The 144,179-nt window shown below is 33.0% G+C and overlaps 1 protein-coding gene and 1 long non-coding RNA gene across 2 annotated transcripts; one reads left to right on the forward strand and one right to left on the reverse strand.

Moving 5' to 3' along the window:
- The first annotated feature begins 24,767 nt into the window (after positions 1-24,767).
- LOC126748656 (uncharacterized) lies at positions 24,768-43,889 on the forward strand. The gene is made up of 2 exons (XR_007664790.1): positions 24,768-25,120; positions 41,424-43,889. It is a non-coding gene; the product is annotated as an uncharacterized LOC126748656 (long non-coding RNA).
- Positions 43,890-46,127: 2,238 nt separating this feature from the next.
- On the reverse strand, positions 46,128-110,953 carry LOC126749236 (uncharacterized). The gene is made up of 5 exons (XM_050458930.1): positions 110,192-110,953; positions 109,465-109,531; positions 51,478-53,922; positions 46,769-46,930; positions 46,128-46,270 (listed from the first exon to the last, which is right to left on the reverse strand). Exons 1-5 carry the CDS (start codon positions 110,951-110,953, stop codon positions 46,128-46,130), a joined length of 3,579 nt encoding a protein of 1,192 aa, XP_050314887.1.
- Between the last annotated feature and the right edge of the window lie 33,226 nt (positions 110,954-144,179).

The following is a 144,179-nucleotide window of genomic DNA, read 5'->3' on the forward strand; positions in this document are numbered from 1 at the left end:
AAATCCACAAAATCAGTGATATGACCGTTCAATACAACATTCACAATATAAAAATTTAATGACTAGCGAAAAACTAACAGTTGCTAAAATATAAATAAATTAGATGGTTAGTCACAATAAAGTACGAACTAAAATCAGGCTTTTTAAGGCTTTTGTTATATCAATAGACTTTAAAAGATCCAGTTCGGCGAAAAAATATTTGCCAGACGAAATGATATATTGTCAGAGTTGTATGATAATCTGTACTCATTAACAAACCGGTACTAAATTTTGATGATCGACTTTATTGGATACAAATTATTTCTAGGAATTAATTTAATGGTGGAGAGTTCTTTATTAAATGCTACTTGTTACAAAAAGACATTAAACAACCTGTAGAATACCAAGTTACAGCAGGAAAATTTATGGTGAGTTTGATACGCTCCCAGATTATATTATTTTTAAGTAAGTCTTTAATAATTAACTTAACTTTTTCACGGTCGCATAATACCATTCTATAGGGGTGAAAATTAATTATTTTATCCTCTTATTATGTATGTATTAGTTTTATGTTTAATACGGCCGTTTTAATCGGCACAACTGAATTTCCTAACGTAATATTTTTATTATACAGGGTGATTCAAAAGTAAGCGGCATCCTTTCAGAGGCGTAATCCTTGTATGAAAATAAGGCAAAAAGTTCATATTATTATGGGTTCGAAATTGCTTCCTAAGGGAGCTACGCCCCTTTGAATAGGACCCCCTGAAGACAATTTTTTCTCTAGAACTTTAAAACCCTTTATAATTAAATTTTGAAAATTGGTGTACTGCATAAACATTTCGTTGCAAATAAGATTCTAAATTCAAATTTTTTAAATTTTATTCAGGTGCATCACATGCAGGGGTTGGTAAGGGTAAAACATCCCTTTTTCTTTTACTCTTTAGGTTATTGTGATTTTGTTTGAAAATTATACAATTTTAGAGTCTTATACGCAAAAAAGGTACTCTTAGTTCAATTCTATAGAGCGTACCATTTACGAGAAAATCGACTTTAAAAAATTTCTGATTGCGTATGTTTAATACATAATAAAATTACTGGATACGCATTTAAAACGAAGTTGGCGGTTGTTTTTTGGTTTTTGGCATTTAAATGACTGATAAATGTCATTGTAAAATACAATTTACTTTGTCAAAGTAAAATTAGTTTCATAGAGTGTTTTACAAATTACTATTTATTATTAATAAGAAGGGCATTGCCTTTGTTGAGTTTGGTACTTTGTGTTTCTAAGTTTAAAAAGCAAACATGGATTTTACGTATCAAGAACAAGCTGATACTCACATTATGTTTGGAAGAGCATTTGGTAATTGTGTTGAAGCAAGACGATTGTATCATGAGGCATTTCCTAATCGACGAGTGCCACACCGTACGGTTTTCGCAAGAGTAGATCGTAATTTAAGGGAAACAGGTAAATTCAAAAATGTGAGTAATATCGCATAATATCTACTTAAACTTTGCTTAAGGAACATTTCAAAGACAGGAAGTTGTTGGGCGACCAAGAAATGCCAGAACCCTAGCATTAGAAGAACGCGTGCTAGATCGTATTGAAGAAGATCCATCTTTGAGCACTCGCATCATCGCAAATCAAGAAGGGTCCTCTCAGTCAACCGTATGGAGAATTTTGCACGATATGTTACTCTACCCTTATCATATTCAACGGGTTCAGGCTTTGGAAGAGCGAGATTTCCTTCCTCGTGTACACTTCTGTAATAGGCTAGAAGAAAACCGCGTTGCTTTTGAAAATTTTGAGAAGAAAATTTTATTCACTGACGAGGCCGGCTTCACAAGAAACGGAATTTTCAATTTCCACAACAACCACCTATGGACGGATGAGAATCCCCATGCTACGGTACAGAAGGCACATCAGCAACAGTTTAGTTTAGATGTGTGGGCGGGAATAATCGATGGGCATTTAAAAGGACCTGTATTTATGCCGCAACGACTTAATGGACAAATTTACACAATTCTTTTACAGAATGAATTACCACAAATATTAGAAAATCTACCACTTCAATTACGAGCACAAATGTGGTTTATGCACGATGGTGCTCCCCCACATTTTAGCATTCTCGCTAGAGAACATTTAAATAATGCCTATCAAAACCGCTGGATAAGTCGTGGGGGTCCAGTGCCATGGCCATCACGGTCTCCTGACCTAAACCCCCTTGATTTTTATTTATGGGGACACCTAAAACAACTAGTTTATTCCCGCCCTATACCCAATATTGATGTTCTCAGGCAAAGAATAGAGGAAGGATTTCAGACAATTAAAAACAATCCAAGAATTCTACCACGTATGCACCATAATCTAATAAAAAGATTAAGAGCTTGCCGTGACGCGAATGGTAATAATTTTGAACACTTTCTATAAATTGTTAAATAAAATGTGAGTAAAAAGTGTCTTTTTTATCGATCGTAATGCGAATTAATTTTCATCAATAAACATACGCAATCAGAACATTTTCAAAGTCGCTTTTCTCGTAAATGGTACGCTCTATCGAATTGAACTAAGAGTACCTTTTTTACGTATAAGACTCTAAGATTTTATAATTTTCAAACAAAATCACAATAACCTAAAGAGTAAAAGAAAAAAGGATGTTTTTACCCTTACCAACCCCCGCATGTGACGCACCTGAATAAAATTTAAAGAATTTGAATTTAGAATCTTATTCACAACGAAATGTTTATGCAGTACACCAATTTTCAAAATTTAATTCTAAAGGGTTTTAAAGTTCTAGAGAAAAAATTGTCTTCAAGGGGTCCTATTCAAAGGGGCGTAGCTCCCTTAGGAAGCAATTTCGGACCCATATTAATATGAACTTTTTGCCTTATTTTCATACACGGATCACCCTGTATTTTACAAAGTAGATTTATTAAGATTTTTAGGTTATCGTCAACTAAAGGAGTATTTACAGTTTTAGGAGAGATCTCTAGGTGATTAATTGACGGCTCTATTAGACTAGCATGTTCGTTTAAAATGATTCGATTTCGAATATGGCCGCAACGGATTTTCACGCCTTTGTGGAAATTCCACGCCGTTGTCGAGGGACATAACATCATTATTTACTATACAAAAACAAATATCAAATGCCGTGCCGTTACTTTCAATTTTTAGATTTACCCTACTATTTACAAAAACATTATCAATTCCCTTTGCGGTAATAAATGCAGGCTCGAAATGAAACTCGAGGTCTTTAGCAACTTTTTCAGATAATAGACTGCCCTTCGCTCCAGTATCTATCAAACAGCTTACTTTAGTTGAATTTTACTCTGTACCATAAAATTTGCACGGAAAATTACGATCTAACTGTACTGAAAAATAATTAATTTTTGATGAAGGTCGGTTAAGTCATTTTGAAAAACACTCCATAGCATAATGGCCACGTTTATTACAATTTTCACAAACAAAATGGGACTTACTATGATACACCACTAAACCCCTTTCTCATCGCGAATTAAAAGTATTAAACCTGCATTTTTTAGGACAGAGACGACTAACATGGCCTCGTTCATTACATAAATAGCATAAGCCTGAACCACCACCCTTTATGTCTTTTATTTCTTTAGAAGAAAAATATTTTCTCTTATAACTGGTATTTTCTGATTCTTTGGACCTTGACATATTATATTTACTTAACTTGACTGACCGATTCTACATTACTGTTAAACGCATCCGTTTCAACGTGAATATCTGAAACATCTCCTATAATAATTTCCAAAATTTGAAAGGTAGACAAATCAAAATTAAACGAATTAATTATAAAAATATTTTATTATATACTGAAAATATTTTTTTTCTGGCTTACTCACTGTAGGCTTTTGCTTATTTGCTGGGTACTGACTAGTCTTGCGAAGTTTTTCACTTAAATTACGCTTGGCCGGATAAAGGCTTGACAACTCGTTCCTAAACTCCTCTCAGGACTTGTCTAAAGGCTTCCACAAAGAAAACCATTCTCTGGCTTCCCCGGCGTCGGCATTCCTCATCAAATGCTCATGACTGGACCAGTTAGAAGTTTCTCTTAGTTTCTTCATTCTACTTAGAAGCACTGTCAATCACTCTGGGAAGAGCGGTGTTTAGTCTTGCTCAAAAAAAAATTGACCTGGCCTACCCGAATTTGAATGAATGAGTAAAATGAAGTTAAGTCTACGGAGCAGAGGAGGGACACCTCAGTTCCGGTCCATGAGTTTAGTGAGCAAGTGAGCCACCTCCGACCGTCGTAGGCTTTTCTTGCGTCATTGACCGCAAGAGTAGCCTATTAACCTCAGTTTTTATGCAGCCTTAGAGAGAAAGAAGTGGGTCTTTATCTAGGATATGTACGAGGAGAAGCTTAGGAGATACATCCTCTAAAGCAGCGCGGAAGTAAAGACAGAACAAAATACCAAAAAGAAAATTAAAAAGAGCCATGAAACTAAAGAGACAAACAAATGCGGTTCTGTCGGAGGACTGGTCGGATTCACAAAAATATCAGACGCATAAGATGATGTACGAGGTAGAATGTCAAACAGACCCGAAAATAACCATGAAAACCAAAGTATCACACAATCCATAAGCACAGAGGGACCAATTTAAAAGTCTAGAAGGCGCGGCAGATTTCCATGATTAAAATTAAAAACGCTGAATAGGAAAGAAACGTCAACATAAAGTCACAGATCTGAAAGAAGGAAATCGACTAGATACGAAATCTGATGCCGTGAAGTTAGTCAATGCAGTTTTATACAACGAGAGATACGGAATACTTAAAAAGGAAATAAGAGAAGAAACTCAGACATATGACCCGGAAGCTTTCCACGAGATAAAGAGGATAAATACCGAAACTTTTAGGAAAATGCTTGAAATTATATCTCACAGAGCCACGACAAAAGCAACAAAATATATATATGCGACTATGGAGCGTTAAAACAAAAAACGTGAGAAAATGTGACGGAACAGATTAAAACTAGGGAAAGGAACTCATACGCAGTCGTTATCGGAAATAAAAATCAAAATTTCAACGAAACATTAAGAGAAAATCAAACGGTACTTAAAGACACCAACGTAACTAAAGGAATCGCAAATATATAAAGTACTAAAAACGCAAATTTACTGATACCTACAAACAAAAAGAAACAATTAGAAAAAAACAATAAGTTTTTAATAAAGTATGCAACGCCTTGGAATAATTAAACGATAAGGAAAATGCAAACATACAAAAAATCGACATACTGGCTAGAGCAGAAGTGCAACACATGAGAAATATCGATGCCTTAACTAAACAAAAAGAGGTAACAGCCATCCTGGGAGAACAAGTGGAAGACTTCAGCACAAAACCACATAGGCTGTCTGAACTAAGACCTTCTTCTTTTAATAACACAAGTCAAAATCTTATCTTAACCCTGTCTTATAGAATCAAATAAGCGGACAGCCCTTAGGTTCATTGGCCCTCAGGGCAGCTTGTGTTGATTAAGAAGTCAAGAAAAGATGAGGATACAGAAACCTCATATAGACCCATATATCTTCTGAAATCGTGTAAAAAACCCTTGCTTATAAAAAAAGCTGCTTATCAGGGGTAAGCTATAGGTAAAATGGAAATAAAAGACCTGATCCACGAAAACCAACACAGACTGCTTCATAAAGGGTAGGTCTACACTGGACGCGCTCAAGAAAGTGCAGGAAAGTAAGGACGAAAGTTGTGCTCAACAACATAGAGGCTTTGGTGTGATGATCCTACTGGATATAGAAAACGCCTTTAAGTCTGCCAGATGGGAAGAGAATGTAAAGTGTCTTGAGGACACAAAAATCAGCAGATATCTGGTGGATCTGATCAAGTTCTACCTATCAAACCGGGAAAACAATATGAACTGAATTTTCTTTGAAATGACGTGTCCCCCAAGAATCTATTTTGAGGCCAATTTTATAAATCGCCTTATATGAAAGGTTTTGAAGCTGAAAATGGAGCATAGAGTCATATTAAATAATAATTAACGTTATTAACGTTAATTAAACGTCGCTGCCAAGAAAACACACATGTTATTACTGAGCAGTAGGCGAACGTTATTACGCGCAGAAAGTTCCATGTCTGCATAGAGAAGCCTATGGAGGCTGTCATGCAGCTCCTGGAATGCGGCCAATTGACCTACTGATACAAGAAAGAAAAAACAGAATTACACCCAAACAGCTTAGAATTCAAAATAGAAGCAAGAGTCCAACTGTCAGAAAGGAACAGTTTCCTGCTTACGCAGAAAACTGTTGCTGGTATTGTAAGGAGCAGGACACGGCGGAGTACACGCTTTTCCAGTGCAGAAACTTCAAATCTCGGAGAAAATTTGCTAATCAAAACTGTAATGGCACAGTTTCTAAACTAAATCTGGCGCAAGTGTTGCTATGCAGCGTGAAAGATTGGGATAGCATTAGAAAAATATGTAGAAGCATAAAGAACACCAAATAAAAAAAGAATTGCGAACAGTGGCAAGAAACAGTGAAGAAGCACAATTATTGATCTAAGAAGAAGAAAGCCCTGAAGTAATGCTAAAGAGTGGTTCCAAGATCACAGAGGAAAGCGTTTTAGTGGGTCGAATTTTGCTTTATTCCCACACTCCCCCAAGTGCTTGAACATCAATGCCTGAAGCCTGAAGGGTTTTCAAACAGATTTTCTAAACCTTTAAAAAAAAAGGTTGAATTGTATTAGGTTTGATAGGGTTGCAGCTTGATATTAGCCCTTAAACTCCTAAATTTTACATATCAAATGCGAGGTCCGTACAATTTTTAATTTAAAAAAATTATTCGGTTAGTGTATGTTAAAATAGAGTCATTATCTCAATATTTTTATATTAAAAATATGAACAATTAACAATAGAAAATTCACTTAAAAGGTATTTCAGGTGAAAGCCAGAATTTAGCTTTTTTTTCTTACGATGGAGGATGTTTTAAACAAACTTATTATAAGAATTTGTTTTATCTCTTAAGAATACCTGTGAGAATTGACAAAATACTATCCTAGTTGGAAAAGGCTATAAAGTCTGCAAAAACAGCACCGAAATAAATAGATCCAATTTTTTAGCCTAAACCTACTGACGCAATGCAAGAAAATGGCTGTCAGAAATATTAGAAATTAAGAATGGATTTGAATGGACTGACCAATAGACTGGTTACGGGGGATCAATTTTTATTGGAGGTCGTCTCAAAAACATGGTTTGAAATGTAGCCGTCCGAAATAAAAAAATCGAAAGCGTTTCAGCGAGATTTTGTTAAAGCTTTCTATCCTAGAAGAAATTTGGGTCGTTTACTTTTAGAAGCTGCAGAGCTTAACTCAAACTCCTCGAACACATACGATGTATATACGACGTTCTCCAAGAGCCAGCTATGTTAAGGAATTTAGGCGCCAATTGGGAGCAGGCTGGCCGGTTAGAATTAATTATAATATATGGAATAAAAGAGCAAGATTAGTTCAGACTACGGCGACTAATTTAAACTTTAGGAAAATATCGGAATTGTTGACTTTTTTGGGCACCATGATCAAACATTGACAATCAGAGAAATCCTCAACCTAAAATAGTTCAATAAAAGTTGAATAACATCCACGTCTATTTTGCCTACTGGTGAAGAGCTGCCGTAAGCTGTAGAGTTTGTCAAATAATTAATTTACTATCCCTTCTATAAATATTTCTACATATTATTAACAGACGCAAATTGTATAATAATCTAGAAATATCAACGATTACAAACCTATCAGGGACACATGTAGTCCGTAAAAGAATTTCTCGTATTTTTCATGTTATACAGTGTGTCCCAGGATGAGCGAATTAATGCGTAAAAATGACAAAAAGTGCGATCATTTTTTAAATTTTATGAGTAGGTATCAATTTTATTTTATCAATTTTCTCTATTTGGAGATCATGGTGTATTTCATCGTTTCTTAGAAACCACGGGGCGCCCGTGATTGTTCTAACAACTTTGTTTGGGAAAGTTTGTATTTTTTTTAGATATGTTTTTGCGGCTCTAATGAATGCGTTTGAGCCGTAGGTTCGTTTGGTTCTTATGATTTGTTTGTAAATTAAGGTTTTATTCTTTAAGGTCAGGGGCCTTTTTTTACATAGTAGGCTGTATAATGATTGGAATTGTCCGTTACATTCTTGGATTGTTTTTTCTATGTGGGTTTTGAAGTTTTCTAGTCTATCCAAGTGGATTCCTAGATATTTTGCACTGTTTGACCATGGCATTTCTTTATTTTCTATTTCAATTTTATTTTTGGGCATTGTTCTTCTCTTGAATATAAGTAGGGCTTTCGTTTTTTTGGTGTTAATCTTAATTTTCCGTTTTTTAGCCCATTCTAATATTGGGTTTAGGTATTTTTGAAGCTGAATAACTATATTGTCTTGTTTTTTTGCTGTTGAAAATATGCATGTGTCGTCGGCAAAGAGGGCTGTGTTTGTGGCTGGGAGACACCCACTTTTATTTTTGTGGGATTTGATTTTATGTTATTTATTTTTGTTTGAAAGGAAGTCTTTTAGGAAGTTTTGTATAAGTTTGACTAAATTTATGTTTATTTGTTGTTGATATAGTTTTAGTAGTAGGCCTTCGCGCCATATTTTATCAAACGCTTTTTCTATATCTAATAGGACTAGCGCTGTTGGGTTTCTTCTGTTTTTGTTGTCTATTACATTTTGTATTAAATTACAGAGTTGCTGTTCTGTTGAGATTTCTTTTTGAAACCCGCATTGAGCTTCTGGGATTTCCTCAGTTTGTTCTTTTAAGCGATCAAGTATGATTTCCTCGGTGATTTTGCTTAGAGGGGGTAGTAGACTTATTGGTCGCTAGTTTTCGGGGTATTTGAGTGGTTTATTCGGTTTGGGGATTAGTGTAATTAGTGCTTTTTTCCATTCTGATGGGCAATGAGTTGTTTTTAGAATTGCATTTATTATGTGTGTTAGTTCTAGGGTTATGTTTTCAGGGGTCTTTTTTATCTGGTGCTTTTTTGTTTGGTAAATTTTTGATTATTTGAGTTATTTCGTTGTAAGATACTGGCCTGGGAAGGTTTGCTGGGTTTGTTGGGAATTTTTCTAGATTTTCTATAATTTTTTTTGTTTATTGGTCAAGATCGGGGTTGTTAAAGGTTTGGTTAATATCGAATTGTTTTTTTAAAGATTCTGCAAAGATGTTGGCCTTTTCTTGTTCTGTGGTTGCTAGTGCGTTGTTGAAGTTGAGTAAAGGAGGAAAGTGCGACTTGGTTTTTCACTCAAGTGTTTTACTTAGCTGCCAAAATTTTTTTTGTGCTCGTCGTTTTCTTCTAGTGTTTGCAGAAAATTATACGGACTGTCGCTGTTGAACTTTTTTATGTCTTGTTTAATTTCTTTGTTTATTGCGTTGACTCTTTTTTTAATTCCTGGATCTAAAGATCTTTGTGTTTGCTTCTTGAGTATGTTTCGGGATTTTATTTTGTTCTTTAAGTCTTTTGGGAATGCGAAAGGATGAGTGTTGTTTATTGGAATTGTGCTTGAGGAATTTTCAAATGCTTCGATAATTTGTGATGAGAGGGTGTGGATATTTGCTTCTAGTTCATTGGGGATTTTTAGGGAGCGGAAGCGAATGTGTTTGTTGTAAGAGATCATTGAATTTTTTCCAGTTTGTTATTTTTTCAGTATTTATTATGGGCCTGTAGAATAGATCTGTTATTTCCATAACTATTGAGGTGTGATCAGATGAAGCAAGGGAATTATTGTTTGAAATTGTTAAATTGTGCGGGAAATTTTTGTTATCGCTATGTCCAAAATGTCGGATGTTTTAAAGTTGAAATAGGTGTGTTGTTGGGTGATTTGAGCTAAACAGTTCGTCTAGAATGGTTTTGTTTAAGGTTATTTTTGGAGGTTTGTAGGCTGAGACTATAGCCATTTCTGTATTATCAAAGTTTAGTTTAATGGCTGTTTCTATTTGTGGGTATGTGTTGGGAGGTAAAATTAGGTAGTAGTTTATCGAGTTTTTGATGATGATTGCTGTGCCTCCTTTTAGTCTTTCTGGCCTGTCCGTTCTATATATTATGTAGTTTGGGATTTTTAGAGTTGTATGTGGTCGTAGGAAGGTTTCTTGAATTAAGGCGATATCTACGCACGTTAATGTATATAGCACGGTAATGTACGTGCTATATTTTCGCGGTACAAGTGTTTCCTAAAAAACTAATTAAGTTCCTGCATCAGTAAATGTTTTTGTTTTATAAACATTTCCTGTTTTGACTAAATTTAAAATTATCTGGCTACCATTGACCTTAACTTGAAATAATTGAACATTAACCGTAGGACGTGCAATTGTGTGTTTTGTTGTACGCTTGTTTCCTACGTTGGGTTTAAGTTCAAGTTACTGTTTACTTGCAGTTCCTGTTTTTACCATTAATATTTATTTCAATTTAATAATATTTCCTTATCATCTAAAATAAACCGCAGTTTCAAATGTTGTCAAAAGAGCGATTTTCTAAATTATTGCTGCATCTCTTGTATTTCAATATTCCACCCAAGTTGTCTGGAAAGAAATTCTGATGCCATAAAACTGGGAGGCTACAGGATTTTATGCTCACCAAGATGTCAAGATGATTTTAATGAAAGAGATCAGGAAGGAAAAATTAATGAGCAAAAGATTTATGATTTGTTGACAGAATTGAAAGAGAAGGATAGACATATAGAGAGAATGAGAAGAAACAGCATGGTTTTTGAAGATGAAGTGTCGGAGGAAAGAAGTTCTCCTCATCCCTGAAAAATCTGCATAAACGGAATGAAGAACTTAAAGTTGAATTGGAAAACTTAAAAATTAAAGAAGGTGAATTGTTGGCATTACTGAAAGTGAGTGAAAGGGCAAGTCTTAAGTTCAATTCACAAATTGGCGAGCTAAATATCCTAAATAAAAATTTAATTGTAACGATAAAAACATTAGAAAATGAGTCTTCAACCTATAAGGCTGAATTAAACTTGCTACAAAAAGACGTAAACGACTTAACTAACTTAAATAAGAAGATGTTAGACTCCGTAAAGGTGTTGGAAGTTGAAAAAGATACCTGTTATTCCGACATTTGTGCATTGAAGGAACGGTTACAGATATCTAAATCTGTTGTTATAAATTCTCCAACACAGCTACCAACTAGGCCAAATACACTTGACGATAGTCGACCTCGGCTTCTCTTTGTTGGTGGAAATTGTAGCAGAGTGTTCCTTAAACATTTACGTTTAAAGTTTGAAGCTTACTACAAGGTCCAGTGTTTCCTGAAGCAGTGAAGTGATTAGGACAGCATCAAATTTAGTTAAGGACTTTACGAAAGAAGATTTTTTAATAGTAATATTAAATGGAATTTGTTCTTCATCTAATGTTTAAAAAAATTTAATTCAAAATCATGTTGATACAAACACTTTAGTGATGACAAGCCCTTATACTTATTTAAATCATAATGTTATCTATAATCGTAATAAGGCCCTTTATCGTACTTTTCATGCAAATAATATTAATCTGTATGGGGTTTTAGAGTTTAATCACGCCAGTAACTTTGGTTCAGACTTGGCATAATTATTACATGCACATATTTTCAAATATTTTAAAATTAATATTTCATCGAATAAATTGTCTTTGAATCATCAAATTAATGAGTCTGAACTGATTACTGATCGTGAATTGAATTCTTATTTTTTATAGACATGTCCGCGAAGGTTGAATCTCATTCATGTTCATATTCTACTAGTAAGATTGAAATTAGCTCTTCGAAAAGCTTAAGTATCTTTATTCTTAATATACAATCCCTAAGAAACAAAATGGATGAGCTTCATCTTTTGCTGGACACATGTAATTTTCCTGATATTGTACTTCTGACTGAGCACTGGTTGAGGCCTAGTGAATGTTTTTTAATATCTGATTATGTTCCTATATCAATTTTTTGTCGTCAACAATCTGTACATGGAGGAACCATGATCTTGGCTAGGCGCAAACAATTGAAACGATTTTTTGTAATATTGATAAGTATGATAATCTTCTGTTAGAGAATGTTTTTGAATTCTCTCTTTCTTTTTGTAAGCATTTTTTAATTTATATATTCTTTGTGTTTATAGGCGACCTACAGGAGATATTGCTATGTTTCTGGACAAACTTGATTCTCTTTTATCCCAGTTGTCCCTACACTCTAAGGTTATATTGGCTGGTGACTTTAATATCAACTACACTGATGAAACCTTGCCACGTACTTCTCTTTTAAGTATTTTAAATTCTTACGACTTGAAAATGCACGTTCTTTCTCCCACACGAATAACTTCTTCATCTGCAACTACATTTGACTATTTCTGTACAAATTTTGATGACGTTTTATGCACAGTACTCCCATCTGGGATTTCCGACCATGAAGCTATTCTTGCTAAAATGCCATATAATACTGTATTATCTTCATCTCGTTATATGGGAAGAATTTTCAGCAGGAGAAATTTCAATGCTTTTTCTACTGCTATAGCTTCGGTAAATTGGAATGCAATTGACACGGCTTCTGGCCCACTTACTTTATTTTTTCAAGTTCTGTGTGATAAGATGAATCAGTGCTTTCCTAAAATGAGGCTTAAAACTAAGAAACGAAAACCATGGGTTACAAGAGGCCTTAGAATTTCAGCTAAAAACCTCTGTTTTTTTGACTAAATTGTGCAAATATACCACAAATGAAAATATCCTTGTATATCATCAGAAATACCGTAGTCTGTACAGAAAGACAATTAAAGCAGCAAGATCTAATTATTATAGGGATCGCTTAAATATGTCATCAAATAGGCAAAGAGAGTGTTGGTCCATTATTAATGATTTTAGACATTGCCATAGAAAAGTATCTGAACCGGAGTTAAGACCTGACATTTTAAACGACTATTATTGTGATATACCTAATATCTTGCTCAAGGGCATTCGTAGTAACATTGATCCCTTACACTATCTTCAACAAGTGTCGGTTGAGCATTTATTTTTCTTTCATCCTGTCGATCTTACCGAAGTAAAAAATGAAATCAAACGCCTAAAAAATCATCTGGAGCTGATGGGATATCTTCGAGGTTGTTACTCTTTTTGCCTGATTCAGCCTTAAATGCTTTAGTTTCTGCCATAAACAATTCCTTACTACTATTGGCATTTTTCCTTCATGTTTAAAAGAGGCAGTGGTTATCCCTCTTCATAAGGGTGGAGATTTGGATCAGCCTTGTAATTTCCGTCCCATTTCTATTTTGTCTACCCTCTCTAAGATAGTTGAAAATCTTGCAAAAAGCAGAATTTTGTCCTTTTTACATCATAATGGCATTTTGTCTGCAAATGATGCATGATGCTGTTTTTAGCTTTTTGGAGAGCGTCTATGTGTCCTTGAATTCTGGAGAGTCATCGGCGGCAGTGTTTTGTGATCTATCCAAAGCATTTGACTGTGTGGATCATGGAATACTGTTATCTAAGCTCGATAAATATGGTTTTAGGGGCGTAGCGTTGCCATGGCTTGAGTCCTATCTCTCAAATCGTACTCAGAAGGTTACAGTGTCTGGGCGTTTGTCTGCTTCTAGATCCCTAAAATGCGGCGTTCCCCAGGGTTCAGTGTTGGGACCACTGTTATTTTTACTGTATGTGGATGACTTTAGTTCATTGAAACTGCAGGGTAGGTGGTTCAGTTTGCTGATGATACCACCATACTATGGAGCCATAAAAATTCTGATTATATTAAGACTTGTATCCTTGAAGACCTTCAGATTTTATCAGGGTGGTGTGCTTCCAACAGGCTCGTGTTTAATGTAAGAAAGACGTCTATTATGGGGTTTAGTGCGATGTTCAGGGTCTGATGTTTGACGAAAATTCCCTCTTGCAGAATAAAGAGTGCTGCAAGTTTCTAGGAATTACCATTGATGGTCGCCTTCGGTTTGAAGATCATATTTTACATTTAGCTGGGAAATTATCTTCTGGATGTTTTGCAGTAAGAATGGCAAAACAAGAGCTGGGAGGGGTGGTTGCACGTTCAGTGTAACTTTTCACTTATTGAATCTCATATTCGGTATGGCTTACCTTTTTGGGGTTTAACCAATAAGGGGCTACTTAACATTATCTTTGTTTTTCAAAAAAAGCAGTTAGATACCTGTGTTCTGCTAAGTTAGGAGATTCTTGCAAACACCTCTTCACTTCATTTCTGAAAAAATCCTAACTCTTTTTTCACTCTTTATCTTAGAAACAGCTGCTCTTATTCACAAAATTCCCAAACTACCCTCTGACACTGGCCATTTGACTCGTTGTGTAAATGATGTTCCCCTACCTATTCCTACGTCTTCCCTTACATAAGTAAAAAAATGTACAATCATGTTCCTCTATGTGTTAGACATATATCGGATGTTAAGAAATTTAAAAGAGAAATAAAGACGCTTTTATTGGCTAAGGCATATTATAACCTGGATGACTTTTTTAATGATTGGTTTTAACCTTGGACATCTTGGAAAGTTTTTTTTTTCCTTTTTTCTTCTCTAGTTTTGTCAACAAGTTTACCTATATTTAGTAATTGATTGTTTTATTTAGTTATCTTTAATTCAAGTATGTTCAAAAAGTTTTGTCTTCTTGTGTTTAATTTTGTTCATTGTTTTGTCAATTTTTGAAATTGTATTTTTGTTTTGTTTTTTTTTTTAGCTTGTAGGATGCTTGTACACAAGATTATTCTTACGTAATATAGCACATTTTTTTTCTTCTTTCTTTCTTTCTATATTTTGATTGTATAGATAATTTTGGAATTCAAATCTTTTTGGGGTATAAAGAATTTAAATTCCAACTTATAACTTTGATGTTTTACAGTCCATTATTCATATTTGTGAGAACATTCGTTGTCAAAGGGTTTCGGTTTATTTTTTGCGTTATGTTATGAATTATATTGTCTACTTTTTGATAAATTTGGTTTTCATCTTGTGTTAAAAGTAGTAGAATGGGGTTGATTTTTTCTATATTTGATGTTTGTTGTGGGGATTGTTGTTGGGTAATTTGAGGAGTATGAATATTATTGGCTGTTGTGTTATTTTGTGTGGGTGTGTTAGTTTAGTTTGGGTACTTGATTGGGGAGGGGGGAGGTTATTAGTGAAGCATATGTTCTGGATTGGTTGTTATTGATAAGAGTTATATTTTGGGTAGTAGCTTTCTTTTTAAAGTTAGGTTTTTTTCGCTTTTGCTGTAATTTGCGGGGTGCTCACCTCCGCAATTACAACAAATTGCTGGTGTGTCTCTGTCCCTTTTAGGACAGTCTTTGTAAAAGTGTTCTTCTTTGCACTTTATGCATCTTGGCTTGAAAAAACAATTTGAAAGTAAGGCCTCATTTTTGGCAATTATGACATTGAGGGATTCGATTATTACTATTTAGTTGTTCTATTTTTTGCCCGATGTTGCAGATATGTTCGACTTCGTAAATTTTGAATTGATCTTTGGGGATTCGCATGCGGACCAGTCGGGTTTCTCTTTTGTTAGTGGCTGGTCCAATTTTGAACCAGTCAATTTCTTGTGGGTCGAAACCTTTATTTATAAGATCATTTTAAATGTCTTCTAGGCTAATGTACTTCTCTAGTTCTCTGATTATGACGTTCAATTTCATTTCTTCTTCTAGAAAGTATATGTGGAACTCTTTTTTGTGAAATTTAAGTTATTTTGTAAGATTTCTATGGTCTGTAGATGTTTTAGATTAAAGGGAAAGTCCTGCTCTATTTGTTTTATTTCGGTTATATTAAATTTTTCCTTCATAATGATGTTGTAGAGTTCTAGGAAATTATTTGTGTCATGTAGAATTTCCGCTGGGATTTTTCCTTTTTTGTCCTTGGATTGAGTGATTGTTATAGAAAAGTGGTGTATTTATGGGATTTGTGCTGTTTGTCTTGAGTGTAGAAAAGTCTTCTTTTTGGGTTTTGTTTTTGGGTGTGTTTTGTGTTTGATTTTGTATATTGATTGTTTGTTCTGTAATTTCTTCTGCTTCCATTTCGGAGTCAGAATTTTGTTCGTTTACTTTGTTGGAGTGGGTGAAATTGTTTTTCCTTTTTGGAGGATGCTTGAGATTCGACTTTGATATTTTTTAATTTATTATTTTCGTCTGTGAGTTGTTGTATTATATCTTGATGTTGTTTTAACATGGTATTTATATTGATTATTTTTTTCTGATAAAATGTTATTTTGTGCTATGAGAGAATTATGATATGATTCTAAATATAATGTACTTCTAGAAGTACATTATATTTAGAATTGACTGCCGTTAAGCTACGATCCATCTCGGCGAGCCTAGCGAGTAGACTCACCGAGCTGGGGTTGTCTGGGTTGTTGGGCTCTTCCGAGCTTCCAGACTCTGCTGTGCTCGGATCTGCTGATTGTTTGATGGGATTGGGTTTAAGGGGGAAAATGGGATTTTGCACCGACTTACCCTTTGGGTTATCGTTCTTCTGCATTTTTTTGGTCTCTGTTTGGGTCTGGAGTTTTAAGTACCTCCGGATGACGTCCGGGGGCTTTGATTTTTTTTCCTTGTTGCTCGTCTGTTTGGTGTTATTTTTCTGCACTTCGTGGTTTTATTTTTAAAAAGGTCAAACTCGGATTTTGGCACTATTTTATTTTTTATTATTTGCACGCTGGAGGACTCGGAACCTTTTTTATACTTATCACAGGAATTTGGATGCCGACGTCTCACGATCATTCTCAGAATCAATATTGAGATAAAAATGCAATTGGGAAAACTTAATGGAACTAGAGTTTTCCGTCATGAAAACGGTACGGATTTATAGGCTATGACCTTATATGGTAAACAAACTTAGTTTCAGCTCTCAAAACCGGGTATTTCTAGGTGGGAAATAGCGGGACAAAAGTTGGTCACATGTGTAAAAGAAAACCGGCTTTTCAGGAAAACCGCGGAAAACCGAATCATGATTTATACTATATTTTGCCAATCAAGGCATTACCCTTCATTTAACAGGGCTTCCCAAGCTAGGTCGACCTTGAAACTTGCATAATAGAACATGTAAACAATGCAACAGCATGAAAGGAAAATTCATGAAAATAACTGGAAAACTGGAAGCATAGTGATGAAAAACTTCTCAGTTTTAGGCATTTGTGGTTCTTTACTGTCCTAATAACAACCAGGGCTGAAAACTATGACGGCCAGGGACTACAACATAGCCAACGGAGAACTAGGTATAACCTATAAGAAATCGAACCTTTTCCACGGTACTATCTGGCTAGAAACCTCTTTAAGTTGGTTTCTTTAGGTATGTTTACAATTTTAAGCCCCTCATGACTCACAGGTAAAGCTTAAAATGTACCTTTTTGTTATGTAAATTATAAAATTAAAGGTTAAATGTTAACGGAGCAAAATTATCTTAGTTTTCTTATAAAATACTGCCTGGGCTTACCCTTATTACTATAAAATAAAGACAAAATCTTGTAGCTTTGTTACACCATTTACTCGAGTTTGAGAACTAAAACAAAGAAAAATAAAGGTTAAGAAAATAAGGGTAAAACAGTAAAGAAAATAAGGGTTGTAGTCAAGCAACAATACTGTTTTATAATTAAGGTGTAAATTGTAAATAATATACAGGGTGTTACAAAATTGGGTGCAAATATTTTAAGAGCATATTGTTGGAGTCAAAATAAAACTTTTTTTTCCTATAAACATGTGTCCTTAAATGCACACCCTTAGAGCTACAGTCTAAAGAAAGGAGATTATTTAAAACGCTACCTATAATAAGTATTAAATCTTTTGAAAATTTGCAAGTCTCAGTTTTTTTGGGTTTTCTTGACATTTTTCTTCTCAAAAATGGTCAAGACTCAGATTCAGGGGAGTTTTTACCCTTATGATTGCCTATATCTTATGGTGCCGAATTTTGAAAATCTGGGACACCGTCTAGTTAGCCATAAAAAAAACGAAAACTATCGTTTCTTGCATTTTTTTGATACAATTAATTTGATTTCACAAAAATTAGCAGTCACAGCCTTTTTCTAATTTGATAGTTTATCAGGTTTCATAATGGTCCCCTTTCGGTTTTCTGGAAAACGGTTAACTGTATCGAAAAAATGCAAAAAACAAAAATTTAACACTTTTTCATGTCTAACAAGATGATGTTGGTAGATATTTAAACTTATTATTGCAAACATAAGAAAGGCGCCATCAGAAGGGTAAGCTGCCCTGAATCTTCCCCTAAAATTGGATTTACACCATTTTTGCTACAGAAAATAAAAAGAACACTCAAAAAACGAAGAGTTGCAAATTTTCAGAATAATTGATGCATAACTATAGTCTCGCTTCCTTTTCAATGAGCACAGTTCTCTGGTGTTGCCCTCAGCGTTTTGTTGTGGTTTACCCTGGAAAAAATAATAAACATATTATATTTCGTGTGATATTAAAAGATTTTAAAAGAGTTATTTGACATTGGTTTTGAGTTTAACTTATTCATTTGATTTAGGGTGGTTTATTTTTAGTTTTAAGGGACATTTTGTTAAGGTTATAAATGAATAGTTTGCCATAGACAGTTTCTGAGAACGGTTACCTTGGCTACCTAGCTGTATGTGTCTTTTAGAGCACATATTGTTGGTTCTGTGCCATGCTTAATGATGTCAAAGGTTAAAAAGAAGAAGACGTGAAAGTAAGCTAACCAATCGGAAAGCAGTAATTTTGCAAAGTCATGCTATTAAGAGTAAAGCTTAAACACTGAAGTTCTTTTTTGGGTCATTTTTTATCTTGGAGTTGGCTTCTCATGATCAGTTTTTCTTAGTGCGGATTTTAAACAGAAACCCAATTCCCACTTTTAAGTTTCTTTTTTATAGTTTATAACGCTTTACGGTTAACGGGTTTTCTTAAGTTATTGATCTTAAAAAGGCTACGCAAAATCTCTGGTGAGTCTTCTGAAATATATGCTTGATAAATATTCCTCTAAAATTTTGTATAAGTTCTTTAATATTTTTCTTTTAGAAGAATATTAATAAATTTAATTAATTGTAGCAATATTTTTGGATTATTTCTTTATAAATCATGAAAATATAAAAGCATCCAGCTTTTGAATGATCTATTTTTTCAAAAAGATGAGAAAATCCCGAAACACGGAAAACACGTTACATGTGCTTTTCACATTCCGGCATATTCTCGCTAAATTTATTACATAACCCTTTTAAACCACTTAAAGCAAAATTTTTTATAAAATTCTATGAAAAGCGTTGAAACCTTACCTTGAATGTCACACCTAACAAAACATGTGGCATCCAAGTTCGGTAAAACAGTTTCTCCTTTTAGGCCTTTTTGTATTCTACTTTCTTTTCTTTGTTTTTTTTTAGCTTTTCCATCACTGGAGCAACGCACTTGTATGCGGTGATTTGGGCTTGGTTGCTTGTCTGCACCACACCAGGTCAAGCCCGCTTTAGTCAAGGATTACATGATGTACTTAATCGCTCAATGAGACTGAGTCTTACCATCTGATCCTCATTAGGCAGCTTGTGGCCTAACTAGCCATCCCAGAAGCCCTAGAAAGGTTGTTGTATATCCTGAGCCCCCTCACTGGATGATTTAAAGTTACCACTCATAATTTTTCAGTTAAACATTTATCGGTCCAATGATGATCACAGCATATAAGACAAGTTTTATATCAAGAAACTTGTACTTTTTTTATAAACATTTCAAGTCAAGTTTATTGGTGTAAACTGAATATATACGTATATTACAAATGCATCCCCCAGGTTTAAATAAAAAATGTTTCTTATATAAATATTGAATAGTACCATTCTATTCAATATATAGTCAAGAGGGAGAGGCTTGTGGCAAACCCGTAGTTGTCAGCACTAGACTTTTCTGTTTTTTTCATTTCTATTTTCTGTTTTTACTTGTTTAACATAAATCTTTTTTACAAATATACTCAACCTAGACCTAAATGAGTAAAATGAGTTGAATAAAAATATATATGCACAGACAAGATGTCATGTATTATGTCAATTGAAAAATAATTGAAGAACGCATCAAAACGCAGTCTATTCAAGCAATCACAGCCTTCTATGCTATTTTTATTGAATAAAAGAGTTTATTTATGTGACTTGGTTTTTTTCTTCTTATGGGCTTATTTATCAACCAATTTAAAAAATAATTATATGAAATTATTGGAAAAAAGAAATCGCATTTTAAAAGTGATTGTTCCGAATAATGTGCTATTTAAAAAAATTAAGTAAATGCCAAAATTAATGGTCTGGACATTTTAAATAGGCATGTAAAAGATTTAAGTCATAAAATGCAATGAAAACTATTTTTCCGTGATTACTTGATTAAAAATTAAAACTTTCAACGCATTCATGGCACCCTATTTTACAATGTAAAAAAACGATTTTTTCTATGAGTATTAAACAAAAGGTAGCAAATATATTATCTTTTATTTTAGAATATTATTTTCTATCGAAATATGTAATAATATACTAAGCGTCCTATTTAAAATAGGAAAGTTAGTGTCACTTCCTGTTAAACCGGAAGTGGTGGATAATAATAGAATATGTCACAAGATGCTCTTATAACTATTCTATCGATATACTAAAGTTTATCTTAAAAAGTAAAAAAGTAAATTGTTTATCTTGAAAAGTATAATGAAAGATATCATTAAAGATTTACGTTTATATCTCTTTTAAATACGTGAATAAGTCTATTTTCTTCTCTTTAATTTTTGAGCGTGTGAGATAGTATTTTCTAAATTGATTTTTGCTATAAGTGACGTAATATCCATTGAAATAAGTAACTCATAACAGATCTAAGTCATAAAATACAGTGAAAACTATTTTTGCATGATTACTTAATTGAAAATTAACACTTTATCTCATTCATGGCACCCTATTTAAAATAAAAAGAAAAAAAAATTCTATGATTATAATACAAAAAAGTAGCAAATGGGGTACCTGTGTACCATTGTTTTGTGAATATGATTTTCTATTGAAATACGTACTACCATACCAAGTGTCCCATATAAAATAAGAAAGTTAGTGTCACACAGAAAATAACTGAATGTTAAAATATCCTCTTATTAAAGATTAGTTACCTTTCCAAAATTTGAGAACAGCCGCCTTATGCAGCATCGTTCGTCCGCCACTTATATAAATGTAGTCTTTATTAGAATGTTTTTTACAAATAAGTCTATTTTTTAGTAAAACCTCATCCATAACATATATTTCTTGGTTTCCTCAATTATTTATCCACTCAGCGAGTATTTCTGGCTTTTTTAAAGGGAATTTAAAAAAACTTATAATATTGTTTGTCCTTTTCTTCACGTTACTGCATCCACGATAAACGCAAATATTTTAGTGACGAACTATTAACAAGTTTTATTTAAAAACAAGCAAAATAAATTTGCTCTATTAAAAGTATTAAAAATAAATAAAGGAAATTAAAATTTAATAATATAGGTTGTGTGCGAAAACTCCTAAGCCTGGTCGTCCGCCCTCCAGACAATGAAATGAGACCGGGGCGCGCTTCTTGTTGCGCAATCTATCCGCCGGCCGCTTTTAGTGGTACAATTTTGCCTGTAAAGTTTGCGCATCTTTCCATATTCTCAATCAACGTAACTACTGACCGCAGATATGTCATGCTGCGGGCGTGGTAGGATTCTGCTATACTTCTGACTAAGAGATCCAGTTTGGCTATATACTGGTCCTGTACTTGCTATTCGGGTAGGTTGGATCAAATAGCAGGTTCCTGTGTGCTGCTATATCCTTGACTTCAGCAAGATGCAGTCTGCTGAATTTTTTCTTTTCTTCGCTGAGTAGTATCTCGTCGCATTCGAGGTAGATGGCTGACTAAGGCTAAAATTCATTGTTTCTTATGGGTCTCTTGAGTGAGACTGGTGGAGTCTATTAACTAGCAAGAAATTGATGTCATAATTAAGCTGGTTGAATAGGGTTGTCTTTTTTAACCTGCTAACCAGCGGGAAAAATGATTTAGATCCCTCATAAAATAAACATCCTTGTGTCGGCTATCATTTCATTTATATTTTTTGCCTTTTCAAATTCCTGGCAATTCCCTTTATCTGTGACTAAATGATTACCACCACAGTTTGGAACACACAGCAACATTTTGGAACTTTCTCTGGACAGCTGGCTAAATCATGATCCTTTCCACATTTGGCACATCTTGCCTTCCCTCTGCATTGGGCTCTGGTAAGCCCAAAGCAAAAGAATTTAAAATATTAAGTGATTAGCTTTGTTATAGTGCTCTACAAGATATGTGACCCCAAAAAAATTACTTCAATCGGTATGAATTTCCCCTCAAAATTCAAAACCATAGAAAAACATATTCCAATTTTCTTCCTTGTTTCTTCTTCTAAGTCTCTGGGCGTTAAGAATGATCACTTTTTTGACCATTTAGACTGCAGGAAACTGCACTGAATTAATCTTAAGTTTAAATTTTATTTAAATGCCATATTAATATAATGTACCAGAAATATAATAATAATAATTTACATAAACGGAGCGATATTTGTGTTGACAGTTTAAGATCCATTATAGAATGTATAAATTAGATATGTCCTGGAGGGTCTTTCTTGTATATAGTCTGCTTTAGCCTGTAGGGTGTGATCAAAGTTTACAGAATAGAATATATATATAATATAATAGTAGAATATACAGGGTGTTCATTTGAAAACTTCCGCACCACGGATTTATCGAAAACCACTGTTTAAAAAGAAAAACGCCGAAATACGTCAAAAGGTTTGTCAAGGGGGGACAACTTTCTAACCTAAAATTACTTCACCCCCTTTCACCCATTGCCCCCCAGGGTCATCCCCTTAAAAATTTTAAATGGCAAGCGGGTATCGAGTAATAGCTTGTTTAAATGGTCTTTCAAAGTCTTTTATTTTGACGTTTGATTTTTTTAAATCGGTCGATTCGTTTTGGAGAAAATTAGAAAAATCTTTGTTTATCTTAATTTGTTTCAGATAGAAAACAAAAACATGAAAATAGCAGTTTTCATTTCAATAAGTGAAGAAACTACCAACATAATTTATTTCCGTAATATACAGGGTGTCTCACGACGAATAGACGCGATCGATATCTCGAAAACTAATTTTTTTAAAATTTTGAAAATTTGGCAACATGGCACATTCGATGGGGGCCACACACGAACTTATAAATATACCTGGACTGCCAATTCAATGAAAAGTAAATGACCACTACTAGGGGGCCGCCATTTTACGTGATTGTGTCCTTTCGATGTTGGTCACTCTGACAAATTTTAATTGTGCCTGTAGGGAAAGGAACCTAACTGTAGGGAAACAAAGCAATTAAGTTTTTGAGAGGTTATGTTTACAAAAATACAAAATAGAAAGTTACATATAGGTAAGAATTTAAGATAGTTACGTTAGATCTGTGATTTTTCTAGTACTTCTTTAAGAATTTTGTTAAAATTTATGAAAGAAAGTAATCCTCACCTAAAATGAGACAAAGTTTCAATCAACTTAGAATAGATGCGTGCACTTTAAAATATTTGTTTTATCATTCTGATAATCTTGAATCTTATAAATCCTAATATCATGAAAATCATGATATTAATTTAAATTTTTGCTTGTATTTACTTAACAAATTTAAAACACTTAAAACACTTATTTTCTTTCTATTTTTACTATTACTAGTTTTACTTTCCTTCCATGTACAGTGTTTCCACATTAATAGGTACAACCATATATAAGAATCAAAATATAGATGATTTTATGAGGGTTTGTAATTATAAAGGGTTTATATAGAAAAAATATATTATTCTGTCAACAACTCAATATATTATTCTAATATAAACAACACAGACGGACAATTCACAATAATTCGGTTTTGAGAAACTGAACCAAATGCCTTTAAATAAAGATGGTGATACAATATTCACGTATTAAATAAAGAGAAAGATACATCGCCTGTTCCAGACGATATACCCAAGCGTCGTTTACAAATCGTCAAAAACTACTAACTACTAACTATGCAATCCGCTATACTCATACGTCAAATGTCAACTTCATTACCGTTATTTAATATATTTTTTGTTGGCAACACCAAAAATGTGAGTGACCAACATCAAAAGGACACAACCACTACAAAAATGGCAGCCACCATGCTGTGGTCATTTTTGGGTATCGTGGCCATATGCATTAGCAGTCCAGGTATATTTTTAAGTTCGTGGGGCCACACAACTAAAATATCTTGACAGTTATGACGTTTACGGTTATACCGGAAGTAGGTGTTAATTTCGTTATTTTAAATGGAACATCCTGTATATTTTTACATTTTTGGTTTTCACGTAAAATTCTAGGTATATTTTTGTGTATAATGTCCTATACCTAAGTGTAACCGTTTTTGACATATTTTTTTTTTCATGTGAAAAATTACGTTTATAAGCCCTAACATAATTACCGATTACTCCCTTTTAGTAGCCTTTATTTATTGGTTAGTTTTGGTTTTATTTTATGGTTAGAAACGCATATTTTATTTGATATTTTGTTTTTTTCTTGCTTTGCATATGCTAAACTACTTTACCATACTTTTTTCGCCTCTGTTTTTGTTTTTTTACATCTAATTCTTTTTTGTAATTGAGTAACAAACCTGTTGTAAATAAATGATTTTTTTATATATTGAATTCCAAATAAATACCCATCCGTATATTCGATATTTTACATTTCTTTTCTATTTCAGATTACAACATCTGAATGAAGCATTAGTTTCTTTTTTGTAATTGATACTGTCAGCTGTCAAAAACACTGTCACCTGTAAGAAGGCGGCAGGACTTCCTTACTCTGACACTGACTTACTCTTAGTAAGGACCATAGAAAAATGAATATTAAATACTTTTAATTACTCTATGGTAAGGACTAAGGGCATAGAATAATATTGAGGGGGTATACTATGACTAAGGGTTACCTCCATTTTTTGCCAAGTGGGCAAAAAATGTGGGCTCAAAGACTTCTACAGCTCCATATCCATTATTCAGAGGTATTATTCTGTGAATATATCCTATATGGAAGAGGGCAATACAAAAGGTCCCTTGGATACTACTGGTAGATAAGATTGTAACTTCCTGAGGGAGGCCCAAGGACAAAGGCAGGTTTGGTGAAGGGAGCTGTTAAAGAGAGCTTCTTGAGAAGTGTAAGTATAAATATGAATATTTCTAATTTTTTTTCTCCAGATATTAACAATAAATAACTAAATATTCAAAGCATAAAAAAAGCTCTAACTCCCAAAGATCCAGAATCTCTTGTAAAAAAATCAAGAGATACAGGCATTATAAGTAGGTTGCTAACAAAGCATATATGTTATGTCGATTTGGTTGATCCAAAGATAATTTATTCATGTCATCAGTTTTACATTTTACATAGGTCAATAAAACAAAATATGAAATCTACAGTATCAGACAAAATTAGAGAGACTCGACTACTTACGTCTTTTATGTAAGATAAAAATGATTAAATTCCTCTTTTTGTGCTGAAGGATGTTATGTTTTGAAGTAGTTTAAAAAGGCACTAAAATAAATTAAAAAAAAAAACATTTCTCAAGATTTATTAGGAAAAATAAATAAATGCAAAAAATTCTGTGCGACAAAATTAGAGAGACTTATCCTTAAAGTACATTTGTACCCTATACTAATGAAACTAACCTAATACTTTGTCCAGTACCCTTTATTCTGGATAACTTTTTCACATCTATTCAGCATAGATCCAATGAGATTCGAAATTACAGCCGGATCCATTGATTTCCAGGCATTCTCGATTTCTTCAAATAATTGAGCACAATTCCCGATGTTTTTAGTGCGAATCTTTTTCTCTATAATCTCCCAAAGATTTTCAATTGGGTTCAAGTCCGGCGATTGCGGTGGCCATTTTAAAACTTGAATTTTTTTAGCCAAAAACCATTCCTTCACAAGTTTGGCCGTATGTTTTGGGTCGTTATCGTGTTGGAACGTGAATCTTAGCGGCATTTCCCATTCGGCGTAAGGCAACATTACATCTTCCAGTATAGTCCGATACATAAATCTATCCATAGTGCCCTCAATTTTGTGGATAGGACCCATTCCATAACCCGAAAAACAACCCCAAACCATTAAATTGCCACCTCCGTGCTTCACAGTACCAGAAACATATTTTGGATCAAGCCTTTTGTTTGCTGGGCGATGTACGAACTGCGCTCCGTCACTTCCAAAAATATTATATTTAGACTCGTCACTAAACAAAACCTTATTCCAGTCCTTAGCTGTCCAGTAACGGTGACGTGTTGCAAATAACATTCTAGCAGCTACATTTTTTTTTGATAGATGGGGTTTTTTTGCTGGTCTCCTTCCAGGAAGCCCCGCCTCCACTAATCGCCGCTGCACAGTCCTGGATGAAACCCCAGGCGCCTCCAATTCAGCCAAAATCTGTGTTGAAGATAGACGCGGATTATTCTGACTTAGTCGTTTAATTCTCCTGTCCAGCAGTACTGAGGTTTTTCTCTTGCGGCCACCTCTTTTAAGGTTTGTCACTCTTCCACGGAGCTGATAATTTTTTATTATTCTGGAAACCATTTGTTTACTGACGTTGAATTGCTTTTTTATTAATTTTTGTGAGCGACCTGAGTTATAGGCTTCTATAATTTTTTCTTTTAGGTCTATGGAATAATGTTTACCACGAGGCATTGCTAATGATATTCTCAAACTAATAAACAGAAATTAAACTAATCGCGACTTCAGCGAAACTAAATACAAAATGAGTCTCTTTAATTCTGTCGCAGTAATTTTTTATCAATGTTAAAAACATTCTTTAAATAAATGTAAACATGAGCTACAAAAATGAATTGTTGATAATAGAATTCTTGTCAACTCCGGTATACACTGCTTAAAAAATATTAATATTATTTAAAGTACAACAAATTGGAGTTGGCAAATCGAGAAGTCTCTCTAATTTTGTCCGATACTGTATATGCATCACAATAAAATAAATAATAAAAAAAAAATTGTAGTAGTCAAAAAACATGTCAATGTATGTAGACATTTAACAAAAAGCTGTTAAACATTATTTAATAATTATAAACACATTACAAACTATAGTAAATTACATCACAAATATAAACAATTCAAATAGCAACTTGTTAATAGCACTTATACATATCAAAATGACAAGTTTGACATTTTATTGGATGTTAGCTTACCAGGTTTTTATTTTTCTACAGCAAAATAAAGAAAAAGAGGCAAAGAAGGACAAGTTTAGGCCTTGAAAAAAAATTTTAAAATATTATGAAGTTATTTTTGTTATTTTTAAATAACAATAACATAATAAATGATAATCCTGCACTAATTTAACCCTCAAAATCGATACTTAAAACAAAGACAACAACTTAAACTACAAAGAGAGCTATTCTAAATAAAAATAGTCTATCACTTGATCCACCTAATAGATCTACATGTTGTAAACATAGCTCATGATAATGTGTTTAAGGGTCATGATGTGTTGTCCTATTGTTACAATTTTTTCAAATTTAAATGAGATGTTTATCTATATCTGTTTGATATCCTAGGTTGGTTAAGATTCTGACTGCTCTCCTTTGTAAAGCAAATGTTTTGCTGAACTGGAACTACCCCAAGCTATTATCCCATATGTCATTATTAAGTGGAAGAATACATGGTAGCAGTCTTTAAGAGTTTCTTGAGATACCGAAGAGGCCAAGCCTCTCAAGAGATATGTGGTACTTCTTAATTTTTAACAGACAGTCTCAGTCTGAACGGAAGATTCTGTTTTGGTTCTAGATGAGTACCCAAAACTTTAAAATGATTTTTTGACTATTGGTGTCATGGATGTCTCTGAATGAAAAAATAATTTTTCAAAATTTAGGGACTTAAGTCTCAGCTCTCAACTGTATGTCATGTTCCTTTTGCTGAGCCATTAAATCATTGCTGCCAGTTATGGTGGTTGGATCATCAGCAAACCTACAATATCATAAATCAGGTTCACATAAAGGAAGGTTGTTAATGTATATTAGGAATAATAAAGGTCCTAAAATTGAATCTTGTGGTACTTATCTTTTCCACCAATGACACACTCCCTACCCAAACAATTTATAGCCTTCCTGCAAGATCTGAAGTTTTTCAGTTAAAAATTATAAATCCATCGCCTCTAAAATCCATGCTGTCAACAAGAGGTCCTAAAAATGCCTATAACTGTGTTTCTTTTTTGGTCTAGTGTATTAGTATGGCATTGTTTCCAAAGCCAAGTTGCCAAGCACTTTTCTACAAATTTTGAAATTATTGGAAGCAGATATTGGGCCTATAGTTTGAAACATCTGATTCATTTCCCTTTTTAGAAATTGGGCTTATGATGGACTTTTTTTAAGTTCCTGGAAAAACACCTGACTGGAAGCACTAGTTTATCAGTTTTCATAAAGGCAGGAAAATAATGTCTATCGATATTAAACATTAAAACTGTTAAACCAAAAACATCTGAACTTTTTTTATTCTTAAGGTTTGTGATGATATTTTAAACTTCAATTTCTGAGACAGGACTGAAAGAAAATTTGTTGTTCATTTTAACATTTTTAATATTTCTTAATGGATTAATATTTTCTCAGGAATAGAAAAAAAGAAAGAAAATGTGCTATATTACGTAAGACAAAACAAAAGTTGTGTACAAGCATCCTAAAAACTAAAAAATTCCAAATTCACTTTAAATTTCAAACATAACTTCTAAAACACTTTACCATAAAATGTACACACATTACCAAAATTAATCATAACAAAACAGATTGAGAAAAAAAAGCATCTTTTTGATAAATTTCATTAAAAAATAAGTAAAGCTGTCAATAAAACAGAATTTAGAGGAAGTAAATTAAAAAATTTAATAGGAAACACACTAAAACACTAAAATGATGTCAGAGCACTGGTCAAAAGGTATCATTAAAGAAATCGTCAAGGCTATAATATGCCCTGGATAGTAAAAGTGATTTTAATTTCTTTTTGAATTTCTTAACTTCTAAAATTTGTCTGATACATAGAAGAACATGGTTGTAAATTTTTTTGGTAAGGTATATAAGTGCGTTCTTGGTGAGCGAGGATGTAGGGATTGGTAAGGGAAAATCTTTAACCTGGCGAGTCATATGACCAGTGTTAGATGGAGGTTTAGGACATTTATGAATAAGAGTAGCTGTTTCTAAGATAAAAAGAGAAAAAATAGTTAGGATTTTTTGAGATACAAAGAGAGGTTTACAAGAATCTCTTAACCCAGCAGAACATAGGTATCTAACTGCCTTTTTTTGAATCACAAAAATTATGTTTAATAATCCCTTGTTGCTTAAACCCCAAAATGGCAAGCTATAACGAAGATGGGACTCAATAAGAGAAAAGTACACTGAACGTGCAACTACCCCTCCCAGCTCATTCCCCGCCATTCTTACTCCAAAGCATCCAGAGGATAATTTTGATGCAAGATTTAGGATATGATCTTCGAAGCGAAGGTGACCATCAATGGTAATACCAAGGAACTTACAGCTTTCTTTGTATTGCAAGGGAGAGTTTTCACTAAACATAAGGCCCTGAACGTCACACTTAAATCCCATAATAAAGGTTTTGCCCACATTAAATACAAGCCTGTTTGCAGCACACCACTCCGATAAAATCTTAAGATCCTTAAAAACCTGGGCTCTAACATTATCAGAATCTCTATGATTCCATAAAATGGTGGTATCATCAGCAAACTGAACCACTTTGCCCTGCAGTTTTAATGAACCCAAATCATTTACATAGAGCAAAAATAATAGTGGTCCTAACACTGAACCCTGAGGTACTCCAGTTTTAAGGGATCTGGAGTCAGATAAACATCCAGATACTGTAACTCTTTGGGTATGATTAGACAGATAGGATTCCAGCCATTTCAATGCCACACCTCTAAAGCCATAATTATTCAGCTTAGACAGCAGTATTCCATGATCTACACAATCAAATGCCTTGGATAAATCGCAAAACTTTGCCGCCGCGGACTCTCCAGAATTTAAGGACACATAGACACTCTCCAAAATGGAATAGCTATTAGGAATCAAATAGGAATGGCTATTGTGCTGAAATAGTTCCTAAAACTCTCTGGGTCTTTTTTAATGATATATATGTCAGCCCTTTGACTGTTAATAATTCCTTACTTACATTTAGAAGGTTTTTTTGCAGTTTTAATGAGATTGTTATTGGCTTTGATTTTAGCTTGTTTTAGAGCACATAGATATTGCTTTCAAAAGGATCTGAACTTGTCCTGATTCCCTGTAGTGTGATAGTAGAAGTACAAAAATGATGTAAACATTGTAATCTCTTTGTCTCTCTCATCTGTCTTAGACTGTGAACCATTGTACTGTAGGAGAATAATTTTTTATAGTTTGGTTTTTTTTTTCTGAAAAAGAATATAGATAACAATGTTTTAACTGATTAATTTATATGAAAAACTTTTTTTTCAACTGCCGCACCAGTGCTCTTAATTAAAATGATTGGTCATGTTAATAACAGAGTTTTTCTTACTTGCTTCTTTTATAACATCTCTGTATTGGTCTGCAGATAATATTCTCTCAATTTTTCATAATTTTTTTTCAATAATTCCAAAATCTATCCAAATCCAAGAAAGAGTATCCCACCTCTGGAAATTTATGGTCTATAACTTTGACATATCCTTTTAAAATTAGATATTGATATAGGCATATTAGGTTAAAATTTTTGTTCTGCCCAGCACAAGAATCGGACCAGATGAGAAGATGTTTTATGACCTTGTTTCTATTTATTAAAAGTTGAACAACGAGACATAGACGCAAACGTACCTTTATTTATGGTGATTTAAATATACAGTGCGAACGTAAAGGTTGGAATAAATTCATTTAAAATTCAGGGGTATGTTAAAAAAAACGCTCGGACATGTCGATTTTTATTTTTAACTGCGGGTTTTCTTACTATAATTTTATGTATACAGGGTGGCCCAAAAATAAGTTACGGTCATCAACGTAATTTTTTTAAATGTAAACACCTATTTTTTATTTTAGATTTAGGTTCTACATCAAATTCTAAGTACATTTCATGTACCATGTCCTATACCTAAACTCGACCGTTGACGATTGAACACAATAAAAGGCTATTTTTGGAAGAGTTATTTATATCAAGCAAGAATACATAAAAATATTTTAATTAATTTATTAAGTGTTGAAAATGGCTGCCACGAACCTCTTGGCAATATCCCAGTCGATGCTGAAATTCTTGTAAAACGTTATCGATAACAGAAGGTTCTATCAATCTTATTTCTTCCGTTATTCTAATTTTTAAGTCTTCAATGTTGTTTGGCCGATTAACATAAACTTTGGACTTAAGAGACCCCCACAAAAAAAAATCTAAAGGAGTCAGATCCGGCGATCTGGCCGGCCATTCAATTGCACCCCTCCGACCAATCCAACGTCCAGGGAAAACGGTATCCAGGTACTGGCGCACGGGACGAGTGTAATGGGCTGGAGCTCCATCTTGCTGATACCATAAGGAATTATCTAATATATCCGGGTCTTCTGGATCGGGGTATAAAGTGGCAAGGCATGGAACCAAGTCATTTTCTAAAAACTCTAAATACCTCTCACCATTCAAGTATCCTTCAAAGAAAAAGGGCCCTATAACCCTGTTTTCAATCACCCCCGCCCAAACATTTACTTTTTGAGGGACTTGGCTGTGGCACTCCATCATCCAGTGCGGATTCTCAGTAGCCCAATATCGGCAGTTTTGCCGGTTTACACTACCATGAAGACAAAATGTTGCCTCATCAGAAAATACAATTTTTTTTGAAAATTGTGGATTAGCATGGCACAAGTCCATAAGTCTCTCACAAAATTCTAAACGCCTATCTGGGTCATCTTCATTTAGTTCATGAACCAATTGAACTTTGTAAGGGTGCCATTTATTTATACCTAAATACTTAACGACGGATGTCTGGGATATCTGATTTTCTAACGCAATATTGCGAGTCGTTTTATGGCAATTTTCTTCAACTGCCAGCAAAACATTTAGTTGCTTCTCTTCTGATATACTTGACCGACCTTTCGTATAATTATCCCTGACATGACCCAAATCCCGATATTTCTGTTCTATTTTACTGACACTACTTTGAGATATACGTGGCCTATCAGGATACTTGGCATGATAAATTTCACAGACTTCCATCTGAGTGCGCATCCTGTTTCCATAACCAATCATCATCAAAATCTCTATTCGCTCTCGCTCACTAAGACGTACCATTTTTTGAAATTTTAATTTTATCTTTTGATAAACTTAACACAAGCAAAACTTTGCTTAGGCATCTAAATCAAACTAAATTCACTCAAAATTATTTGATGTCAACAAATTGTGACAAGTTAACAATCAAAAACACCAACCACAAATGTAAATAACCAAACAATAACTGATAGGTTGCTTGATATAAATAACTCTTCCAAAAATAGCCTTTTATTGTGTTCAATCGTCAACGGTCGAGTTTAGGTATAGGACATGGTACATGAAATGTACTTAGAATTTGATGTAGAACCTAAATCTAAAATAAAAAATAGGTGTTTACATTTAAAAAAATTACGTTGATGACAGTAACTTATTTTTGGGCCACCCTGTATACATAAAATTATAGTAAGAAAACCCGCAGTTAAAAATAAAAATCGACATGTCCGAGCGTTTTTTTTTGAACATACCCCTGAATTTTAAATGAATTTATTCCAACCTTTACGTTCGCACTGTAGATCTACTAGCGGATAACCTCATTTCAGCTAAGTTCACCCAACTTGTCAGCACATATGATTTTAAATTCCTGGTAATTAGCGCAACTAAAATCTCAAAAACCACAAAAAGTAGTTGCCTTGATAACTTCATAACAAATTGTGCAATTAATTGTAAATGTACTCTATGGGACACTTATATGTCAGATCATATGGCTATTACTAATACATATGATGAATCAATAAATGAAAGTACTAAAAACACCCACATAACGGTCTTAGAGTTCAGACCGTATTGTGGAGAGAGATTTTCTCTCTGTGTTACTTCATTATTAAACGTTGACTGGTTGTTGGTACTTGATAATAATTGTAACGTTGACAATTCTTTTGAAATATTTCTCAATGTTCTAATGTCTATTATAAACTTTCATATTCCCAAAAAAACTAAAACAATTCTCACCAAAAATAAAGAAAAAAAATGGTTTAATAATGAACTGAAGAGATTGAGAGATAACTTAAACTTCAATAAAACAAGCGAGACACTCGTATTATACAAACAAAATAGGAAATAGTCATAACAAATCCAAAACCATCTGGAACATCATTAAAGAAACAAAAAATAATGATTCTAGTAATTCGAAATGTAATGTAACTCCCGATGAGTTTAACAAATTCTTTGTGAATATAGCTTGTGAATTACAAATGCACTGCAAAAATCTAATGACCCTGTACAATTTTCAGCAAAATATGTACATAATAATTCAACAGTATTTCTCTCACCTGTTACCGAAATAGAGGTCATTGATCTTTTAAAAAGTTTAAGTGATAGTTCTGCTAAAGACATCTTTGGTTTGAGCAATAAAATATTGAAACAACTTGCAAATGGTTTGGCCCTACCACTATCTCTAATATCTGGGTGTTTATCTAGATAATAAATTATCATGAAAGAGCCATATTATAGATCTGGCAATAAAAATCTCGTCGGTTCTTTTTCTGTTGCGCAAAATTGTTCAATTGGCGCCTCCAGTAGTATGTAGAACGGCGTATATAGGACTTTTTCAATAAAAATTGTCATATGGACTGTTATTTTGGGGTAACTCGGCTGACTGGCAGAGAACATTTAAGTTGCAAAAATCGGCACTCAGAATTCTAGAAAACAAAAAACCAACAGATAGTTGTAGACCTTTATTCCAAAATTTAAAAATCATGACAATGCCTGACCAATGTCTGATGTTTGCTAGAACACACTCTTTTAGATTTAGCACTGTAAATAGTAGGTACCTATATGACACCAGACATGGGGGAAATCTGTTACTTCCACAACACCGGCTTAGTCTGACCCATAAGGGCTATAAGACTAATGCCATAAAACTGTTTAATGCAATACCCGAAACCACAAAACAACTACATTTAAATAGATTTAAGCAAGTAACGATAAACCTGATTTTGGAGATCTGTCCATACTCATCGGACGAATAGTCTTTAACCTAGTCTATCAAAATTTATCGAATATTATACTTTCATACCTGTATAATAAATGTTTCATATATACTTAGTGAGCATTTCTGATTCGAACCAAAATTGTATTTTGTTTTATATTGTGAGCAAAATGTAAGTTTTTTGTTTGATATGTTATGTAGGTAAAACTCTGATACATTAATATCCCCCTTTACGCACTGTATTATTGGCGTTTGACAGTCTATACTTTTTGACAATGGCTGTTGGATGTATATGAGCAAATAAAGAAGTATTATTATTATTATTATAAGTTGTATGAATGTAGCAACATATTATATTAACAAAAATAATATTTGTTATGGAGTATTAAATTGGGTGCTAGGCTAAAATATTATTTTGTATTTGAATATCTTTGTTTTGTAATGGGGTTGATCCCGTAAATAAAGAATAAACATCTAAATTAAGTCTCAAGAATTTTTAAAAGGGTTGTTCTTGAGAAACTGATTCAAGGTGGTTAAAAAGATTAAATAGTGAGCTAATGTTAACACTTTAACTGTCATGTGTATCCCATAGTATACACAATAGATTGTCCCATATCGCCACATGTATATTCTGGTATACACATACATTCAACAAATTTTTGCCGCGTGTATCCTCGAGTAGCACGCTTTACGTGCATTTCTTATGGGATATCGTTTAACATGGCGTGGGGCAATGACAAAATGATTTTAGCTTCGAGTTTTGATTTATTTTTTTTTGATTATTGTATTATTTTTTTTTATTGCTTTGAAATAAAAAACAGTTTTTAGTTTTGACAGCGGAACTTTATTTGAAACATTACATAAAAAACCAGAAAAAAAACACAGAAAAACGTAAGTACACTACTTTGAGCCTAATTATTTATTTTAGGCAAAATATTGTGCCTGTTGAAAAAACATTCTTAACACAGAAACTTTTCAATGCATGACTCACATTTAGTTGTAATTTGCTTGGTTTTAGTTATAGCATATTTTCTGTCATGACTATTTTTATTTTTTTGATAGCATATAACACAACGGCTTTTTTTTTCTACCTGAATTAGTTTGTGTATTGATGCAGATGGCTGATTAGGTGGAGCAATAGCTTTTCCCATGGATAAAATCTTTAGGCTCAATTTCTCCTTGTAATCGATAATACCTCCTTTTTTCATCCACACTCATATCAGAATCTTCCTCCCACATTCTACGCAACCTAGCTTGTTCTTCCTCGTATGTGTCCATTTCAACAACAAAAACACCGTATGTGGTACATGCGACACAAGAACTACAACACTGCACTACGTTCCAGACGAAAATAATGAATATTTGCGATTCGCAAAGACAGGATTTTTCCTGTCTAAACCGTGTATATCGCCGTATACACGCGGCGTAGAAAATATATATATATATATATATAGATTTTTTTAATTTTTCACTTCTACGCCTCGTGTATATATTTTATACACTAGCCCTACGGGCATAATAATAATAAAACTAAAATTTATAACATATGAGTGGGTGTTACATAGCCATTTTAAATAGTTTTCTATAAAAAAATAACCTTTGCGCACGTGACCCTTCCATTGAATTTGGCATGGCAGTTAAAGTGTTAAAGAAACAAAAGGTATGATAATTTAAATTGTGTGGTGCCTAATTTTTTTTAAATTTTGATTTGTGGCAAGGTGTTAAGTATTTATCAACCTATGATCAAAGACCTATCAATATAGAGCTGCCATTCACTGTGTAGCAACATTTATTTTCCAACATCTTTAAAAAAAAATGCTACAGATATGTCTTCTTGTCTCCTTTTGAGGGCTTCCTCTCTTCTTTCAAATGTTTTTTGTTTAATGTTACTCTCTTCTAAATGTGAAGCACTAATGAATTAGTGTTGTCTGTTATTTCATCAGTTTCTACAAGGTACTCATGTTTGGCTTCACTGAGGACATTTTGAAATATTTGCTGTTGAACGTTGCTCAGCGAAATGAATTTATTTTCAGCATCATCTCCGTCTATCGGTAATAGGATCTCATCTATGGGACTTCTTTATAGGCTTCACTGAACTCAGTGAATAATGCAGTTTCAGAAACGGTTGCTCGGTACTGCTAGGAGGCTGGGTTATTTTCTTTTTCATTCAAAACCATAGATAAAATTCTATGTGATCGAGTTGCTAAAAAAAATACATAATTAAGATAATTTAAGTGTGAAATATATAAGTACAAATCTTTTAATGGATGATAGGGGAAGTCAAAATAAGCAAAAGTAAGTTGATAAAACATAGGGGTAACAAATCTCTTATTATTGAGTTTGACAAAATTTGTTAAGGTGAACCCCCCTGATCATCCTTTAAAATATATGTACTCATATCTTTTACACAATGTATACCTGAGGTTTTAATTTTTAGCTTTTTCTGAAAGAAGGTTCTTATTAAAAACAGTTCCTTTATATCAAATTTTGGTTAAAATAAATAAGTTAAGTAAAACATCAATCCAACTACTTTGACAGGACAAAAACAGCTTTCGCTTGTTAATTTAAATTTTTTAAATAAATTAATATAAAGATATTAAAATTTCATGTTATTTCATACACACATTCCCATATCATAAAGTCTCATAATATTAGGCCCTTTTTATGAATTTCTAATATCCAAGGGGAATTAAAATTTATAAAAATACCACCAGAAATATATTTTTAATAAAAATAGTGGTAAAACCTTTGAATATAATGAAGTCACTGAATAGCTAAATAAACTCACACACATGTGGGTTATAGGAAAATGACATGTAGAATGTAGTGACTGCAAGATAGGGGATATTTTTATGCGCTTGTCATCTGACTATGAATACAGGATATTGAATAAAAGCAATGTCCAAGACTTCCGGACGATCCAAGGTTTGACACAACGTGCTAGACACCCTAACAGTGCTGTCAGATTGGTGGTTTTACCAGTAAATTTAGTGATTTTTTAATACGTCACTTTGATTTTTAGGGCGGTTAGGGATATTTAATGGGAATTTTGGTGAGATTCAGTTTTTGGTGGAAAAAATATAGTTAATGAGTATTTAATGCAACTCATTTAAAATTTGATATTAGTAAATTGAGTTATTTTCATAAATATAAAAGTAATAAATATACCAATATTTTTAAATATCTCTTGTTTCTATATCTTCTTGCACATAGTTCAACCTTCAAAGAAAAAGTTATTATTCAGCATGCATAAGTCCTAATAGTCAAAAAAGGATAAGATAAGAGAGTTGCAAAGGTAATGTTTTTTTTTGGGGCAAAGTATTTTTTAAGTAAAAAATATTTTTAGTTGTATATAGGCTGCTTTTATTTTATTATCAATACGCGTTGTAAAGTTTACTGAATTGTCTATTATAAGACATAAATTTTTGGTTTCTGTTATTAAAGGAATATTGGAAATTCTTTTTATTTGGTTTGCTCTATTATGACAGCTTGAGATTTCATTGCATTTAGTTCAACCATGCTGACGAGCTGAACTTTTTCCTAAATCCTGACTGGTAAGTCGGTATTATCTATGTTTCTTCTGCAAAAAAAAATTTTTTGTTGATAATTAATTTCTCTATGATTTTTTATATTGCTGGCAAAATGCTTATCGCTCATACCGACAAGCATTGATCGTCATTCGTGTGTCTTTTGAGGACATTGAATGACGGGAAAAATGCCTCAAAAGACAAGTATTTATTATGTTTATTAAGGGGTTCATAATATATGGTAGGCATAATATGATATCCTGTACTGAAATTCCATAAATTTTTTTTTTCTTGACATTCAGTAAAAAGTTATTCATGCTAAACCAGTCTTTCAGAGATTTTAGTGACATCATTGGTATAGCTATATACAGCAACGGTCAGAACATTCCTGAGACACGCCTTTTTTATTTCCTGACTACAAAGACTTGTACTATCTACCATTACTATGAATGTGCAAACTGCCTATGATTTGACAAGTATGATTCTAAAAGATTGAGGGGAACTTCTCTGGCTCCATAGGCCTCTAGTTTTTTAAGCAAATTTCATAATTATTTCAATACAATATATAATATCACGGTTATTATCACGGTAAGTGCTCCTCTGAGCTGGCAGGCCTGATTCCACCCAGGGCTGTTCCGGCAAGAAGGATGCGTCTAGCAGTTGCGGCTCATCAACATCGAGTCCACCTGCCTACCCCAAGGACGTCGCTGTATCGGGACTCATTCATCTGGAGAACATCTTCTTTGTGGAACGGGCTTCCACCTCACATATTTCCCGACGCGTACAACCTACAGCGATTCAAGATAAATGCCCACAAATATCTTCGCGCAAGCACCACTCCAAGAGTCACATAGAATTTTCCTCTTGTGCTTGTGTTTACCATAAAAAAAAAAAAAAAAACAAAAAAAAAAAAAAAAAAAAAAGACTGGCCCATGTGCTGCTTTATCACTACAGTTTTCATCCGCCCAGAGAAATATTCTGTTACTTGTCTTGCTGCAACAATGGTTTTAATGTAAAGTTGAAAAATCTGCATAACGTTAGCTTCCGCAAATAAATTTTCTTGGGCAAAAACGCTTACTTTCAAATAAAATAAATTTTAAAATAGTGTTTTGTTGATCTAGCTTCATTTCAGTTGATCTAGCTTCAGTCATTGAAGAGCAAATAAAAAAGGATTTTTCTGTATTCAAGGAAAGTAAGCTAAAATCAAACCAAGTCTTTACCACTGACATAATAAGTTCTACCCTTTTGTCAGATTCAGTCCATGTGTTCTCACAAATAGCGATAGCCGTGTCACCAGCATATTAGATCGCATTATCGTTCAACAATAAAAAGAACAAATCAATATAGAGCACAAAAAGCACTGGACCCAATACTGTTCCCTGTGGCACCCCATACATCACTGGAACTGATAGACTCAGGGCTTCATTTATGCTAACTGTTTGAATGCGATTCTCTAGATAGGACTTGAATTGTTTGTAAATATGTCCTCTTATTCCTTTAATTTCAAGCCTTTCCAGTAATATATGGTCACACAGTGTCAGAGGCCTTGGCCAAGTTATTAGAGATCCATTATCGCACTTAATACAAGTTATATTATTTATTTTAGAATTTTCGTTCAAAGCAAATTTTATTGTTTTTCATGTATCCTTAGGATTCTTACAGTTATTCTGAAATAAATTTTTAAAATATTTGTTTTTAGCCAATTTTAAATATTTAGTCAATAGGTTTCTGTAGAGGATATATTCATTTTTCAGATTCACATTAAGAGATTTTTGACACTTTTTTATAGTGGTTATCCCTATGCCTAATGGATGATAAAATTCCCTGTGTAATCCACGGCTTTTTAACTCTATTCTTGCATTTGACATTTTGAGAAGTTGCTCCATGCAGTGTAAAACAATTTTTATAAAGTTGTTGCTACAGAGGTTTGGATCATGTTTAATTAGGACACTTTCCCAGGTTTCTGTTTCAAATACAGTAGATAATTTATCTTTGTTTAATACTTTGATATATTTATTTTGTTATATGTTATTGTTTTAATTTTTTTTGTAAAATAATACACTTCTCCGAGAAATTAACGCACCACCTTCAATAAATCATTTTTTTGTAAACAGGCAAAGAATAAAAAATTAAATTTCCCCAGATTTATTCTACATTTTATTAGTAACTACAGCCATCTGTCAACCATCATTCAGGTTGAAGTACAACAAAAAAAAATAAAACGGACAATTCTAAGAAAAGTAATGTTTATAAAAATAAACATTAGACTAAAATATGAAAAAAAAGTCTTAATAACAAGTATTTCCACCTGTATCACGTATAACAGCCTCACGTCGTCGGTCCATACTTAAAATTAATTGCCGTATTTAATTTTGACCTAGTTTTCTCCAAATCTGAATCACATCGGCCTCTCTCCCACTTCCTGTATGTTGTTTGGTTGGATCGCTCTTAATCGCCTACGGATATCCGTAGGCGATTCCGAGTCTCCCCCTGCGATGCTCTGCAGTTAATAGAGGACCTCGGGCGGCTATTCTAGGTGTTAAATTGTATTCCCTAAGTCGCTGGCGAAGTACCCCACTATTGTATCACTGCTTGGGCACATTCATCGCGGGTTAAATCACGTGATTGATGCTCCATAATAAACACAAATAAAAATTATCAACAAATAAACAGTATTCGAATAATAATACTTCTCGAATTCGTGAACACTTGGAATTTGAATTAGTACATTATATGAATATTTCTATTTTGTGGCAAAAAAAACTATAGCGATAAACACAGTCAACAAATACCAAGTTTATGAATAGCGTATATTAGGGCTTGCAAAACATATATATACCATTATAATGGAAATTTTTATTAACGGTAATAAAATATTTTAATTTTTCAAAGTGGTGCGTTAATTTCTTAGAGAAATATGTGTATTTGAAAGAGTGGAAAAGTGATCCGAATGACTACCCTTTAAAACAATTAAGTTCGATTCTTTTACCTTAAAATGATCAAGACAAGATTTCCTGCCACCACCTTCTACCCTTGTAGGGCAATTAATTTTACTGACAAACCCTCCAGGAGCTAAAACGTTTAAATATTGGCAGGCAACCTCTCTCGACCTAGGATAGTTAGGACTATTAAAAGGGATGGTATCAATATTGTTATCACCACAAAACACTTCAGTTTGACATTTAAAATTAAAATCAGTATATAATTGCTCAAGACTGACAATGAAATTTATCTGGTCCACCATCATTCACAATCATGACATCTATAAATTCCAGTCACTCCTATTGATAAAGAGCTCTAGCTCCCTGAGGAAGCTTTTCCGGACCCATGTTTATATGAACTTTTGTTTTCCTTTTGACGTTTTCTATCTGCCCTAGAAGTTTGTAACATGATCAACGGAACACCCTGTATATAGGCCTTAAAAGTTGCCGGCACATATCGCACAGAAAAACAAGTGCTGTAATCCTTTTAAACTATAGTAAAGCTTTTGATATGGTTAATAACTCTATTCTTGTATCAATTTTGCATTTCATTGGTTTTAGCATGTCGTCTGCACAACTTGTTAAATGGTTTCTAACAAATAGAACACAGCAGGTTATGTGATGAAGTTTAAATTGTTATACACTTATAAATGATTTAATAACTTCATAAACAGTACTAGAGCTTAGAAACATTTGAAATTCTGATATTTTAACATTTATTAAGGTTAATTTATATAAATGCAAATTAGAGACAGATTTATGTTTGTTTCAGTAACAAGTTTTAAGTCATCTTTTAACACCATTTAGCAACAAGCAGTTGTCATTCCTGAGGAGGTCGAGATATTTTCAAATTCAGTACTCCAATTTCCATCTATGGATTCCTGAAGCCAGTGATTACTCTCAGTTGACCAATAATGAAAATTGTATCTATTAATAATGCCATTAGATTTTGTTTCTTGCGAAGTTATTATCGGTGTTGCATCTTAATTTTGCGATCTTTTCATATTTCCTTAACAACTGATTATTAAAATTTTAATTGATTCTTGATTTTCATTAAGATGAGGTTTTAGCGTAAGTAAATTAAAAATCTTTGACAGAAAATTAATCAGTAACTCTACATAGCTTGAAGTGTCGGTCAAAGAAACGTCTGGGGTTCCATTAAAAAAAAAAGATGGGTCTCCATGGCAAGGAATCTAGAAATGTGGTGAATAATTTAATGAAAAAGTCTATTTAAGGCCGCTTTTCGTACATCAAGTAATTAAAAAGTTACAGGCCTTATTCACGATTTTTTTGCTAGTCTGTTTAGGTATTTGTAGATATAAAAGTGAACATAAAATGGGGTCATTTAGGTTTTTTAATGATGTGTATGAAGGCTATATTGATATTGAATTATATTGATTAAAATATTCATTAGTGCCAATCACACAAACTTTTATTAAAATCTAAATAGGAGCTTTAGAAGTTTTGGCTGCTGGCGACCAATCGAGTTTCACAATTTGGAAGTGGCTTTTGATTGTGACAGTAATATCTTTTCAATAGGAATTTATATTTGTGACACATAAATTTATAAGAAAGTAATAGTGTTTTGATTCGCGTTTCGTCAAACTGTTTTACACTTAAGAATACATACCTACACACTAGTTTGTAAAGTATTTTTTACTACTAGTGCACGTAAAGTAACTTGGTATTGTTATTTTAAATTTTTTCATGTGTAGCAGAAAAAAATTGTATATTACAGGTGTGTAAAATCTCCTTTTTATGGGGATTTTCGCATGAGCCGTTCCTAGTAGAGTAAAGCGATGGATCATTTTAAATGCAAAATAAATATTTTTTCTCTAGAAATAAAAAACAAAGACACTAGGTACTAATGGGTTTAGATGCGACTATCTAGCAGGATTCGTGTTAATAACAAATTGTAGTAAATGTTGAGTAGGTCGGAAGTAAGTCTTGATTAAAGTGGTTAATTTAATTCATTATTATGATAATAGTTGACAGTTTAACTATAGAATTTTAATACATTATTCCTTTTTTTACGCAAATAATATATTTTTTTAAACTTGATGGCCTACGGCCGAAAGCGCTTGGCAACTATTATTATATGCCTTTCGTTAAATACAGTATTTTATTTTGACTTTCCCGAAAGTCAAATACAGTGTTTAACTGACTAAATCTACCTTAACAACAGCTTCTAAACCTTTATTTTGGGTTCCTTCAAAAATAGACCTTTTTTTGAAACATAAGAGGCTTTTTAAATAAACTATAATAATGATATTATTCTTTTAAATCTCGAGCCACCATGGTTGCTTTCGTTTTGGAAATTTTTTAAGATGCCTTGCTGCTGGATCAACATATTTTGAGGCACAAAATGTAGTTTGTCAGCATATCAAACTTTTCTTTATGGCGATAAAGGTCAGCCGGTGTATTTGAGGATAATAATACATCAAATTTAAAAAGAGCATTCTTTCATTTTAAGTATCAAAAAAAAGTCACATGTCATACATAATTGAATTCGTAATAAAAATCAGATACAGGGTGCATTTTTATCAATAACTAATTTTCTTTCTAAGATTTTTTAAGATACTAATTGCAATTACACCCGCGTAATTGCAATAGGTATCTGCAATATATTTTTTCAATCTAATAATCCGTTTATTACCCTAAAAAGTGTGACATAATAATATATTCATTAATGTATTTATTATACTTGATGTGATTGCATTACATAGCACAATTTTTTTGAAAGCTTGAAAGTAAAATAGTATGTTTAATCGTTTTCAGTATAATAAACACCCAAAATGAAATGTTATTTAAATCAATATTTAGGATTTAAAATAACAAAGTTTTTTTTTGTTTAAATCAGCTATTTTTTTTTTAATTTATTTTATTACTTTCTAAAAAATAAAAGAATAACGCACGCTAATGAAGCGGCCATATTTTCCTCCCGTCTCAATTATGCCTCGCAGACGCAGGTATCGTTGTAGGCCAGTATAAGTTTATTTAATTATTAGATATTAATGGGATTGTTTAGAATAAGTATAGTACTTTATTTTAAATTTAACTCTGTAAGGTCACGTTTGCTCTCTTTCTCTTCTATTTGACACGCCCAATAGTTCGTTTGTTTTCTCCCCTTTGCACTGGTAAATTTTACTGTAAATAAAAGTTTTAAAAGGGATAATTGTTTATTGTCAATGATTAGCCTGAGGTTTACACATTCAATAAAATGTTCATTACTATTGTATTTTGTGTTTTAGTTTCTCAACCCAATATTTATAGGTTTAATATTCTGCCAACTACTGTGTGTTAGCAAATATATTTGCATTTATGGTTTTGGCTACTGGATTGAGGAAATAGAAGTGAGGAGAAAATCAAAAAGGAGGATGTACATATAAATGTATTGATAGTTTTCTACACCGATACCTAAAGGCTTCAAAGGCTCTAAGTTACCAAGATATCTAAAAAATATATATTACGATGTAATGGTTTTAGATTGTATGATTATTCGAATAATTGTAATTTGTTGTTATCTTTGTGATGAATTTATGCCGCGTGACAAATTTTTCAGCAAATATGTCAAATCAACTCCGCTACATATGTATACAATAATACACTTTTTAAGTATCTATTCCGAAACGTTTAAAAAAAATTAAGGCTTGTCTATCTAAAATGGACACTTGATTGAAATTTATACGAACTTGAAGCAGTGCGTCTGATTTTATCATTGAGGTCTGCTGTTTAAGAGGTAATATTATGTTAAATAGTGTATATAATGCCAAAACACCAGCTTTCAAAGTGCAAGAACCTGAATTGAGTAAGGTCTCTGTTCAGAAGCACTTTGTAAGATGTGTTATTAATAATATATAGGACTTAATATGAATGACTTTCTTTTTTGGTCATTGTCAGTGTAAAAAGCTAACCCATGATGTTCGGAAATTGAACACTAACAATCGACCATTTTGCATTTTGTACTTTTCCAAATACAGTATAAAATAACCAGGACCAGATTAAAGTGTATAATACGGTCTGCTGTTAGAGTAAGAGCTAATATTATGGTTATTAGTTTATACAATGCAAATCACTAGCTATCAAAATGCAAGATCCTGAATTGAGTAAGGTCTGTATTCAGAAGCACTTTGTAAGATGTGTTATTAATCATATATAAATATCAATGTGAATGATTCTTTTGGTCATTGTCAATATAAAAACTACGTTGAAAACGTTCTGATATTGAATACCAATAATCAAATGTTTTACATTATTTATACTTTCCTAGATAATTCAAAATAACCACGAACACCAGCCTTTAAAGTGTAGAGCCTGAACTGAGTAAGGCATCTGTGAACTAACACTTTGCAGGACGTGTTATTGTTAATTTTTTAAGAGTCGTTTATCTCAAATTAAACTCTCGTTAATTAAACTACGCGGCCATGGTTATAAACGCCAGTTGCAACTCAAACGGCGATAGCATGACCGTGGGTTCATTCGGTAATGCACACAATCGAACAGGTTTAAATGGCAAACCTTGAAAGCGATTGTTCATTAACAAATTGGGATAACGGCATATCTCCACAAAGGGATTTAGAGACTTTATGGAAAAAAAAATGAAAATCCGCGTCGTCTCGGAAGACAGCTTTATACGGAACAGTGATGTTTCCGTTTACACACCCATAATGTTGTCTTTTATCATCCAAGTTAAAGGTTTCCACTACTATATTGTCATTGGTGATAGTATTTGCCGCTGGGAAGGTTTGTTTTTGTACCGCCACGAACCAGCGCCGATTGTGAAATCTCTCTAAAAATATAATTTAAATCCGCATAGCCACGCTCTTTCTGAGTTACAAAACTAGGAATTTCCACGTCGTCAACTAACATAAATTGTTTGTTAAGTGACTCCACACTAGTACTCTTTTCCAATAAACACAAAAAGTCACCGTGGTTTCCGATATTACTGTTATTGTTCATGATAGTATTGGAAGGTTTTTTTTTATACAAATTCGAGATGGACGACACATTGATTTTTGTGGTAGCTGAAGTTTTGGGCTCTCTCACAACCGCAGCATTCAATTCGGCAGCTGATCGAGTTGTCGTCGGATTTGTTGGTCCAACGGCCGGATTGACTGTGATATACTGATTTCCTCCGGGCTAGCATCTAAAGCTCTTGCCAGTTTTCTGACTTTTTTGTTTATGGGTCGCATCAGACTGGTTCAGGTTTTGATGGGCCGGATTGTAGGAAGCGACTGAACGGATTTATTACTTTGAAACTGACCTTTATTTATATATAACATATATACAGGTTAATCCTAAGATTCATGCCTATTTAACTAAATGGATATTTTCTTAAATAAATTAAGGTAGTGACATAATACGAAAATTGGTGTTCTTGTGAGGATGTTAATTGGCCTCCACTAGTTTGATGCTCTGCAGAAGTATTTGGAATTGCTGCTGCATAGAAGCGAGGAATGCTTGCAGCATGGCAGTACTAGGCGGTGGTGGGGCGGCAGCTGCTGCTGAAGACGTTGACGGGATCCCTAGCGTGATTTATCTCCTGATCTTCCAGTTCCGGGACTGTTTTCTTCTCGCCCTCTGGGGGCGGGGAGTCAACAATCTCTTTCCTGGGTTGTTCTTTAGATTTTTTTGCCGACTAAAGATCTGTCCCTGCAACGCCTCCAGGCGGGAGGTTATTTTTTCACCAGATCCCGTCTAGCCCGCTCTGCTTGCTCGAGTATTGAGGCATAAGTCGGAGATCTGTTTCCTGAAAGCCTAATTTTCTGAAACGAGTTTATTAACATGCTCCTCCATGTTTTTAATTTGGTTGCACCATCTTGTTCTCTGTTGTAATCGCTTTTAGTTTAAGGTCACGGCCTTTCAGGAATAAATCTCTTTTCTCATCCTCGAGCTCGCTTATGCGTAGCTCCATGTATCGCATTTTCTTGACCTGTGGCGACTTGACAAGTGGCGCATAGTCCACCTCCGGGTGTCCCATTTCAAACTGCCGGATCGCGGTTTTGGAGGGATTTTCGAGATGGATTGAGTGATTTTGTGGCGTTTAATAATGAGGTGTCTTTGAGGACTTTGGTTTAAGGAATTCTGAGGAGGTGTTGTGACTTCCTGAAGTCTTACCTCGCTCTGCTTCTCTTCTCTTGCTTTTTGATGAACTATTTTTCGTTGACCTGTCCGTCGTGTATCCGTCGGAGGTATCCATTTCTTGTTCTTTTTCTCTGCGTCTTTCCTGATCTCTGAATCTCCTTTCTATAGTAGTCTTGCGGTGTCCCATGCCCCACACTGACGATAGGGGGCGAGTAAATGTTAAAGTCCACCGATTTCTTTTCCTCCTTGGTATGGTAATGGTTTTTTGGGTTTGTTGGTGCTGCTGAAACTGCTACTGCTAATCCAACTGCTGCATGGTCTCCAGCGCGATTTCAGGCAACGTGTATGCTTTTTGTACTAACCGTTCTCGGCGATAACTCCTTAGCGCGGTTTCACACACACCGATATTATCGGTGTCGATATCGGTATCGGAGAGTGCTTTCTTACACACCGATAAAATAGTAAAACTTTGCGCTGTCTTTCATAAAAGGCCAGGGATCAGTGCGGTGTGTGTAGTGTATCAGAACAGTTTATTATTAATTATGAACAAAAAAGCTGTGTCTTTATTATATTTGCTGTATTTGCGAAAAAAGAAGTGTCAAAAAAACAGACGAAGACGATATTGGGTCCATCCCATATTATCTCAAAAATATGTAGAAGGAGCATTTTATACAATGTTTGACAAATTGCGCGAACATGATGAAAAGTTTTTTAACTACTTTAGAATGAACACAGCTACATTTGACTACTTACTAGAAAGGTTATCTTGTAGCTTACAAAGACAAGATACTCAAATGAGATTATGTGTACCTCCAAAAGAAATGCTGGCAATAACACTGAGGTAAGTAATTAAGGAAATTCTTTACTTGCATTTAAAGTAACATAATAAAAATTCTTACATAAACTAAACTTTGATAATAAAAATAATTCATACACTATTTTGGAAATGTTGTGAAACATCTTGTGAGGTGCTACTCGTTGATGTATATGACCCTTCTTGATAATAGTATAATATATGACGGAGATGAGACTGCAGAGAAATCAGATACAGGAGAAGTAGAAAAGGTGATGCTCGAGGTGCTTATTTGACGATTTCGTTTAATTTTTTGAATTAGCTGCAGTACTCCCATCCTAAACTCAATTTTTTTCCTCTTCTGACATTGTTGTTATCATAGGAACAACGGAATTGAAGAATGACTCATCTTCATTGGAAGGTTCATTTAGTTTTTTCCTAATTTCCAATTCAATGGGGTCCGCAAGCTTCTTGTGGCCTTGGCGAGTTTTACTTGCGTGGGAACTTGTTGAACCGGGTTTAGATGTTGCTGGTGTAGGTGGGACCTCATTTGAATTTTCAGTTTCTTCTCCTTGGTTTACTTCCACATCCGAAATACTAGAGATCGTTTTATTTTTATTCACAACTTGTAACAAAAATTGCAGCTGATCATGGTAAACATATTTTCGTTGTGTACCCTGTCCACTCTTTTTCTTAAGGGATCTAACAAACGCATTTCTTATATTTTGCCACTTTGTTGTAATAGCGTCACCTAAAATAGATGGTATACATAGATATTTTTTTCAGATATTTGGCAAGTGGAAACACGTTCACGGATATGCATTATGCCTACAGATTAGGAGTTTCAACCATAAGCAAGATTATAAGAGATGTTTGTCATAGTATTTGGAATATTTTAAAAGATGAATATCTTCCAACGACAACAGAAGAAAATTGGAAGGACATTGGTGATGGATTTACAAGAAATGCTCAGTTTCCGCACTGCATAGGAGCTGTGGACGGGAAACACATCCGCGTTATGAACTTTCCAGGCAGTGGATCGATGAATTTGAATTATAAACATTTTTTTTCGTTAGTCCTAATGGCTATTGCGGATTCTAATTACCGCTTTATATACGTAGACATAGGTGCCTTTGGTAAGGATTGCGACTCATCGGTATTTAAAGAAACCGTGTTTTGGAAATTATTACAACAAAATGCCTTGGATATTCCCCACCCAAGCCCACTAATTTCAACAGGAGACAATCTACCATTCGTCTTAGTTGGAGACGAAGCATTTGCACTTTCCCAGAATTTACTTAGGCCATATGGGGGCCATAGTTTAAATATTAATAAAAGAATTTTCAATTATCGCTTATGTCGAGCGCGACGGTATAATTTTGTTTAATAAATCGCAACTCGTGTTTTTAAAAAAAATAATTTATTAAACACAAGAATACAATTTATGTTACAATGTTGCAAAGCTTACTTTATGACTGCGCTAAGATGACTAACTACTCCTCTTTCACATCCTCTATATATATACTTCTAAATGCTGAATAAGCTGTGACAATTATTATCTTAAACTAAACTTATATTAAGCATAAGTGGCCATATAATTCCTCCCTTCCTTAGGTCTGAGAAAATTGGGGATTTTCGAGGGGTTTCAACTCTATGTCCACTTTTACAGTTTCTGTTTTATATTTTTTATAGAAATACATACTTATTACTAATGCAAGGATGATAAAAATGATAATTAACAAAGTAATCGATAATCCGGAATTTATACTATCGAAGTGCTGTAAAGGATGAACTACCAATTTTTGAGCGTTGTCCAAATCTTCTTTAATATTTTTAAGATTTATTTCTTTTAAGTCTAAAGGTTCGATATTTTGAACTAATCGCTCATCGATATTAATTGAAGGAAGTTTTAGTCTTAGATTGATTGTCTCTGGTCTTTGTGAGTCAAAAATTTTATCATCTATTTTTACTTTACAATCTGAGGGTATAAGTAGGGTTGGTTTACTTATAGTTTCGATACTGTATTGACTGGGACATTCAAAACAGATGTTCTTCTCAGAACTCGGAATTACTATGATTGAATTATCATTTAACTGTGTAGCAGACGTCTCTTTGTACTTAATAGGTATCATAGGGCAATGATTGGTTAGGTTAATAGTTTGAACAATGCAAGGTTCGTTTTGATTAAGCAAATTATTAGGGCATAAAAACATGCCTTCTATTTTAAAGCAGGTTTTTCTTAAATTATAGAAATTATTATTAGATTTTAACAAATAGGGGTTATTAATAGTGATTAATTGATTATTTACAGGAATTGGGTATATATGATAAAGCATGTAAGGTTTTTCCGATATTAGTGGACTGGCTACGTAAAATATAATTAAATTGTCTTTAATTGTTACGTCTGCATGTGCAATTTCATAGTATTTGATTATATTGTCAAAAGGTATCCGGTTTTTAGGGTCAATGTTCAAGATAATCGTTTTAAGCTCTTGATATTTAAAAATGCTGTGATGCATTATATTTATCTCAGCGAAATTAATTGCGGTTTGCACGTTCGTATAGATTTCATGTAGCACACGAAGGTTGTTTTCTAAATTGTCAAGTAGCAAAATAAAATAAGAAGTTATGGTTATAGACTGGGTCATTTGTTTCAAGTCAGTGACCTGGGTCAATAATACTTCTTGGTTATTTTTAATATTGCTTAGTTGGGTGTCTATGTCTCTCGTCAAGTTTTTAACGATTGTCTGGGTTAGGGAAAGGTCATGATGCAAGGTATTTTGGTTATCTTGCAATGTTTTTATATACGTATCATAACGTTCTTGGTCGCTATCATCTAAAGTGCCAAATAAAAACTTTTGAGTTTTACCTATGAAATTAAATAATCCTCTTTTGACTCTATTTTGAGGGGTAGAATAATGTTCAATAAAAGATTCTATTGATTTTACTTGTTCAAATAGATTATGAATTCTTGTTATCAATAGCTTGTATAAGGGAAAGTAAGGGGTAACATTAGTTTTTCCGAGGGTGATATTAGTTTGTAAAAGGTTTGTTTTTGTAATGTTTAGACAGTCTTTTATGTTGGTTAAATTAACATGATAATATACATGATGGTAATTTGTTATGATATAACTAATTCCTTGGTACACTGGTAGCAAAGGATTCGTTAATTCTTCAATCTTATACTGGGCATTGACTATTAGCGGAAGTAGAAGAATGATTAGCTTCATGGTTTTTGTTCCTGAAAATTATGATCGTCTTTTAATATTCTTGGGATGTCGCTGATTTCTAAACTTAGTTTTCTTATATTTAGGTTCTAATTTTGAGGCTAGTTTTCGCGGTGTACTTATAAGTTGTGTAGTAGCTTCAGGTATTTCGGGGTCATTTTCTCGTTCTTTATTTAGTTTTGCTAAAATATTTGCCTTTTTTGTGTTTAATTTTGATGTTATGTTTTCATTGAGTTCTTTAAATATTTGTGCTAGTTCAAAAACATAATCAGTTTGCATTTGGTTTAGATTTTTTTCAAAATTTAATTGGTAATTTAAATTGCCTTTTAAAATTTGAAATGGGGTATATTCATGTGATGAATGAATACTGTTATTATAGTTTAAAATAGCTATGTCTATTAATTCTTGAATAGTTTTACTACGATGATCGTTTCTAAGGGCAATAAGGCTTTCTTGAAGAGTTGAATGAAATCTTTCTATTGGGGAATTTGAATTTGGGTTGTATGGGGTTATAAAATGTAATTCTATTTGGTAGGTTTTACAGAGGTCTTGTACTAAATTACTTTTAAAAGATTTAGCATTGTCGGTGGTAATCTTGGAAGGTGTACCATGATGAGAAAAGAATTTAATCAAATTCTGACAGATTTCTATTGAGGTTTCATGCACAGGGTAGGCAGTAGCAAATTTTGAGAAATTGTCTATCAAGGTTAAATACTTTTGACCTGAAATTGAATAGATGTCCATATATATATGTTCAAGGGGTCTCGATCCAGTTGGGGTCGGTTTATATACAACTTTGTATGGGTGTCGATCATACTTTGTTTTTTGACATGTTTCACAAGTATTTACATAGTCTATAACGTCTCTTTCCAGGCTCGGCCAGTAATAACGTTGTTTAATATTTTTTATGTTTTCCGTCATTCCTCTGTGCGATGTTTTCGTAGTATGATATCTTTCTATAATTTCTTTTCTTTCATCTACGTTTAAAACGTCTTCAAGGAGTGTGTTTGAAATAACAAGTTTGTATGCGTTATTTTTAAATGTTTCTTGAAAAATTCTTAAAATTAGGGGTTCTAATTCCTTATTTTGGAAATATAGGCAATATGTATCTGGTGGTAGATAATCCTTAAAGAGTGATTGTATATCAAAAGTTAAGGGGTCTTTATTTATAAAATAGATTAGTCTTTTTTTTGTTTCGAATAGGGTAGTTTTGGTCACATAGGGTTTTTCTTTTGCTGTCCATTTAAATATTATCTGATTTTTGAATATGTTTAAAGATTTATTGACATACGGGGCACCTAATATAGGGTCTTCCTTTGATGTGTGTACTGTTTCTGTTTCGGAGTTATCTTTTTTGTTATTTACGATCTCTTGACGTTCTGGGGGTAATTTTTCTATGGATAGACTAGCTGTGTCTGTTTCCGATCCGTCTTTTTCTGGAATTTCTAATAAAATGATGTCGTTTTCATGGCTTGTCGAAGGTTTTGGTGATTTTGATTTATTTTGTTCGGGTTCCTTGATTTTCTTCAAACTTGGTGGAGGTATTATTATTTGAGAAATAATATTAATCTTTTTTGTTTCTTTCTTTTTCTGTGGTTTTTCAAAAAGATTCGGTTGATCTTGAAAGTTATCAAAGAAATGCTTGATTCTTTCGTGCCATAAATATTGGTCATCTGCCTCATTGTCATCGCATGTTGCTGACATGTGAGTAGAAGGAGGTTTCTTGATTTCCATGGGGTGTATTTCTCTTGGTGGTCGTGATAGTGCATCGGCGTTGCTATTATGAATACCTTTTTTATATTGAATTGTATATTCATACTCTTGAAGTTTGAGTCGCCATCTTACTAATTTTGAATTAGGTTCTTTGATCGAAAATAACCATTGAAGTGGTTTATGATCCGTTATAATTGTAAATTTTCGGCCAAAAAGGTAGGGACGAAAATATTTTGTAGCCCAAACTATTGCCAAAAGTTCCTTTTCAATTGTAGAGTAATTACATTCAGTGGAATTTAATGTGCGACTAGCATATGAAATGGGTAAATCAGATCCGATGGGTCCTTGAGATAATATAGCTCCAATCGCGTATTCTGATGCGTCTGTTGTCAGTACAAAGGGTTTATGAAAATCAGGGTATTGTAGAATCGGGTCGTTAGTTAAAATGTTCTTACAGAGATTAAATGCTGTACGGAAGGCTTTATCGTGAATAATTTTAACGTTTTTCTTAAGACAATTGGTAAGAGGTTTCGTGATCTTTGCGAAGTCTTTGATGAATTTTCTGTAATATCCGACGAGGCCTAAAAAGGATTTGATTTCTTTAGGGGTATTTGGAATTTTAAAATTTTTAATTGCTTCAATTTTTCGCGGGTTTGGTTTAACTCCTTCAGCTGTTATGATATGTCCTAGGAATTCTACGTCTTTTTTCAGAAATTCACATTTGTCTAATTGTATTTTCATGTTAAAAGACAGAAGTCGCTCGAAGACTAATTTAAGGTTGTTAAGATGTTCTTGCAGGCTGGTTGAAAATATAATGATGTCGTCCATGTAGACTAAGCATATTTTGCCTAGCAAACCTCGTAACACATTATCCATTGCTCTCTGAAATGTCGCAGGTGCATTCTTGAGTCCAAATGGCATGCGTACGTACTCGTAATGACCATGTTCTACATTAAATGCTGTCTTTGGTATGCTTTCCGGATCCATTTCTATCTGGTGAAATCCGCTAGCAAGGTCTATGGTTGTGAAGTAGTTACATCGGCCTAGTTTATCCAATATGTCCGTGATGTTAGGAATTGGGTATCTATCGCCTATGGTTTTTTCATTCAATTTCCTATAATCAATGACGATTCTCCATTTCTTTTTTCCTGTCACATCGGCTTTCTTCGGGACTATCCATACAGGTGAACTCCATGGGGAATTTGAAGGTCTAATCATTTCATCATCTAGCATCTGTTCAATTTGGTTGTCGATTTCTTGTTTAAGGATATGCGGATATCTATAGCTTTTAGTATAGACTGGGATTTCATCGGTAGTGTTTATTTTATGTTTTACTTGATTTGAAAACGTTAATTTATCTCCGGGTTTGTGTAAGACTTTTTCGAACTTTCTTATTAGCTTAAAAAGTTCTCTGCGTTCCTCTTTATTTAAATGTTCGTGTCTTATCAGGGATTCTAAGTTTAAATCGTTACAAGAAATATTTTTACTAAAATGATTTGTTTTAAGGGTGTCGCAAGAAGGGATTTTATCTAATATTTCGTAATTATTAAGTTCAATTGGTTCCAAGGGTAATCCATTGGATACATGACCTTCTAACGCAATTGATCTCTTAGAATGATTAAGAATATCTATTATATAGGAATTATTTTTGATCGTTACTAATGTAGGATGAATTGTTATTTCTTCATCATGAAAATAGGGGACTAACCAAGTTGTATCGTTGGGTAGATCGGTTTTTATTATACATTTTTGAACAGTTTCTGGGGGTATTTCGATTACGAATTCTTCAAAATTTTCTCTATAGTGGAAAGGAATTGTTAAATATTGATTTACCAAATTTTGATTTTCTAAGTCAATGTTTAAGCCAAGTTTGCATAAATCTTTGATTCCTAAAATACCATCAAAATATTCATGAAATGAGAATAAAATAAACTCTATTGATTTTGTTATGCCAAAATTTAGGAACAAGGGAATAAAAGCTCTACTTGTGGCTTTTTGTGAACCAGTACAAGTTTGTAGGGTACTAATATATGGTTGAATTAACTCAGGAAAATAAGTTTCTGCGAATGAGGGTCTAAGAAGTGATGCGTGCGAACCTGTATCTATAAGTAATCGAATATTTAAAACAGGAATGTGTATGAAGGGTAGTTGATTAACTTGGAAACTATTTAAACTTAAACAGGGTTTGTTTTCTCTGAGGCTTCTAAATGAAAATTTTCTAGTTGTTCTACTAGTGAATCTTCAGAATTGTCTTCAGGATTGTAATTTGGAAAATTATGTTCGTCGTAATAGGGTTCATCATGGTTGTCAGAATAGGGGACGTTTTCGTTATAGCTATCAAAATATGGGACTTCATTTAGATTTTCTAAGTGAGTCAACTCATGTTTAGGTTGTGTATAATGAGGCATTTCTCTTCTAGGTTGTACACTTACTCCAGACATGGGTTGAGGATATTGGGGTTTTGTATTAGTGTATTGTATTCCGGACATTGGTTGGGGATATTGAGGTGTTCGTTGCGGGTTTCTTTGTGTAAACTGCTGGTTTTGTAGTTTATTAAATTTAGTTTATTAAATTTTTATTGTAGTATATAAAATTATTTAATATCGATAGCTTGATCTAAGGTTTGTGGATTTTGCACAATTAGTAATGTTCTAAGTTCATTAGGGACGTTCGCTAAAAGATTTTGTGTAGCTGTTAGTTCATTTTGATTGATGAGAATTGTTTTGGCTTCGATATTATTAATTTCGGAACAAATCTTATTATTAATCTTATTAACTAAGGACTTTAAGCGTTGAATATAATCATTAATAGATTCATTTTTTCTGCTTAAGAAAATTAATTGTTGCTGTAAATTAGCCCTAGTAATTGGATCGTTAAATTTTTGTTGTAATGCAATTTTTATTTCTGCCCAAGAGTTTAAGTCAGATCTTGTTAACAAAAAGTCTTCAGCCTCTCCTATAATTTTTGATTTAATTGCTAAAATTACATATTCTTGTTGTGATGGGTCTGCATTAAAGTATCTTGCATAAAAGGTATCAATCTGGTTTAAAAATGTTTCTAATCTGGATGGTTGACCATCAAAGCTTTTAAGAAGTGCAACGGTTGATTTTAATGCATCAGCCATTTTATTATTGTTTACTAAATTACTATTGTCTACTAAGTTTAAATTTATACCTAAACTATTACTATCTAAATTAAGGGATGATAAAGTATTATTCGCTATTTCGGAATAAAGCTCGTTTAAGCCAGAATCTAAAGAAGAATTACTGTTTGAAGTAATCTCTAAACTCTTTACTCTAGGATAAGTTATGTCACTAACTCTATTTTTTCATTAGAGTTCATACTAAACTTCAAAAAGAAAAAAAATAATAAGAAATAAAATTTCAAATTTTCAATTATAAAATATTCAAAATATTTTCTTAATTAACAGGTTTTCCAACTAACAGAAACAATTCTATACAGTACAATAAAAAGTTTCTAGTTTCTGACCTGTATCAAATGATGTCTCTGCAACAACAGCTATACTGTAGTGAAGGCACCACCTGTCTTGGAAGCTAGCTATGCCAATTCTTCCTACTGGCTACTCGCAATGGCGTACCACTTTTCGAGGGTTGTTGGCCAGGAATCACTCAGCTCGTCTCAGTTTGCTCAGCAACTAAATTCTTGATCCTTTCTAAACTGTTAAAACAGAAGAGTGAACTACTGGTAATCCGCACTTTCCAGACACTAAGCACTGTATCCACGCTTATAGCTAAGGGATCACTCACTCACGTATTTACGTAATTCGCGTTACGTAACTCGCGACTACTCGTATCTGTACTCGACGACGATGTTCACAGAGATCCTCCGAAAGGATCCTACCGACTGCGCCAATTTTGTTTAATAAATCGCAACTCGTGTTTTTAAAAAAAATAATTTATTAAACACAAGAATACAATTTATGTTACAATGTTGCAAAGCTTACTTTATGACTGCGCTAAGATGACTAACTACTCCTCTTTCACATCCTCTATATATATACTTCTAAATGCTGAATAAGCTGTGACAATTATTATCTTAAACTAAACTTATATTAAGCATAAGTGGCCATATAATTGTATATAGAATGTTCGTTCGGTATATTAGTAAATAAGTGGCGAATATTTCACAGAGCCATAAATGTTGGTAAGGAGTACGCAAAAGATATTGTTAAAGCGTGCATAATTTTGCACAACCTAGTTCGAGAAAAAGATGGCACTCGTGTAGAAGATATGTACGCACCAGACAGAGAGCTACAAAATCTACCACCAACTACAGCATGTCGCGGTGGACGAGCTGCCAATGATGTTCGCGATAAATTTGCAGAGTTCTTTGTAAGTCCAGAGGGATCCTTACCATGGCAAATGTCTAAAATTTAGCGCATAAGTTACTGCTTCTGGTTCTATTTAATGTCTTTATACTTAGATATTACTTTTATGTTTAGGCAAGTGTTCTTTAAGTTTAAAGCTCAAATAGGTATGTACATACTAACCTAAATCTGTAACGTAGGCTCTAAATGTGAATAAATACAGGAAAAAACATTTTTTGCTGTGCTGTTCTGTTTTCACCAATTTTTTGCTGTTCTTGTTCATTTAAATTATCGAAATTGGCTTCAAGGTATTTATGCACTTCTTTCCATTCACGTTTTTTCAATATCTTGTCTTTGTAAGCATCGGAAAATTTATTCCACAAATAATAAAACAGGGCCTTGCTTCCACCAATTCAATGAGTGTAACAATGTCGTAATTAAATTTAGTCACACTCATATTAAGTATAACCCGTGTTCCAGCAACCAGTCAATACGCCAAACTACTCGTGAGACACTGGGTTTCAAAAGTGATATGACACACCGATAACGACAAGTCGGAACGTGTGAATATGCCTATTTAGTTTGCATTGCGTACTAAACCGTACTATACGTGAAGCCGGTCGAGTCGCACGTATATACATCGCGCTTACGTTCAACCCAAGTTTTTGATAGGTTTTACCTCACCTTATATCATAAAAGTTATATCAACTTGTGCATAAAAATATCTAGAATATTGTCTATTAAGTACTATTGCTCTAATAGTGTTAGGTAAATAACACTATTAGATTAAACAATGTCAAACAAGCCGTGTAAAATTTGCGACAATAAAGTAAATCGCAAAAAACCAGGAATTCAGTGTACCGGTTTTTGTGAGCGTTTTTATCACGGTGATTGTCTCGGTATCAGTGGTTCGCAGTTGGATGGACTACGCGCCGACGGAGTAGCGTGGAAATGTACCGATTGTCGACGTAAAAGCGGTGCCGACTGGACTACAGTGCGTAGCGCGCGCCTATCTCGCCAGTCCATCGGTGAAACTCTGCAGTCTACGAGTGGTTTAGTCCAGGCGAATAATCAATTAAACAATATTTCAGTCGATGCCCACCGTAATCCTACTGGGATGCAACTGTTACACACAACAACTACAAATGAGGACTTACTGGTTGCCATCGATGACCTAAAATCTGAGTTACGTGGAATAAGAGAACAGCAGGTCGGCCTATACAACTCCGTTACATTTTGTTCAGATAAAGTGTCCGATTTTGAAGAAAAACTGAACAGAATGAACGAGTGGATGCGTAATACCGACAAACTAATAAAAGAAAACCTCACGCTTAAGCAACAGGTGCTTGCACTGGAAACCAAGTTAGATGAACTAGACCAAACATCAAGGTTAAACAATGTTGAAATACAAGGTATACCTGAAAGGGAAAACGAAAATTTAAATAACATTGTTCAGAGTATAGGTCAGTATGTAAAATGTGAAATTAAAAACGAGATAACTGAGTACGTTACAAGAGTCCAACTAAATAAGAATTCAAAAAACAAAACTAAAAACATAATAGTCCGGTTTGTTTCTCGCCGAGATAAAGAAAAATTTCTTGCAGCCGCAAAAGCAAAACGGCTAGAAAAGGAAAATGGTTCTCCAAAAATGTCAATACCAGGAATATCTGACAGCATATATATTAATGAGCATCTTACCATGAAAAATAAAATTATTTTTAAAGAAGCCAGATCTGCTGCTAAAAACAAGAACTATAAATACTGCTGGTCTAGGAATGGAAGGATATTTGTTCGAAAAGATGATTCTTCGCGCATTATTCATATCAGTGATTGTGATGTATTGGAAAAGCTGTAACTTGCCACCAAATTTAATCATGCCATGAGAAAATTAGCTCAGTATAATGGCTGAAAATCTACATATATACTACCAAAACACACAGGGTCTCCGTACAAAAACTAATGATTTCTCCCAAAATCTACTCCTTAACGATTATGACGTCATCTGCCTAACCGAAACCTGGCTAAACAATAATATCTTATCAAGCGAGCTTTTTAGCGACAGTTACTTGGTATATCGCCGGGATCGAGAGACAACAAGCTCAAAGAAGAAGGATGGAGGAGGATGCCTAGTGGCGGTTAAATCAACACTGGAGTCCAACCGACGATATGATCTAGAGCTGGAGTGTGAAGATATTTGGGTCTCAATCAAATCCAACACTGGAGAGAACGTATTAGTGTGTTGTGTCTATATTCCACCTGGATGTGATTATTCAATGACAACTTTTATAAGCGGTTTGGTTAGGTTTGAAAATGTATTGCAGAGTAGTTCTGTCCTGATCGTTGGAGATTTTAACATGTCAACGGTAAGTTGGCGTACAATTATTAATGAATCGTTCTTTGAGTCAGTCCAATCTGGGAACAAGTTTTCGGAAGTTCTTGACATGTTTTCTTATCTTGAATTTAAACAATATAATTTTTTGAAAAATTATAAAAGTAAAATACTAGATTTAGTTCTTTGTAATAGAGGCTTAGTAAGTAATCTACAACAATCTCTTAGCTGTTTAGTTAAAGAAAATGCTAACCATAAAGCAATTGAATTTGCTTGGTCAGTTTCTTGCATGAGACCTCTCCGAGCCTCAAATAATAAAATATATAACTTTAAAAAAGCTAATTTCGATAACATAAATCAATCCTTATCAGAAATCAATTGGAGTCAATGTTTAACGGGCGCTCACGTAGATGTCTTGGTGGACCAGTTTTATCATAAAATAGAACTAATTATAGAAAAATTAGTTCCGGTGCGTAGAGTTAAAGGCAACTTTCCTATCTATTTTCGTTTCGAAACAATCGCAGTAATAAAAGAAAAAAACAAACTCCATAAAAAATATAAAATATACAGTGATCGAGCATCATACGATCGATTTTGTGAGCTTAGAACCCTATCTAAACAAATGATAAAAAATGACTATAAGGAGTATATAAATAGCATAGAATCCAACATTTTGGAAAATACAAAGAAATTTTGGGGTTTTGTTGGCAATAAGAGAAAAAACAATGTGTCTATTCCACACGCCGTAAAATTAGGTAATATTTCTGCAAAAGGTGGCAGGGATGTAAGCAATTTGTTTGCTCAATCTTTTAAGAGTGTTTATAATACATCAAATCCAGTTGTTTTTAATAAAAGTAATATTAAAATATACGAAATTTCAGAAAATAAAATCCTTGAGATATGTAAAAATTTAGATGTAAATAAAAGTCCTGGGCCAGATAATATTCCACCTATCTTGGTAAGGAACTGCGCAAATAGCTTGGTCAAGCCACTAGGCATTATATTCAATAAGTCGTTAAGATCAGGAGTTTTTCCTCAAAAATGGAAATTAAGTGAAATTTCACCAATTTTTAAAAATGGTGATAGGGAGGACGTGACAAACTATCGGCCCATTAGCAAGTTATGCATTTTTGGCAAAATCCTGGAAAAAATTATGTACGACACAATTTTTCCGAGTGTAAAACATAAAATTATTCAAGAACAGCATGGTTTTTACCCTAAAAGATCTCTTGAAACAAATCTACTATGCTTTTCAGAATTTGTCACTAAAACAATAGATAACAAAGGTCAAGTGGATGTGATATATACCGACTTCAGTAAAGCATTCGACAAAATTGATCCTGAAATATTAATACAAAGGCTTGAAGAAGTCGATGTTGATCCTGCTATAATTAGATTATCCTGTTCCTATAATACAGGTAGAAAAAGTAGAGTAACTATTGATGGCCATAAATCCGAGTGGTTTGACATAACATCAGGTGTACCGCAAGGCAGTCACCTGGGTCCGTTGTTTTTTATAATATATATAAATTCAATAAAAAAATGTTTTAAACACTGTAAAATATTACTTTTTGCAGATGATTTGAAAATCTACTTGAAAATCGAGACCATGGATGACTGCCTTAAAATCCAACAAGACCTTTTGCGCCTTGAACAATACTGTCAGAAAAATCGTCTCTTTCTAAATTCTGCAAAGTGCTTTTGTATTTCTTTTACTAAAAATATTACCAAAATAATATCGCCTTACTCTATAAACAGCAGTAATCTGAAACGAGTTGTAGAGATTAGAGATCTGGGAGTAATCCTGGATGAAAAATGGACTTTTAAATCTCATATTGAGCGAGTGATATGCGAGTCCAATAAGATGGCTGGTTTCATAAAAAGAAATTCAACGGATTTTAAAAACCCAAATTCAATTATCTCTTTATATAATGCTTTTGTCCTCAGTAAACTTTCTTTTGCCTCAGTAATATGGAATCCGAAGTACAATGTAGACATTAAGCGCCTAGAGCGGGTACAAAATAGGTTTCTAAAATATCTAGGATTTAAGACCAATATGCCAATAAATAACCATAATTATACCATTATACGAGCCAAATTTAAATTTTTAACTCTTGAATACAGAAGAAATATCACAGATCTTTTTACGCTTTACAAAATAGTAAATTGTCACGTCGATTTACATTATCTTCTATCTCACATTAATATACGGATACCAAGGCAAAATGCAAGAAACCGAGACTTGTTTGCAGCTGATTTTTATCGAACCAACGTAGGACAGAACTCTCCACTTTCTAGAATTCAAAATGTTTTTAATTTTTACAACAATTTTCTGAATTCGGATATTTTTAGAACGCCGATAGGATCCTACAAACGCCAATTAAAAACCTATTTTTTAAAAAAGATAGAATAATTTTATTTTTATTTAATTCAGAACTTGTAATTATTTACGCTCTATTTAATCTCATTAGTGTATTCATCTAAATTTCCCTTTTCTTTTTGATTGTATCTACACACGTAACATGTAAATTTAAGACAATATTTGGTAAACCTATCATAAGTTTGTTATATATACACAGTGGATGCTTTTTTGGTACTTGTGTACTGTTTGCAACCTGAACTTGTAATAAATAAATAAATAAATAAATAAATAAATAAACCGGGCGATAATTTACTAGCCGATTTTAACTCGACCATCCGACGGACGCAACGATATCGAACACAGCCACCGATATTTTTATCGGATCGGTTTTTGTGTAAAACTATTCATTTAAGGCAATGTATTTGTTAGGCAAACCGATACCGACACCGATAATATCGGTGTGTGTGAAACCGCGCGCTGGCAAAACATCCAACAATTTGTGTCGACAAAAAAACGGTGTCGGATAGATGTGAACGAAGCAATCAAAATGTATTGTCACTAGAGCACCCGACATTTTGCCGGGACCGGCATCCGACAAGTGGGAACGGGCTCTTAAAGGACTATTTACACACATCAGTTCAGTCTCAGTGTCAGTGGCGAAGCGTACGAGTAGACAAGGTAGACACTGTCTACCCAAAATTATCCAGTTATTTGTCATTAATTTATTACGTAATTATTTCATGTAATTGTTGAATTAAAATTTTAAAAAAATTAACACAGAACGTAGTCGCTCTCCTTACTATTATTATATAGTATCTAAACGGCTATAATATCTATCTATAATATCTAAGGCGCGCCCCGCCTGACGCACCAATTGAAATAAAAATGCAGGGCTGACACCCAATTAATGTATATGAGCCCCAGGAAGACACATTGATATTTGTCTTCCGAAATTTGGAGCATCTAATCGAACCATATACGCATCAAGCAGGTGACAGACGTCCGGCCGTATCAGTATTCAGCCTATTACGTATGCAAAATTTACTCGCGGGAAAGACATTCGAGCGTTTGTCTATCGAAGTCGACCAGCTATTTTATTATGCTGTTGAGGGTTATTGCTTATGGACACGCTTGATCTGGTCGGCCGCAATACATCTTCAGTTTTGTTTTTTGATCAATCTGCATTTGGCATTTGATGCGGACGCGTGCTATAGTAATTTAATAAGAATTTTTATTTTTGGGTGTATAGAAAAGGTTTTTTTAGTGGATATTTTAGTGGTTATTTATGAACGACTGTTCGATATTGGCAATTGTATTTTAGTTGTTTTTTTTTATCTATCTTTTTATGCTAGTAGTAATTATTTTTTTCTTTTTTATATCACTACATAATTTTTCTCTTTGAGTTAATATTTCATGCGCTTTCATTCTCTATTTCATTAAAGTGAGTAATATTGAATACACATTTTTTTCTAATTAACGATTTTTATTTTTTGTCTACCCGAAAAAAAAGTTCACGCTTCGCCACTGCTCAGTGTCAGTGAAAAATAAGCTTGTTCAGACAAGTCCGGCGCAGTGACGTTTTTTACCATCAGTGCTGCTTCAGTTTCAGTTCCGTCCTTTGTATTAAAGTCGGGAACGATATTTTTGTGTATTTCACTGACGAAAACCGTTTAGAATTTGCGTTTGAATATGGAATAAAAAATTAATCGAGTTGGTACGAAATTATCCAGAATTGTATGACTTACTCACACAAAAAATATATGGATGTCGGTTTTAAAAATAATATTTGGAATATCATAGGAGAAGAATTAAAACTCGAAGGTAAGTGGGGTACTTCGTATATTAAAAATTAGTATGTAGGTTTTGGATTAGAGGTTATGTCGGATATCACACAAAAAAACAATGATGAACTTAAATTTTTTCGTTTTGCCATGGCACGCGTCCAATTTCTGAAGAAAAGTATTCTGTAAAAAATAGGCTCGTTCAGCATATTTTTTTTATGGCATATTCTAAAAGAGTGTGTTGAGTTTAATAGTTGTGCAAAAATTTCATAATTTTCTGAGCCCGATTTCATATTTAAATAAATTATTTAAATACCGCAAATTTAAAAAACTCCGCGATATCGAGTATGCTGCGATGACGTCACTACATCTCTTGCCGCCGGATCGCGTCGGTCCGCCGCTCGCTATGACTCGTGTCGCGATGCTCGCTATAATAAACGGATTGTTTTAACAAGTATAGTTTTGTTTCGTATTTGTATCGGTTAAAATTGGATGCTTATCTACTGAATATTATAATTGATTGTTTTTTTGGCGTTCAATTTTTACGCAGATTGCAAAATAATAATGGAAGTAGAACACAAAAAGAAAAATTAAAAATATTGTATAGTACCGCAATGTAAAAACACTAGTGTGACCAGCCCTGATAAAATTTTTATTACTTTGCCAAAAGACATAAAAACAAGGAAGTTGTGGCAGGAAGCTATGCGTAGAACTGAATTTGTGAGCAATAATTCAACAAAGTATTGCTGTGAGGATCATTTTGATGTAAGTGTTTTTAGAATGACTAAATTATATTATCATTAATGTCGTATATTTAGTTTTAGTTTGAAAATGATGTGGAAAATTACATGCGTTACAAGATAATGAATAATGTAAGAATTAAGATTAAGCGGGGGGTGGTTCCACACATTTTTGATTGTTGTTGCCAAAAACAACGAAAATCTGCACATACCAGAGATACTCGAAGTGTTTTTCTTAAGAGACAGCGACAAAGATGTTTAGAAGAAGCATCTACAAGTACAAAGAAAACTCGATTTTCATCGTCAAACAGCGAATCTAGTATAAATATTTCGCAAATCGGACTAGAAAGTAGTTCTGAAAATGCCCAGGCGGAAGATCGACAGGTAAATAAGAGTGTTCAAGTTAATATTAAGGCCACAATGAGATCAAAATATATTGAGTGTAACATATTAAAAGTAACAACTAAGGGAAAACAGAAGCAAATAACACCAAAAGATATAACGAAAAAAAGCTATTCGCCGAGCAGTAGTTCGAGTTTAGAATATTCGACGTCCTACAGACCAACATCTGATGACTGTACTTCATCGGAAGAAGCTGAAAAAGAATTTAATAATTAAAAAAATGTAGAAAAGCGCATTATTTTTCTCATAGAGAAAAATCAGAAAATGTATATTGGGATACTAGTCACTCAATTTTTATTGTTGACATGCTTTCCACAAGATGTCAGCTAGCAAAAATTGAAATATTGGTAAGTTTTAAAAAAATTAAACTTAACCTTTCTTATAAAATATTAGCAGATGATTTTTGTATATCGGCTGCAACAGTTTGCGCAATAATTAAAAAAACAGTGCCAAAAATAGCTGAATATTTAAATTCATTTATCCAGTGGAAGTCGCTTTCAGAAACCCAAAAATGTTTGCCAATACCTTTTCGAAGAAGATTCAAAAATGTGTCGTGCATAGTCGATTGCTTTGAAATTTCCATCCAGAAACCGGGAAACCCCATCCTGCAGTCCTTTTCTTGGTCAGAATATAAAAAAAGCAATACTATGAAATACCTTATAGCTTGTACTCCTGATGGGCTAATTTCCTATGTATCTAGAGGTTTTGGTGGCAGGACTACCGACAAAATGATCGTGGAAGAATCAGGATTTTTGGATATGTTAGAAATTAAAGCGCATGTTATGGCAGATCGTGGATTTAAACACATTGATGAACTTTTAATGACAAAAAATAACATACTAGTTAGACCACCATCGGTTTCGGCAAAAATTAAAAATTCAAAGCAGGAAATCAAACATTCCAAAAGGATTGCTAGTCTGCGAATTCATATCAAGAATACGGGAATATGCTATTTTAGAGCCTCATGCTTGTGTTCACTCGAGCCTAATAAAATATTTAGATAACATTGTAATAATAGCAAGTGCTTTAGTAAATATACAGGATTATTGACTAAAGTAAAACAAGATATACAAGTTATTTAAATTTTATTGTAAATAGCAATAATCCAAAAATGTGTTAATTTATTTAACATGTTATCAACAAATTTTTCATCATAATCACAGTATTTGTAAGTGATTTTGTTATTTTTCTCAAAATCAGGGCTTGCTACAACATAAATGCCTTTTTTCTTGTTTGTAAGGTGCATTTGCATTTGTATTTGATGGTAATATTTACTTTTTATATTGCTATCAACATCTATAAAGTTATTAAACGTTTTATCTAAAGAAGGGCATTTGATTTCTACAACGTAGTCTTCATTTAAGGCATCTGGACTCGCACCAATCAGGGGACACTCTTTTGAAAGAAAGAGTCCAGATTTTTGAAAGGTTTGGGAAGTTTCCTTGGAAAGTACCTTCAAGACAGCTTCTTCTAATTCAAGGCCCCTTTTCATGGCTTCTGTTCGAAAAATGTTGGCACCTAAAATATTTTCTACTAGTGTTCCATCCAAGGTACTAGTATAGTAGTATAGTACTATAATTAGTAGTTTAGAAATGCGCTTATTTATCACTACATACTATACTACGCTACAGAGCATTAGAAAGAAAAATGTTTTTATGTGATTTCTTTGGTGCTGTAAAATTGTACACATTTAATTATTGTGTAATTATTTATGTTGTTATTAATATTGAACTTTGTTTTTTTTTGCTGGCGATTTCGATATACAAGATAAAGGATGTTTAAATATTTAATGAATATGATGCGACTAGAAAATTTGAAAACAAATACCTGATGTTGTGAAGGTGTGTTGTATTTTAAAAATTTTAATAGTGGCTTGTGGGCTTTTAAAGGTACGTAAATACAACTTTTAAATACGTACGCGTAAAACGTAATTTCTTTAGTCCATTCCTAACTTTGGTTTAATTTTAAAATATAGGTTTCACTTCAGAATATACAGATTTATATTTTTTATCATTAATCTGCTTGTATGTATAATACAGTGAACCACAAAATAGTAATAGCGCAAAAGTTGATTTATATTATTTTGCAATTCATATGAATAAAAAACTCCTTCAGTGATTAAGCTTGGCTACGTTAAGTATTCTTCTAAAGTTTGCAAACTGTTTAGAATTAGAAGGTGTACCAAATAAGGATACGACTATAAGAGATTATTTTATTGGATTAATTTTAATAGAAAAATAAAACAGATTTATATATTATAGGTATTAAACAAATATTTATTAAAAATAAACACAGGTACTTGACGTAAAATAAAAAGAAAATAAATAATAATCTGTAAATTCCTATACATTCTGTCTCATTAACATTAGGCCCTTTAAATTTCAAATCTAAACTAAATAGGTAGCACCTTATTAAAATCTAACAAATTATATGTACTTATTTATATACATACTTTGTATTCATATGCATAAAAATAAAAAACCTAACTTAGAAACTTTTAAAGTAGCATTGTATTCATTAAATACTTTAACAGGCTTCATCTTGTATATTAAAATCACCAACAAAAATGAAACAAAAACCAATAATAATAATAACAGATATAATTGCACATTTATTTACTCTGTTACTATCAGTTTTACAGCACCAAACATATTACACAAATACATTTTTCTTTGCAATGTTCTGTAGCGTAGTATAGTATGTAGTGATAAATAAAGCGCATTTTTCAACTACATATTATACTGCGGTGCAGAGCCGCCGAGTTCTATGGTGCTCTGTGCTGTAGTATAGTATGTAAATTCGCAACCCGGATCGTACCATGTCGTTTTGTAGCATGTCGCTTTTTTAAAGACGGGTCCCATATACATGCGGCCAGAAGTATTTTCAAAACTAAAAGTAGTAGAGAGACATGACAGGGCATTAAATAGGAGAAAAAGGGTTAAGTTAGAGGTATGGAAAAAAAAGTTTTTGATATTTATTTAGAGTTTTAAACTGACTTTGTCTTTAATCTGATTAAAATATATGCATGCTATTTTTAGATAAATGGAGAGGAAAGCAAGACAGGAATCGACCCAGGTATCAATCCAGAAAATGTCTACTCCCAGTAGTAGCACCCAAATGGAGAACATGATTGAAGAAATTGCGGCTACAAAAGTTAGTGAAACTCAAACTAGTATTGCAGTGCAAACTGACCTATCAATTGACAATTTGTGTAAACTTTTTGCAGATCTTAAGTTTTGCAATAGTCAAATACACGAGCTAAAACAAAGGCTTGAAAGCTGTGATTTAAATGAAGATTCGTTTAAAAATAATGACTCTAAATGTTTATATCTTACTGGTCTTAGCTGCAATATATTTTTTACATTATATGAAGATAATAACCCATTCTTGTCTGTGAAAAAAGCATTGTCACCTTTCCAACAGTTGCTGCTCACATTAATGAAATTTAGATTAAATTTACCCTTTAAATATTTGTCATATCGATTTTGTGTTTGTCCAACATCTATTTCAGAGACCTTCTTAAGTACTTTAAATAACTTATACTTAAGACTGAAACATTTTGTTTTGTGGTTATCTCGAGAACAGTTACTCAGAAATGTTCCCGCTTGTTTTAAAGAGGCATTTAATGACAGTAGTCATAATAATCGACTGTTTTGAGGTTTTTATAGAGACTCCATCTAATGTATTAAATGCCTCACAGTGTTGGTCAAATTATAAACATCACCAAACCATAAAGTGTTTAATTGTAATCACTCCCCAAGGTACAATAGCTTATATATCAAAAGCTTGGGAAGGGAGAACAAGTGATAAATATTTAGCAGAAAATTCAGATTTTTTAAATTTAATTTCACCACAGGATGTCATTTTGGCAGATAGGGGATTTTTTATAGAAGACTCTGTAAACATTTTAGGAGCCAAACTGGCAATGCCGGCATTTACTACAGGAAAAAGTCAGCTTCATCCAAAAGACCTAGAAAGCACTAGAAATATTGCCACTGTGAGAATACATGTTGAAAAAATAATAGGTTTATTAAAGAAAAAATTTAAAATTTTTCAACAGAGTATTCCAGTAAGTATGTTGTCAAAAAAATCTGCTGTTGATGAAATGATGAATGATGTTGTATGTAGTGCATTAATAAATTTATGTAACTCTGTAATACTGAGTAATTAAGATATATTTAAATAGTTTAGATTTAAGAAACATGTTCACAGTGAATGTTTGTCTAATATAATCGACACACTTATGATAAGGATGTTTATTTAGTTTAAACATATTATGTAGTTAGCATAAGTATTAATATAAGTAGCTAAAACGCTCGATTTACATTTTTTCTATCATTTAGAAGTTGGAAAAAAATTCTAAACCTACTATTTTACCGTTTGAATCTTATCTGCATTAAAGAGAGTCTTTTAGAAATTTCATAACTTAAAAAAAATAGGATTTTAATAAATTAATTGAAAATACTATTTCTTCTTATCCCAAATGTGCTTATTTAAGCAAAAGAAGACGGAAAGCAGCCAAAAGCCATATAAGTACATATTTAAAAAAAAAATTACTGGGATATTTAATGCAATTGGGACCAAATAGGTTTCTTTTATATTGGAATATACATTGTAATTAATTATTCATAAATTTTTTTTTAAATTTAAGTATGTGAATATTCAAAATCTATTACTATCTCTGTATATGGCTATTGAAATATTACCTATAAACTTTTATATACGACATTAGTTGTATAAGCAAAATGTTATGTTAATACTCATATTGTATATTATGGTCAAAGGTTATTTTTTTAAGCTTATTATTTGAAATAGAGCTTTATTTTATTCACATTTACAATCAGGGCAAAACCAATTTTCTATCGGAAACTCAGATAAGTTAACGCCGTCAACATGAAACCACTGTATAATGCAATTATCGTTCTCACATTTTAGCATAGGACGCCTATCATCAGGAGTTTTACAATTACACCAAAGTACTACCCTAATACTGCCTCCTTGTTCAGTAAAATACCTTGAACTCCGGCTTAATTATAAAACCATGGAAATTTAGAGCTTTTTCTATATTTTCAAGACAAAATATATTATCAAAAAAAATTTTCTCTATAAAAATATTTTTTTGTGACCAAACTAAGAAATCACAGTATGCACTTTGGGTTACGAACATTTGTAGTTGACACTGGTAATAATATGAATGATTTGGGTCTAAGAGTATATTACCGTCAGCAAAAATTAGACACGTATTTTTTGTTTCAGCAAATTCTTGAAGCGACATCTCCCCTTTAAGCAAATATGGACTTATTTATATATTTTATACTTTATTTCAATGCAGTCTTGTCCACAACACTCGTACACTATTAAACCATCAGGTGATGCACCTAAGTCTGAATACTGTTTGGAAATGAAAAAACCTGCAGATTTTATTTTTACATTTTGATGATCCTTCTTAATGGTTGTCTCATAATCCTTCAGAGCTGTCTTTTCATGCTTTAGTCCATACATGGTCTGTTTGAGTAAAACACTACCTTTTCAGGATAACATATCTCTTTTATTACAGTCATTGATGGATTTGCAACTGAAGTTCTGCAAACAGCTTTGAATTTGGATGCTATGATTCGCCCTGCTCTATATTTAAACCACACATTATTTTGTGATGGGTTCTTGTATATGCCTCAACTGTATTAATTTGTATTTCTGTTGGAACCATAGTAATACCTTTTGATATTTCTAGCAGTTCTCATGTTTTTGTTTTTAAACCCTCATCGTACCATGACCCATAGGCAATTTTGGTAGATTAGGGGCTTTATTAAACTCCTCCTTTTCGATTTCTAAAGCAAAAGGTTCAACGAGGCGGCAAATTGCTGGAGATTAATTTCCTATTTTCAGTTTTCTTAGAAAAGTTTCTGTTTCTTCGACAGTCATTGAATATTTCTGTACCTCGGTAGATAAGAGCGACCAGCTTCTTTATGTGACAAACTAAGTGTAGTCATATCAACATTTTTTATTGGTGGTACGGGCCAAACTGCTAGGCGCTCTGTACATGAAATTGGAGATTCATAAGGAGAACTGTTGAGATGAACAAAAAAGAACTGTTGCTATTTGACTGCATGCTTCACCCAAACCAGCCATACATGTGCAGTGCGCACTTGAAACACTTCCATCTTGCAGCAAAATTATCCAAGTCTCAAGGGGCTTTACTCGGAAACGTTGTGAGTGTCTAACCTGTAATAACATAAGCCATAAAAAAATTGTACAAAAATTAAATAATGTTCTTAACTTACCTTGCCAACTACAACATAAGTTTCTTCATTTACATGCTTGGCTAAAATATTTAACACCGCACCAGATTCAGCAAATTTATATGCTTGCAAGCTTTTCATTGCCTTCAATTGCTCTCCAGTGTATAAACTATGTGTAAACACAAGATAGGAAACCAAATCGATGATGGTAACAATGGGAAGCTCCCTCACATTAAAATTACAATCACCAGGTCCCAATTGGTAGGGGTCAATATTGTATATAATCTGAATTTTCTGGTCATAACGCCGCTTTACGTCCCCAGTTAGGGTGTCATAATATCCTCTGTTAAACATAAAAAACGAAAATACAACGTTTTTAACTGAAAAACAAAGTTCGAACGCCCAAAAAAGCACAAAGAAGCAGAACAAAATCACACGAAGCACACAAGAACACAATGGAAATGAAATTGTTTGCTCCTCAGCTAACATGGCCGCCTGTCAAATGTCACGTGACCTGGAATGATCATTAGACTTTGAATGTAGCCACGGAGCACTGACAGCTCGATGTAATTACATCGCCATCAAACCGACTGCAAAGCTTGTTATAGCTGTACTGTTTTGACAAATGTTCGATTGTGCATTAATAATATTACTGTGTGTGTAGATGGACCGATTAATACTGATACATTGTTCTTTTAAAAAATAGGGATTTGATTATACAGGGTGTTCATTTGAAAACTTCCCACCACGGATTTATCGAAAACCACTGTTTAAAAAAAAAACGCCGAAATACGTCAAAAGATTTGTCAAGGGGAACAACTTTCTAACCTAAAATTACTTCACCTCCCTTCACCCATGCCCCCCAGGGTCATCCCCTTAAAAATTTTAAATGGCAAGGGGTATCGAGTAATGGCTTGTTTAACTCTTTCAGGGGCAACAAATTTAAATTTTTATTCTTTATTTGGGCACAGATTTTTTTTTTCTTATTATGTTTATTTTTCTGTAAACTATAACTTAAGAACATAAATAATACTAGTAACTTTGTTTATTTTTTATTTTTACTTATTATTTTGTACATAAATGTGAAAAAACAACTGGTGCTATATATGTACCACTGCCCCGTTCTTATTTATTTCTATGAAAGTCTTGAAAACATGTTTTATTTTTAGTTAAGCAGAGAGGCACGTTGCAAACGCTGCAAACCCATTCCGTTCTGACTTGGTTCTTTTTGGTGCTACAGTTAGCACATCGACGTCGAGTACCACGTTCAGGTTGATGTGTCGAACCTTCAAATCGGACTTCTTCGGAAACATATGGTTTATTTTTCTTTATAGCAATAGTTTCAAAACTTGAAGCAGATCTTTTTCTAGCCACCAGAGCTTCTGCTACAAGTCCTTCTATTATACTTCGTCGGAAATCTTTCATAGAAAGAGGTGGAAGCTGCAGTCCCTTATATAATACAAAAGCATTAACAACTGCAGCGTCCAGAAAAAAAAAGAAAATTCGATGCCACCATTTATGACTTTTTCGATCTATTTTGTAGTAAGACAATTTTTGGTCGAACTTGTCAACAAAATTCATATTTGCATTGTAGTCAGCAAGTGCCTTTGGACAGGGTACTTTGGTAATTGATCCATCCTTTTCTTTCCGGTTCACTTCAAGCATATCACGTGGATCGTGGAAGTTGGACAAAAGAAAAACGGAACGCTTATCCTTCCATTTAATGACCGATAAATCACTATTGCTCGTAAACCACTCCATTTCACCTCTTTTCATGTTCTTATCAGCTTTAAAATTTGGTATATGTCACCTAGAAGAATTAACAGTGCCGCAGGCATGTATATTCATATTCTTTAGATCTTCCATAAGTTCTACCCCGTTAAAAAAATTGTCAAAGTAGACAAGGTGGTTTTTATTTTCTAGCCCTTCACATAGCTGTTTGACAACTCTTGACCCTAAGTTCTTCTCGGCATTACCACTTGGCTTTCCTGTATAAATATCAAATTTTAGACAATATCCGTTTTTATCTGCCAGTACCCACACTTTATACCCTCTTTTAGTGGGCTTCTTTGGCATATATTGTTTGAGGGAGCTTCTCCCTTTAAATTTTATCATAGATTCATCTATGGCAACTTCACGACTTGCCAGGATGCATTTGCCAAAAGCCTCTGCCATAGAAATCAACAATGGCCTTACTTTATATAGTTTGTCGTAATTTGCTTCCCCTTTTTTTGCCATCAGTGAATTGTCGTTCAAGTGAAAGTTACCAAGCAGCCAACTAAAACGCTTCACTGACATTAGATTACTTACATAAGAGTCATGAAGATCTGGCGCACTGGACCAATGGTCCCTATAACTCGGAAGGCGCTTTATGCCCATAAGTAAATTCAACCCCAAAAATGTTTTTATTTCGCGAACATCGGTTGGTTTATGCTTGCTAAACTTTTGTTGAGCATACAAATTTGTTTCAAAAACCATATCTTTTAAGAAATTCTCAGAAAAAAACAGCTGAAACAGTTTGCACGGAGTTGGATCTATCATATTCGTCACGCAATCAGCTAAACCAGACTGAGCAGCAAAATCTGGAGGTGAAGCAGGAGTTTCCACATTAGACCAAATTGGAGGTTTTCTGCCAGCAGGTGTGGCAAATGCAGCTGTTTGAATTTTTCTAGCAATTGTTATCAAAGGCAAATCATCTTCAGAGTCACTACTTGAATATATTAGCACATTATTTCCGATGGTTGCTTCCGTGTCGCTTTCTTCTTCGCCCTTGTTACTGGCTAATGATTCGCTATCAGAAGGAATTTCTTCAGCGACTGCATGATTTTGTTCTATTTCTAAATAAATATTCTCTATTTCAGCGAATAGATCATCTTGCGTCATGTTAACCAACTTAAATGGCAAGTCGGACATGTTGGAACCTGAAAATAAAAAAAAGCTGTCGCAAAAAATAAAAAACCTAATGTGTGCGGTGGTACGCATAGAGTACCAGACAGATATCAAATATTACAGGATTTTTTCAAATAAATATTCAGTCTCCATCATAAGAAAATAGCTTTATAATATAATTACAACGCAAATATACAAATATACTTACTTTTTTAGTCTTCCTCTCACTCACAGTTAGTTTACACTCTTGACAACTTAATTATATCCTTAATTTATTTTTCAGGCAGTGGCTCTATGTCCGGCGCCGTTACCGCAAGGCGCACTTCTTTATAAGGACGTAAACAACTTATTTCTAATGGTGGTTCATAAACTAAACCACTGCTCCATTCGTAAATAAATTTTATACCAGTGGTGCTAAATATGTACCACCGCCTAACTAGAGCATGCATTAAGGTGGTACATTTTGTACACCAGGGCCCTTGAAAGAGTTAAAAGGTCTTTCGAAGTCTTTTATTTTAACGTTTGATTTTTTTAAATCGGTTGATTCGTTTTCGAGGAAATTAGAAAAATCTTTGTTTATCTTAATTTGTTCAGATAGAAAACAAAAACATGAAAATATCAATTTTTATTTCAATAAGTGTTCAAAATGTTGCCCGTTTTTGGCCAAACAATAATATAGGCGATGTTGAAATTCCTGACGGACATTTTCAAAAACATGGGATATCATGGCAGCAGTCGATGATGCGTTGACGAAGTTCATCCAAACTTTCAGGTTGGGGAGTAAACACAATAGATTTCAAATGACCCCATAGAAAAAAGTCTAACGGCGTTATATTAGGAGATCTACCAGGCCATTCTATAGGCCCCCTTCGCCCTATCCATTTATCTGGAAACTCGTCGTCTAGCAATTGCCGAACGGGAAGAACATTTTGTTTATTTGCAACAGATGCAGTTTCAGTAAAATTAGTAACAAGGTCCAAAACATACCTATGCGAAGTTATCTTCTCCGAATGTCTGGCGTTAAACGTGACGGCAGTTTGCCGAGCACATTGATTTTGGCCACCATAAATTAGAATAATTTCCACTCTTTCGGCGGGTGTGTAAACCATTTTGGAAGTAAAATCTTCAATTGAACAAATACATTTTTACTATTCCAAGACTGTCACAAATGTAACTGACGGCAAAATAAATTCTTTATTTTCCTTAGCAACTATAAATAACTAAGCAGGTATAACAATAAATACGGTTCGCCCAGGATATCTGTGTTGATGAAAAGAACGCGAAAAAAAATTCAGGTTGTTATTTAGTTTTTTCCACGTCTAATCTTCGGAATTGCTGTTTATGTTAAAAGTTTCCGTTTTAAATTATAAACGAATTGTAGATTTGGCAAACCCTAACGGGCAACATTTTGAACACTTGAAATAAACTGATATTTTCATGTTTTTGTTTTCTATCTGAACAATTTAAGATAAACAAAGATTTTTTTAAATTTTGTCGAAAACGAATCGACCGATTTAAAAAAATCAAACGTCAAAATAAAAGACTTTGAAAGACCTTTTAAACAAGCTATTAATCGATACCCCTTACCATTTAAAATTTGTGAAAAAAAATGACCCTGGGGGGCAGAGGGTGAAAGGGGGTGAAGTAATTTTAGGTTAGAAAGTTGTCCCCCTTGACAAATCTTTTGACGTATTTCAGCGTTTTTTTTTAAACAGTGAAATACGTGGCACATTTCTCTAGAGGGTCCACTTCTTTGCGCTTTTTTGCAGAGCAGACCTTTAATTGCGAGTTAATGCGCTTTCAGTGACTAATAAAGGTTCATTTGTAGAGGATTCTTCGAATGCATCCCTATTTAGATCATTTTTGTCATGTATTTCAGGAGGCTCAATATCCGAAGATTCTTCTTGAATTTATATTTTTGGGAGATGGAATGCTACCCTTTTGTTGCCTAGATTTAGTGAACGGCAGGAGAAAGTCCAAATAGTCTGCTAAATAATGTTTTTTCTTTGTTTGTGCTGATGAATTTTTCCATTTCTCCTTACATGCAGCTCCTAAAATTAAATTTTGTTTTAGATACTTGGCAACCGGAATAAGTTTCAAGCAGTTATCTTTCTTATTTATGAGAGGAGACTCTACAATTGGACAACTAGTTGAAGAAGTTTGTGACAATATTTGGTCAGTTTTGCAAATGGAATTCATGCCTTTTCCAAGTGAATTGCAATGGATTGAAAAAGCCGAACGCTTTGACGAACTTTGTAATTTACCGAATTGTATTGGTAGTATCGATGGAAAACATATTAGAATACATTGTCCAGCCAAGACGGGATCCGCCTTTTATAATTATAAAAGTTATTTTTCATTGCAATTATTGGCTATAGCAATATATGCAGATAGCAATTTTACTGCAATTGACGTTGGCGACTACGGTAGAAATGGTGATGGGGAAGTATTTAAGAATGCAAGTATTGGACGAAACTTCCAGGCAAACACACTCAATTTTCCACCACCACAGCCTTTGCCCAAAGAACCACACGAGCCGGCTTTTCCCTATTATTTTGTCGGAGATGCTGCCTTCCCCCTCTTTGTACCCTCTTTGTAAAAAATTATTAAAGCCTTATCCGTCAAGAAATTTTAACAAACCCGAAAAGAATCTTTAACTATAGATTATCACGAGCTCATCGAAGTGTAGAATGTGCGTTTGGTATAATGGTGTCAAAATTTAAAATTCTAGAGAGACCTATTCTATGCTCACCCTAAAAAGTTGATAAAATTGTTAAGGCAATTTGTATGTTTATTGTTGTAATTTTATAAGAAAAATAGACGGAAAAATGTCAGAGCCAACATTTGAAATGGGTGGGTTACCACATAATAATAATAACACACAACAAATATTACAAAATTTTCACCCTCAATATCAGCGCGGCACAAATGAGGCGATAATATTGCGAGATAGATTATGTTCATATGTAAATCAGCCCTATGCGGCATTACCTTGGCAGTCAAAATATTGTGTATAATGAATAATATTATAACTGTTCTTCTTCACGTTTTTAAATTAATAATTATGTTTATAACTACAGCGTGTCCTGGTAACTTCTTACCAAATGGGAGTTTTTTTATTGAGTTAAAAAAAAAAACAAAAAATGTTCAGAAAAAATTCTGCTTCGTTCATTAAATTTTTGGGCCTCCCTGTATGCAATAGAAAAACATTTTGCACGAAAATTTTTTAACAAAGTAGAACTTTTTCTGAATATGTTTTGTTTTGTTAACTCAAGGAGACTTAAGACATTCATATTTTTGAGCCTCCCTGTATACAATAGAGAAACATTTTGCACAAAAATATTATTTTTTAACAAACCAGAACTTTTTCTGAACATTTTTTGTTTTTTACTCAATAATAAAAAAAATCCCATTTGGTAAGATGTTACCAGGACACGCTCTATATTATATTATAAAAGTAAACACTACCTGTTTCATTTATTTCTTTTCCAACTTCGTTCCAGGCTTTTTCTTGCACATGCCTATTTGAGTAGTCTTCCATGTACAAATTTTACATTAAATGTTAGATTATCTTCCATTTTACTTATTTTTATTAAAATTATTGTTAAGTAGCGTGCATTCAGTTGCAGCAGTCGGAAACAAATGACGCTTGAAATTGGAGCAAGCAGTGTCGTATAAAATTCGTTTGCGACAAGTCTTGTCCTGTCCGCGGCGTATCTGTTTGGTCTACGAATCGCCATAAGAACCGCCGTGTTAAAAATAAAACGACATGTTTGCGACATGTCGCAGACATGTTTGAAACAAATGTCTTATAAGTATGCGATCGGTCTTAGGCGCGCTAACATAATGATAAGCGGCTAAACTAATAGGACTATATTAGTTGGCGGCAGTACTAAGCGTTTGAGCATACGTGTGTAGCCAGACATCAAGCTGGTAGTGGAGAAGATGGAGGAAAGCAAGACGGAGAGTACTTCGGATACTGGCACACATGTCGCTGGTTTGGAAGCTTTTTTTAATCGGCAAATTGCAGAAACAGTATAGAACTGAGGTGACGGTGATGTTTTTACGGAAAAATATCTCCAAAACTCAATATGAAATAAACTAATACGCGCGAAAATATATAACAAATTTGAAGGCTCCACTACCAGCTAGCAAGTACGCGTCTTTCCGCCATGCGCTCCGTCGTATGTGTGGCCATACATATTTAATTAAAGGCAATTGAACGTTCCGCTAGCATACGTTAAAAGACGAATATGTCCAGCCAATGAGAATTGAAGACGGGACCGAAAACCGATTGATCCCTCTGTTTACTTTGCTCCTGAATGTTAACTTTGCTCCTGAATGATTTAATTATCACCGGTAATTATTATTTATATCGATTTTGCGACTATTTGAGTGCTCACAGCAATAATAGTGGTTAGTGTTGACTGCGTTGTCTATAATATTCGGTTCTACGCTATTTTTGAGTTCAAAAACAAACATTTGTGTTTGACTTTTAATTTCTAGTAAACTTTCCAGTGATTTCTTTCCTGTATAATTTCTTATTTAGCTGCTGTAATGTCTGTTTACGATAATTATGGCAACACTAAGGTAATATATTATGTTGGGGAAAGGTTCGAGTTAAGTCATCGTAAATCGAAGGCGTTAGAGTGGTGTTTACTTGCTTTATTGATGTCAAAGTTAGAACTAACTAATATCACTTCTAGAGTACCCCTTAACTAACAATCTTAACTACTCAGCATCTACGTGCTCGGTTTATGAGGTAATAATAACATAATTTATAAATATATTTGCTGTTGCATTGATAATCTAAAACAACTTACTAACCTACATACCTTGAACTGATTTACTTATCAAAGACTAAATAATAATTATGTCCTACTTATTACATCTCATCTGGATTAACTTCCTCTTCCACGTCAATCGACGACAACTTGCCTGTAATTTGCCTCGGCACCATTGTATCTCAGAAACTATTGAAATAACACCACGATGAAGTAAATGATGAAGGGGCACTATCATCGGATTTGGGTTGTGGAATTTTTTTAAGTTCTGTTGTAAACACTTCTCTTAACGACTTAGCTGAAACAATAAAAAATGCGTCACAAGGAAACAGAATATAATAATTATATGTGAATTAATAATTATGCAAAATACTTATCCATTTCAGAGTTTTTCATTTTATTTAAGATTATGATATTTTGAAGTATTTTAGTCTGGTAAGAAAACCTGTACAGGGTGTCTAAAATAAGTGATACCATATATTGATTGCTATTTCCTGGAATGTATAATAGCTATGAAATCCGTTAAAGTAAAGAAAATGCGTTTTCGTATCTATTACCATTTAGGAAATAGTAGTATCACTAAGTTAATCATATTGTTATTATTATTATTATTAATTTTGGAATATAATTTATGGCAATAATTTTATTGTAGGTTTCTGGCTACTGGAACATCTTACAGAAGTTTTGCCTTTACTTTACGTCTTGGGGTATCAACAGTAGCAGGTATAGTACAAACTGTATTGCTATTTGGTAAGTGTTAACAACGTACATGCCGCAACCCAGAGAAGACATGTTGCTGAATTCTGCTAAATTGAGTATTGGAATAAATGGAATCTGCCCCACTGCCATGGTGCTATTGATGACGAACACGTAAGAACAAAATGCACCAAACATTCCGGTTCGATGTACAATAATTATATGAACTTTTTTTCCATCATCTTACAAGCTGTTGCTGATGCTAATTGTAAGTTTTTAACGATTAAAGTTGGAGCTTACGGCAAACAAAGTGACGGTGGAATTTTCAACTTATCACAGACTTACTCTTTACTGAGAAAAAAGAAATTTAATTTACCAGAAGTAAAATGTCTACCCGATATTGACTTTTCATTTTACATTGTTGGGGATGAAGTTTATCCCTTAACGGATTATTTAATGCGGCCATATTACCATACATCTGGTGCAACTTACACCAGAAAATTAAAATTTTAATTATGGATTATCTAGAGCGCGTCGAGTGTGCTTTTGGAATTCTTGTCGTCAAATAGAGGATATTAACAAAATCTATTTAAACAACAGCTTCCTCGGCTGAGAATATAGTCAAATGTGTCTGTTTACTGCAAAATATAATAATTGATTTAGAACGTAATAATGACCCAGTTTACATTGACCTAACATTTACCAATACAGATTAAGCACTCAGTCGGACAAATAATAGAGCATCAAGGTCTGCATAAAAATTTAGAGATATTTTAAAAACGTACCTACTTAATAGACTTTGTACATTGATTACAGCTTAAGATCAGTCTCATTGCCTTATTCTGCATTTTTTCAAGTCGATCCATCTTATAACAAGTTATACAATAAAGTGGAGCCGTACTGTAGATGGGGAAGAGCAATAATTTTGTGCACAGCGATAAATTGTTACCAATTCTTGTTAAAAAAACAACTTTTTTTGAAAATTTTCTTGTTACATGATTACTAAGCTAAAAAAAATCGGCTAACAAACGTAGGGTATTTTCGAATAGCTGTAAGTGCAAGGAATTAAAAAAAATCGATCTCACTGTTTGAACCACCCGATATTCCTTAAATATTTCTAATAATTTGAACATTAAAAATTAAACATTAAAAATTTAAGTACGTAAAAATGCTTACCGATAAAACTCTGTATGAGTTGTTGTGGTATGTCCCATAAACGACACAAACTGCTCCATTTCGTTCTCGTTTATGTTCAGAACTTGTAATAGCGTCGCTATTTGAGGAGCATCTATGCAAAAGCGCACATGTCCAATTAAAGTAGTTCTGAGTTATTCTACAAAAACTGTTTGCGTACAAGCAATGCTTTTTTATTTGATGAAACTTTAATTAAAAATACTTATCATAGCACTTAATCAGAATACAAGTTTGGCAAAAAGATATTGTAAAAAAAGTGAAAAATCACAGTCTTCATTTTCGGCATGTTTAATTTTAATTAGGCTTTATGAACATGTGTGATCTTGATTGGACCAAATTATGGACAAGTGTTGTTTTGATAGGTTTATCAACAAACAAAAATGAAAAATTCAAAATTCTTGAAAAAAAAATACATATTTAAATTGATTTTAAATCAAAGCGAAAAAAAAAATATTCATGTAAGTTTCCACAGTCTGGTTTCAAACAGTCGCATGTTTCCTCTTTATCCATCGTTAGTGATTTTGCGGCACTTTCTTCGTGCTCCAGACTTCCAAAAATAATTTTTTTTTAAAATTCGAGCTCTTTCCATTTGATTTCCATATCGGCGTTATTGAATTCCTTTTCCAGCAATTGTTGAACATTTTGTTTCTTCTCTTGAGGAATTTTCTTTTCAACGGGTTGATGCTTTGGTTTATACTTTTTTTCATACTTGCCTCTTTTTACCATTGAATGGAATAAATAAGATTCTACTTCAAATCTGTAAAAGTACCCCCTCAGTACCCCTGTACTTAACAGTAATAGCGTTTTGTTTCTAACAAATTTTTTTAGTTCTATTCGTTCTACATTTTTTATTTCTGGAATTTTATTGTAGAGTTGTTCGTATTGATAAAAACCAATATTCTTCTAAAACTTTAACATTTCCAACATTGGAATAGATTTCATTATATTCATTTACGCTTAAGATTACGTTTTTTCGTTTAAGTAACTTTTTTACTTTGCCAAAAGCGCGATCTGCTGGAAGATAGCTATGTCCACGTACTGGAAAATGTACTATTATATTTTTAATATTTGCAGGGAATTCCAGCAACCAACAAGCCAAAAGATGCATTATGTAAGAGTTTTTGTTTTGGCCCGTGCAGCCATCACAAAATAACCTTATGGTGTTACAATCTGACAGATACAAAGAGCGTAGATGATTTAATATGGCTGAACCAACTTCAGTTGAACCTCGTTTTGCTTGTGACTCATTCCATGCGTAGAATAATGTTTTTTTGCTTCAAAAGTAACCCATACAATGTTCACAAATAAGGTAATTTTTTTTCAGGTTTTATCAATTTTTTAGAATCTCTTTTTTATATTCTCCTTTTGGTCGTCTGATTGGTCGAATTTTAATTGTTTTTGAACTGAAAAGAAAATTGCCTTGGCGGCGAATCGCATTTAAAATTTGTTTTTTTTGAGGATCTTTCAAGGAAAGTGAAAAAAATTTTAAAAAATCATACTTGTAGGGTTCCACGGCAGTATCATGAGCTGCGTTTTCGTCTATATCAGTCAGGTCTTGGCTTTCTTGTATTGGACTCTCTATCATTTCTTCGCTCTGAAATAATAAAAAAGCCGCTTATTTTGTTGCAGATTCCAACGACATCAGAAGAATGGTTCACATGTCGCACAACAATTTAAAGAATTATGGAATTTCCCCCACTGTGTTGGAGCAATGGATGGAAAACACATAGTTTTTCAAGCACCTATTAACAGTGGTTCGGAATATTTCAATTACAAATCAACCTTTAGTATTGTTTTGTTCGCTGTTGTTGATGCTAATTATTCCTTTATCTTTTGTGATGTTGGATGCCAAGGCCGAATATCTGACGGTGGTGTCTTTCGAAACAGTGCTTTATTTTAAAAAATGTGTAATGAAGTGTAATTAAATTTGGCCGTCAACAATCCACTACCTGGGAGAAAAATGTCGGTACCTTATGTTTTTGTCGCAGATGATGCATTCGCCGTTAGTACAAATGTTATGAAACCATACCCAGGAAGATGTCTCGAAAGAGATCCAAAAAGGGTATTTAATCATAGATTGTCTAAGGCTAGAAGACTTTCAGAAAATGTGTTCGATATTATGTCTACTGCATTTAGAGTTTTAAGGAAATCTCTTTTATTAGAACCAGAAAAGGCAGTAAAAGTTACCATGACCTGTATCATTTTGCACAATTTTTTAAGATGCAGTGTAAATTATTTTCAAATGTACAAACCACAAGGAACATTCCATATCGAAGAAAAAGACCAATTTAAGCCGGGTGCTTGGAGAACAGAGACAGAAGGAACTTAATTATTGAATATACCGTCTACAGCTCAAAAATCTTTAGTGGTGAGCCAAAATATTAGAGATAAGTTTGCAGAGTACTTCGTAATAAACGGACGCGTCCCTTGGCAGGACATCTATGAATAAAAGCTGAATTTTTGGGACTTGTGTTAACCTATCGCGGCGTAACGATATATTGAAATACACTTGTTCAGATATGCAAATAATAAGGTAAAGGCAATAAAAATAGTTCCATTCTTCAAATGATGCTTGTATGATTTTTTACCCTTTTTTAAATTGGATACCCAAGTATTTATACAATAAACAAATCTAAAAATAAAAGTAATCTTTTACAAAAAAGAAAAGGAAGAATACTCTATTAACCAACATTAAATAATCTGCACGAAGGTCGTTAAAATTTCAGGAAATTGTCTCAGCCCAAAAGATACCATCAAGATACGGCGCAGCGCCGGAATCATTGTAATAGCGATAATAAAAATACAAAGTTAACTAATAATATTAAGTTATCATAAATTGACTTACCTCAAGTGTTGATGTGGTTGGTTTTGGTTGTATTTGCCCCATAGAAATGACAGATGTCTAATAGCAAACCAGTTACCATTGTAGCGTTCACTGGTTCCCATGCCTGTTCAAATGTCACATTATACTCACAAACATACATAATAACATTTATTTTGATATGTATAAATAGACAATACTTATTTTCAAAATAAATCTTAGCTGACACAGTACCTGTGACTTTTTTTCTTTTTCTCCTAAATGAAGCCAATATTGAATTAATTTTTTTCTTAATATCGGCAACCGAAGCATTCATTGCAGTACTGATTTCCATCTACGCATAATTTTTTTTTGTTGTCCATATTGCACTACGCTACGCTCGTACTTGTATGAAAATAATAACGTGAACAGTAAAAACACAACAAATCGCCAAAACCGCCGTCAGCTGTGCTTTTCGTTTCGTTCATGCTGCTCGCTCTGTTTGTTATGCTCGTTGTGTTTGTTCGTGCTGTTCGCGAACAATGCGGACCCACCTTTATAGAACGGCTGTAAGCCGCTGAGCAAGAAAGAAAGGTTTGGCTATATAAATGAGATGAACATATGTCTTAACGAAGCGATAAGGATTATACAAATGTAGGTAAATGGGTTTTTATTCCAAAAATTAGGTAAAATATACGGTAAAAAAACACAAAAACAAAGAAACAAATTCTGCTAAACATACACAAAACTAAGTAGCTATAAGAAATACAAGATTTATTTAGTAGTTGAATGAAATAATTTTTTTGATACAAATTACATCTAAATTTTATAAATGGTGCATTTTTTTGTGCATATTCTCGACCATGTTCATCGCTCATTTTCTTGTCACATACAACACATCTGGGTCTGCCACTTCGACCAACATCTTCTAGGACATGCTGGGGTGTTCATAATTCTTTTGGAACCTAGGGCTCCTAATTTTGTATTTGGAGTAACTGTAATGTGATGAACTCCTTGAATTTAGTCATGTTCATTTTGTCGTTTGTAACTTGTTGATGTTTGATAAAAACATTTACTAGAGCGATAGAGATATTATCTTTTTATTTAGATTTACCGATAAGTAATTATATGGCTAATTTTCGAGACCATTTGACGCCCCTTCTTAGTGATGTAGCATAGGCTTTCATCTGATCAGATAGATCAATGAAGGGCTTATGATTGTTATAGTCAATAACAGCACAGGGTTTTTCTGTTTCTTTACATCCAGAGGTAAATTTTGTAAGTTCTGTAGTTTCGTACTTAACGTCAAAACAACTCGCTTATCTTTCCATTTTTGAATAAGTATTCTGGTGTTGCTTTCTGCGGCGACTTTTTTTTTGAATGACATCTTTTGGATTTAGTTTGCGATTGGCTCTCAATCTGCCAACCAAATGTATTTTTTTATCTAGCAATGAGTGAGCCAAAGAAACATTGGTATAATAGTTTTCCGTGTTGCTCGTACGTTCTTTATTCAATAGATATCGTCTATTCAAATTGATTTTTTTTTCATCTTTCAGATTCAGAAAAAAAACATTTTCTTTTTTTTTGTCTACAATAAATTGTTAAGTTATAGGTATAACCCCTTTCCACACAAATTTTGTAAAGCTTCGTGCCAAACTTATGTGTTTCGTGATGAATGTAATTTTATAGGCTAAGCCCGCTCACCCCGTCATCCCCTGATCCGAACCCTTTCGTCTATAGAAAGATTACGTAAAATTGTAATAGTAAATTATTTTAAATCGTAAATATAGTATATCAAATTAATAAATTGTAAATGTACATATACTCGACTTACCCAGTAAGGCACAAAAGGAAGGTAAGAGAGGTTTTGCAGCTTTATGATATACACGTACAATACTTAAGTTAAATTAATATATGTAAATTATGTAAGCAAAAAAACATGAACCTAACGTTCTAATTTACTATATCGATACCAATATTCTAATAGGATGTATCCCACAAAACCCAAATTTTTCAGGAGGAGGAAAAAACCGTATATTTTTTTAAGTATTTAAGAAAAAAATGTTTTTTTTAATACCTTTTTTTCTATTATTTGTTTTAGATTATGAGGTTTTTTTCACTTATTTTTTAAATTGGCGGCAATAAGTGGGTTACGTCTTATAATATTATGACTTTATTGGATACAACATATTTCTTTGTAGTTGTCATGTTAGCATGATAACTAAATTCTAAATATTGTGGGTTAAGACAAATTAAACAACGATTATATTTAAAACGAATTTACTTTATTCCTTATCAAAACTTTTTTAAAGAAAAAAATTAGGAAACAGAAGTTTAATTCAAAACAAATATTGAAAAACTAATCCAAATCTTTACAAAATGGAACTCTAATATGACTATTTTGTTCCCTACTTTTTTTTACAGCCTTATCAGTCTTTCTTGTGGAACTTTTATTTTTTTGTACTTCTGTATTGTTTAAAGTAAAAGTAGTGCGTGTCTCTTGGAATCACTTTTTTTAACTGTTGTAAATCCATCCATTTTTTCTTTGAAATTTATAACCTTTTACTGTATAAGGGCCTGGGTACATATTCATCCAAGGTAATTCCTTTTTGTCTTTGTGGTAAAATTGCATACGGGTCATCGTATTTAGTTTTATACAAGATTTCCCCCGAAGGTAAATATTTTAGACATCTTAAGTCTGCCACCTTTAACGGACTGTTTAATTTTTCTGGGCGAATTGAGTTATATCTCATCAAGTTCGGGTTGTCAAAATTAAGAAAGTAGTGGTCTAAGAAAAGAGTGGTCTAAATATTCAACTTCTAAAGGCATTGGGTTTTTTCTGGCATCTTTTATAATATTAATGTAGTCTGTAGGTAGAAAAATATCTTTTCCCTTCAATCGTCTCTTAATGAGGCTATGAGAAGAGTCACATTCCATTTGAGTGTGACCCTTCTCAAGAAATTTTTGTTCAATCTCAATATTAAATTTTGTTGCAAGAAAGGACAATGCATTGGACAGAACGACATTTTTATTTTGATAACCGCAACCGTCCGAGTATAAAATAATAGGTTTTTTGTCTGCCTCCAAAGCTGATGTCAGATGTTTGATGATGCAGGTTACAAAAACTGAACAACATAGTTCCCCTTCTGTTTCATTCTACAGGAAATTTTTGCATGCATGGCTTGACAAGTTGTAGATGTTAAAATTGTGTATCTGCAATTTTGTTTTATAATACAAGGAGCTTGCTTGTAATTGAGGACATAATTTGACGGCCTGTAGGTCCATTGTAAAGCAATAAATAGACTGATCTTGTGCCTTCTTTTTGTCGAAGTCTTTTTCCTTTCGAGCATGATCTTTTGCTAAAATATCATTCTGATAAACATTTTCGTCAATCTGATTCATTTTGTATCCACAGCATAAATCGCACTGATCCTTTCTAGGCTTAAACAATGCAAGATTCATTTCGTTAAACTCTTTTAGGAAAGTACTCATTGACAAGGGCAGCACATCTTCGTTTAGACATTTGTTTTTATAAAGTTGAAATACGTCAGTTTTTAATTTAAAATCTTCCTCTAGATATAACTTGTTTGACTTTTTGCGGCAGTAGCGACTTTCAATTTTAGGCAAACTATCTAAAAATAGGTGCAACTGTTCTAGCTTTTTATTTTGTTCAACTGAATGTACTGATGTATTTTTTTTATTAGTCTTATTTTTGTTTATGTCCTCCTGATTATTTTGTGTTCCAAACACTGATCCCTCATTAACCCAGTGCCATTCGTTCTTTTATACCTAGCGTACCAAGAAATGTTTGCTTGCACACTTGGTGTTTTCCGTCCTCAATTTTTAAATAGTACTGAAAGGAACCTTGTCTTCTGGATGGATTTTTTATGTAACTTCTTTTTCTTTTAACGTAACTAGTCATGTGCAAAACGTAAAGCCTTTTTTGCTCCCAGGAAAATTCCAAAATGTTTTAAAAATTGATTGTCGGATTTCTTCTGACATTAGGTGGCAGAAACGATTTGCTGCTTTTTTACAAAAACTCGACATACATTTAGGTCCAAGTATTCTTTTATTTCTTTTTGTATCGTGTTTAACTGTCCCGTCTTTAGATCTTGTGTATCCAATGTACTCTTCTCCCATCATTCTTTTTCTTTTGTTGAAATTTTTATCCCATAATTCTTTATTAGCTTTTTTCTTCCTTCTTTTTTCAGCTATTTTTGTATCTATAAAAAAAAAGAAATTGATTCTCAAATAGGTTTTGCAACCTAAAATCGAATAAGATGGGAGAAGATTTTTGAATAGGGGTCCAATAAAAGTAAAGCTTCTTTATTTAGATATCGACGTTCGACTTTTATGAAGTTATCTTTAGGACACTACAATGGTAAACGGATTTAAAATATTTATTTTTTTAAATATCGGAAAAAACTACTATGTTTTTTAAAGTATAAAACTTATAATATCTGGTTTCCATCGAGGGGTCCTGAGGATGACTTTACTGAAGTCGAAACCTCGACATTAAGGTCAAGAAATTTTAGATTTATTGGGCCTCTACCCAACAATTTTCTCCCATCTTTAGTATTTTACTGATGTTAAATTTTACCTTCAGACTGTACTAAACTAGGGCTATCTTCATCTGGGATATTATCTTCATCTGGGTTATCTTCCTATCTGGTTTAATATCTGACTTTTCTTTATCAGGGTTATCTTCATCTGGGTTATTTTGATTTTGTTCTTCATTTAAGTCGTCTTCTTGTGATAATCGTATAAATTCGAAATCAAAATTATCTTTGGGCTCTTGTACATTTTTAGCTTGGCAAATCTTGCTTTTAAGTTCCAATAGAGATAGGTCATCTTCATCTATTTCATCCGTTTGGGGTGCTTCAATAGTATTATTTAAGTCGATTATTGGCAGACTGTCATAGATTACGTCTGCGGAATGCAAAAAATCAACGTTCACGCTGTGATTATCAAAGGGGTGTTGAAAAAAGTTATTGTCATCTTCTTTAATTACTCCTAAATCGTAAGGCACATTGTACATCATATCGTTAATATTTACTTCGTCATTGATGAATTTGGGTTCATTAGTAATAGTTTCCATTTAGTAGCCATTATCATTATCTTTGCTACTCTATTAGAGATCTAAAACAAATAGTCCGTTTAAGTAAAAGGCTTACAATATCTACCCATAACAAACTTTAAAGGTAAAATAAAAAAATAAATAGCTATAACCAGTTTTACTCTAAATAAAAAAGTTCTTTTTCGTTCAATTTCTATAGGTGTCACAGTATTTTTTTTAATTTATAATTTGGCTTAAAATGCCTAAATTATAAATTATTCTTATAGATTTTGCTCAGATAAACCCATACAAATACATTTATTTATAGCTCTAATACGACCTAAGCCACAAAATACATGGTATCGTTACGTCGTATTAAGCAGTAATTTTTATAAATATGTGGTATCCAACATGGTTATTCAGAATTACAATACGACGTATATGACCTAATTATTTAAAAAGCAAATATTTTTACTATAATTTTATAGTATAAATAAATTTAAATGCGTTAAGAAAATAATAGATATTACAATGTAACTTACCTTCGACATTTTGAAAATATAGACACTTAAGATACCGTTTTTAATTGTAATAATGCAACATGCAACAAGCAAGTATAGACAAAGTATATACTATCAACACTCACTTAGTAAAACCATGGAGCGACTGTGGTATACGACCTATTAGAAAGAAAAAAATCAGCTGTTTTATTTACGACATATTAGAAAAGGCGCCTAACAAATATTTCTAGTTAAATGATTTTTACGATATATTAGAATTCGAAGGAACACAGTGAATTGAAACCATTTTTGTAAAAAACGTAAAATCGGAAATTTGTCGGATACGTCTTATTAGAATATTGGTATCGATATGCTAAATATTAAATTTATTTGTAATAATGAGGACAAAACACTTATGCCTCTTATTTTTTATAAATTCTTTGAAACTCTTAATTATATGAAGGCCTCGTCGAAATAAATAAATTATTAGTGTAGTATCTCTGGTTACTGTATCGAATCACACAGTTTAAAGTAAAATTCAAGGACTTTCGCCCCCCACGCTCCCGCAGCTGCTTAGAGGGTGCCCCGTCCCCGCTTCTTATGTTTCATTCCTTTAAAGCATTGTCCCACTTACTCTGAATGTATTGTTGCATTTGGGAATTTTTGGGAATGGGAGGGTGTTATTTATTTCGACGAGGTCTTCACATAATTAAGATCGAACTTCACTTCAGGTAAGTTCGTTTGATCTTTTAATTATATTCGGCCTCGTCTTCATAGATAAATTATTAGTGTAGATGTTTAAAGAGTTTGCAACAATACTTAAAACCAATCTATGGATTTATTACTATTATTATATTATTTTTAAAAATATTATTAGTTATTTATTTTATCTCTTAATAAATAGTGAAATAAAAGTGATATTTTGACCGTAATAAGTATATTTTATATAAACTTATGATATACAGTTGGTATAAACAAAAACAAAACACAAATATTATGAATATGGTAGCATTATAAAGATACATGTTTATTTAGTCCTCCTAATAAACTTTAAAATAATTTTTTAATATTAATTATTAATTAACTTTTTAAACAAATACATAACTAGATGACTAACATTTTAATATGGCATTTGCAAAATTTTCTGTTGTCTTTAAAGGACGTTGGTAAAATTTTGCAAATGTCTTGGACTTTTCAGTCCAGCCTGCCGATAATCTAATAGTATCATAACTAATGCCCTTTCGGGCTGTTGGCTGAGGTCTATTTGGGCCGGACGTTTTTAACCTCTTAGTTATATTAATGATTAAATTATTATCTGTCTTCACAATGTTTTCTAGTTCAATGCTAGCTAATGTTTGAACTCTCTGCCTTGTTGCGAGGGCTAATAAAACAGCTAGTTTTTGTGTTATTGCTTCCAAATTGATATCATTATTTGGTAAACTATTTTTTATATAATTTAAAACAACAGCAGGATCCCAAGTTATGTTGTATTTTGGTGTGTTTGGTCTTAAGCTATAAGCCCCTTTAAAAAACCTTTAGTCGAAAGTCATTTGCAGTATCTGGTTCTGCAATTTGTGCTATAGCTGATCTGTAGCTATTTAATGAACCATAAGATGCTCCTTTTTCAAAATGAAATGTTAAAAATTCTAATAATAGAGGAACAGATATTGCAAATACATCAATATTTCTGTGTTGGCAAAAATTCCACCATAATTTTAAACCCACCTCATATTGTTTAATCGTTGACTCAGTTATTGAGGATAAGCACACATTCAGTGATCACTGAGGGACTTTGTTTTTCTGTAATGCTTGTAGGATAAGGATCCTGCCACCAGGGTAAGGTGTGGCCATAGAGGGTGTGGCGATCTGTCAAGGGAGAAGGTTAAATTTTTTGCTGGTTTAAAAATTATTGGGGGTTCAGTAAGTAAAGATAGAAATACTGGATACCATGGCTGAGAGGTCCAGTTAGGAACAACTAAAATTCCTTCAGCTTTGTCAGATATAATTTTTTGGAGTACACGTAAAATGATGGAAAACGGAGGAAATGCATAAAAATAACATTTCTTCCAATCTAAAGTGAAAGCATCTACTTGCCAAGCTTCTGGATCCCTTAGCCAAGATACAAAACATTTACACTTTTTGTTATTTCGAGATGCAAATAAGTCAACTTGAGGAGTTTTAAAAGTACATATTATTGTTTGAAAAGCAGAGTTATTCAATTCCCACTCTGTTTCTATATTTAACTTGCGAGATTCTTGGTCTGCTTCTAAGTTGTCTTTTGATTTTATGTATGAGGCAAATATATATAGATTTCGTTGTTCACATCAACTCCATATTTCTCGGGTTAAAGAATTCAGCTTTAGATATTGAATGCTTCCCATTCGATTGATGTAACTTAAAGCTGTTGTGTTGTCAATATGACATAAGACGCAGCAGTTTCTTAGGTTATCGGCAAAACATTTTAGACCAAAAAAGGCCGCCATAAGTTCTAAGTAATTTATGTGATTATGTTTTTCCTTTTGACTCCAAAAACCATGAGATCTTTTTCCCTCACAGTAAACACCCCACCCTGTCATAGACGCGTCTGAAAAAATTTCTATTTTAAACTCAAGAGGGTTAATGGAATTTTTTGTTTGATAAATAATACCTGACCACCACTTAAACTCATCTGATAAGTCTGGAGAAATAAACATAGTAAAGTAAAATTTTCCACCTGATCTTTGGAGTGCTAAAAACTTTTCACGTTCAAATAATTTTGTGTGAAGCCAACCATAAGAAACCGCAGGACAAGCAGAGGTTAATGTGCCAATGAATTGAGCAAAGTCTCTTATTTTACATATCTTTATTGAAGACAATTTTTTAGTTAATTTATTGATTTTTTCTCTTTTTCCCTTTGGAAGTGAGACTGTCATTTCTGCAGAATCATAATAGAACTCTAGATATTTACATTCATGATTAGGGAAAAAATTGCTTTTACCATCGTTAATTAAGAAACCTAACGATTCTAAAAATCTTATTGTTTCCAAAGTATTTTTTCGACATTCTTGAAATGAATTCCCTATTAACAAAAAATCATCTAAATAAATAACTGAAACCAAGCCTTTATTTCTTAAAAAACTTATGACCGGCTTCATAAGTTTCGTAAAAAGCAGAGGAGCACAGTTAAGGCCAAATGGGAGGATGTTGAATTCATATATCTGGCCTTTAAATTTAAACCTTAAATATTTTTTGTGTAGACTATGAATGGGAACGAGGGTATAGCATCTTTTAGATCTAAAGAAGGCATAAAACAATTTTTACTTAGTCTTATGACAGTTTTGTGGTCTTCTATTTTAAAATGATTAATTTTAACATATTTATTAAGCTTTTTTAGGTTAATTATTAATCGATGTGAACCATCAGGTTTTTGCCTTAAAAAAATATTGGACAGAAACTGTCCTCTGCAAGGTTTTACCACTTTTAATGCATTACTTTTGATAAATTTGTTGATTGCAAATGTTATTTCTTTAATTTCATTTCCTGACCATTTTGGTTCCCTAGGTTCCAAGTTTGGTTTAGGAGATTTTAAAAAAGGAATTTTAAAACCCTTCAGGCAAGATAAAATATATTGATCTGATGTTATATTGGTCCACTCTGAGTAAAAATGTTTTAGCCTACCAGCACTGTTACTGACCTTATTTGTATTTAGCGACGAAACCTGTCTGCATATGCCCGTGTCTCGGGCTTCCTCGGTCTCCGGTCTTGGTTGCCTAGGTTCTTTCGGAGAAAGGGCCTGGTGTCGAGCCTCGTCTGATATGGGGAGCGACTTCGGAGTTGGCGACGTCCACCTTGATAGCTCCCCTGTGCTTGTCGAGGTAGACTCTTGAAGTTTAAATTACTCTTAATTGGCCTCCTTGATGTGCTTGTTTTCATTGGCTTGAGGTTCTTAATGGAGCGGTTCAATTGTTTGGATGATTCTACTCTTTTCTCCAAGTCTGACCCGAATAGCCATTCAGTAGTCTGTGATGAGGTTAATGTGTCTTTTATACTTTTATCTAGTTGATATGACACCAGTTGTTTCCTAGAAGTAGTTTCCATATTGAGCACATCTGTCAATAGTCGACCTGCATCACAGAGGGGTTGGAGATAATCTCTGTGTCCCCCCCCCCATTTTTATTTAACATAGAAGAAATAACACCTCCGATGGCTGAAATACCAGCAGCTACCTGGTCTTGTAGTTCAGCCAGACGTGTATCCCTGCGTATGACTGACTCTGATACAGCCTTTGTGACCATGTCATTCAACCTGGGTGTTTTGAGTCGGCGGGTGTTCTGTGGAATTGGATATTTTAAGACAAGAGTTTTTCGCTCCTCTGGGCTAAGGCCATTGTTAATAATACTTGTCCAGGTTGCAGCCATTTCCTCTGGTAAATCAGGTGCAAACTTTTCCTTATTCTTGGAGACATCTTCTCCAAAAAGGGTTATAATGCGTGCTGCCTTCGTGTCAGGTGTTTCTGTATTAATTGGTTGCTTTGAACCTGGACTTTCATTTTCTTTGTCTTCAGCTGCGATGAAGAAAAAACCACCAATTAGTATTAGCAATGTAATGTTTTTTTATGTATAATTTATTTACTGTATTCATCAAACAGTACTTATATATACATAACAATAATATTATGATAATTTGCTGTATTCACCAAACAGCATGACAATAGGCAGCAGGGTCTAAAACATGTTAAAACTGTGTTCACCAAACAGTTTAAATATCTATACTGTATTGATCAAACAGTATACGCAGCCCATTTACTTAATTTACAAATTATACCTATTTTTAAATTAATTTATACTTACAATTGCTAAAACTTGTTTCGGTTCCCTCAGAAGACTCCCTATCATTGTCAACATCTTCATTGGTGACGTCACTTTCACTAGAGGTCGAAATGCGTCTGACACGCTTGTGTAAACGAGGGGATTCGAGACATTTTCCGTCTCTTTTCATTGCCGATGGCAATGATGGAGACCGGCGCCGCCTGGGTGTGGCCCTTGGAGAGCGTTGATAACGTCGTACTGGGCTTCGACTTCGGTCCTTTCTTTGTATAGATAATTGTTTATCTAATTTATTGAGGGTTTTACGCATTATACGCAACTCCTCTTGTAACGACACTTCCGAATCGCGAACTCTACTTGATTTAGGCATCCTGAGGACTGTTATTAACACCAAATGTTCAAAAAACACTACTAAACAAACACCGCCTCGGGTCAAACGCGCAAAATAAACAGCGACTGTACGTACGATACGACACACAAACAGAGAATGAAGCATAAGAAGCGGGGACGGGGCACCCTCTAAGCAGCTGCGGGAGCGTGGGGGGCGAAAGTCCTTGAATTTTACTTTAAACTGTGTGATTCGATGCAGTAACCAGAGATACTACACTAATAATTTATTTATGAAGACGAGGCCGAATATAATCCGAATATAATACCTGTGAAAATTATTGATAAGTTTATTTAGCAGTGGTGTAAATTTTTGTAGCTTGTCTTCTGTTAATTCATCATTATTATGAAAATGCCAAATCCTCAATAATAATTGGAAACGCTACCGCGACATAACTGTGCAAATTCTGTTCTGATGTATTGCACTTTAAGGCCAATAGCACACTAGAGATGGACACTGTACTAAACCCATGCGAATTCTAACTTTTGGAGCATTTTCCTTCTATTTTTGAGAGGCGTTCATCGTCAGATACAAATAAACTCTAATAATCAAAAGGAGATTTAATATAGGAGTTCTCATGCAGTTGAAGATATATACATTAAGATGGCTCCACAAACGTGAACTGTCTTAAGTTTAGTCCTGTTGCAACATTTCAAAGAATGTCAAGCGTCGTATGTTTACCGTGAATTTTCTTCTTTTTATCTTGTGAAAACTTCTTTATAACATACTCGCTGCTGTCCATCAGTGGGTCTTCTATATGTTGATTTTCCTTATTCCTATCTTCTTTGTTTAAATGTATAGGGTCCACTGGGCGTTCTACTTAGCATTTTTTAGATAGAAATTCTTCCTCCGATGATTCGTCACTACTGTCAGGTATATACTCGTCTGAAGATGCATCACCTTCAAACACCAGAAGGTCGTCTTCATCAGACAAAGCATCCTAGAATATTATAATATAAAATATTTATTATTCTTGTAGTGTAAAATAATATTACCTACCATAATGCTTTCAAATTTTGCTGTTCTTTTTCGTAATTTATTTTTACCCAATACACAAAATCGTAGCGTTTATTCTTATATATATATATATATATATATAAGAATAAACGCTATATATATATACTGTACTATATATACTATACTAGATACTATATATATATATATATATATATATATATATTATATATACCTCACGAAATATTCTGGGATTTGAATCAGCCCAATAGCAACAGTTGTGACGATTCACAGTACCGTTTAGGGAAAAGGAGCATTCGTCAGAAAAACATACATTAAATAGAAAGTGAGGATCATTGGCGGCTTGTTCAGATATAGTTTCACAAAATTGTACTCGCCTATCAAAATCGCCTTCGTTTAGTTCTTGTACGAGATGCATTTTGTACGGATGAAACTTGTTTTTTTTTTAATATCTTCTGAATGCTGCTTCTCTTAATACCAGACACGGTTGATAACTTCCTTGTGCTCAGTGTAGGATCTTGCACAATATGGCCTAAAATAGCTACTTCTGAAGCTTCATTCCCCACTGGATTATCCATTTCGCGCTTTTTATTAGCCACAGACCCAGTTTCCCTAAATTTTTGAACCAATTCCAAAATGTACTTGCGATGGACCTGTCGATTAGGGTGTTGTAGTGTGTTAAAGAGCTGGGGAGTTCTATTAGCATTTTCATTGTTCGCAAAGAAAAGAGAAATAGTTTCAACTCTTTCAGCAAGTGAATAAACCATTATCACACTCAATGTTGTAACTAACTAACTTTAAAGAGCTATTTGCTTGACACACTATGATCTGACAGCAGTAATTGACAACCACTTTTAAACTTCAAAATGTTGCTATAATAACAGTCTCAACAATAACCAAGAGTTCCCTTGCAGAATTGGCATAGATACCTACGGGTATTAAAAAAAAACAACAGAAAGTACGGTTCACAATGTAGGAGAACAAATTTTTTTGTATTTATTTAACTGCTAAATTTACAAGCATTTTTTTTCATAAAAAATGTTGACATGTTTTTGTAACTTTTATTAGCCCCTGTATCGACTAGGCAAATAGTAACGATTTAAAACTTTAGGGTTATAATCCACATAAAAATACCTTCAAAATAAGGTATCACTCGACCTGAAAAATAGGCTCTGTTTCGTTTTCAAATGGCCACCCTGTATATGTTCTATATATAATATTCTTCTTCTACATATAAATATATATATATGTATATATACAGTATCGGACAAAATTAGAGAGACTCGACTACTTACGTCTTTTATGTAAGATAAAAATGATTAAATTCCTCTTTTTGTGCTGAAGGATGTTATGTTTTGAAGTAGTTTAAAAAGGCACTAAAATAAATTTAAAAAAAAAAAAAAAACATTTCTCAAGATTTATTAATAAAAATAAAAAAATGCTAAAAATTCTGTGCGACAAAATTAGAGAGACTTATCCTTAAAGTACATTTGTACCCTATACTAATGAAACTAACCTAATACTTTGTCCAGTACCCTTTATTCTGGATAACTTTTTCACATCTATTCGGCATCGATCCAATGAGATTCGAAATTACAGCCGGATCCATTGATTTCCAGGCATTCTCGATTTCTTCAAATAATTGAGCACGATTCCCGATGTTTTTAGTGCGAATCTTTTTCTCTATAATCTCCCAAAGATTTTCAATTGGGTTCAAGTCCGGCGATTGCGGTGGCCATTTTAAAACTTGAATTTTGTTAGCCAAAAACCATTCCTTCACAAGTTTGGCCGTATGTTTGGGGTCGTTATCGTGTTGGAACGTGAATCTTAGCGGCATTTCCCATTCGGCGTAAGGCAACATTACATCTTCCAGTATAGTCCGATACATAAATCTATCCATAGTGCCCTCAATTTTGTGGATAGGACCCATTCCATAACCCGAAAAACAACCCCAAACCATTAAATTGCCACCTCCGTTCCAGAAACATATTTTAGATCAAGCCTTTTGTTTGCTGGGCGATGTACGAACTGCGCTCCATCACTTCCAAATATATTATATTTAGACTCGTCACTAAACAAAACCTTATTCCAGTCCTTAGCTGTCCAGTAACGGTGACGTGTTGCAAATAACATTCTAGCAGCTACATTTTTTTTTGATAGATGGGGTTTTTTTGCTGGTCTCCTTCCAGGAAGCCCCGCCTCCACTAATCGCCGCTGCACAGTCCTGGATGAAACCCCAGGCGCCTCCAATTCAGCCAAAATCTGTGTTGAAGATAGACGCGGATTATTCTGACTTAGTCGTTTAATTCTCCTGTCCAGCAGTACTGAGGTTTTTCTCTTGCGGCCACCTCTTTTAAGGTTTGTCACTCTTCCACGGAGCTGATAATTTTTTATTGTTCTGGAAACCATTTGTTTACTGACGTTGAATTGCTCTTTTATTAATTTTTGTGAGCGACCTGAGTTATAGGCTTCTATAATTTTTTCTTTTAGGTCTATGGAATAATGTTTACCACGAGGCATTGCTAATGATATTCTCAAACTAATAAACAGAAATTAAACTAATCGCGACTTCAGCGAAACTAAATACAAAATGAGTCTCTTTAATTCTGTCGCAGTAATTTTTTATCAATGTTAAAAACATTCTTTAAATAAATGTAAACATGAGCTACAAAAATGAATTGTTGATAATAGAATTCTTGTCAACTCCGGTATACACTGCTTAACAAATATTAATATTATTTCAAGTACAAAAAATTGGAGTTGGCAAATAGAGAAGTCTCTCTAATTTTGTCCGATACTATATATATACAGGGTGTAAATTTGAAAACTTCCCACCCCTATTATCTCGAAACGGGTTAGGTTTTTATAAAATCGCTAGGACACGTCGATTTTATTATCGAGGGGGAACAATTTTTATGCAGAAATCACTTCGCCTCTTTTAACCCCCTACCCCCCAGAACCTCCCTCTCAAAAATCTTAAATGGCAATAGGGGTTGAGTGATACCTCATTTAAAAGAACTTTTTATTCTCTACATTTTGGCACCTTATTTTTTAAATTTGAGTGCTGCGTTGCCAAGTTAGGGTTATTTAAACATTGTTAAATTACTTATTATTAAACATTATTCCTGTAAGTGTTTTAAATACGTTGAAGCTATGATTTCTATTGGAACGTGTTTGACCATAAAGCGAACCGGTGCATTTCTCACTGAAAGTGTTTATCAATCCGACAAATTCTTTTGGTCATGAAAGATAAACATTTAATTTTTTTTCTTTTTTGTTTATTTTCGTTTGCAATGGAATTCGTCTCAATACAGTTCGATGATATGATCCGAAATTTAAAATAGTATTTAGTGAACTTTCCTACCAGTCAATGTCACTAGGTATTTAAATCAGTTAAAATTTATTTCGATAATTTGTGTGTTATTGTTAGTTACTATGGTATACACGCTTAGGCAAAGAATTGAAATGATTTTTATTTATGGCGAGCAAGGAAGATGCGCAAGAAGAACGGCAGAAGTTTTTAATAATAGAAATCCTAATTGTAATGTAAGTCACAGATACATTTTGGACGTAGTAGCTAAATTTAATGAAACGGGTTCAGTTGGAAACAAAAAAAGGGCAAGTCGGCGTGTTTTAAACGAAGATGCTCAAGTAGAGATTTTGGGAACATTCGTTGCAGAACCCACCAATTCTCTCCGTACAGTAGCACGTTTAACTGGAATGTCACATGAAACTGTACGACGAGCATTACAGTTACATAAATATCATCCGTACAAGATGCAAATTTTACAGGAACTTCATGAGGACGATTTTGATAGGAGAATAGAGTTTTGCGAAATTATGTCCAACTTAATAAACACTCGTGCAATTGTGGTAAGCAACATTTGCTTCAGTGATGAATGTACCTTTTTCCTAAACGGCCATGTCAATAGACAGAATTGTCGATACTGGAGTGAGGACAATCCCCACATTTTCAGAGAGGGTGCTACACAGCGGCCACAAAAAATTAATGTTTGGGACGGTATTCTTGGAAATGCTGTTATAGGACCGTTGTTTATTGAAGAAAACTTAACTGGAGAGCTCTACTTACACCTACTTGAAGATGTAATTGATCCTTTGATAACAACTGAACTGGAAAATCAGGTTGGTAACATTTTGCAAGAAAACGAACTACACTTTCAGCAAGATGGAGCTACGCCGCATTATTTTCGGCCAGTGCGGGAGTGGTTGAATAACGGATTCCCTAACCAATGGATTGGTAGAAGGGGACCGATAGAATGGCCTGCTAGGTCACCAGACTTAACGCCGTTAGATTTTTTTTTATGGGGGCACATAAAATCGGTTGTTTACAAAACTCAGCCTGATGATATCGAAGATTTAAAAAGAAGAATTACAGAGGCAAGTAGGGCTATTCCAGAAGAGGTATTTCAGAATGTTCGGGAAGAATTTGAGAATAGACTTTATTTTTGTTTGGAGAACACTTTGAACACCTCTTAAAGTAGATGTGTTAATAAAATAAATTTTAGGCGTGCTTTTGTAAAGACCATAATTGTAACGGCTATGCAAATGTTTAGTAAAAATAATATTAACCTAAATAACATGTTTCAATGCAAATCATAGCTTTAACGTAATTAAAACACTTACAGGAATAATGTTTAATAATAAGTAATTTAACAATGTTTAAATAACCCTAACTTGGCAACGCAGCACTCAAATTTAAAAAATAAGGTGCCAAAATGTAGAGAATAAAAAGTTCTTTCAAATGAGGTATCACTCAACCCCTATTGCCATTTAAGATTTTTGAGAGGGAGGTTCTGGGGGGTAGGGGGTTGAAAGAGGCGAAGTGATTTCTGCATAAAAATTGTTCCCCCTCGATAATAAAATCGACGTGTCCTAGCGATTTTATAAAAACCTAACCCGTTTCGAGATAATAGGGGTGGGAAGTTTTCAAATTGACACCCTGTATATATATATATATACCGGGTGGCGCATCGAAAACGAAACAGAGCCAATTACGGGCAGTCCATTAACTTTTAAAAAAAACGCTCGGACCCGTCGATTTTATTTTCGAGGGGGACACTTAATAATCACAAAATCACTTTCCCAACTACAACCCCCTAAGCGGGGGTGGCACTACCCCTAAATCTTAAATGGGAAGGAGGGTCGAGTGATACCTCATTGGAAAGGTCTTTTAATTCTCTTTACAAGGGTACTTGGTTTGACGCAATTTAAGTAAGTACTTTTTAAAATTTTCGCATTTAAACCTTAAAAGGTAATTTTCAATATTTTTACTTTATCATAGACTACTAAAGGTACTTTTAAGAAAAACAATGCCAGGCAGTAGGACAAAACCATCAAGTATTATTAAATTATGAGACAAAAAATGAGATAGCTCTATCATATTACAGAATATTTTGACTTTCCGAGCGTTTTTTTTTTAAAGTTAATGGACTGCCCGTAATTGGCTCTGTTTCGTTTTCGTTGCGCCACCCGGTATGTTATAGGAAAATAAAGTTTGCTACACAGCGAACGGCAGGTGTGCAGCAAGCAAGGTGTGTAGCAAACTTTGGTAGGCCTTTGGTTGTAGGTCGATAAATACTTACCATATTCCCATAAATCAAAACAAAGTTAGGCGCCACTCAATTTAAATAACAATACCCTTTAATTGTTTGGAGCCACTTGAATTGAGAAACCTTAAGTCATTATTTAACTGTTCTTATGTAATAAAAAGGTATCTTGAATAGAACAACACTTTTGTATCAGGTTTATTATAAAAATTCCCAATTAAATATGTATTAAATATATAAAAAATATATGAAATAACTCTTCTGATTCCGAAATGAGAACCAAATAAAAAATGCATTGAAACCCTTTTTATCTTGTTTTATATCGCATAATATCGATTGTCTTTGGCCAAAAATTAAATAGGTACTGTATTCTAATGTACACTATACAGATCGTGTTTTTGTTCGTTACTTATAGGAAACCGCATAGAGGCGAAATTTTGCAACGTCGCGCGTGTACGAGTGCCTGCGCCAGAGCACCGACCCGGCCGGCTCGAGGACGGGATTAGTCATAGAGAAAATAAGAAGAGGGAGAGTCTCCGGTCCCATACTAATAATGGGCACAGCGTTCCATCGCAGCGACCCCCTTATTAAGTTAGGAACTACAGCATTTGCTTTTATCGATAAAACAGCGACCTACATTACCAAGCAAAAAAGGGCGGGATATTCAAATGATCGTGAACTGTTTATTTTAAGAACATCGTTTATATTCTGTTTAAAAGTACTTTTATCGATATCTCAATGTAAATAGTATACTAATTGTTCGAATCCAACATTATAAACGAAAACCTAATTAACTGATGGTTAACTTGTAATTCAATAGAATTTTATAGTAATAAAGAATTAGTTTTTTATTTTTAATGTTGATGGATATGAGCAAGAGTTAACTATTTCTATAGAGATATCGATAAAAGTATTAACAAGTGATATAATTTTGTTAAAATATAAGAAAAGTACTTTTAAACAGAATATTAACGTTTTTTTTCTTGAATGACCTTGATTAGATAGATTATATTAAATATTACAATTTTTAAGTCGGAAATAGATCACAAAATCTTTATTTATAAATAAAAAATCTAAATTTGACTTTTTGGCGTTAAATTAAATTAAAAAATAAACATTGAGGTATAATTTTTCGTCGTACTAAACTGTTAAAAATGCAAAGTAAAATAGAAACTGAATGGATATATAAAAGATAATAAAAACAGAAGATTTTACCTTTTTTATTGCGCGTAATAAGGATAACATAAAAACACAATCGATAGGTACACAAAAACAATTAATTTTTTTTTTTACAAGTATGCAGTTGACCAGTTAACTGAGCATACATACATTTATTCATATTTATTACATTCAACTATTTTAAGTAGTTTGGCTCTACTCATTAAACAAAAAAAAAAGTTTCTCAAGGAAACAAAGAAGGCAAAAACTTTAAATATGACTATATACTATAACTATCAAATTATTTTAAATATGCCAACTTGATATTACATTTTACAAAGTTTAGTAATGACGTGAAAAAGGAACATAGAATACTTAAATCTAAAAAAAACTTAATATCGATAAAGTAAATTGCATTTGGTTTGCCAGTCTTAATGAAAATCTTGTTGTTAGCCACCAAACAACATAACTAAAAATTTAATGCATATAATAATAAAACAAAAAAATATATGTATTTAGACTGCAAGTCAAAAAATAACATACACAGAAAGCTTAGATCTAGAAAAAAAAAAACAAATTAAACACGAAATATTAGACTTTTTTAGTTTAAAAATTAATTTTGTAGAAAAACCAGAATCACGAAGTTTAAACCATTTCAAAAATGTTTTAACCTGTATTATGATTATAATAATATTATATTATAAATGTTATATTATAAGAAAAGAAAAACAAACATATATAATATAAATTTAGAAATAAAAAATTTTACTAATTTTTGGTTTTTCCTATTAAAATAATGCCAGGAGGATAAAAAATAAAAAATACTGAAGAGACTAGAAAAAAGATGAAGAAGTTAACAAAAAGAAATATTATTTTTTTAGTTTCAGTCATTTTTTTCCTCCTATTTTTCTTTAAGCCGTTTTCAGTCACTTTGTCAAATAGGTATGCTATCTTAGTGCAAAGGTTAAGGTAACAAAAACTGAAAAAAACATATTCTAATAGGTAGCAAAAAAGTATCAATAAAAAAGAATCAAACTTATAAACTTACAAACCTTAAAAATAATACAAATCAAAAATAAAAATACAAAAAACTTAAACCTAAACAAAAATCTTTTAAGTTACCTGCAATTTAAAATTTAAATTATTAAACACTTAAGAAATAAAAATACAAAATCCTTAAAAACTAGAAATCAACAACCATTAAATCACAGATAATTTATTTTTCATGACTTAATTCACTAACTTAAGAACTATATAAGAACAGCTAAAAATGCTTAACATTATAAAAAAGGAACAAATAAGGCAGGCCGTGCATTAAGGATTTAATTTTAATTTATTTTATGTTTAGTATAATAGTAGACTTCATATTTCGATCATTTTGGTCGCCTGTCAAAAACCCAGCTTTCCAGATGTCAGACAATGCCATCTACCTGCTATTTACATTGTTTGACAGGTGAAAACTGGCTTTTTGACAGGTGACCAAAATGATAGAAATATGACTTTTACTATATCAAAGACTTTTTCATAAATGTCTAATTTTTCTTTTTTTTTCATCAAGAGCTTTTTGTTTCTCCAATTTAAGATTTCTTTATATGTCATCATAAATTTTTTTTATTATAAGCTCTATGGAGAAATCTAGTAATTTATTGTGAATCATGTCCTTGTGTTCAGCACAATTAAACCAATTAAAATCTAGATGACTCTTTAAAATGAGTTTAATCTTTTTTCTTAAATGGGAAATGTATCCATACTTGGGTAAAATAGAAATAACACAGTCATGAATTTTAGCTAAATAGTAGCTTACATCTTTGGATACGTAGGTCAGTCTTTTTTTTTGTGTCTGTGTATTCTTTAAACGATACAAATAAATGTTGGGGTTCAACTGTGTCCGACAGCAAATTTTCTACACATTGTTGACATTCTGTAAGAAGTCTAAATTTTTTAATTAGGAAACCAGCTACATAGGTGCATGTATTAGCATCATGACTGGCAAAATCAAAATCCAATTCACTTGGAAGTTGTAAGTTTTCAAGCTCATTACTTCTCATTGCTCCAAAATTCCTGATAGAAGAAAATTGATTTTCTAATGGATCTTGGTTCAGGCTCTACATTCCATCCATAATCCCTTTGTGGCATTGATTGTTGTTTGCCAACCAGTCTTAAATGGTATTTTTGATTTGGTTATTGAGTATATATTATTGGTTATTAAGTATTGATTTTTGAAAGAAGCCTATTCCAAAGTGCAAAATGAGGAGATTTATCTGATAAACATCGCCGATAAGGTTTTCCGCATTCTGGTTTTGTCGTTTTAATTGAACAATAAGAGTTTGAATTATATTCTTTAATTGATAAGTAGCAATCGTGTCTTTTGTGAAGAAATATGCCACTGGTTGCTTCCAACTTTTATGCAAGCCATTGCGCATGAAAGTCAGTGCATGATTGGCTTTCTCGTTACTGCGTCCTAAAGGCCCTAGGTCAACATACCCAACAACCTTATCGTGAAATTTATCATAGCTACATTGCTCCCTTAAAGCAATTTTATCGAATATTAATGAGCAACATCTACCTAATGGTTTTAATTTTTTTACTTTGCTGGATAATCTTTTTAGCATTTGCGAATCTATACCCACCTCAAAGGAAACTATTTTTAATAAATTTTGAAGTGTAGTTTTGCTGGGTAAAGGTATAACGCTTTTCAAAAACCTGTATGATCTTGGCCCTCTTTTAAACAAAGCTAAAGCAAAAACTTTGTCCCTTAGGGTCCATGTATGTCTTTTAACTGACACATTGGCAAATGAGCTTTGGAAAAATGAAACCACTGCCGGATCCAAGTGCTGTTCTAGTTCTCTAAATATTCTGGTTTTTGAGAATTCATAGGCGGTTTTAATTTTATCGTTGAAGTTTTTTAACCTGTGTTTTAATTTGTAGATTGTGTTATTTTGTGATTTATTAATAAAATAAGTTTTGTCGGTGTAAGATTTTTTGATCTTGTTTCCCCCAAATCAGCTAAGAGGTTTTTTCTAGAACGAGTTTTGGACTGGCAAGGTTTGGCATCGGATTTAAATTTTCTTTTAAGATTAGTGGTTTCAGCAGAACTACTAGGCAACTCTAAAGCTTCTCTAGCTTGATATAAAGGAGGACTTTGAAATGGGTCAGTCGCTTCATGTGAATTTATTGCTGGTAAGTTTACGGGAGGCAAATGCTGGGTATTGTTAAAATCAATACTGATGGGTTCATTATCGATAAAAGAATCAATTTCAAAACTTTGAAAAGTAGATCGTAATGATGGTATTGCAAATTTAAGTAAACGATTTTTATATGTATTTGAAAATTGATTTTCATTAAAATGATCTTGACATAAATAGCACTGCTTTTCTGTATATTCTGAATTTAAGATTTTGAACCATTCATGTCTTCTCTCTATGTCTTTGACCGGGAACTGAAAGAATGATTTATTTTTGTAAGTAGGTTCAATCATGGGGAAAAAGGATTTATTTTTGCAGTTAAAAACCATGCACTTACGAACATATGTGCCAGGATCCTTGGTGTCAGACATTTTTTTTGTTTTTAATTGAACCCCAACATTTAAAGCAAACGACAAAAACAAAAAATGCTATATACCACTTAAAGTGTTAGGATATCGATCAATTTTGCTACCTATTACATATTTGATAATAATTAGTGAAATTTAATATGCCTATAGACTTAAAAAATTTTTATACTTTGTCCTATGTTGAATTTTAAGAAGCAGCTGATGTGTTGACTCATGGTCTATGTATATTTGTTAATTTCTAAATTCCCACTAAATCTAGAACATAAAGATATACTTCAATATATGTACAGGGTGGGCAAATAAGCGAGTTAAGCGGCCGTACATACATACATATGTATGTGTTTATTTATGATAAAATATTAGTATTGTTTTTATTATTATTATTATTATTATTATTATTATTATTATTATTATTATTATTATTATACAGGGTGTCCCAGAAGTCCACAATTAAACTTAAAGGGGAGGTCATTTACAGTTGAAATAACCATAAATGTCGTTATTCAATTGTTGACACATAAAAAGTTATTTCAGTTTTTGAATTTTTTTATTAAAGTAACATATATTATGTTCACCCAAAAAGAGATCCAAAATAAATGCTACATATTCAACAATATTATTTTTTGGTTAAACTTTATGTTCAAGGGCTCCTTATTAATTACAAAACATTTTTAAAACCTTTATTAATTTACGATTATTTATAAAATGATTTAAAAAATAACGATATTTTTCAAAAAAATCCTCGTTTAACCTACAGTTACCTACATAGATACCTGACATTGGATATCAACATATTTTATGTAGATGGTTATGTTATTATTTTCATTCTAAATGACCTCCTTCTTCTCCACCTTAAGTTTGATTGTCGACTTTTAGGACACACCCTGTATACAGGGCCATTCTTTATATGTATTTTCCCACCCCCCTAACTTTTTTAGACCACCCTGTAAAGAAACATAGTATAGGGAAAAGTCGCAGGGTCGACATTTAATTTTGGCAAAATATTGTTTTATGTATGCAAGGTGTTGCAAAAAGTTAAAAAAAAAATATTTTTTGTTTAAATAAAAGTTATTTTTTTCCTGACTTCAAAAATATATGCATTCTTAATATTTAGTTTAACAGTTTTTAAAATATTAAAGTTTATGATTTGGCTGCTTTGCATTTTATACACTAGCATTATAATAATGCATATTGTTGCAATTGTTTTATTGCCAGGAAATTGCTTTGAAATGAGAGTAAGAAAGATGTGGAAACTTAAAAATATCTTCCAACATTTGTTTCGATTTTGGGAACTCCCGTTGCCGGTGGCGTTTATGCTTGTGGGCCGGAAAGTGACATTGAAATGACAAGTGAAAGTGGGCGTCTTCTTCTTTTTTTTCTTCGATTTTTATGGCTTAAGCCCGATAGCAACCAACGTGAGTCAGAATTATGCAAAAACATGTTAAGGTGGCTTTACATAAAGGAATTAAGCTGTTTATACCAATAATACCAAAGTTGTTAATTCATTTTTTTAGGCATAATTAACAATTAAATTGTAAATAATGGCTGAGAGTTAAAGGGTACACTTTATATTATTAAAATTAATAATAGACAGAATTTTATAACTTAATTGCCACCGAATAGATGTAACTATTTGGTAGTATACTACATTTTTCAATCGGACCAAAGCATTTTTTTTTAAAATATTTCCAATGTTGATCTGGTTTACGATTTTATTACCGATTCATTTTAGAACCCTGACATAATTTTGATATATGCAAGTTTTGAGAATATAAATAAACTAAAATTAAAGAGCGGAGCGTATTGTAATACATCATGGTTCTCTGAAGCATGATACCCAGAAATAAGTAAGTAATATGTCCATGAAATTTATTTCTGATTATAATATATAATAAGACCTTCCCTTTTCTCTCTGTATTTACTATAGATTGACGAAAAACAAAGAAAAACACAAAGTCACGGTCTCCCAACATGTAATTAAATGGGCTACACGTGTTTCGCTCTAGTTAGAGCATCATCAGTTACAGCATAAGTGTGTGGATGGCTTCTAAAGGCCTGATGATGCTCTAACTAGAGCGAAACACGTGTAGCCCGTTTAATTACATGTTGTGAGACCGTGACTTTGTGTTTTAGAAGGATGGAGGATGTCTGGCAACAATTATAAACGCGTCGTGTTCGTCTCGTGACGTCATGAGTTATTTTATTAATGAATATTATTAGTATTATGGGGACAATTTTACGCGGTTTCTTGATAAATTACTAGGATAAATTAAATGAATATGAATAAATATATATTGGCGATTGGACGATCTTAGTAAATATGCGATATTCGTAGTCCGTCCATTTGATGCGTTCACGTCCTACTGGTCCGGTGAGCCAGAAATTGATGCAAGCATCAATCAAATCAAAAATGGTTTATTTGTCAAAATGTACAGTTTTATAGGTCAATAAAAATTACAAAGAAAAAAATTACATTGACAAATAGGACTATTCTCTCGATTATAAAACCGTTTTCCCTAGTTAGCACAAGCAAAGAAGGGATGAAAAAGCCCTTTACAATTTACAGAAACAATTTTACAAAAATAAAAATAACGTTTTCATATAGGAATGCAAAGTAAGATATAGAATTAATTAACCTAAGATTTTAAGACAGGCAGCGGCAGTGCGACAACGGACGAGCGCAAGGAGAGAGGACAGACGAGGCGAAAAAAGACCCCAAAAAATAACCCCAAGATGCGTGCATCGGCCTAGGCTATTAAAAAATATACGTATGTATGTTACGGAAAAAGAAAGAATAAAACTAAAAACGGGATTTTAAAATATAATCTCCGAACATTCCACTGAAAATTAGCATATTATATACACATGTATATCTTCTGTTACATGTTACTATTTCTTGTATTATGTTATTATACGCATTATCACATTTTATATATCACCCTACTTGAATTAATTGCCAATTATTTGTTCCATAAGTAGTTTAGATTTTATTTGACCAGAGAAAGCTCCCAAGGGCATTTGCTTTATGTCATTGTTTAAGCCATTCCACATTTGAACAGCTACATACTTAAAAGAACGTTGAAATGCTGCGCTTCTATGCATTGGTACGATAAAAACGTTATTTCGTGTGGCATGCGCATGTTCGAATTCTTGAAACTGACTTCTTAAATTAAATGGTTGATTATTATTTACTATGCGATATACAAAATTATACATATGTAGCTTTCTTCTATTGTTCATATTTAATATTTTATTATTATTGAGATAAGGCGATATATGGTTTCTATAGGGGATACTATAAGAGAATCTCATACAGGAATTTTGGACTTTTTGTATAATTTTTTTATTTTGTGAAGATAAAGAATTTCCATAGACTACGTCACCATAATCAAACAATGACAAAATAAGACTATCGCACAATAAGTACTTTTGTTTTGCCGATAAATTTCGCTTAAACTTAAAAAGTTTTTTTAAACGTAAATAAGCAGTTTTCGTTTTATTTTTTATGTGTAATTCAAAAGAGAGAGAGCTGTCAAATATAACGCCTAAATTTTTTGCCTCGGAAACAACAGGAATTGAAGTATTATCAATAGATATAGGATTTAAGGATAAGTTGTGTTCGAGCCTTTGCCTTATATTAAAGTTGGAGCACATAATAAGAATTTTAGATTTTGTGGCATTAAGCTTAAGATTATGATTTTCTGCGTATTTATGTAGACTAATTAAATCACTATTAAAATTTTGATAGAATAGATTTATATTATTAAGGTGAATTGGAATATAAACTTGGGAATCATCGGCATATTGTTGCAAAGTGGCGTGTTTTATTACTTTGTACATATCAGCCACGTAAATAGAGAAAAGTAACGGCGATACTATAGAGCCTTGAGGTACTCCCTGGTTAAAAGGTGTAAATTCTGAGTAATGCTTTTCAGACTGCCGAACCACCATAACACAACTGTCTCTATTACGCAAATAATCCTTGAAAAAATTTACACCGCTCTCTGAAATACCAATATATTTTAATTTTGCCAATAACATATCATGGTTAATCGTGTCAAAAGCCCTACTAAAGTCCAATAAGGCCATACATGTTGGCTGACCATTCTCCTCATTTACCCTAATATCATTTAAAATACCCACCAAACTTGTAGACGTGCTAAAGTTTTTTCTGAAACCGGATTGACAATCGGGGATAATTTTATGTTTATCAACAAAATTTGAAATTTGATTAAAAATATGTTTTTCCAGAATTTTAGATGATGCTGGTAGAATACTAATTGGTCTGAGATCTTTATGCTCTTTTGGATTTGAATTTTTTGGAATGGGTTTAATAATTGCCCTTTTCCACACATTTGGAGACTTTTGTTGAAGAATACATTCGTTAATAATATGCAATAAAGGACTTAAGCAAAAAGGCAAACACAATTTTATATCTTTTATAGAAATACCATCGATTCCCGTTGCATTTGATTTAATAGTCGAGATTATTTTAATCATATTGTCTTGGTCCAAAAGCTGGAAATTAAGTTTTATATTATTTATGGTATTATTTTGATAAAATTCAATACATTCTTTACTTGTAGTATCAGGTAGGGTGGAAACAGTATTAAAAAAATTGCCAATATCTGTTGGATTTGATATGTTAGTAGGTAGCTCGTTTTGATATCTTTTTCCATTGGTTAAGAATAGTTTATCTGCTATTCTCCAAAATTCTTGTCCTTTTTTGTTTGATAATTCATTAAAAAATGTTATTTTTTCTCGTATTATAGCATGTTTTGTGTAGTTTCTTAGCTGTTTATAATATTCAAAATGAGGCTGAGATTTACTTTTCAGATATTTTTTATGAGCACGATCACGTAATTTGATAAGAGTTTTTATATTTTCGGTTATCCATGGACAGTATATTTTCTCTTTAATAATTTTATTTTTAGTCGGAGCATGTGTATTTAAAAGCTGTAAAATATGTTCATTAAAAAACTTCACTTTGTCATTAATATCTATAAGGCGGTACATCTGATCCCAATTTATAAGCAAACCATCGTTTATAAAATTTTCCATATTTATGTTGTTATAAACTCTGAAAGTCATGGATTTTTTTTTAACTTTTATGTTATCATATTGAAATATTGAATAAATCAGATTATGATCCGTAATATCCGCATTAGTTAGCCTGACCATGGCCTGGCCTACAATTGCAGGCGGCACGATCACTCCCTCAAACTCCTCCCAATCAACGGCTGGAAAGCTGCCAAGTGCTAGAGCTACTTGGTGAACTTCGCCATTTAGGGGAACGCCGGCACGGAGAACTCTCAGTACTAGAATCATGACACGTGGAGCGTAATTCATCGCCCCTGAAAGGTTTGCATCTTTGCCAGGGATTGCCGCCAGAAGTGGTGTGACGATCTGTTTCCCAGAAACCGTATTCCCAATGCATTCCAAAAGAATTGCGAGCGGGTATGGAAGAGTGGATGCCATGTTGTTAAGATCCTGTAGCTCCTCCAAAGTATATAGCTTCTTTGATGGCAGTTCCTCATCGGGCTTGTCGATATGCGCACGCTGTGCATAACAAACTTTAGCCTCACAAAGGATTAATACGCCCTTCTTGAATATGTCTTTGTTCTCACGAGTGTTCAATTGCGCAAAGGGTCGAGTTCCAATAGCCTCCATAGTGTCCCAAGTTCTATCAACAAAATCTGGTACGCAGTGAAGCGCAACCGGGACTGTTGCAGGGTGGATCTCGCGCGCCAATGGCAACGCCGGGACAGCTGTAGGGTCCTGAATCTTGAGTCGAGCAAATATTCCGGCCATGATAGCATCGTCAGTCTCCTGATTCTTTGCCTTTCGGTAAGCATCAGTACGCCGCTGCTTGGCTCCTCTACCGCCCTTCTTCGATCCAGTGGCCTTTCCACTGTCGGTATTTTCGCTGTTAATCTCCATTTAGAATGACTTTTATTTACGAACTTAATCAGCCGTTGATATAAAAATCGATTGTAATATACAGAGGGTATTGATATTACGGGATATTTATGCGGATAATAATAATAGTATAAAAATAAAATTATACGGGGGGTTTTAAGGTTGAGGGTATAAATAAGGAAAATAATATTTATAATAAAAGTAATATTAATCGTCAGCATATTTTAGGGTTTTAGTGCTTTCATAAGGAAAATATTATTTATAATTATAGTAATCGTATTATAAAGGGTGTTATAAGGGTGATATTAATTTTTCTTTTTCCAGGGGCTCTTTTGGAAATTTAAAGAAATGACAGGTCCGTTTTTCGCTATGATGCTTTCAATCTGGTGCAAAACACATAACCTTTGTTGGTGTAGTCCACTAAAATCACAAAAACAAAATATAACACAAATATAATAATCAAAATATTATGACATAACCTTAAAATGTATGTATTTTCATAAATTTCAGGATTATTCACTAAAAATTGGTAATTATGAAACTGAATTTAAAAAAAAAAACTTTCGTATGTGTTTAATTGTGATACTTACATTTTATTTTCATATAGAAAAGTAAGAAAGATGTGGAAACTTAAAAATATCTTCCAACATTTGTTTCGATTTTGGGAACTCCCGTTGCCGGTGGCGTTTATGCTTGTGGGCCGGAAAGTGACATTGAAATGACAAGTGAAAGTGGGCGTCTTCTTCTTTTTTTTCTTCGATTTTTATGGCTTAAGCCCGATAGCAACCAACGTGAGTCAGAATTATGCAAAAACATGTTAAGGTGGCTTTACATAAAGGAATTAAGCTGTTTATACCAATAATACCAAAGTTGTCAATTCATTTTTTTAGGCATAATTAACAATTAAATTGTAAATAATGGCTGAGAGTTAAAGGGTACACTTTATATTATTAAAATTAATAATAGACAAAATTTTATAACTTAATTGCCACCGAATAGATGTAACTATTTGGTAGTATACTACATTTTTCAATCGGACCAAAGCATTTTTTTTTCAAATATTTCCAATGTTGATCTGGTTTACGATTTTATTACCGATTCATTTTAGAACCCTGACATAATTTTGATATATGCAAGTTTTGAGAATATAAATAAACTAAAATTAAATAGCGGAGCGTATTGTAATACATCATGGTTCTCTGAAGCATGATACCCAGAAATAAGTAAGTAATATGTCCATGAAATTTATTTCTGATTATAATATATAAAAAGACCTTCCCTTTTCTCTCTGTATTTACTATAGATTGACGAAAAACAAAGAAAAACACAAAGTCACGGTCTCCCAACATGTAATTAAATGGGCTACACGTGTTTCGCTCTAGTTAGAGCATCATCAGTTACAGCATAAGTGTGTGGATGGCTTCTAAAGGCCTGATGATGCTCTAACTAGAGCGAAACACGTGTAGCCCGTTTAATTACATGTTGTGAGACCGTGACTTTGCGTTTTTCTTTGTTTTTCGTCAATTTTGTATGTTGGTCTCTTAGAGAATAATGGATGAGATTTTTGGATTTACTATAGATGTTAATTTTTTCGAAGTACTAAAAAAAGAAAAAGTTGGGTAGAGCACCATGCCGAGGCTAAGGTTTGAACTCAGAGCCTTATGAGGATACGGCAGGTCTCTTCCCCACTGCGTGTTTAGGGCACTCCTTGGATAATTGTAGAGATTTTTTTTTGTAGTACTGACAAAAATTTTAAAAATTTCTACTGGTCCCCACGGACCAAAGTAGACGCGAAGCGTCTACTTGTTCCTTTAGGGAACTGTTTATTTCGTAATTCTGGTGCAGGATGCCCGAGATTTTGATGGATGGATAATGAAACTTAGCAAGGTGAGTGTGTCACATTTTGAACGCCATTCATTTTTATCGACAGTGAATACAATGGCAACCGTTGTTTTAGGGTTTTACTTTTCCGTTTTCCTCTTTATTCTTCTTCAATTGTTGATGGCTGCAGGATTTTGATTTCCCCGAGAAATTGCTGTAAGCTATGGAGCTGGAGCCAGAGTTAGAGCTAGTATTAGAGATTCCCAGTCCAGATAGCTAAGCTACAAATGGCATACATTCACAGCCTCGGTTTTGAAGGCCAGCCGTTCATTTCTTGGAGGAATATACAGGCCAGTCTATTCCATTTATTTAAATATTACTAACCATAGATTTGTCTCACTTATTTACATTTTTATTAATATATCTTTAAAATCAATTTATTGCTACAAATATTTAATCAACATCATAATTTAATATGTCAATTTCTTATCTATAATTTTAGTTATTTTTTGTTCAGTATTTTTCAGTACCTTTTTTGGTAGTTAAGTAGATATAACTCGGTTAAGGCTGATATGCCTAGGTAAAAAGGTTCATGAACTTTCCCCTGTGTAATACAAATATATACTAAAAACTTTGATAATTGCAATTTATTTTTCAAGTGCTGAAATCTACCTAGTAGTGAAATCATAGTTTAAATGTTACTTTTGTCAAACTTATTTTAATCACATCAACATTATTCATATTTTAATTCATAATAAATTATTAACATTTAACAGATTAGAACAGGAGGTGTAGTATACATATCTTTGATGTAAATATAATTTGGGTGTATTGTTAAGATATTTTTTTTTGCCTCTTTAAATCTACTTTATCCAGGGTCATTTAATTGTTAATTGAAACCTATATACCAAATCTTTTTTCTTAGTTTTCTTTCATTCATAAAAAAAAAACTAAGTGGCGCCCTCTTATTTAATAGTTATAATTAAGATTATATTTTTTAATAGCGAGTCATAAGTGAACCTTCGAATAATCCCAAGCCTCCAATAATTCTGAGCTACCGTCTGCAAACTCTTGGCAAAATAGTAACACTGTAAAGTGAACGCCACAATCTACGACTTTATAATAGTGAGTCCACGCACCAAATAAAATAATATAAAATAAAATAACTAAAATAAAAGTTGGTCAACTCTTAACTTTTGAGCTTATTTTATGTGAAAATCGATTTGAGCATCATCAATTTTAGCCTATAACCCTACTTTTTTATAAAGTTGTTTTTTATGGTTTTTCTATGTGAAAACCATTTACATACTGAAAATGGGTGTTTTTTTAAAATTTATTTACAGTATGTGTCGATTAGGCCTCTTTTTAGTCCGTAATCAATCATTTTATTAGCAGGCCACACTAAAGTTATTTTATTTTATTTTGCTGTATGAACCCATAAAAATAATTTAAATAAAATGGCCTTATTAGTTCTTAATTGTATTATATTATTTTATTTGTGTGCATGAGCCTACCATAATGAGTAGCATGATACAGAAAATGTTATAAGAGCATCAAATACCATTTACAAAATAAAAAATGAATTAAGTGAGTATTTACCTTGCCTTCTTCCCAAGTCTCCAAGTTGCTTGTGTTCTACTAATTTTGCTATCATGTTTGGCTTTTTCCCTAATTTATGACTCCATAGTTGAGGGTTAAGGTCCTTAATTCTATGTTAATAGGTACCTTGGTAAAACCTTATACCTAGGTAAACATAATCAAATTTAAATTAAAGATTTAAATCAGGGAATAAGGAACACATTGAAAATATTATGTTGATAATAATTGTTTTTTTTGTAATTTCGGGACTAAAAGTACACTTTTTGTACCGCGCATTTATACAATACTAGATAAATAACTGACTGAAAAATTGATTACAAAATAATAGATTGAAATTTATATTTATGCCATGTTTGTATTTAATAAGCAATATTTAAATAAAAAATACATGCAACTACTTTTACCAAAAATAAAACTTCATAATTCATGTTCCTGAAGTGGAAAATTTCCTATTAGCTCAATATTTAATTCAAAAAGTTAAAATTCTAATAGGCACATTAACAAAACAATTTTGCAATAGCTAACCTGAATTCACATGATTAGATATTTCAGTAGGATCATCAATAGCTGTTTGAAGAGGTTTGCTACAGTTCTTCTGTAGGTTGCTTCGGTCTTGCTTCTGTAGGATGATGTTGTTGCTCATCTAATCTATTATAAATATAATTTGCTATTTTAATGTGTGTGTGTATAATATATAATATAAATGGCATGTAATAAATAACACCTAACATAATGAAATTACAAAAAAATAGCGTATAAAAGCCTGGACCAAAGTGTCTTTTAATCCCTTAGCAAATTGCAGTTCTCGCTTTGCTCATGCTGCAATCTTTTCGCATCGGGATTAAAAGTATAACTTTGGTCCTTTAGTTTAAATACTGAGTAAGTGAGTATAAGTATATGTAGGTATATAGTATTTAGGGTTGCCAATTCTGAGCTATTGAAATAAAAGAAAACCAACAAATCATTATAGTATTTAGCCTGAAAATAAAATAGAGTATTTTCATGTTTTGGATGGCCTATCATGGTGTTGTGGGACACCATGGTGTATGGGACTTTGAAATTTTATTTGTGGTTACCTAAAAGTTTTTATTTATATTTTCGGATTTGAAAGGACATTTTTTTTTTATTTTTTTTTTATTCATTAAACGGGAAACCCCCATTACAAAAAAAAAATTATAAAATACAGTTATGTCAATAATTAATAATCCTTACTTACCTTAAAGTAAATAAACAAAAAAAAAATATCTTTGTATTAACTAATAGATTAGGAACATAAATTCTCACTTGGTTTACCCATCAAACAACATATTAATTAAAAATATTAATTGAACAATACTAAGTATTCAAAATTTTCATTAAACTACCCTTAAAAGACCCATATGAATTGCCAAAAACATCTAGCCTCTCCTCCCGATACAAAAAATCTAGAGATCTCACCTAATAAAACCTTAGAAAATATAACCTTCCTTCCATATGTCTGAAAATGTTCCAGAAATAAGAGACAAGTTAAAAGTTTACATAGTGGCTGTGATGTTATCTAAAAACATTTCCCTTGGTACAATGTTAGATGCTCTTTTCTTATTAACGAACTTCCAAAAATTTTTCGGATTACTAGTCAAGTTCTCATCAAAGTGGCAAGATAATTTCTGTAGCACTCTTGACTTAACCTTTTACACTGAGCTCTCAGAACGGTAAATTCATGATAATCTCTTTCATCATGGGATAGTTGGTATTTTTTATGCTTACTTTTTTGAGAAATACCAATCTTCTTAATTCGGTAGAAAAATATGGAGGAAAGCTAGATGTCTTATATTTTTTTTGATGCACAAAACATTGTATACCAAAATTTAAAATGTTATAGAACTCTGACACCATAATGTTAATATCGCTATTATTAAAAATAGTATCCCAATTTATAGAAAAATAATATTTATAAATATTTTTACATCTACTTTACTGGAATGTTATACACAAGTATCAGTTACACCTCATCCAGCACCCCTTTTCACTCCATCCAGTAATTATGTAATTTTAAGGTAGGTCACATTTAATTTTTTTTTTAAAAACGCCATTTTTCCGCATTTTTTTCTATTCATTTACACTATATAATCCCTCTACTCTATATAAAAAACAAAAAAAAAAACGTTTTTCCAATGTTTGTTTAAACCGAAACGGACTCTTACAAGATTAGAATGGAAACCAAGCCTGTTAAGTTTTTGATCAAGAAGTCCATGGTCCATCTTATCAAAGGCTTTAGCGAAATTATTGTAAATTACGTCTAGCTAACATTTGTTATTTATAACCTCATATACAGTCTGAATAAATTACATAAAGTTAAGTTAGTTACTATTGATCTGGACTGAAAGAAACCATTTTAAAATTATCCATTTTTTTTACCAAGATATTGCTTGGCTAGTAATATCGTTGACACTCCGTGGTATAATTTTTAATTTCGGTTTTTAGCAGAAGGTCAAATTATAATATTTAACGTGTGAAGCTTATTTTATAATATGTAATGCTAAACTTTTTTTTAGTAGTTTTTTTATACTTTTACTCCATTTTGTGCTACGTAGTGAGGTATAGTTATATCTTTCCTATATCTATATCATACATTTTTTCTAGTAATTTAGCTGAAAAAAAAATGAAAAATTTCCTTATAGATGGAAGTAAAAAACCATACTCGACGGTCAAAAAATAGGATAGGTTGGATATAAAGAGCTACGCTTGATGAAAAAATATTGTACATCAAAGTTTAAATTTACTCTATAAAACTTAATATTTAAACGTCTTTAAAGTTATTTTATAATTAACACGTTGAGCGCCATGTATATCGTTTACGATACACAAATACTATTTCGTTCTAAGTTCTGTGTATCGTTTCCGCACACGTATTTAATATAATTTTCATGGCAGAAAGTAAGTCTTGGCCTACACAAATTTCTTGGTATATTTGGGTTGAGGACAAGGATGGGCTAATAATGAATAAAACTACATCAAAAATTATTTTCAAAAAAAAAAACAAGTTATATACATATGTCGGAGAGTCAGTTTCATTATTTTAGGCGAACATGTTCGTTATAAGTAAGTAAAACTCGTAATTCGTGAAAACACACACTTAATTACTATATTGACAAACACGAATTACACTAAATAAACGAGTAAACCAACGTACCGTCAGTATAAAGTACCGTCGCGAATAAAATAAAAGAACTAGTGATCCGAAGCCGGTCTATTTATCATCAGTTCTCTCAAAAGGCTGCCCTTTCTTTTCCTTTATGCTTCTCCAAGCATTCATTCCCAGCTTCGTTCCACTCTCTCAATATCTCTTAAAAGATATTGAGTCATGTCCTTTATTTTATTTCTAAATAAACTTCCCTAAAAATCAACATGAACCTAGATTCATAAAAATAATTAATGGACGGCCGTACCGCCGATCATTGACCGTTACTTAACACCAAGCCTATTACTAATCAAAACAAATCCTTATCTTAATGTTCTTAGAAAAATACGTATAGCCGACATATACACTGCTCAACAATCGAAGTGGATATTATAAAAATCTGCAATTTTAGTTTGCCAATGATTTACAATAAAAAAAAATTAATGTAATAAATAAATCTCTATTAAGTTCACTCACAATAGCCCCAAAAAAAATTAAATAAACAGATATCTCCGGAAAAATTTAAATTTTTAACACACAACAGGAAAAATTAAAATAAAATTACACCCTGTAAAGCGTGTGCCAAAGTCCTGTCATGAAAATTAATACCTCGTAGGTCCACCCCTGGCTCGTCTTAGTGCTGTCACCCTATTTGGCATAGTTCTTATTAAGTTGTTAATGTAGTGTTGAGGAATGTTTTGCCATATTTTCGGTAATTGATTGGCTAGTTGTTCTAAGGTTAGAGGTGGCTGTTCGAGCTGGTTTAATCTTCCAGACATTTCGGCCCATACATGTTCAATGCAATTCATGTCGGGTGAATGTGGTGGCCAGTCCATTCTGGTAATGCTATGAAATTCAATGCGATCATTGACAATTCTCACACGGTGCGGGCATTATCATCGATTAAAACGAATTTTTCGCCTATTGCACCAAAAAATGGTACAATTATGTTCTCTATAATAATGTCTCTATATCGTATAGCGTTCATTGTTTCGTTTTTTAACACCACTAAATCGGTGCGGCCATCAAAACATATGCCTCCCACGCAAACTGAACCGCCACCAAAAAGGGTAGTGGGCGCCATCAAATTTTCATGGTATCACTGTCCCCTTTCCCTCCACACCAAAATTCGACCATCACACATATGTAGCCGAAATCTGGACTCATTCGTTAATATACAAGACCTCCAGTTTTGAAAATTTCAATTACTGTGTTCTATTGCCCACCGATTTCTGCATGCACGATGTTCCCCCGTCAACCGTGGGTGTGTGGCACGTCGTCTGGCTCTTAAATTGGACGCATGTAATCTTCTTCTAACAGTCTGATTAGAAATTTCCCTCCCAGTAGCATGCTTTAAGTAGCTGTTAATTCTCGAAGCCGTAAATGTTCGGTTTCTTCTTGCGGTTACTGTTATATAGCGGTCTTGCGCATGGGTTGTAGCACGTTCTCGGCCTCCACCATGCCTGTAAGCTGCAGACCCAGTCTCTACATATCGATTCCATGCACGACTCACGACACTTTGGGACACATTTAGCCGGTTAGCAACTTCTTCTTGAGTTGGCCCTCCTGTAGCTAACGTACAACGGCATACGGAACACTTAGTACAAACTTGGGCTGCTCTAACGATTTTTCCATTAATTTCTTTTCCGTTTTTACCATATTTGTTGTAACATTTGACACATCGCCCACGAACATTTTTTCCGTTTACTTCATTTTTGATCAAGTAGTGCTTGGCTTGTGCATTTCTGGATGTACCAGCAAATCTGCAGGAGTGTCAGCTCTATCAAGCAATCCACTTATTACTTCCTATCTGAATTATTTGATGCCCATTTTCTTATGGGTTGTGACTTCGTTATACAGAAAACGGGCGTTTACCAAACTTGTTCCCCATAAAATTTCAAAAAAAAGTTTACGGTACCACTTAGTACAACGTCGTAAAGCAGATCCGTATATCGCCATCTGGTCGCTAAGGTCGATCCGTCGTTGTCTGCATTATATTCCGTAATAATATTTGGCTTTATTATTGGAGTGCGCTTTCTAGCTTTGGAGGTAGAGACTTTTAGAGCTGATGTTTTCGTTGATAACATTCTGACATCCCTTTTATCGCGCCATTTTAGGACAACAATACCATCGCCAGTTTGCTTAGCCGCCATCTCGCCTCTTTTTATTTTAGCTCCTATAACATCTTTTGGTAAGTATTTCCTGTTGGCTCTCAATGTACCTACCAGATGAGTCTTTCTGCGTCTCAAACGATAAGCCAGAGGAATACTTGTGTAGTAGTTATCGATATACACAATTCGACCCTCATCTAAAAGACCATCTGTTAAATTCATTACGGTTTTTTCAGGAACTTCAGTTGTTGGGTCTTTTCATTTACCACAATAAACTGATTTTATATAGTCTTAGTATTAGTTAGTCATTAGTATCAGCCGTTGTGTTGTCGGAAAAATGTGTAAACTTCAAGATTAATTCAAAACGATTCCTGGGCATTACGGTGCGTGCTAATGGAATACCATAAAGTTTATGTACTCTACAATAATCCCTTATCTCTTCGTTTCACTCGGAGTTTCACTAGTCCCATCCACCCAATAAGGGCTAAAAATCTGAGAATTTCATTTCTAGTTACTGGAGTCCACATCCCATTCGTGACTGCCCAGGAGTGTCTACACTAATTAAATGCTGAGTGGCGAATAAATTCGTTTGGTCCACTAGGAGAGCTATAATATCATTAGTCAAAAACAAGTCAATAAAGTCGATTGGATTTCCTTGTGCCAAGATTCCAGCAAAGATATCTTTCATTCCAGTAAAAGGTGCGGTGTATTCAATATGGGGTGGATCTTCATGGGTAGGCATTTCCCATTTAATATTGTCTAGTTTTTCTTTTAACCACTGGGATTCAGTATGCCTGAAGTGCTCGGCATATCCAAATCGGTAACTTCGTGTTGCGGAACTTCATCTGTAGAAGCTGCTTTTCGCCTTACTTCGATAGGACGGCTGACAAATCCATCATCACTTTCGCTTGACGAGTCTTCATAGTTATCACTGCTAAGAAGAAAGTTTAGGTCTTGAACAGAATCATTACTACTAAAGGTTATCATTTTCACTTATAAATTAACTTAGCCTTTTGAACACAATGAACTTTATTCAGCTAAACAATCTGCGAGAAATTTAGAAAAAACAATCAGGTTGTTTTATCTAAACTTCTAGTAGGGTTGCACAGAAATCTTCTATAATATGCTTGTTCATCTGAAAAGAAAAAAAAATTAAAAAAAAACAAAGATAATGAGTATCTTTTATGATACACGCGACCTGTACATGAATAATTTTAATAAAACTTTCATAGGCCAGTATAATAATGCATAAGAACCATAAATAAGCGGAAAACAAAAAACTTGTAAAAAAATTGTAAAGTTTTGGATATGGGCTTGGCGCTGAACGTGTTGATAAAGATAAAATTTACTTTTTTACAAAAGTTATAAATTTAACATTGTGAAAGTCTTAATTAATTATTGTGAAGTCTTCGATTCGGGGAACAGGCTACATACTCGACGGCTTTTCCCAAATCACCCGAATGAGCTGGCTAATTGCACTAATTGGAAGCAGAAACCAATAACCCAAAACAAGCAAGCAAGTATTTTAGCTCACCCTATTCTCACTGCTCTGGCATGCGACCCGGTATATCGGCTTACGGGCGCTGCCTTTAATATATCTTATGGTTTATTTTTTGCTGCTTCAAGTAAGTTTGGAAAAACTATCCCTTACAGTTTCTAGAGCATAAGATCTAAATGAATTTACGTTTAAATCAAAACCACATGATAATGTCTGAAGTAAAATGGAAAACTTTTGAAGGAGAGTTTGATCAATACCTGTAATGTCGCTACATCTTTCAGAGTTTTCAAAAATCTGCGTGCCGTGTTACCGTCATTAGTGCTTTCATAACCCTGTTTAACCACGTCAACTAAAAGACCTAATTCCGATTTAAACCTATTAATTATATACAGTTACCCCCAAAAGTATTTGAACAAAATTTATTTTTAACAATAATCTCACTTTACAATATAATGAATAACATATGCTACCTGATCATAATCTTGAATATTTCTTAAAGACTACTGAACAATCCTATACTATTATTTATTAAATAAAAACAAAAAACTAATAACATTAATTTTTAGAACGAATTTTATATCTCAAAATTATTTGGACAAATAGAAAATTAAATATATACAATACAATAAATACCACACAATCATAAATTAATACTTAGTAGGAAAACCCTTCGATTCTATGACACATTTTAGTCTTTTAGGCATAAACTGAACAAGTTTACTAGTGACATCTACAGAGATTTTATTGCAGTCATTTAAAACTTGGTTAATCAGATCTTGCCTATTTTTTATATTATGTACTTGAACCTTAGATTTCAATGCCTGCCATAAATTTTCAATAGGATTAATGTCCGGTGATTGAGGGGGAAAATCGAAAACTTTAGGTACATTATAGACTAGCCACAATCTAAGTATTTCCGATTTATGTCTTGAAGAAAAGCATAATTATTTTCTAAACCTAAGTTCAAAGCACTTTAGCGTAAATTGGTTTTTAAAATATCCAAATACTTGTGTTTGTCCATAATTCCATCAATTGGGCAGATATTTCCTACTCCACTAGCTGCAAAACATCCCCAAAACATCACGGAACCGCCTCCATGTTTCACGGTGGGACAAATATTTTGAGATTGCAAGGAGATACTAGGTTTACGCCACACTATTTTTCTACCATCTGATGAGAAAAAAGGTTTATTTTCGTTTCATCCGAAAAAATTACGCGATTCCAAAACTCAGGGGGCTCATTTATGTATTTTTTTGCGAAGAGAGATTGCATTTTATTTTATTAATTTTGTATCTTGCAATACTGTTTGACTATGTACATCTTTTTTAAACTAAATAGATCGTAATTATATTGGATAGTCTTTAAGAAATATTCATAATTATTATTAGGTTGCAGATTTTATTTATTATAATTATAATGTAATACCCCCTTTACATGCAGCCACTGCCTAGCCGCTGCTACTCGCGCTGCCCATTGTCCTGCGCACTTTCCTGCCCCAAATAATGCCACGGCAGCCTCTGGTGCATTGAGTGTTTACATGCAGATACCGCACCTGCCACATTATCCTGAGCAATAATGGAGGATGTAGAAGTTGTCGCATCTACCGCGCTCTTTATTTACAATGTTATATAATTACATCAATGTTTTAAACAAAAATATGATAGAAAAAAAACGTAAGCGTCGAAATAGGCGATGGTGGATGACAGCGATTCATCGCAATAGAACTTTGTAAGTCTTTTATTTCGTTAATAAGCTAAAAATGGACTTAAAACTGTTTTTTTTTTACAGAGAAACTATGAACAATTTTTTTAATGACTTGACTTCTGAGGAATCTGGAGAATTCTTTAAGTTTTGCAGAATGTCTTTAATAGATTTTGAGTTTTTGCTCAATAACATTGAACCCACTATAAAAAGACAGTCTAAAATAAGAATTCCAATACCATCAAAAATACGCTTAGCAATTACATTACGATATTTGGCTACAGGGGACAGTCTAGACACCAAAGTTTGCATTATTTATTTAAAGTTTCACCAGCAGCAATTTTGTTGATCATACCTGAAGTTTGTAAGCAATTAATATTGTTTTAAAAGAACAAATTAAGTTAAGGAATAAATACATTAGTTTTTTTTAAGAAATATTTTTTATTTATTCGTTATTTAAATGTTTACAAAAAATCACTTTGTTCGGTAATGGCGTCTAAAAAAGTACTTTTCACAATATTGCTTGATCCAGCTTGTGGATCTAGATTCATTGGTTGATATTGAGAAGAGTGAGTAGTTTTTGGCGGTGGAGTTTGTTGTGCTTGAATATGGAGGGGAGATAAGAGAGGATTTTCCGCATTGGCTGATGTATTTTGGTAATAATGGGAATCGACAGCAGGGGGTTGGGAATGTTGTAAATATGCAGAGGGTTGAAAATGTTGTGAGTAGCCAGAAGAAGGTTGCGGTCGTTGTGAGACCACAGATGCTTGAGAATGGTATGAATAAGTGGGAGAATTTAGGAGTGTATAAACTGATGAAGGCCTGGAAGCAGAACTAAATGAAAAAGGAGCTAAACAAGTTTCAGAAGGGTTTTCTAATAGAAGACCATCTATTTTATACATTATTCTTTGTCTTTGCGGTATGGTATACCTTTTTAATTTTGTTGCTTAAAGAGTTTTTCGTATAAATCGCAGTCATCTTCTTGATCCTGTTTTCGGTTTAAAACCTGATTTAGAGTTTTAAAACTGTCGTTTAGTTGTTTTTGTGCAACTTCTGGGTCAAAAACTTGACACGCACGCCTCTTTTTCGAAGCATGAGTGCTTACACCTTATCATCTGCTTTTTTTTTAGTTTTGAAACATTTTTCTTCCTCTTTTTCTTTTTCCTCTCCTTCTTCATGAATTTCTTTGTTCTCGGTATTTCTTGTGATAGATGGGTCGTCATCATATTGTTCAGTCTAAAAAAAATCCTTTATTACTCTATTTAATTATGTTTTTTATGTTTGATTATTTTATATCTTTAAATTAATAGTATTTGCTTTTATTTTAGTTGCCAGACACACCAGAGCAATAGTTGGCTGTAGAAAAAGGATTCAGCAAAAAAATTCCTCAATGCGTAGGAGCCATAGATGGCAAGCACATCGTAATAAATTGTCCAGCACATAGTGGTTCAGAATATTATAACTATAAAGGAACTCATAGCATAGTTTTGATGGCTTTAGTTGACAGCGATTATAAATTTATTTTTGCCGACATAGGTGGTCAAGGCCGTATAAGTGATGGAGGGATTTTTCAAAACTGTCTGTTGTGGCAAAAACTTAATACAAATGCACTTAATTTTCCACCAGATGGCCCGTTACCTGGCAGGGAAAAGAATATACCATATGTATTTCTAGGCGATGGAGCTTTCGCATTGCACCAACATGTGATGAAACCTTTTCCAGGAAATCACGATCTGCATACCAACGAACGAACATTTAACTAGAGACTTTCAAGCAGTCATGTTATTGTGGAAAATACATTCGGTGTGTTGACATCTGCCTTTAGAATTTTTAGAAAACCAATAGAAGTTGACGTTGACAAGGTACCAAAGATAACTTTGTCCTGTATTTTATTACACAACTTTTTAAGAAAGAGCCAACATTCCCGAAATGTATATACCCCTCCTGGGACTTTTGATATCGTTAACAATGGGGTACTTATTGAAGGCTCCTGGAGACAAGATAACATTGGAGCATCCGCTTTAGGAACTATTCCAGCTGTAGCCAGATGAGTGCCAACAACGGCTCTACAAATTAGATCGGAATTTGCTGCCTATTTCAATAATGTTAAATGATACATATATATGAAATGTCTAACAACAATAAATATGTTTTAAAAAAATAAGCCCTATTTTTTAATTGGAAAAAAAATAAATAAGGTGTTAAACGCCGCCTATATTTGATGGGACATTCTGTATTAATACTTTTTTAAAGTATGTCCAAAAAGGGTTTTCAAAGATTCTCTCTCCATCTAAAATATTTTCAAGATGACGCTACTTTTGCTTATGCTCGTAGTAGACTTCTATTAGCTTATTTTAAATAGAATACCTGTAGATAAATATAGTTCTTTTATTTTACGCAGAATTGCCTACCTCCAAAGTTAATAGTTTTTTCAGTTATTTTAATTATTTTTTAAAGATAGCATACACATCTCTTTTAATAGTTAATAGCACCAATTAACTCAAAAACTAAAAAGTACTAACTTTGGATGTAGATAAAGTTTTTCAAAGAACATGGTGTTATTATTTAACTACTATTTAAAATTATTAAATTTAAAATTATTAGTAATTTAGTTACTATTTAAAATAAGCAAAAAGAGATTTACTTCTAGCATAAGCGAAAGGGGCGCCATCTTGGAAATATTTTAGATGGAGAGAAAATCCTCGGAAACCCCCTTATTTTTAAGAAAAAATAAAACACGGTCCCAATTATGGACCGCGTAAGCTGTGCCGTGACACACCTTATATAGGGTCATTTAATGTCATAAAATTTGTACCTAATTAGTGTAACTTTTTTTTTATTTAACAAAAGCCTGTTTTTTTATTTATAACTTATTTTTCATTTACTTACCTCTCCTTTGGTATTTATTGTTTCTTCCACATCAAAAGCTGTTCCCAAAAAACTCTCCATCATATCGAATGCAAACCAAATAGGCTGAAACACTTCATCTGAACCCGCGCCAGACCTCAGCGATGTTTTTTTCTTTTTTAATAGCGGCCGGAATGTTGCCATTAGAGATTTTTTCTTCGATTTAAGCTCTCGTATTGAGATATTTTCCATATTTTCGCTTATTTGTTTCCACGCATCGTGTAGTTTGTGTTTTTGTTTATGGTTTTTATGTGAAGCATCCCATAATAGTCATAATAGTCTTTCAGTCGCATAAAGTTCCAAAAACTTGAGGACTTGCTCATGGCTCCACACAATCATTGTTAAATATTTTTAACAAGCAACAATAAAAAACCAAAACAAAATTTTTTTTTCAACCCAAATCAAATAATTATAAACAAAAATAAAGTATTATCAACGAAATCGAATGTTAATTTTCTTGGTGCACGGTAATAAACAATCAACACGTGACAGACAGGACCGATCGGGCAGTAGGCAGCATGTAAACGGTCACTGCCGCTCGTGCTGCCAGTCCTTTGACTTCCATTTAAAAAACCGCCAATGAAGGGAGCCTGTGGCACTTGTGTCTAGCCCCAGAATTTAATTATTTATGTATGTTAAACATAATTTATTATATTCAACCTGGAAACCGCGGTCGTTTGTTAGACTGTCAGCTATAATATTATATCGGTTCGATTCAGCAAAAATAAATTATTGGCAAATGGAAATATTATTGATATATTTTAATTTCTACTTTTGAAGAGGGAAAGTGTTGTAGTCGTCAAAAAATGCATTTCGAGATTTTTGTCGATATGATGAACATTTGAGCTGTCTAGATCACGAAAATAAAATTTTCCCAATCCCGTCGCATTGTCTGTTGGCGCAATAATTTAAAAATACTTAACCAATCTTACTGAAACGTTGGACAACTGTTATGTAGAATAGAGTGAAGAGCCCTATTTTTTTTCAGATTTTCATCCCTAGCCCCCTCACAAACTTACCTCCTTAAAAAGAAAAAAATAAATGGGACAATATGTCTTCTGATACCCTCGTTTTAAGGGAAAATGCACGCCTCTGCATAGTGCCCCCATTTTAAAGCTGAATGAATAGTTAAAAAAATATATTTTTAGCGTTCTACTTCTCACCCCTAAAAGTTTCTCAAATAAAAAGAAACTTTAACCTTGTAATACCTTGTTTTTGAAGCTAATTGAATATAGATTACAAAAACAAAAGAATTGGGTAATTTGGGTAAATTTACAAATTTTTTTATTATCACTTTAATTTTATTTTATTTTATTATCATAAGATTAATAGGTACCTACTGTGTTGATATATACCAGAATTGCGTTGATGTGTACATACTTCACTGCAATTCTGGTATAAATCAACACAGTAGATACCTATTAATCTTATTTATTTATTGCAAACAATTTTTACAAAATTGTACCTTCATTTACAAACTAAATTAAAAAAAAATACAAGAACTAAGAATTTACTAATTCATATTGAATTAATCATTGTCTAAGTTACATATTATTAACATCTATAGTTTATAGTTATAAGTTAAATGGCAAAAATGTTATATTACATGAAAATGGTGAAGGATGGGATATACCGTCAACCGTCAAAAATGAGCTCGATTTTTAAGTTAAATTAGAAAAGAAGTCTATCATGATTGAAGATTAAAGATTCTATTTTTTGTTTACTTAATGCTAAATATTATAAAATTTTTATTTATTTAATAATTCTAGTGCTAATTGATTGAGTTCTTCATGAGATAATTTCTTCATACGTCGCTGAGTAGCTTTTGTTTTTGAACATTTTTTTGTTGAGTAAAACCGTCTCTGTTTTAAAATTTTAGCTGGAATTTTTGGCTGATTACTTGATCCTAATTGTCCTGTTCCATGCCTAACAGCAGACAAGGTCACTTCGATGGGAGCAACTAATTTCTTTAACGCATCTACTTCTTCCTTTGTTGTTATATTTTTATAAATTGTGTCCATATGTCGTCGTATTTTTTCTAATTCTTCAGAAATAGATTGATTTTTTGAAGTTATTGTGTCACTAATTAGTGAATCGATGAGTTGTTGTGACTCTGCATCTAATAATAAGCGTCGTAAAATATAATCTAAAGCATTTTAAATCTTCATGTATGTGTAAGCTGCTTTGATCTTCGCAGTCACCTAATAAAATATGTATCATAATTAATCAGTTGTTTAATATGTATAGTTCTAAATATAAATTGTACAGGACACAAGACAATAGCATTGAAATAAGTTAACTTTAAGGCCTAGTAAATAAACTTTTATCTGAGGAAAAAATATGCCTACACCTAGTTAAAAAAATTAAATATTTAAGTAGACAATAACCAATAAAACAACTGCTAAATAATGCAAATAAAACTATAAGACAACATATTAAAATTTTCAATTTATATAATATTATGTAAAATATTTATTAGTCTCAAACTTTAAACTTAAAAGTCATTTCACCATATTCTTCTACAATTTTGTCAAATCTTCCACTTCCCACTATCTAACAGTTCCGCCATCCAAGAATAAAAAAATATACTTAGATAAGGAGATAATTGTGATCTTTATTAGATAAGGAGATAATTGTGATCTTTTTTGTACCCTAATAAAAAAAAATTCAAAGTAAAATTTAGATTCAATAATAATGCAGATTGAGAATAAAAGTAGGTATTTTTACCTGTAATATGGGACGTACTCATTCTGGTAGCTATATACCTACACAAAACATGTATATGTTTGCACATATTCCATTTAATTGCTGAGTCAAGGCAACTGCAGGAGAATTGATTAATTGTCGTTACATCTTAGTGCACAATTACAATCCAGCTCATTCTTCTGTATATTATAAATTTCCATAGATTTAGAGGTTGAAGGTATATCCCATCCTTCACCATTTTCACAAATCATATCTACGTCCAGATTCAGGCTTGCCTTATGTCTGGAACGAAGATCGACCAATTTGCTTGTAACTTCTTTGTGTATAGTTAGAAAAGTTTATAAAGAACCGGTGACATCAACAGGCGGCAAAATCCGCGCATCTCGTTATTCTATCGATCGGGTCAGATGACTATGTCGAGGTCTATATAGCCCTAGAGAGTTTAAATAGCCCTAGATTTTTAGTAGGTATAGCTAGCGATATTATAAGTGCGTTTGATTTAGTTGAAATACCAATCAAAAATGCATATATTTGAATTTAATTGCTCCGAGATTCGTTTAAAAAAATTTAGATAAATTAAAATTATATTTTTTAGCATTGTGATGTGCCCATAAAAAATTTAATAAAAAATAGTTTTACTTACAGGAGGATGCAGTTCGCTAATTATTTTTAAAACAGGACTTCAAACAGGTAGCTGAAAATTATTCTTTATTCGTATTTTTTTTAAGGATTAGGTATTTTAAACGACTTGTGTAAAGAAACAAATTGGTATAAGCTTAAAGTTTTATTTCATTATTTTACATATTATATATTTTTATTCACTATCAGATAGTGTATTACAACCTAAATCAGATTCATCCGATGAAGATCATTCGATCTCTTCATCAGATGAGCCTGTATTTACTGTAAATTTTAAAGAATCCAATGCTTCATCAAAAAGGTGATGACTTTCGAAATATTGTTTTTCTATGTTGTCTATATGATTGCAAATATTTATCCACTCATCATTCGAAATTTCCGCAAATTTCTGCCTTGTCAAAGTTTCGACATCCGCCAATTTAAAACTGGATGCTGCTTGCCACCCAATTCTTAACAGTTGCCCAAATTTTTTCTATCGGATTCAGTTCTGGGTGGTATGGAGGCAAACGTAACACAATGTGTCCATGCTTTTCCATTAGGTCGTCCAACTTGGTTTTTACAGGATACTTTTTTTTATTTTCAGACACTATTTCATATAACTGTGTCTTGGTGAGTTTTGCATCAAATGTAAAATTACGTTCCTTGAGCCAGTCAACTATTTCCTGCTTTTTACTTACCAGATGTAACATTCTTGACTACAGGCACATTGTGATAAGCTGCATTGTCTAATACTAGGACGGAATTAGATAGTAAATTTGGAATTAACTGATTTTCGACCCATTTCATGAAGTTGTGATGGTTCATGTCATCATGATAGTCTCCGCTTTTTGACCCTAAAAAGAGAAGAATAAAAGATTTTAAAATAATCGTATAAAGTTGTCAGTGTGTCATTGGTATTAATTATCAAAATATCAATATTGATAATGCTAAAAGGTTGACTAAATATTATAGGTGAAAATATGGGTAGCGAACTGGGACTGAAAAGTATAAGTACCCGCTTATCCAATCAACGAACTAAGAGTATCATTTCGGCGTATTACATTTTAATATCATTTTTGGTATTACTTTATATAGAAATAACTAAAAAATCTGAGCGAAAAATCAGTAACCCATTATTTACGAAACAATTTCTTCCTCCAGCATGAAGAATGATCAGTCTCTGTCCTTTGGAAATGAGTTTTCTAATTCCATGTCGACTTTCATCAAATCACCCTTTGTCCTTTGTATGACTGCTATGTATGTAACTTTCATCAGTATATACAATATTACGGCCTTCCTCTTTATATTTTAAAATTTGCTTTAAATATTTGATCCTTTTCAATCGTATGTCGTAAGATTCCATAAGAGCTTTTCTGTTATCTTTCGTTTTGGTCCATCTATAAAAAAAACTTATATGTACTTAAAGGAACATATTAATTAATGTATTAAACAAATTTCTCGTGGTATTTAAAAATAAAATTAGCAAAGACGTAAGTTAATAAAATAAAAAGCTTAATAAATTGAAGAAAGGATAGATACTCTGCAAAATAAGAATATCTAAAGAGGTATCTAGAATTAAATGGACTAAAGTGTAATAAGTTCCTTTTTGTAGGTACCTATACCCTTTTTATTTTATCTATGTGCCAAAAAATGATAAGAAGTTTATAAAGTCAATAAAATATAATCCCTAGAATTAATTTTGACGCAACAGCTATTAATGGTTGTAAAGTTAAATTTCTATTGATAAACTTTTCAGGTAACTGTCAACTGGTTAGCAGGTAAATATAAGAGGGTAAATATTGAATATAGTTTAAACACATAACTAAATCCAATTTTTTTCAGCAATTTTGATAAGGCTGGTGTACTTATAGGCTCTTGAATAATAGCTCGATCAAGAAGCTTTTAAAGTATTACTGGAAAGAAAATAACATAACATAATAAGTTTATATTTAAAAATGTAAATAAATAAATATACTCCATATGGTTATTTTATGTCAAACCCAAAAAAATACTTAACAGGTGCCATTTTTGTCTAAATAATAAAATATTCTGGTGTTATATTGTATATTAGGTGTTATATTGATATATGTTATATTGCAATGTAGGGTAAGTAAATTACTTGGGTTTTACAACTAACTGAAATATACTGTGCTTACATTTTAGAGTAGGTCTTCTTTTTTCAACTATGTAGAAATCATACACTATTTGTTTTATATCTTTAATTTGGGTCAAAGTAATGTTACCAATCTTCTGAGATTTTCTTAACCTTTTTTTCCTTGGACTGGTAAAGGATCAGGAACGTATATTTTCTATATCTTCTGACTCTTGGACCACTCTTCTGTAAGTTGACTGGGATACTCGAGTGGCAGCTAACGTACGTTGTCTAAAATAATAATATACTATTATTGTAAGTTATCAATACAATAAAAAATAAAATTTGAAAACATCTTACAATAAAATATGAATTTATATTGTTCACTTACCTAATATTTTTCAAAGGAATAGTAATTCCTTGCTCAGCTTCTTTTTTCATAAAAGCTGCCACGTTAGAAAACAGTCCCTTGGCTGTGAATTTTTGAACTAAACTAAACGTAGGAAACACGAAACGCGTATCTTTGGTGGGGCAACTGCATGTCGTCTGAATGTGTCCAGGCTTAGAACATTGAAAGGCTAGAATTAGTAAACAACAACTTGTAAGTCCAACATGTGCACAGGGGCAAGAGGGGTGTTTTGTTTACAAACATATTTGCCGATTCTCTGTTGTCAAGCCGACGCAAATTTCCAACGGAGGAAATTTTTAGCTATATTTTAACAACCATTATAACGTTAATTTAATTTATTTGTGTTGTATTACATAGGAAAATTCAAAATAAAAAGTATAAATACTACAATTAATCTATTTTAAGAATAAATATAATATCCTTAAGAAAAAAAAAACAAAATTATTAACATTCTTATCCTAAAACTGCTTCTAAAAAATTTGAAGCGACAACACCGGAGCTTAAGCGCCTGAGCCATACGCGTAGTGTCATCTGTCAAACGGCCTCTTTGTTTATTTTCGGGATTCGTGTATTTTCATTAATTTTTGGTTTAAAAACGAAAAAGGCCACATTTTAGTGTTTTTTTAAATTGCTAGGATGGCAAAAACTTGTGTCGTTTGTGCCGCATCATGATAAAAAGGTGATTCAAGCCGATCTTTGCACAAGTAAGTACCGATGAATGTATAACATCACATAGGGTTACTATCGTCATAAACGTAGAATAGGGGATCTTATAGATATAAACCTAATAAAAACTTGAATGTGAAAGTGTGCGTAAAATACCAAAATATTTATATTTTTAAATGTACCTATCTATATAGTTATGTTTTTTTAATATATACATTAGGTAGGTATATGAAATTACTAATTTTTTATTGCCTTTAAAGAATTTTGAAATTTTTTTAGATATTGATATCTATGTATAAAGTTAATTTTGTCTTTCCCTAAAATTTGGTCGATAATTTTTTGTTTGTTTTACCATATTGCAACTTACAATAATACATATAGTAACTGGCACCACATATTAATTTATTACTGTAATTTTTTTTTTGCTTTTTGATTAAATATCAAATACTGATTATAGATTGCCTAATATATGCCCAAAGGGAACAATGGATTTCATTAATGGAAATCAACATAATTAAAAAGAACATATTTGTTTTTTCAGATCACATCCTTAGAAGTGATTTCTTACATAAGGAAGATAATATTATCAGCTCTACCTCAAAGGTAATTTTTTTTTAAATATATTTTTCTAGTATAAAAAAATCGTCACAAAAAGTATTAGTGTTACTCATATAAGCTTTATTTATACCTAATACTTATTAAATTAGGTAGGTATGTGTGTAAAACTATTTTTTTACTAGGATTTCTGATGCACTGGTTAAAAACACAGCAGCCGATAATTTAGTTAATTTAAGTGATTTACCCTTCAAAGCTGCAGGGATAGTTTTCCTGAAGAGTGCAAAAACTTCTTTAGCTTCTAAAATGGTATATAGTACAAACAGTGAAGCTAATATAGACAAGTATGGATAATTAAAATAGATTAATATTCTTGATACTCCAAATTTTGTATAATTACAGATCTGATTATTCATCATCAACAATAACTGCATCTGAGCTTAATAGTTACCGTGGGGTCTAGGTCAACAATTACTATTTCTCATCCAAGCCGTTTTTGTTTAACTGCTACACATTCCCTGATTCTGTCAAGGAAAAGGTAAAAATACACTCAAAATAGACTACTAGTTTTATGCCATGTATCATCCTATTCTATATATCTTATTTACAAGTGAAATAGTATTTTATTATGTTATATTTGTTTAATTAAATGCAATTAATCAAATGTATGATATTACAAAGATTCTTTGTAATAACATACATTTTATTGATCAATTGGATTATCATAATAAATTTTTTTAATTTTTTCTTTTTAATTTTGGTAATACTATATTTTTATGTATATTATTCTAGGGTAAAATCAAAATGATATCCTGAGGACCTAAGCACTGATGATTCATCAAGGGAAAAAAAAATAAAGAACAAAAAATTTTAATTCGAAGATTGCAACAAACAAATTTTCGCCAAAGATATTGAATTAGATTTCTCAAGTCATTATTAAAATACTTTATAATGACTTGATAAATTCATTCATAAATTCAATCATTAAATTGATAAATTATTAAGAAATAATAACATGATTTTCGAAAAATCCCAACATACTACATATTTTATTTGACTTGTAAAAGTACTTGTTTGTATATTACTACTAATAAACTATCTAATCTAATCCATTGTCTTTATTCGTAGGTAAGCTTTGTTTTTTAGTATAAATTAATATGATATAATACTTGGTATTAGGTATTATATAGGTCACTGTTAAATGTCTCAAAAACCATTGTACAGGCTAAATACTCATAATAAAAATCTTATAACCTATAAAAAACCTGCAACTCCTTCACAATTTGAACATCCTTGTAGTTTTAACTCTTTCCGCTGAAGCAATACTGTCCCTTTGAAAAAGTCAGCACCATAGAAGTATATATTATGTGATATAAAGTAAGTGATGTAAAACTGAGTTTTGTCCAATATAACAATAACAATAAAGTTATGCAAAATTGTGTCCTAAAACATGATTTCTTAAGAAATCTATAATATTATATTAATAAAATATTTAATTTCCATAAAAATGCTTTGACAAAAATGCTGCCTTTTATTAGGATCTTCCTCTAACGAAGTCCGTTAAAAAAACACATAAATAGCTCATAAATGGTAATATTACTTATACTCAAACTCTATAATAATTAATAAAAATTTATCAGGTAAATATTTGTTGACGACGTCACTGGTAGAGAGTGCTTGTATCGGTGGCATCAACAATGCGATCGAGCGGCGTTGCGGTGCCATTACCGTTTTCTCGTTGCTTCGTACTTTATTTTCATTTATTTAACGTATATTGACTTCGATATAGAGTATCTTATCAAATTTATTTAAAAAAAATGCTTGATATTTTATTAAAGGGGAGCAGTAGTATTGTTTTGAGCCTTCGGAAACAACTGAAAATTTTTATGATATTATAAAGTGATTCTTGCCATTTCTCTATAAGCATTTGGCATCATTGCATCAGAGATGTTGCAAGCAAACAAACCTGCCCATAGTTCCACGGCATGCTACTTCTAGCCTTTCAATGTTCTTAGTGTCCAGGCGAAATCGTATCGCCGTAGCGTCGCCGTAGCGTATCTTTGGTGGGACGACGGCCTAACTCTCTTTTCAACAAAAAATCATCTTTTATGTTCGTTTTCGGCGAAGTCTATTTTAGGAATTCGATTGTTATTGTTTCGCGGCGCGTATATATGTTTGGTATTAAGTTGACTTCTTTATTATTCAGTTTATATAGACTGTTCACTACTTGCTTGTGCACTATTATCTACATTTTAAAACCTGGTTAATGACATTCATATCTTTAGGACAAGCACCGCAAATATAACAACCTTAAGAAGAATTTTTCATTAAATTGTTGCAAACTTTTCTATCGACGATAGTTTTAAGTAAACAATAATAGAAATATTTTCGCCTCAAGATAGTAAAATCTTTGTTGTTATTAAAGCTGATATTTGAGTTTTAACTTTAGCTACTTCCAATTGTACATTATCCGTGGTTTATTTGGTAAAAGCAAAAAGAAGTGCCCTACAAAATCTGGTAGATACGGCTCTTAGATTTTACCAAATAACAATTTTTTTCCCCTCCCAATTAATAAAATATAATTGCAGAGGCACGGCAACTATATTAGAATCATTAATATGGATGTTGCTAAATTTTTGTTTGTAAAGTGAGTGACCACCACTGCCATCTATGCCCTATTTACAATCAAGATAAATATTTATGTTATAATAACAGACATTGTTTTTAGTGCTTGCACTAAAATTTCATCTCCATTCTTTCATCCTTGAAATTTCAAACTTAAACTTTAACTAAACGTCTAATTGTATGATCTAACAAATCTCGTAAACCAACTTCAACTTTATCTTCTGCAATATTAACATTTTTTGAATATCATTTACATTTCGAATTATGTATTAATATGGCAGACATAGATCAACATTTCTGTTTTGGGCACCTTTTTGCATATATTGATGTTTTGTTAATTTAGAATCTATTGTTAATGATAATGCTTCACCCGGGGAATAAGGCTTTAAATTTAGTAATATATTGTTACTTGAATTTAAAAAAAGATTTTTTGCTGTTTTTAAAACTGAAGAATTATTATGTGCCCACTGCTGGGCACGGTCGGTGTATCTGTTCAGACCGCGTGATCACCGGTGAACATTTTGCGTTCATTCATTCAGCGCTGTGTGCTCACCTGTGGACATTATTTCTATGGGTTTTGCCTATACTATACGGAAACATCAAACATGGATGCGGCCAAGCAGTTTAATTTTTTTAACATTTTTTTCATTACAAATTAAATCATTTTATTCGTTTAAATGATATTTTTTTTATTTTTCATGAAAAATAGGTTTAACCCTTAACTACTGTAGTGTCGATTTAATAGCGTTACGCATGTAGTGCGGTCATGGTGACCGCAAATATAATTACCGCCAAAAAATATATTTTTGTGTTTTTCATATTGTTTTATTATTTATAATAAATATTAAAAGGTTTTTAATGAAAATCGAAGGTAAACAAACAAAACCAGTAAATATATATATTTTTTTAAATGTTTTTATTTCATAAGGCTTTTTTTTCAAAATTTTACAGTTTTTTTTTAAAATAAACATTAAACAAAAAGTAATTATTCTAAAATAATATGGCTTATTTTTTCTTAAAGATAAAGGTATGGAGTTACAAAAAAAAACTTAACATTACATAAACAACATTATCTAAAAAAAATTGCACATGTTAAAAAAGTTACAAATTATGCCTGCAGTTTATGCAAAGCTTTGTCGAACACTCAACACGAATGGGTTTTGTACACATGTAGCACAAATGAAAAGTTTTTCTTTTTAGTTTTGAAGGACAAGTGTAACACGTTTTCCCTTTTTCCAATTTTTCCATTTCCACCTGTTCCAGACGTTCTTCAGGAATATTTAGAATTCTTTTTACTGTAGACCGTAGATCTCGAGCAATTCTTGGATTATTGGCTCTTCTTTCTAAATGCGGCCTGACTAGCTCATCAGCAAGAATTTTAATAAAGTCGGTTTTTTCTATTACTTTATTGTTCTTATAACTCTGATGAAGAATATAGGCATTTACTCCGCTTATGTCCAAGATTCGGAAAAATATAACCATAGGCCATCTTCTTGTACGGCGACTTGTAGAGTGTTTGGCACATTTTTCATCTATGGCATCTACCCCGCCCTTCGTAGAGTTATAGTAGGTTACAATTTCTGGCTTTTTCGTGCCATCGTCAAATGATGTCGAATGGTGCATGGATGATACGAGAATCACTGCTCTATTTTTTTGTGGAATATATGAAACTAAGGTTACGTCTTTAGTAAAACCAAATAAAGTTCCATCCTTACCAACTTTTCTGTCTTTTTTAGGTAAAAAATCTGGGGGAATCTCTTTTATTTTTTTTAACAGTTCCGACATACGTAAGTTTCCGATTCTTTAATTGCTCGACAAGTTCTAAAGAAGTAAACCAGTTATCGGCGGTAATATTTCGATTTGATCCAGCTATTGGTTGTACTAATCTCAATACAGACTGCGTTGGTTTATTAAATTTTTTTAAATGTTCTTCCAAACCAAATCCATCAGAGTCTTTTCCAGTATATATATACACATTAAAAAAATAGTGTGTACGTGCATCTGTCATACATACGATCTTGATTCCATATTTGCATGGCTTATTGGGCATATACATTTTAAACCTGCACCTTCCTCGAAAAGAGACCAACATCTCATCAATGCAGCAGTTTACTCCCAAAGAATATAGAGTCTGACAATTTTTGATAAACTGATCAAAAAGTTCAGATATTGCAGCAAGTGGATTTTCTTGTTTCCTGATATTTCGGTCTAAAGAATTGTCAAAGCGTAAGCACGCTAATAGAAATGCAAACCTCTGCTTACTCATCACACATCGAAATATTTCTCGTCCAGTGCCATCGGTTGCAAATATTCTGGATATATTTTCAAGATTTGACACAAAAATTGCGCTGTAAAATAACAGGCCGATAAAAGCTTTTAACTCAACAATGTCCAAATCTTGATGCTCTGATCTTGATGAATTTTTTAGATTGGCCCTTTGTTTCTTTATTTTCTCATTAGTCCAATGCAAAATAGTTTTTAACATATCATCCGTGATCAGCAAGTTCCAAACTGCAAAAGGTTGTGCTTCATGCCCTAACAGACTAGCGGATCCTCGTAGAGTTGGTAAACGAAGCACAATATTGTGCTTTGGAGTTCGGCTTCGCGATGTAAAGCTCTCAGATGACCACTTGAATCGGTTTTTGCCATAGAAATTTCTTGATTTTTTGGAAGCTTGGTTTACCGGTTCCTCATAATCCTCAGAATCTTCCTGCTCGTCGGTATTGGCAAACTCCTCTTCTTCCCCTTCCTGTTCTGTATCAGTGTCATGTTCACTTGGTTCATAAATACTTTCACTGGCACTATCTTCATCACTCTCAATTGCAGTCAACATTTCATTTTCGATTTCATCTAACCACCTTAAACCTGTAGACTCAAAATCAGTATCGCAAAACCGAATTTTTTTTGACGGACCTGGCGCATCATTAGCCATAATAAATTTGAATATTCGTTACAAGCAAAGAATAAAATATTTCACCGTTACTGTACTGCGGTCACTATGACCGCAAAAAAAATTTAACTCGGCGTAACTAAAAAAATAGAGACATAAAACACGACGTACTCGCACTGCTTTCTTGAATTGTACTAATTTAAAGGTACAAGGACGCCCAAGGCATTATAACTTGAGAGGGGGCAAATTTTAGAGATCTTGATAAGCGCTGCGGTCATGGTGACCGCACCACAGTAGTTAAGGGTTAAATTCATAACTTTATAACTGACATATTATTTTAAAAGCAAAATTACATAAATTTAAAATTAAACATTGTTCTGGACTGAAAAATAAACTAAAATTCTTCAAAAAAAAAATAAAAAACTGAAACAAGCATGCATTTTTAAAATTAACATTATTAGAACTTTTAGAGTAGTTTTGACGGTATGAAACGAAAGATCTAACATTGGAACTTAACTGATAACACTTAGAACTTCAAACTGTGTTTCTGAAAACATTGGTATATTACAAGTAATGCAAAACGTGTTTACTTTTTTGGCATTCTTTCCTAGCAAAAAGCTGCGTCTTGTTGATGGGACATGCTCTTGATTTCTCAAGATGAAAAATTTCTCGCAAGATTTCTTTTTCTTCCCTGGGGAGAACAATCAATACCATGGGAACTGGTTTTCTATTGGCGTTATACCAACGCGATATGGTAATTGGGTGAAAACCTTGTTCTTTTAAGTTGTCAGCAACTTTTTCAGATGACCAATGCTCAAGGACTCCTCTAAGAACTACATACAACCTTTTTTCTTCTGGGAGGGAGAACGAATGAAATTGCTCGTTGTGGTTTTCAAAGAAGGAACCTTGCTGAAGGAATGCTTTTTTCCTTTTGGAAAAGAACACCAGCTGGGTCTTCCTGGGGTTGACCTTCTATCTCCAGCGATCCATCCAGGAGTGGAGTGAGTTTAGGTGTCTCTGGATCCTGATTTTAATATGCTTTTGTTGGGAGAGGTGGCGAGTATTGCGGTATCATCAGCGTATTGGAGTATAGTATTGTGTGGGGACGGGGGTAGATCGCTCATAAAAACGTTAAATAGAAGGGGAGACAGGGGGGAACCTTGGGGAACACCTGCTATTATTAGGTGGAGAGTGGATACAAAACCGTCAGCACAAACACGAAAAGATCGGTTGGTCAAAAAGGAGTGGACAAGTTTTACAAGGCAGTCGGGAAAATGAGCATCGACTAGTTTATGCAATAGACCATCGTGCTACATCTTGTCGAAAGCCTTGCTTATGTCCAGGAAAACAGCCCCGCTGTGCAATGCACGATTTGCTCCTGAGAGAATGTGCAAGCCGGGTCGTTTGATGGGTGGTAAAGTGCTTTGTTCTAAAACCAAATTGACCATCAGCGATTATTTCGTGTCTGTTGCAGAACGTGCTGAGCTGATTAAGGATAGCTCTTTCGGCAATTTTTCTCATTGCTGAAAGAAGATTTATTGGCCTGTAGCTCGAGGGGTTTGTTGCTGATTCTCCCTTTTTTGGGGAGAAGGATGACATCAGCGGATTTCCATTGGGTGGGGAAATAAGAGAATTGAAATATACCTTTGATGATTCTGGTAAGGTCATTAACCGTGTGTCAACAAGATGTTTTAGGGCTGGATTGTTGATACGATTCGCGCCGGGTGCTTTTTTATTTTTAGTGGCTTTAATTATTCCACTGATTTCGACGTGGGTTATCTGGGGTACCGGGGCTGTGGTAGGGGCTTGAAGGGCTATTTGGACAGTATTTGAGATGCTGAAAGCCATTGCAGGGTTTTTTTGAGGGGTTGAGGAAAAATTGCCGTTCAAGTGAATTTGCGAAGACCTCAACCTTTTGTTGCGGGTTGGATATCTTGCAGTTATTATGTGGTTTCCTCCCCCCTTTAACCAGATTCTTAGCGATGCGGAAAAGCTCCGATTTAGTATTTATGTCGATTTGCAGGGTAGTATTGTTGTTTTACGAACGGATCGCCAGATCTTATAGCGAGTTTTCTTAGACGGTTACGACGTCTAATTTCCTCTCTTATATCAATCAATCGATGCTTTATTGTCAAGAAATTGTTACAATTTGTAGACAAAGCTGTAAAACAAAAATGACACAAAAATACAAACAAAACACAATTAAAGAAAAGAAAAACAAAACAAAATAAAAAATAAATAAATAAATAGAATAGAATAGAATATCTACAATATATACAGATTAATACAATTTAGAAATTATAAGTAGTCAAAAATATTATTATAAAATATACAATTTAATGTATACAATGTCAAAAAAAAAAATCATTAAGAAATCTCTCTATGTTAAAAAAAAATGTAAAAAATGTTTAAAAAAGTAAAAAATTATAAAAAATCCTAAAATAGCTACACAAAGCAGTATACCAAAATATGTTCAGATAGTAAAAATACATAATCAGCAAGTGCGAATTTTCAAATCAATGATTACAAAACAAAAAAAAAAACGTTAACTGTGTAAAAAGTGTAAAGGAATTATTTATAATATTAGGCAAATTCTTTAAAAGCAAAGTAGGTTACATTTTATTTATTATAAACATTAATAGTTGGTTGCAATAATTAGTCGACCTAGTATAGCAGCTATTTGCAAAATAAGCTATATCGCGGCTCGTGTCTAATTAGGTAACTGTGACGCTGTTCAATTACTTTTGTATGGAAATATTTTTCAATTCATTCAATAAACAGTTTTAGATGGGGAATCTTCTTTGTTTTACTTGCCCTAAATACCCAGCTATTACAAAAGCTCTCTCCAGTAAGAATGCTCTGAATGTGGGGTAGGCAGGTATAGATCATGTTCCGTGTTTCTAAGTGGCGAACTATGGGAAGGCCTATCAGATGCTGAACCGTGTTTGCGTATTAGACAAACGGACTCAAATATGAATAAAGATGGAAGAGTTAATATTTGAAATTTTTTGAAGAAATGCTGGTAATGACTTCTGTATTTAAGTCTCAGTGTACAACATAAAGCTCTCTTTTGTAGTCTAAAAATACGGTCAAATTAAGTTGCACTACATGTACCCCAGAATGGAAGGTCGTATCGAAGGTGCGATTCAAAAAGGGCAAAATAAACTGTTCTAGAAGTAGACAGGCTAAGCTCCTTAGAAATTGATCTTAACGCAAAACAAGCGGAACTTAATTTTCTTGATAAAGAGTCAATATTTGTGTCCCATTTTAACGAGTTGTCAACAGTTTAAACTTTAAAACTTTACAGAATCAACTTCGTCAATTGTTGCGTTACCAAGTACAAAAGATTGCAAAGTATTTCTATAGGACAATATTTTAGTTTTAGACAGAAGAGCACCATGATTTGATAGTAGTTAAATCACTTGATACGGTTCTATGAAGTGTAGAAATATCCGGATTACTCCAGGTAAAACTAGTATCATCAGCAAATAGGCAGACTTTACCGTTAATATTTAGATTAGCAATATCATTGATGAAGATAAGAAACAAAATAGGGCCAAGTACGGAACCTTGAGGCACTCCACTTTGTATTGGCTTGCAAGAAGACATACTCGAATCAATTCTCACAGCTTGACTTCTGTTATTGAGATACGACTTAAACCATTCAAAAGGCGCTCCTCTGAACCCGTAATATTGCAACTTTTTTAATAAGATGTCATGATTAACACAATCAAAGGCTTTAGAAAAATCACAGAAAATTGTTGCTGTAGGGTGATGGTTGTTTAAGCTAGAGTATACATTATTAAAAAGAGAAAACATAGCATCATTTGTGCATTTGTTATTTAAAAATCCAAATTGATGGGTAGTAAGTATTTTATATTTTAGCAAAAAATATAGAAGTCTTTTTTTAACCAATCTTTGAATAATTTTTGATAGTGTGGGAAGAAGAGCGATAGGGCGATAGTTGGAAGACTGATCTTTGTTTCCACCTTTTTGTAGTGGAATTATTAACGCCATCTTAAGGCAGTTAGGAAAAACACCTTTTTGAAAAGACTGATTAATTAGAGTAATAAGATGACATAATGTACATTCGGGCAGATTTGAAAACATTTTGAGAGTAAGTCCATCAATTCCAGAAGAGCCTTTGTTTTTGATTTCCCTAATTGAACTGCAAAGCTCTGGTAACACTACGGGCGTAAAGAAAAAACTGTGAAAATTCTCATTTGCAATGGGAAGATATGAAAGTTGATCATGGGAAGGAGTTATGGTACTTATTAAATTATTTACCACACTTACAAAATAATCATTAAGGTTCTCAGATGAAGTGGAAATAGTATTCGACAAAGAAGGCCTATTTCTCAAAGCATTAACAATCGACCATGTTTCCTTAGCCACATTTTTAGATTTAGCCAGTCTCCTATTATAGTAAATATCCTTGGCGGCTTTTAAAGTTCTCTGATAAATCTTTTTGTAAATTATTGTAATTAAAGACTTACAAAATCTTTTTGTAAGTCTTACGTATTCATGAAAAAAAGCGCTGTCTGAAAATTTCTTAAGATGAGATAATAAGCGCATGTTCTTAGCAGATGTACGCAAGCCAGGGGTAGACCAGGGGTTATGTTGCTTCTTTTTAAGAGGTCTCAAAGGAAAGGATTTGTGAGAAAGACTAGATAGCGTCTTTACAAATCTAGAGAATTCTGAATCAACGTCGTCAGAGAGAATATTCCAGTCAGTTGATTGACAAAGGTGCCTAAAAAGTAAAAAAAATTTATCCGAGAAAATACGGCCTAATTTGCGTGGAACATTTTTACTTTTAGATTTAGTTATGGAAAATTTTATTAACACTGCTTCATGGTCTGAGAAACCTGAGCTTAAGACAGTACAATCGACGAAATCTGGCTCAAAGGAAGATACGACATAATCTATTGTACTAGAGCTGGTTTTAGTTATTCTGGTAGGTGATTTAATGTGCTTGATTAAGCTAAAAGAGTCGAAAATGGACTGGAGAGATTCTTGAGCAGCACACACACTGGAAAAATCAATGTTTAGGTCGCCACATAAAATGAGTTTGCTTTTTAACGGCAGAGACTCAAGCAAGCTTAGTAATTTTTGGAAAAAAACATTGACGTCAGCATCAGGTGTTCTGTAAATACAAACAACGTAAAGATCACAATTATTATTGTAGACAATGGAAAATTCAAATATTTTTTCAGAAACTAAATTGTCGAACTTGGTTACCATTGAAAAGTCGTTGCTAGTAGACAATATCACAGTACCTCCATGAGTTAGATTTGTTCTATCAAATCTGGCAACTGTATTGTAATTATCCACCATCACAGGCTCACCAACATGCAACCAATCAGTTCAGTTATGGCAACGATTTCTGGAAAATGAAGCTCTTCTAGTAAAAGAAATAAATCATTAGTTTTATGTCTTAAGGACTGACTATTTAGAGGGAAAATACTAAGCTTGCCATTGTCCAGTATTTTAGAGGGTGCTTGATCCTCTGTTCGCGTCAAGTCATTTAAAAATTTTTATTCCTGGCGGGAGATCCACCAGAATAATAATTGCTATGACTCTCTCTGATTTTTTGATGGCGTAGCAGCTTTTCTGATGAGAAGAAGGACCTGAAGGCTGACAGATCTGCTTCAACTTCAGTTGGACCAATACCATAGGCATCATGGTACCGAAAGTAGAGCCTCCGCAAAGAGTCCACGTTACCAGGAAGTCCCTCTGATGCAAGTGCCAATCGGATGCTGGTGTTGGTATGTCCTTCAAAACACACACTGGAGGGTTGATCATGCAGATAGGCAAGGAATAGCCTAAGAGGTTTTAAGATGGAAGGGTCTCTCAGTCTGGCCAATTAATAACAACCATCAGTCGCATCTG

The sequence above is a fragment of the Anthonomus grandis genome, chromosome 22 (genome assembly GCF_022605725.1).
Source record: "Anthonomus grandis grandis chromosome 22, icAntGran1.3, whole genome shotgun sequence".
Lineage (NCBI taxonomy): Eukaryota > Metazoa > Arthropoda > Insecta > Coleoptera > Curculionidae > Anthonomus > Anthonomus grandis.

What these genes read in the sequence shown, in the direction of transcription:
- LOC126749236 (XM_050458930.1), bottom strand. Translation starts at nt 110,953, where the DNA reads ATGGAGATTAACAGCGAAAATACCGACAGTGGAAAGGCCACTGGATCG. An exon ending in GGACATCTATTCAATTTCAG is followed by an intron (nt 46,931 to 51,477) that starts GTCAAAAGTATT and finishes CCCTATCGTCAG; the next exon opens with TGTGGGGCATGGGACACCGC. An exon ending in GAGAAGAGAAGCAGAGCGAG is followed by an intron (nt 46,271 to 46,768) that starts GTAAGACTTCAG and finishes AAAAATCTAAAG; the next exon opens with AACAACCCAGGAAAGAGATT.